Genomic DNA, 144179 nt, shown 5'->3' on the forward strand with positions numbered 1-144179 from the left:
GTGTTTATCTTTCAATTGTATTGCTACAGAACAAATATTCTAATACACTTTAAAATTATTTTTGAGAAATACTTTGTGAATAGAATTCTATTCTATTCTATGTTACTTGATAGAAAAGTTTCTATCATATAATCAAATCTCTTTCTGTTGACCTACTAGTACATAAAATGGGAATATTAATATCAATATTAGGTTTAATTATAAATAACTAGGATTTTAATATGATTAAATCTTGGAAAATGGAACCAGCAGTAACCAAATTACTTTTTATATGTTAATGTAATTTTATATCAGATATACTAAAATCTGATCATGTACCCAGTAAAACTTAGACATAGGCTTTATTTCATTTGCTTGTTATTATAGAAATTATCTTAGGCTAAGGCAATAGGCTTTTTTATTCTGAGAAGAAAATTTAAAAAATATATTCATAAAATAAAAAATAACAAGAAGACAATGAGATAAAAAAGGTATATCTATGAAAGATTAAGGAATAATATGAACAGGAAACATCAATATTGTGGAAGACAGGAAGAGGGAATTTTGAGATATAAAATAAGTAGTGTCACAGCCATCAAAGATTATGGAGCATTTTTATGAAAACACATTTTTCTGGAATCATTTTGAATTTGAATTGCATCTGAATGATGACATATAAGACAATGTAATTGGCTATATCAATTGCATAATGAACTATTTACTTTGAACTAATAAGTGATCATTGACAATTTATGTCCTGTCCCTCACTAGTTTTATATCACAGGAAAGATAATTTATTCTTCCCAATAAATGTTTACTTCTATGATGTATTAACATATGTAACTCACTAGCTATTATCTGAAAAGTAACTTATAAAATGAAATTACATTTTACTAAAACATAATCGTTACGCAAATTACTAAATTGTTTACATATAAATCTTTGTAAAAGACTACAGTAGACAAGCTTTAAGATTTTCCTTTGCCTAGAGACACGATTGATAAATAAGCTTTTGGAATAGTATATACTTGGAGTTGAAAGGCTGCAAGTTAGTTACTTTTCTCATTGTGTGATCAAATATTCTACAAGAAGCAATTTAAGTGTGGGAGCCCACAAAAGCTTCCTAGTGAGACCTGATCTTCCTTTACACAGCAGGGCTGCATTAGGGGATGGTTTGACCATGTGCATGGTCACTAGGTGTTTGGGATGGTCTGTACTTGGCTGTGCTGGGGGCAGGTCTTTTGCTCCACCTCTTAGCATTTCTTTAAAAGCCCTTTAGAAGAGACAGAAGGGGCTGATGGGTTTTGACCCAGGGCCCCCTGAGGCTGTCTTGTGTTTCTGTCTGTCTCTCTCCTCTATATTTCTATCTACATATTCCTCACTTCACTCTGTTCAAGAGTACCCTGGAGGAAAAAGTGGGTGCAGGCCCCCTACATTTAAGGAAGGGAGGGTTTATTTTTATTTCTGAGTCTTGGTCAGGGAGGCAAGATAGCAAGAACTTGAGGGGACTGGTCTCATTGCATCTGCAATCAGGAATGAGAGAGCAGGAATAAAATCAGGAGATCTATAATATCTCAAAGTACCCAGTGACCCATTTTCTCCAACAATGCTCCTACCTACAAAGGTTACACAAAATCCCCATATTGCACCACTAATTGGAAACTAAATGGTTAAGCACATAATGCTATCAGGGACATTTTACATTCAAACCACAGCAAGAGGTAAGCATAATATTTAAATGTTAAATTCTGAAAGTAGACAACTGGGTTCAGATTTCTAGCTCACCACTAATTCAGCTAGTATTTAAGCCTCTCTATGATTTGGTTTCCTTATGGAGGAAAACTGGGAAGAATAAAACTATCTGCAAAAGTGTTAGAGTCAGAAATTTATTATTGTGTTGTACTGTACACTGATGTGAATGACTAGCAACCTGGGAAAAAGCATCAGAAGAAGCAGATAGGATAAAGATTGGGGTAAAATCAATTTCCTGTTATGGCTTTTTGCCTAAGATCCCAGATGACTGGTAATTTGACAACGAGATGATTATTAGCTTTTCTTGTCACTGTGACAAAATAAAAGCACAACCAAAAGGAGGAAATCTATGTTTTTACTCACAACTTCTGAGTGTGTGGTCTGCCTTGGCAAGTGTGGTGGTTTGAATAAGAATGGCCCCATAGACTCACATATTTAAATGCTTAGTCATCAGGGAGTAGCACTACTTGAGAAGGATTACGAGATGTGGCCTTGTTAAAGTAAGTGTGTTAACAGGGGTGGGCTCTAAGGTTTCCAAAACCAAAGCCAGATCCAATGGCTCTATCTTCCTGCTGTCTCTAGACACAGATGTAGAACGTTCAGCTATCAGCTACTTCTAAGAACAAACGTGTCTGTGTGCTGCCATGTTCTCAGCCATAATATTAATAGACTAAATCTCTGAAACCATAAACAAGCCCCAACTAAATGCTTTCTTTTTATGAGTTGCTGTGATCATGGTTACAAGGGCATCTTGAAAGTCAGGAGCCAAGGAATACCACAAATTCACACCACCACACAACAAACCTTACAGATAGGCAGGTGGAGAAATTTAGCCTGTACTTATATGGAGTCTGTTTGACCTGTGAGAGTTGGATCCAAGTATGGTGATTCTCTTGACTCTCTGAAACTTACATGAGTTTTTTGTTTACCAGAAGAGATAAAAGTTTTAGATATATTAGCATTACCACTGTTTTTAAACTGTACTAAAATCTACATTATAGAAAAGACAGCTACCAGATGTCATGTCTTTGAGTCATAGCAAAAAGCTTTGGGTTAAAAAGCATGAACACTTTTCCTCTGACTAAAGAGCTGGATATATAGATTGGACAGAGATGTTTTTAGTATGTTGAGAAGCACCTTTAAGTCTATGCTTAGAAGACAAGAAAAAGGTATGTTGGATTGTGTGATTTGGAGAGAAGGAGGAGGGGAATGGATGGAAAATCTGGGGTCAAGTGGATGGGGGGAGCCAAGAAAATAGATGCTTCCACTTTGGCTAGGAGGTCTTTTCCTAGCAAGAGGATGGGATGTTGGTACCATTAGGAAGGAGTGGGTAAAGGAAAACCCCTAAAGATACAGCTAAGTGGTGAGGTTTGATGAGGTTGGTAAGGCTGTCCTCATACCCTGACAATAGGGGAATGAGAAAGGAAGGTGGGTCCCCAAAATACTTTCAGGTGACCCTGGTGTCCAGAAGGAGGGAGATGGGTTGTCTTGATACCATGATGACTACCCAGGGCTCTGTGTCAGATATGGCAGTGATCAGGCCAAGGGAGTCCAGGACCCCTTAGTTGTTCATGGTAAGGCAAAGAGGTCTGATAGAGGGAAATCTGGGCTTGATGTCCCTGTACCATGAGAGACATGTGGACAGTCAACTGATCGATGTTGCATTTAATGTCACCTTGGATATGGTCAGAGTGGTTTATGAGGGCTCAGGCAGGCCTGGGCCTCATGAGACTCTTGACAGAATTTGAAACAGGGACCTGGGGGTTCTTGGGCTTTGGGAGGTAAGAAAGCCTGAGCAGTTGCTATGACCAGCTGAAAGGCCTTAACCAACATCAGATATTTTTGTTTTGGGGCTTTTTCATCTTCCCCATTGTCTTAGTTAGGGTTTCTATTGTTGTGAAGAGAGACCATAACTACTATGATCATGGCAATTCTTATAAAGGAAAATATTTAATTGAGGTGGTGGCTTATAGTTCAGAGGTTCAGTCTACCATGATGGAGAGCATGGTGATATACAGGCAGACACAGTGCTGGCTACATCTTGATCAGAAGGCAACAGGAAGTAGTCTGAGACACTGGGCATGGCTTGAGCATAGGAAACCTCAAAGCTTGCCATTAGCTGCAGAAATATAAAGTAGGAATTCAGCTAACACTGGCAAAGTTAATACCTTGAAGAGACAAACACTTTTCCAGAGAAAAGTCAAAACTCAAAGAGTTTTGGTGATATTGACTTCTGAATGTATTAGCTGTATCCTATGGTGGTATTTTACTTGTACTGAAATGTGATTTTAATTGTATGTTAATAAATAAAGTTGCCTGGGGGTCAGAGCTATTAGAGCCATAGCAAGAGCGTGGCGGTGGTGGCGCACGCCTCTAATCCCAGCACTTGGTAGACAGAGCTAGGTAGATCTCTGTGTGTAAAAAGATACAGCCAACATTGGAGACACACGCCTTTAATATCAATACCATAGAGGACCTGGAGGGCTGTACATACAGGCAGTGATGAGGCAGTCATGTGTTTGGGTTTACAACCAATGAGAAGGCAGAACAGCTAGACTATATAAAGACATACACACAGGAAGTAGGTCCCTTTTTTGGAGAGCTCTTGGCTGAAGCAGGAAGGGTAAGGCTCTTAGCTCTGACCTCTTGGCTTTCTTCTCTGAATCGGCTCTGTGTTTCTTATTTAATAAGATGGTTAGTTACATCTACAGTATCCTGCAGTGAATTTCTTGTGGGCTATTGTGGCTTCCCCATTTGATTCTTGCCCAAGAACTTCTAACAGTGTGATTGATCATTTATTGGATACAACTTCCCCTCTACAATTGGAGTATTTGGATAACATTCTCTAGCTGTGATTGATAACAGTCAAAACCCCTTTCCCATAATCAGGCTTTTATTCCTCTTTCTAGCAGACTTAGAGTGTGCCTTTCTGTAGTTATTTTCATTAACAAACATCTGGCCAGGGCCATCTCCAGACAAAAGTATTTCATCTGAGATATTTTGCTAACATCCTAGGACAGACTGCAGATAGATAAGCATTATCTCATCTCACCTACAGATAAGAGAAAAATAACCTCACTAACATTAAATCCTTAACTTCTTACCTTCACCCTGGGTTTATTAACACAAGACCCTAATTAAAGAGATTGACTGCTTATAATTCTGGGATGGTGGTTTGGCCATCTGCTAGTTACTGAGATAAGGTAATTAGTCACAGTGACCCACAGAGACAGCCATCAAGGCCAGGCAGGTGATAGGTGCCAAGCTTTGTTTCTTATGCAAATTAAGCTTTAGTTTTCCCTCTTTTATCTCAGCCCAGGTGTTATCCCTAGTTCTAAAGATTCCCCCTTTAGCAATTAACTTGGAGTGGAAAGTGCTTTTACTAACCAAATGCTATATGTTGTGATACAGGTTGCCTAGCAACCAAGAACACTTCCCCTGCCCTACCAGAAAGTGACACCACAGGATAAGTGGAGCCAAAAGCGATGCCAAAGGGGGAAAAAAGACAGGTTTTCTTTACTTTTAACTTATACTGACATATAGACTCCTAACCTATTTACCTAGCCACTTCTAAGAATATAGTTTGAGCACATAAATTCCTTTTTAGGTTACCCTAATTGATCTTAGCCCTTAGTTGACCATACCAGAAAACTCCCATTAGTTACTCCCACTTTGGGTTGTAAATAGAAGCTGACAATTGTTGCTCTACGTGTGGATCTTATCACCTCTCTCTATGACCCTGAAAACTTCAAGCCTCGCACTGCATTGCCAAAGACTTACTGCTTGTATGTGTGTATATACCGGTACCCCCACGTACTGGTAGGATTGACTTAGAAGAATAAAGTGAATAGACTAAAGAGCTCGGTGTACTTAGATTTATTTGGTATTCCTACCTTTAGAAACTCAGGTGGTTGTAGATTCTTACCTGGACCCCGGGAAAGAGTTATATAGGGCATGACCTCTATAGCTCTTGATAAAAGCCCACCCCCACAATGACACACATCCAACAAGGCCATACCTACTTCAACAAAGCCATACCTCCTCATAGTGCCATTCCCTTTGGGAGTCATTTTCCTTCAAAGCACCGCATTCCACTCCCTGGCCCCCAAAACGCTTGTAGCCATATCATAATGTAAAAATTCATTTAGTCCAGTTTCAAAAGTCCCCATGGTCTATCACAGTCTCAATGTTTAACAGTCCAAAGTTCAAATCCTCTTCTGAGATTTACGCAATTTCTTAACTGTAATCCCCTATAAAATAAAAATTAAAAAAAAAACAGATCACATACTTTCAACATATAATAGCATGAGATATACATTATCATTCTAAACATAAGGAAGGGGCACAGTAAGGGAATACTGGACCAAAGCAAGATCAGAAACCACCTGGGCAAAATCCAAACTCTGCATCTCCATGTCTGATGTCAAAATGTTCTTCAGATCTCCAACCCCTTTCAGCTCTGTTGACTGCAGTACAATTCTCTCTCTTGGGCTTTTTCCACTCCCTGTTAGCAACTTTCCTTGGCAGGTATCCCATGGCTCTGGCATCTCTAACATCTTGGGGTCTCAGAGGCAATCCAGGCTTCAATTTCATAGCTTCGTGAGATGGCATCTCTAGGCCTCCATTCAGGGACACCCCTGAAATATGCCTCGTCTCAGCAGCTTTGCTTAGCCATGGAGGCAAATTCTATAGCCCCTTTCTTTTGTCCTTAACTCCAGAATTATATGGCTGAAGCTTTAAGTTCTGCTGCTTAATGGGGCTGGAACATGACCCCCTTGTTTAATAACATCTTCACCAGGTTTCTGTTTTCCTTCACTACCTAAGCTTGACTGTTCTTGAACTTGCTCTGTAGACCAGGCTGGACTCAAACTCAGAGATCTACTATCTTCTGCATCAACTGCTGGGATTAAATGTGTGCACCACCACACCAGGCTCTAAGCTTTTCTGTAGTTCATTTTCACATGATGGAAACCTAGCTGGGTTGGATCTTTCCCTAATGTCACCACTTTCTTTATTCAATTCCCTAATCTGTTTATCTCCTTGAACACAAAACTTAGATACATTCTACTTTCTGATGTTCTTTTTCTCCTCAGTAACTGTGACATTCTGTGTAGCTTGAACATGGGAGACCTCAAAGCCCATCCCCACAGTGACATACAACAAGGCCAAACCTATTTCAACAAAGCCACATCTCCTAATACTACCGATCCCTTTGGGGTCCATTTTCCTTCAAACCACCACACCCATGGTGGACCTTGAAGACCACCACTAAGACTTCTGCTTGTGGAGTGAGGGTTCCCCTCACTAGGTGTTTAAGTTTGACCCTAATACAACGGAAACTCTGGGATAAGAAGTAGGTCATAAGGAGTTGTTTTCCATCAGGGGTCTCAGGATCGAGAGTGGTATATTGTAAGAGGGCCTTTGTAAGGTAGCCTAGGAGTTGAGATGGGTTTTCATGTTTGTCCTGGATGACCTCTTAGATTTTCTCTTAATTTACCTCTTTAATTTTTTCTTAATTTACCTCTTTAAACTTTTTCTTAATTTACCTCTTTAAGAGGAACTCTCCCAAGAGAACAGCCTGGAGGCAAGTTATACATTGATCCCTAGCTACAATGCCCCTGGGGTATTGTAGTTGCATTCAGGGTCCCACTCCAGCATTACCTCAGCTCTGACTATGTGGGCAGGGATAGTTTAGTGAATTTCATCTGCATATACACTAGCCTGATCCCAGACATGACTGAACTCTTCCAGGAGAAGGTTGTTGGTGAGCATCCTGTAAAAATCATGAAATGTGAGGTTGTAAGATTGGTTAATATATTGGAATTCTTTAATGGAAGTGGAGGGGTTAGTGGTATAAGATCCCAACCTCTTTTGTATTTGGAAGCGATCACTCAATGAGCCTGTCGTCGATGGCATCCTGTGGACTCGGGGAGGACTGAATGAGGACCAAGCCCTTTAGTGAGTCACGATTGCACTCAACAGGTGAAGCCTGGTACCAGGGTTTTAAGAGGCCCAAAGGCTCGCCAGAGGCTGATGAAAAACCAAGCTCAGGAACGGAAAGAGGTCTCATCAACAGGGAAGGGATGAGAGCAGGCATGAAAAAGGAAAGGAATGGGGCAAGAAAGGGTTGCCATAGCCCAATTGTGCCTAAAGAAGCTGCAGGATTGCAGCTCCAAGTGTGTGTGTATGGGGGGGGGGGATATGGGGTTGGTGAAGAGGGCGAGCTGTAGCCATAAAGGCCATGGCTCAGGGTACCTCTGCCTCCAAGAATACAAGAGGGCTGCTGAACACTCAGAGGCCACTTCCTTTGACTCAGGGAAGCATTTACACCAACTGAGGGGAAACTTCCTGATTTACTCCTGGTGGATGGGATGCCAAGTCATTGGTGAGCCAAAGGTGAGTCTGCTTCAGATGGACTGGAGAAGATGCGGTTCAGACCCCAAGGGGGAACACAGGCACTGGGAGAGCCCATCTGAATCATGAAATCAATGTACTGTTTCTTCTAATGCAAGGACAGCCTGGCAGTCAGGAGCCAAGGGACACCACAAAGTCACACCACTAAACAAACCTCACACAAGAGCTTTATTGGGGAGAAGAACAGAATGGCAGCTGCCTCTGAATTGGAAGAGAGATAGCAGTGGGGTCGGAAGTAGGGGCTTTTATAGGGTCTTCGTAGCATGTGCACTAAGCTAGTGGAAAAGTACAGTGCAGCTGGAAATGTTGCTTGGCTGTTAATTCTGAAACATTGGCCATTAACGCTGAATCACAAAGGCAGGGATTTCCAAGTCTTGGAGCTCGAGGGCAGGCCAGGGACAAGGTGATTTTCCACTGACTTGTTAGCTTACAATGGTGTCTCTTCACAGAAACACAGCAGTGACAGACAGAAGTTGGTACCGGGGGTGGGATGGTGCTACAACACACCTGACCATACTGTTTGTTGGGGGAATTTAGAAAACCTTGGTACTTTGCACTAGAAAAGCAGTTGAATGCTTTATGTGGGGCTTAATGGGCCATAACAGTAGAAACATGAAAGAGAGTGGTACTGAGAACAGTGTAGATTATGATGGCTAATCTCAAGAGCTCAAGAGGGTTCAGAGGAGAAGAATGGCCTAGAAAACATTCTTGTGATACTTTGTCAAAGAATGTGGCTGCTTTTTGCCCTTGTTCAAAAAAATCTGCCTGAGGTTGAATTGAAGAGTTTTGGAGATTTCAAGACAATGTAGTATTGACTCTGTAGTGTGATTATAACTGCCCAATCTTATGTAGATCTATAGTGAAGAGGAGTCAACTCAGCAAGAAAAAACACAAAATGTACCCTTTGAGGAGGAAGCAGGCACTGGGAAGTATAATGGAATTAAAGTCAGGTGCTCAAGGAGATAAAAAACGTTAAAGAAAGAAAACCTGATGTTAAATCCAGTAAAAGGAGTGGTGACCTTAAGCCAAGCCCCCACCCAGCTAAGCTTCCAACTTGTGGAAATGAATTAAAGACAAACTTAAGCAGTGAAGAAAACCATGGACAACAGAAAGCTGGTACAAATGTAATTGAACAAGGAGGCCAAGTTCTACCCCCTGGAATGCAGCAGAACATGGCAGCTTAGGCCACATTGCTCTGGCTTTTGAGACAAGAATACAAGAAAAGGATTATGGAATCTCCCTCTATATCTAAGGAAAGGTGCTGAGGCCAGAAATGTGTTAGTGGTATCCCAGAATAGAGGCTCAGAGAGAAGCTGTGAAATTGAAGCCTATGTTGTATTGAAGACCAGAAGATGTTGGAGATGCCAGAGTTGTGGGATATTTGCCAAAGCTGCAGACCAGGTGTAGAAACAGCCCAAGAAAGAGAAGTATGTTGTAGTCAAAAAAGCAGAAGGGAATAAGGGAGCTGGATATCTGATGAGCACTTTAACATCAGAGATGGAGAATGTGGAATTTGCCCTGCTGGTTTTTGTTCTTGCTTTGGTCCAATATTTCCTCACTATGCTTCCTTTCATATCTTTTAGAATAGTAATGTGTTTCCTGTGCCATTAGATGTTGTAAGTATACGATCTGCTTTTTGATTTTGATTTTACTGAGGGTTACAGTTAAAAGATTGCTTTGAGTCTTAGATGAGACTTTGCACTTTAAACTTTTAAACAGTGTTGAGACTGTGATTGACTATGGGAACTTTTGAACTTGGGCTGAAAGTATTTTTGCATTATAATATGGCTACAAACCTATGGGTAGTGGAATGTAGTAGTTTGAATAAGAAAGGCCCCCATAGACTCATATATTTGAATGTTCAGTCATGAAAAGGAGTGGCATTATTTGAGAAGGATTAAGAGGTGTGGCCTTGTTGGAGGAAGTATGTCATTGGTGGTAGGCTTGGAGATTTCAGAAGCCCAAGCCAGGCCCAGTGTCTCTTTCCTCATGCTGCCTGATGATCCAGATAGAGAATTCTCAGCTATTTCTCCAGCAACCTGTCTCCTGTGTGCTCTCTGCCATGATGTTAATGGACTAAACCTCTGAAGCTATAAACAGGACCCAACTAAATAATTTCTTCTATGAGAGTTGGTCCTGGTGTCTCTTCACAGCAATAGAACAGTGACAGCAAGAAAGGCATGGCAGTTAAAGAATCTTCATATTTTATTTCTGGCTGCCATAGGCTCGTAGACATCTCCTAATGCAAAATGCATTCAGTCTAACCTCAAGAGTCCTGATAATTTTACCAGTCCCAATACATAAAAATTCCAAAATACAGAGTCTTTTCAGGAACAATTTCTTAGTTGAAAGCCTCTGAAAGATAAAACAAAACAGCAAAAAACAGTTTACATACACAGACTCTGGGTTTGTTTTACTTTATTTTACAGTTTGGTATGTTTAAAGGGTAGACTGGGGTTTACTGGACCTTGAGAGTGTCAGGCCTCATATAGCGCTGTAGAGGTCATACAGCTCAGAGCTGCCTGGGAACACACTCCCCCAAGGAACAGCTGAAGGCATCTTCCTTCTGGTCCTCAGATTGCCCTGCAGTTTTCAGCAGAGACATGTGACCACCAAATAGAGGATTAACTGAGTCACAGGTTACCCTTAAATTTAAGTTTGCCCTTGATGAAAGCATTATAGGCCTTCTGTATAGCAACTCCAGGATTCTCTTCAATCCATGTGCTTAGAGACTTGGCTAAATTTCCAGCATCATACTGAGAGGAAAGCAGTGACTTTATGAACTATGAGCACTGGTAGACAGGCATTCTGAGGCCAGTTATAGATACTGTCTCCATTCAGTAGCATGTCTACAGTCAGCTATGATGTTTTCTAAATGTGGTTTCTGTATAAACTGACAACCTGACCACTCCAAGGTATGGTTAAGTGGAAAGTTTTTATGGTCCATAAGAGGGAGAGAACCACCAGAGGCATCTAGAAGAGTCCAGAGCAGAGACAGAAAATAGTAGACTGAACATGGCCAGAAGGTTGTACTTGGCCACAAAAGGAGAGAGATTGGGAGAGCAATAGAGGAAAAGAGAAAAGGACAAGAAAGAGGGGGAAAAGGGAGCACGAAGAGAGGAAGACAGAAGAGAGCACATAGCCAAAATAGCAGGGTCACAAGGAGAAAGGAGAAGTTGGGGGTAGGGAAACTCATGAACCGAAGAACTTTAGGCTAAGGGGTAGGGTGAGAAGAACCAGGACGCCAGGATGGACTCTGAAATGTATAACAGATACTTGTGATACTGAGGGAGTCTGAAAGCCAGCATGTGTTTTGGTTTGCTAATGGACACCACAGATAGTCACTTGTCCCTTCTGCCAGTGATGAGAGAAACTGGCTTCTGTGGCAGAGGAGAACTGGCTTCGCGAGTTACTGTAGGATGCTGGCTTTTGTGTAAGCACCAGAATTTGGACCTGACAGTTTCTTGCCAGGGTGCTTGTGCAGGGCTTTCACATAGACACAAGTGTGTGGGTTCTTTCTCTCTGGTTCCTCATGGGTAAGGGGAGGGATTAGCAGCTATGTGTGTTCTGAGATAGTCTAATGTGCAGATCATACTTCCACCTTACGGAACACTGTGGGGGGTCTGACTCAAAAGTTCACTCTTTTTTACCTAGAGATATTCTGAGGACCAGGTTTCAGAAGTCAGTCTAATGACACTTGTGTTGGGTCCCCAGAATGAGCCATTCTCTAGGAACCATCGCCTCTATAGATGCCTAGCTGCTGACTCAGCATATGTTTTTGAAAAACTGTCTTCTCACCACTGACACAATTGACTGTTGACTAGAGGGAGGATTTACAGTTGAAAAGAGAAGATTTCCTTGTCATGTATATGGTAAGTGAGCTCCAGGATTCTTGACTAGTTGGACTATCAATTGCTTAAGAACACATTCAGAAATAGATTGTGGTTTTGAGTTGTTGCTCCTCTCTTGCCTCCTTTGGTTTCCACACTTCCCCCTGCATACAGAGGGACAGTATGTGTCATCCAGATTTCATTTCTTGTTCCCTCTCTCATTATTAGAAGCACATTATACATGTCTAGACACTGTCTTTGTTTTAAGCTTTGGTATCCATTCTTTGCAGTTGCCCTCTCTACCGGAAGCAGAGCACTTGGCCTTTGGAAATGGATTTTGGACTGTCTCAGTTTGGGGTCTGCTTCCTAAGTCTTTCTTTTGTTCTTTCTTTATTTGCCTCTTAAAATAATAGTTTTCAGTGACCACTCACCTCAATGTCAGGTCCCCAAAGAACTGAAGACAAATGGCTAACTGTGGTGCCTATTAGCATACTAAAGAGTATGCTGGCCTCCATGCTCACTCAACACCTGTGGCTCCCCTCAGCTCTTCTCACTCTGCCCCCTACCCTAAACTCCAGCTCATTGGCTTCTCTTCCTCCAGCTTCTCGTCCATATATAACCATGCCATTTCAGCTATGCATGCTCTTGGCTTTTGGCCCTTTCTTGGATCTTGGCCCTCTCTCTTAGTCCTCTTGGCTCCCTCTCTCTTGCCTCTCTCTCTCTCAGTCCTCGTCTCTCACACCTCCCCCTCTCTTCTCATGTCTCGGTTCAGTCTACTGTTCATGTCTAGTCTACCACTTCCTCTCCCTGCTCTTGATTCTCATTCATGGGCTAGCTACTCTCTTGGATGCATGAGTGTTAGCTACCATCTACTCTCTCCTTAATTCACTTAAACAAATGTAGTTACAAATAAGCATCTGTAGTTGTTGCTATGCACATTAATTCACAAATCGGAGTAAAACTGCTCTCTCAGGAAATACTGGTTCTATGGAACATTTTCCCTTTAAAACATGTCCTTAGGTACTGTTGTACATTTTATAATAAGTGTAATTACTTGCTACTCAGTACAACTGGCTCAGCAACATATCACTAAATGGTATAATAGTGCCACTGACATCATGGGAGTAACCAATAGCTATCTAATTGGACTTAGGGTTGAGTCAATAGGAGGAAATTTATGCCTGTTACTGCAAACCTACCCAAGAACTCAAGGCTAGAAGGGTCATTAGAAGAAAACCTATTACTGCTATTTTGCCAAATTAATAGAGTTTCCAACTACATTCTAAATATTTATTCTTAAATAATCATAGGTAAGTTCAGCTCTCACCCTTCATCAAAGAAACTTTTCTTTTTGCCACAGATAGAGGATATTCAAGAGTAACTGTTTATGGGATTCCCAGTGTGATTGATACACACACAACACAACCCCTACACCCAAGTCTCAAGGAACATCACATAAAAGTTATGGAAAGATTGTAAAAGCCAGAGAATTGGGACATCTGCTTTGAGATAGTGTCTTTTAGACAAGACAGTGTTGGTACACCTATAAATTTAACAGTATGATTGCCTGTACAAGAACTTCCCAGGATGATATCAGACAACATGCCAATGTAAATTGGGGAAAATTTCATACTTAGATGAAGAATTATAGGCAGTCAATGACTGGGAGAATTAGTTGCCTTCAGGGACCAACTCCCCTGATAGGTTTCCCAATCCTAAATGGTCATCCCTAGACACATAAACACACATTAATTAGACTCAGTAGATTGTGAATATACACATATATACACATACATATGTGTACATATATGATTATGGTTATAGAAAAAGAGGTCAAGAATTAGAGAGGGTCAAGAAGGACGTGGGAAGGGGAAGAGAAAACTGTAGAAATCATTCAAATACAGTGTATTCATGTATGAAATTCTTAAAAAAATTAAAATTAAAAGATTGGTCCTGCAACAACTGAATGTACCAGGCTTTGCTGACTCCCCATGGGAGGCCTTACCCTTTTGGAGGAGGGGTTGGGGGGTGGATAGAGGGTATACAGAGGCTGGGGGGCAGTGGGAGGAGGGATGAGAGGGGGATCTGTGGTTGATACAGAAAATGAATAAAAAAAGTTTTAAACAAAATAAATAAAATTTTAAAGTTGGTATGTAGGTAAAATTAAAGATGATTTATCATAAATTATAAGTTTTAAAATTAGTAAGTAAAGCCTGGCAGTGGTGGTGAATGCCTTTAATCTCAGCTCTCAGGAGGCAGAGGCAGGCAGATCTCTGTCAAACTGAGGCCAGCCTGATCTACAGAGTGAGTTCCAGGACAGCTGAGGCAGAGAAACTCTGTCTCAATAAACAAGCAAAACAAAATTGATAAGTAAAAATAAAAATAACAATTGTGATCCACAGGCCCACCTGGTGCCTTGTGGGTCAGGCAGGTGAAAGATACCCATGGAGCAGCCTGGATCCTCAGGGTCTGGGCTGCATGAAGCATCCACAGGCCTGTCCCCTGATGCCAGGCAGCTCAGGCCGGGGAAAGACACCCATGGAGTAGCCAGCATCCTCACAGTCCAGCCTTCCTGAAACACCCACATGTGTGCTTGGCAACACAAGGAACCATGCAGTTGGGTGTCAGTATGATGAGCAAGTATATGGTGGTGAAATATGAGAGAGAGGCAGAATAGTTCATTGGCTGTAGTAAGAGGCAGTACTGAAGAAGCAAGGACTATGAGGAATGGGCAGATGTTGGGTGGCCTTCTTGCCACCATGAACCAGAGTGACGCCTAAGCCTGGGCTGCTGCCACAGCCATATCTGAGTCTGTGATAGGCAGGCTCTACGTTGATGTCCGCGACCCACGGTGCCACCCAGGCCACGGGGATGCCCAGGGTATGGGCTACCACCTGTGGCCACTGTGACGTCCATGGGCCGTGCCACCACCACCAGGGCCATGTTGATCTGAGTGGCCTGTGCTGCCACACAGGTGACGTGATGATGTCAGGCCTGGGTTGCTGCTGGGGGCTATGTCCGGGTCCATGCCCCCGCAGCAGTCAGGGTCTGTCATGATGTCCAAGGCTTCAGTAATGACTGATGACTGTGCCGATGACTGGGTTCTTCTCCAACACTTGAGTCCATGTTGGTCTCCCAGGGCCATGCTTCCACTGGAGCCATGCTAATCTGGATGCCTATGCTGCCACCTGAGGGCCAAGGTGACATGAGAGCCCGGGCTACAGTGAGGGGCTATGTCTGGGTCTGCAGCCCTACCCTAGCCAGGGTCTGTGTTGATGTCCATGGCTCCTGATAACATCGAAGGCAATGCAGATGCCAGGGCTCTGTGCTGCCACCTGGGGCCATGTTGGTATCCAAAGGCCACACTGCCTCGGGTGGAGGTGGCATGCTGATCAGAGTGGCCTGAACTGCCACCTGGGGCCATGGTGATATCCAAGCCTGGGCTGCGACCTGAGACCATGTCTGGGTCTATAGTCCTAGCAGTCAGGGGTCAGTGGTGTCACCAAAGACCACAGGGCTCGTGGTGTCACCAAAGACCACACGGATGCCCAGGGCCTAGGCTACATCCTGCGGCCATCTGGGTGTCTGAGGGCTGTGCCGCCACTGGGGCCACTGTGTCATCTGTGCCAGGGCTGCTGCTGCTGAGGGCCACATCTGGGTCTATGGCCTAACAGCAGCCAGGGTCTGGGCTGATGTCCATGGCTCATGTTGCCACGGGAGCGGGGGTGGCTGGGGTTGGGAGGCATCACAGGAACCATGTCTGTTGAATTCCAAGGGCCGTGCTGAGCCAACCATGTCCCTCACTGGCCCTGGGATATCTTGCCCTGCCCCTTGCTGGATACTGTAGCAGAACTGGTGATCCTCCCCCCATGGGAGAGCTGACACCAGCACTCCCAAGAGATGGCCCCATCCTTCACCGTAGGCATGGGAGAGCTGGTCCCTGATGGCATGGGCCTAGAAGAGTTGGCTCTGTCCCTCATCTGAGGGGGTGATCCCAATGGTCCAGACTGACCAGCTCAACTACCACCCAGACCCACATCCTGGACCTTGAGTTGGCCCACCCTAGCAGCTGCCCTGTCTTTGACCTGTTGGAGTGCACAAAGGGACTGGGTTCTGCAGAATGGTAATCACAGAATCTCTACCACTTGGGGCAACAACAGGATATCCAAGAGGAGTTTCAGTTGAGGGCCCAGCCCAATGATAGTGGTGTACCAGAAACCAGAGGCCTTGAACCAGACTGATGACTCACTGGAATGAACATTTGGGGCTGACTGGAAAAAGGGGTAAGTTGTGTAATACACCAAAGCTCTCAATTCCACTAGGATGAATGAAGAAGTGTTGGAAAGATAGAGGATTGAGGTGTTTTGTTTATAATTAATTTGGGGGGGCATACTGCAGGGGTAGATATGGAGGGATTGGAAGGTGAATGGGATTGGGGTGCATGATGTGAAATTTCCAAGGACTTCATGAAGAATTTTGCTTAAAATAAAAAAGAATATAGTTTCATACCTTATTACAGTTTAAATCTTAAAAAAAATAACAATTGTACAAATAACTTGTGCATGTCACTAAATGCCTTCAGCACAGCTGTCTGTTGCCTGGTACTGTGTGGAGCTGACAGCTGAGTACCTCAGGACCCTTTGCCTGTCTCCATACACTGGCTTGGCTCAATAGAGAGTGTCGGGTCCCTTTTTAAGTGTCCAAGTAAATATATAATTTCTAGGCCAGAGCCAGCAGGGGTGCTTACCCTCAGCTCATTTTTCAAGAGATGACTTATACCATTATCTTTTTAAAGGTACTTAGATAATAATAAAATAAAATAGATTTGCATCTGCAAAAAAATGATGAGAAAGATAATTTAAAAAGTAATACAATATGCATATTATTTACACAATAAAATCCATGGCACTTTCAATTTTTATATTTTTTGATTGCCTACACTTTTGATTATTTTGTTATAAATCTCAATTTTATAATAGTTTCACTAGAGATAAGAAAGAAAAGACATCCCTTCTGGCACATTTGGTTAAAATTTGTTACTTGTTATCAAAATATTAGCGAGGTCATCAGACACTCACCACCCATGATTTGTAATGTCTACACATTTTTAGTTTGTACGTAATGTCTACACGTTGCCATTGCCAAGGCTTAAAAAGTTCTGCCCAATTTCTTTGATAAAATGAAAGTGTTCTTCAGGACATTTGGTTAGCTCTTGTGACATGATTAACATCAAGCACTCTGAATTGAGGCTTTGTAAACTGTTCCGTTAGCGGGCACTCTCCTGGGGAGGGCTCCCAGACTGAAGAAAAAGAGAGGGAGTTGAGTAAGCATTCATCACTGCTCTCTGCAATGGGACTGTGGTTGCCACGTGACCAGCTGCTCCTGCTCCTGTGGCTGCCCTTACCTTGTGTCTCCAAGAAGTGTGAGTCAAAGTAATTCTTTCATCCCTTAAGTTGCTGTGGTCAGTATCCTGTCACACCCACAAGACAAGCAACTATTCCAATAGTTATTGGCAGTTGAATTCCTAGTGGAATTGAGAGCTTTGGTGTATTACATTTAACAGATTAGGAAGAAAACCATTTGAAAACACCTACCTGTATAGAGTCAATGTATGACTTGGGGTGCTAGAGCAGTGAGTTTAGTATCTCACTCTAGAAAGTTCTTACGGCCTGAAGAGCGTGCTTGAATGTTCTGTGCTTAATTGATTCACCTATATGATTGAGATAGCAACAGCTTACCAAACCCCACGCAATCTAACAGTGTGGCCCTATTTGTATTATTTCCTAGCTGGATTCTGTCAGTAACATGCACAAGGATAACTTAAAATTGTCTTATATTCAAATTGAATATGACAAAGAAAAAAAGTGAACGATCAGGAGCCATGTCCCACAAAGTGATATCCCAAATAAAGTTCTTAGTGAAGGGCTCTAACTAAACAAAGGAGTAAGTGGCTTCTTCCCCACTTACACTATATACATACAAATACAGTCCATGTTCTTGGAGACACCAGCAGTGGGTGGAAACCTGGAGGACACCACATTCAGAATTGTGGAAAGAGGTTCCAAGTGTAACAGGTTGGGCGTTGAGTATCTGCCTGGGTTCTGCACTAATTCAGCATGCTGCAGACACTTTTTGTAACTATATTCCTTACTATACGATACCTCAATGTTAGAAAATCAGCGTTTCAAATGTTGATTTTTGAGTTACTCATTTATATCCAAGGAAACACGGGCCAGTTGCCTCACACATATGAAAAGAATTCCTTGGAAGACTGATTTCATGAATTTAGAAGAAGCAATCCTCTCCTTATCACCCCTTAACATGACAATCTCAGCAAAGTTTCTTTACTGTGCCTGGGTGTTGGTCCTGAAAACACTGCCTAACTGAAGTTCCTTCCCTAAATTATTTTTAAAAGAGCTGCCATTGCTTTCTGTTCTGTGGTTATGAAATCCAGAGGCGATCTACCAGCCCCTGCTTCTCACATTCCGAGAAACCTGAACTTTTTTCCAAGGACAACAATCTGGCTTTTACAAGAACAATCCAGCAGGTCACAGGCAGGGCACAGTAAGCGCTGGGATCAAACGCCCACACTGCTAGACTTGTGGTCTACCCTTTTAGTTTACTTTGCAGAAGTTGCTGGGGGGCGGAGCATCTAGCGATCCTGATTTCCTAAACCGATTTTCAACTTCCCTTTGAGGCAAGTCTGTCCCTGCAGTAACCACAGTTCTTAGCAGGAGAGAACTGGATGGTGCTGTACTTCTCTGCGTCCCAGAAAGATCCGAACCATGAGACTATCAGCAAGAATTATTTGGCTTGTATTATGGACTGTTTGTGTAGCAGAAGGTAAGCTTAAAACAGATAGCCTTTCTCCCTTCTGGCGGAGCCGCACTATAAAACATTTGCAGATAATATTTCTCATAGCAATTATTCAAATGAAGTCTAGAAAATGGGAAGTAATTCCTGGTCTGTAGCTTAATGGCTTTTGGTGGTAAGTTTAAAAACTGCAAGCAGTTCCTTTGGCTGCCATAATTGATGGTTCATCCTAATGTAAAACTCCAGACAGTGCTTAAAACATGTTTGTGCGATCCATAATTCAGCAGAGTCATTTAACTTGTAGTTAACGCATAATACAAACCCCTGCCTTTGCATGAGTATCCCTGAAATACTTCATGTAAAATAGTTAAAAAATGTAAATATTTATACTCAATGAAAACTTTTACAAGTGTTTTAGGGAGTGGATTTATTTCAGGCATAATTCTAACACTTCCTAAAAACATCACTTAGAACTGATACTGCCACAGCTTTAAAAGGTTTGTACATAAGAACTGCATGTATGAAAATAAAAGGATTATAAAATTTGACACATAACCTGAATATAATATTTGTGAGATCTGATTTATTTGGTTTCTTTTTTCGCCCCCGTGAGTATGTAGGGAACATATTCCTTGTGGAAGGCATTTGTGGACTGGGTAATGTGATTATTGGCACTCTTCTTCTTTGTCAGTAACAGAAGCTCTGACTCTATCATTCAGTTCAATTCTACCAAAATTGTTCACTTTATCCAAGGAAGGGGTTTACTTTCCCAGTTCATGATAGGTAACTAGTGAAATGATAGATACTCAACTAACTTTTCTTTTTGTTCCGTTTTCTTTTTTTTTTTTAAATAGGGTGTCACTACAGCCTAATTTGTCCTTGAACTCACTGTAGTCCTCCTGTGTAATGCTGAGGTTATAGGTATGAGCGACGGCCATACCTGACATAGCATTTGCTGTATCTAGTGAATAACATAATGTTAATCATTTTCCCAGACGTTTCACTTAGCCAACACTTTGCAATTTGAGCTTTTGCTGCAGCCTCTACTCACTGGGGAATATTAACAAGCCAGCTCTAACTGGATACTTACCAATCCAGATAAGAAAGGCAGACATGGTTTTCTCAGTCATATCTTTTGGTAGAGTCCTAAAAAATATTTATGTTTGTTTAATATACTTTTTGAAAGAGTGAACTTTTTCATCTATATTTTCTAATACTACGGTTTGAATTTTAGCTTTTAAGTCTTATATTCAGACACCTTGTAGACTAAGGCAGTCATTTCCTTATATATGAAAATATGAGTATTATTAAGATGAAATATGATTATATCGGCCAGGAGTTCTAAAGCAGTGTTGATATTATTAAATGTAACTCAAACTTTTCTTTTTTCATAAATCAATGCTTTTGATTTATTTTAATGTTCTACTTTCATAATGCTTGCTGAGAGATTTTTAAAGATATATTGTGAAAGAAAGATCTATTTTATTTCTAGCTAATTTTTAATCCTTAAGAAATGATACAAGTGAAATTAAGCTCTTTACATAACTACAAAGTGGAATTTTCAATATTAAAAGGAAGTGCCATGGAGTTTACATGATAATTTAATGCTAATGATTTAAAATTCTCACTTATATCATGGATTCCAGTTGATTTTCCTGTTACTGTTGGATTTGAATTTTCATCGGTATGTATTTAAATGTGGTGCCAGTTCTTGCTGATGAGTTGGGCAGATGCACCATACACATTACCGTTTCAAGTGCTGTACAGTCAGAGATGAAGCAAGAGTTTAGTATTTAAAGCATTATGTGGAGTAACCTCATAATATCCACAAAGTGCCTGTAATGCAAGAACAGATATGAGAAGTTCCACGGATTTTCAGTGGACACAGAGGTCCCTCCTCATTCTTAGCTTGGTTAGTAGCCTGTGTCTGTCTCAAATGTAAACAATTTGAACAGACTATCCACTTAACAGGAATTTCACCCTGCAGGATAGCTTGGATCAATTAAAAATAGTTACATATGCACTTCAATATTTGCTTCTGTTTCTATTCCCCACATCAGACACAGGGTAGTGGGCTGATTAAAAAATGGTTGTAAAATACTATCATAATAGACTTTCCTAAGCAGGGAAGAAAAATGCAAGCATTTCGTAAATCTTTTCTGCCCCGATAGAGATCAACATTCTTCCAAAAACCAATGATAACTAGCAGGTGAGCTGGACACGTTAATGAACTCTCTGGCCAGAGAATCTGACTATTTGAGTTAAATCTACCAGACCCACCTGGTGAAAGGAAGAAAAACACCTCCTCAGACCATGCTCCAGTTTCCATGTGCAGGCATGGCAACTGGATATTACATGTGCCCATATTTAAAAAAAAAAAAAAAAACAACTTTAAGAAAAAAAATTTAAAAAGGAAGCACTATGAGCCCAGCTTTCCTTTTGTCTTCCCTTTTCCATGTGTCAAGGGCTTCCTAATACCTTTTTAGTACAATGCCTGCCTGCATTCACACCCCTAGCTGCTAGGAACAGTAAATGCTGCTTCTTGCAAAATCACATGCTGTTCAGAATTGGGTCAGATTTACAGGACAACCTGTAACGTAAGAGTTCCTCAATCAAGCTGTGTAATTTCAGTTCTGGGGAATGGATTATATCCAAGCTTTCCAAGCGCACATTTTACTCTCACAATTGGATATTGTATGAAATTAGGCCGCAGCCCAGAATTGCTGAAATGAACCAATTAAACCTGTGCTGAAACACAACCAAATAACCACTGTGTGCTTTCTGGGGAGATAAGTGTTCTTTAATCCTGGAGGTTTAAAGGACAAAAAAAAAAAAAAAAAAAGTCCTTTCAGGCTTAGAGATTTTAATCACAGAATGGAGAATTTGTTTAATTCTATATTATGTTGTTTTAAGTGTAAGGTGTTTTCAAACTTAGTTTGACTCTGATGTGGAAAAATTGATGTTATATATATTAATTATGAATTAATAACAGTTACTCTTTGGGGAGTTGAAGGAAAAGTTATTTATGCTTTTATTTCAAATGCAACGATATAATGTCAAAAAGTCAAATGATATGATGTAAAATATTTCTGCCTTTTCTTAAGAGAAAGAATTTATATGGAAAGTGCTCTTACTTTTTCCTGCACTCTATGTCCAAAGTCAAAGGCAACTTATAGTGTAGGGTTCACCACATCTTAACTGAAAACCACATCTGCCACTTTTCCTCTAGCCTTAGCCATACTGAATACCAAAGTTTCCCGTGCCCCAAGTGACTCAGTGAAGAAGGACGAAACAAGTTACAATACAGAAGTGTTACATGTATCACGGAGTGGGTATCATGGCATGCAGTATTGTATGAATGGAGTTCGGTCACTGGTATCACAGCTGTGCTTTCTGTCTTCACTTTACTTCAATTCTTTGAGAGGAAGTCTCACCTTATGGCCCAAGCTGGCCTTGAACTCCTGGTTTTCCAGCCTCAGCCTCCCGAGCACTGGAATTCAACACCAAGAGCCACCTGCTCAGGCTTTCTATTACCCTCTCTCAACTAAATTCACAGGGATAGCTGGTCCTTCCTTATAAGAATGGGGAAAAAAATTCTTTTAAATGTCAGATGGTCAAAAACCTTCTGAACGAGCAATCAACTATTTCCCTTTCCAAAAGAAAAAAAAAAATTCATTAAAAGAGAAAAGACCAGCCTTTAAAACTTACATAAGAGTAACATTACACAGACTGAACAGGTTGTATTTACTAATATATATATATATGTATATACATATGTGCAGGTAATAACAATTATGAAAATAAGAGGCCATGAATTTGAAAAAGAGCAAGGAGGGGTATGTAGGAGGTTTGGGAGGGACAAAAGGAAATGGGGGAAATGATGTAATTATATATTAATTAAAAGAAATAATAGTAAAAAAGAAATAAGAATTTCTCTAGTAAATTGTAAAATAATGTGGATTTACGTGGTAAAAATATGTGTCTGTACACAAACTGCTGTGGTTGAGTTTACACATGAAATCAATCTTGGCCTCTTGCCTTTATGTCCTTTATCACATCAAAGGTTTGTAAACCTGTCATAGGATAAGCCAGGACTTACATGTATGCACCTTGTAAACATTTATTTCAAATTATAATGGATAGTTGGATTTACTGCTGCAGTCTTAACTATGAGTATCATAATAGTTTCAAAGCCAGAAGAAGACAACTTAAAAGTTCTGAAGTCACTCATCCTTGGTTTTTGTTTGGCCTTCTTGTTTAGGTCAAAAGAGAAAGAACTCACAATTACAACCAAAGCACCCATTGCAAATTAGATATTCCCCTTCCACTTGCAAAGTCATCACTTTATAACCACGCAAACAGCACAAGCCATATTGCAGTTATTCTCTTTCTCCCTAGAGCCTCCCTCTGTTGAATCTGAGAATTGGAACAAAAGAGAAGTAGTCTTTTTATCACAAGCCTTGGAAGCAATGCATGGAGAGACTCCCACATTTCCCTAGGGAAAGTGGCTGGATTAAAGAATCAGGATTGTGGCAGAGAAGACAGCATAGAAATTCTTCCTTGAGCCTTGAGTTTAGAATTTTTCAGATGGAGAGTCTACAGAGATGAGGTCAGGAAAACATGCGCCCTGTGTGATAAGGTTCCCTGCACAGTCTAGACATTTACTCAGCTCCTCAGTGGTAGTCCCCCAGGCCCCAGGGGCCAGAGGTCCAGTTATGTTGCCTTCTGCCACATTTGCTTCTTCTCAAGTCCACCCTAACAGAGTATGTGAGCGTTATAGATCTTTATGTAAACTACAAAAATGGTTAATACTAGTTAATTATCCAAATTAGCTTTCAATTTCAGTGGGGCAAGTAACCCCTACTTCCAAAACAGACGTCTTCAGGGATATTGTTGTATTTCCCTAAATGGTGTTATTTGGCATTGTGTAGTGTCCCACTTGTCTTCCATGTTTTCTCTTCTGAACTCTTAAAATACTTGATGTGTTTATAATGCCACAAATCCAGCCAACTTGTAATTTACACGGAAGGGACAATACAGTTAAATTTTGCTAATCTATGTAACATACTGTAAAATTTCACCAATAGAAGATAGAACTGGACAGTGGTAAGGGACAGTAGAAGAAAGTCATTCAGGGACAGGAAGCATTTCATACTGAAATGCTGTAATAGGTGGATGGAAAAATCATTCACGGGCAAGGTGGAGGGTGGATTGTGAAGGCAAACCTTGTTTACCTCCAGCACAGCCATATCCTAGAAATATGCCTTTTACCTGAATGTGATGTTAAACTACAACACTTAAGTGCAAACTGCAAACTAGAATTATTCTAAGGAAGAAATTGCCACATAGTAAATAGTCTTTATCTTTGACCTTAGATTGCTCAATTTTGAACTCTCCCTCCCCCTCCAAATTAATCCATTTTTATTTGCTGTCTCTGTCAGTCTGTCTTTACCACTTTCCTCTCCTACAAACACACACACACACACACACACACACACACACACACACACACACACACCATGCCCACCTTTCATCATTTGAGGAGATGCTGGCAACCAAGTTCTCAGGTGCTCAGTTGACTGATGGGTGCCTTATCCAGTTCTTAACTTCAGCGATTCTCAACATAGTGCATGAAAACCATGCAAGGTTATTGGGAGAAAACTGTTACATTTTGGTTAAAATTAAAGGAAAAAAAGGGTTCAGAGAAAGTCAAGTAATTAAACAGAAAAAGAAATGCCTACATGAAGTAATGAAAAGAACACAAGGATTTGATGGAGCACTTTTGTTTTGACATTTTCACTTAGAAAGCTTAGTTTCTCACGAACGGTGCTAACTGGAAATGCAATAGACAGAGGATGACTATAGAAACACCCCTTTAAAGGTTCCTAAGAACTCCTTACACTTCGAGCTATAGGCAAGAGATTCCTGGCTTCAAAAACTGCAGCACAGATTCACACTTGGGAGGTGGACAGATGAACAATGCAGTCCAGTCGTGGAGAGCTGTCGGTTCATGCAACAGGCCTCCAAGTTCACCAGACAACGGTTCCCTTGTCGTCTTCTTCTTTTTTCCTTCCCAGTCTTGTCCTTTTCTTCTTCTTCCACATCTTGTCCGCTAAGTGTCCCATGTGTCACTCTCAGCGTCATCTGTTCATAGTGACTCTATGGATGCATGTCCTGGAAATGCTTCTACAGTTCTGTTTGCGCTCACTGTTTATTTTATTCAGGATCACTTTTCAGTGAGTTCTAAGTACTGGGCCCTAAAATCATACTTTCCAAGAGGTAGTCATTCAGTGGATAGGAAAAGAATTAACAGTGCATTTAAATATTCAAATATTGTAGTCCATATTATAAACTATAAAGTTGCTAAAGTGGAAAACTGAAAGTTGGAAAGATGTGCTATAAATACAAAATGGAATTTTTTTCATCTGCAAAAAACAATGAATTATGAAATTAATAGGAAAAAATGGATGAATTCAGACTCAGAGATGAACACTGCAGTTCCCTTTCATATTTGTATCCTAGTTTTTAGTGCATATACTTAATAGTTATTTGTTTAATTATATATGTACATTTGTGGGTGTGAATTCTGCAGAGGACATGGAACTAGAAGTGGAAAAAGTGCTGTGGAGGAAGGGGCAATGAAAACACGTGACATGAACGCTGAAAGAACACCGTTAGGCAGGCACAGCAGGAGAGGGAGATGGGGAAGAAGGATCAGAGAGAATAAAATAAAACTACTTTGAAAAGCCATAAGAAGAGCACACCTTTAATCCTAGTACTAGGGAGGCAGAAGCAGGTGGATCTCTGTGAGTTCAAGGCCAACCTGATCTACAAAGTGAGTTCCAGGACAGCCAGGTCTACATAGAAAATTCCTGTCTGGTGGGGGTGGAGGGGTGCGAAGCCATAATAAAATATAAACCTTTGCATACTAATTTAAAAGCAAAATTAATAAATAAATAATTAGGATGGGTCAGGAGAGAGAGAGGATGACATTTGGCTAGAGATATTTTTTCTGTTTTAGTTTTATGCTGTTTCTCTAAAACAGAGTCGGACTAAATAGCACAAGCTGGCCTCATCTCACTGTCGTCTCTGTCCAGCATGCTGAGATTACAGGCATGCAGCCTCCTGTAGGCAGGAGGTTTTGAACTCTGCATAAGAGTTCATCAGATGATGGCAAAGAGGAGGTTAACGGATGGGGCAAACAGCAGTTATACAGAAAGAAATAAAGAGGTTCTGTAAAATGAGCTCCTCCCCACACATCCAAGTAAAGTCGCCTTAACTTCTCCAAGAATTAGGGGTAGAATTTTGAAAGGAGTCGTTTTCCTCTTTGTTTTAATCCTAATCCTCAGGATCCCACTGATAACCCTCAGTTTTGGTGCTGACGAACTTTCAGATTTTGGGTTTTTTGTTTGTTTGTTTGTTTTGTTTTGTTTATACTCTATCCTGTGGCTAAGTTCCTTTTTTTTTTTTTTTTTTTTTTTTTTTTTTGGTTTTTCGAGACAGGGTTTCTCTGTGTAGCTTTGCGCCTTTCCTGGAACTCACTTGGTAGCCCAGGCTGGCCTCGAACTCACAGAGATCCGCCTGGCTCTGCCTCCCGAGTGCTGGGATTAAAGGCGTGCGCCGCCGCCGCCGCCGCCGCCGCCGCCGCCGCCGCCGCCGCCGCCGCCGCCGCCACCACCACCACCACCACCACCACCACCACCACCACCGCCCGGCTGGCTAAGTTCCTTTTTGAGGCAGCCATTCAAGCCTAAGGAAAACCATTCAATATATACTAACAGTTTATTTTAAAAAGACAACAATGTGCTTGGAACTATATTTTGTGTGAGAAGACCACAGTCCAGGCATTGCCTGTGGTGGTATTGTGTCTCCCAATATATTGTGCACCCCAATAAACTTATCTGGGGTCAGAGAACAGAACACCCACTAGATAGACATAGAGGCCAGAAAATGGAGGCACACGTGCCTTTAATCCTATCACTCACTCGGGAGGCAGAGATCCATCTGACTCTGTGACTTCAAGGCCACACTGGAAACAGAACCAGGCATGGTGGCACACACCTTTAATCCCAGGAAGTGATAGCAGGAAGCAGAAAGGTATATGGAGGACCAGGAACTTTGGTCTTTTTTAGCTTTTAGGTTTTTGAGCAGTTCAGCTGAGATCCATTTGAGTGAGGACTCAGAAGCTTTCAGTCTGAGAAAACAAGATCAGTTGAGGGTTGACAAGGTGAGGTTGGATGTGGCTTGTTCTGCTTCTCTGATCTTTTAGCGATCACTCCAATACCTGGCTCCAATTATTTCATTTATAAGACTGGTTAGCAATTCGTGTTACAAGTGCCCATCTCAGAAGTGTGGATTGAGAGGATTTCAAGCTGCCTCCTCACAATCACACAAACACCAGCTGCTCCCCACACTGGTTTCTTCAAGGTTTTACCACCATGGGCCCTTAATTTTCTATGCTTTCCTCAAGGGTAACATTTTTACAAATAAACGACATAATCGTCCCTGTATATTTTAGAAGTAGAAATTTATTTTTTCAGATGGTTGTTAAGTGTCATTTGGACTTAAAATTTTTGTAGTTTGTTTTTTAAAGTACTTTATTGAAACTGATATTTTTCTTGATTCAAAAAATTACAAATTCTATATTCTTGCGCTGTTTGTTAATTCTCTGAATATTTTAATTAATTAAAACCTCTGTGGCTCACATATATCCATAAAATTAATATTCATTTATATCAAGAGGAAGGTATAAGGGAAATTTAATGTAAGTATCTATTTTTGATATTTCCATTTTATTCATTTGTTTTGTTTTTTTCTAAAGAACTTGTAGTTTTCAATTATAGTATATTCTACCATCTGTTAAGAGGTAATATTTTAAAAATGATACCATTTATTCTTTTCTAACATTTTAGAAGCTCTGGTAAATTAACAAAGAGGCTATCTCTGTCTTTAATATACCAAAAGTGTGGGTACGAGTTATACATTTCACAAAATAAGTAAATTTATTAAGATTTATTTTACTTCTGCAAGAACATTTCAAATAATAATTAAGAGACATATTGGCATTGGAAATAGGAATTGTATCTGGTTTGTGTGTTAGTACTAGCTCTTTAAAATTTGAATATGAAAAAACTGGTGAATCATGTTTACTAAAATATCAGATGTTTGCTTTTAACTTTAAAAATTTATACATTTATCTCCCTCAAGTTAAAGTAAAAAGACTCCTGTTTTCAGATAGTCAAACCTATACACAGTCATTTCTTTTCTGAAAAACATTTGAAATTGGCAAATACAGCCAAGTAAATAGAAAATCAACACAGGAAGTTTTAGAAACCAACATTAACTGTCAATTATGTTACTGCAAACACATAGGATCAGATTTTATTTGTCAGAATCTGAATAAATATGTAGATACAAGAAAGGTGAGTTTACTCATTTACCTTGAGCTAGAAGCAGAAGGCTTGCTTCGTTATCGAAGCTTTAAGTTAAATTATCCCTCTGAAAATCTTTTTATCCTTTTGTAAGTATTACTGTGGACCCTGTTTAATAAGCACCTGCCCTGTTTTGCTGACAATTTCCCATCTATTTCAAGCAAATGTGTTGTTGTACATTTATGTTGACAGATCGACTACATGAATGAAAACAACTTGTTACAATCTACTTAGAACTCTTGAGAATATTATTTCAGGGGAACTTGAGAAATCCTGTTTGTCACCGTCTTAAGATATGCTTAACTTATTGTAGAAATACAGTGAATTATTACTATTTTAGCTATAACATGAGTTACTGGTGCATATTATATTGAGAATCTAAACAAAGACAAACAGCACATGCATATGAAGGGAGAAGATCTGAGCAGCAACTGAAAGCAGAAAGATTATTCATTTTCAGAGAGCTCACATTTTGAAGCGCCAGGTTTTATGCTATGGTGGTGGTGGGGTATTAGCACCATCTAGTGTACAAAAGGCTTAATTACTGAAATGATGAAAATCAAATTTATTACACAAGTTTACTAAGACAAATGTTCTAAAAATTAGGAAAATACTCAAAGGAAATATGTGTACCTGAAAGTCTAAATAAGTGCTTACTCTTCTATAAAATATATTGGTCCTTTTATTTCATCACATGTTGTATAATGACATCTTATAGATACAAGTTATAGGTGGGATCTGTCTCAGGTTATTCTCTTGCCCTTAAAAGATATAGTTTAGAACAGAGTGGCAAACTGTTATGAAATCAAGAAGTAAAAGGCATCTGGCAAGTAAAATAATTTTAAAGATATTGTAGATAAAAAGCACTAGAATCTGCCATTTAAGAACCAACATGTTGGATTTTATTAATACAATCATTTAAATATCAGGGTATTTATTATAAAAGCAAGCAGCAGGCAATATTAAAAACAATTCTATTCCATAGCACTAATATTCCATAGCCATAATTCCAGCACTTGGGAAAATAATAAATAGGCAAGAGGATGGGTACATGGAAGGATGTAGGCACAGCTACTGTAGTAAAATGTTAAATGTGGGCACTAGACGTTTGCTGTATTGGCTTTCACTATAAATTCAAATATTCCTATATATCTGGAATTTTCTGTTAAAAATGTAAACAAAATGTTTCTCCTACGAAACTCAATATGAAAACACAGCACCTCTAATTTATTTCCCAACCCCAAACCATAAAGAGTGGTTAAAAAACATGAGCTAGTGTGTCTGCAAAACTTAAGCCCAGTTTCAGTTCTTCTTTTCAGATACCTTGAGAAAGTTACTAGATGTTTAAATTTCCACACCCTTAAGTAATTAAATGATGATAATGAAAAATAAATAAATACAATCAAGAGGCACACATTACTTATTAATTTTCTGCCCATTCTTTTTTTTTCTTTTTTTTATTTATTTTTATTTTTTTTTGTTTTTTTTTCATTCTTTTTATATACTACCCTTAGTTAATCTTTTGAAAAGTAAAGAGAATACCACATGCAAATATTGTTAATTTTATGTATTTAAAACATGTAACACATACTAATGAATAAACTATAAACATAGTATATTACTAATTATTATTCATTCACACCAAGAAACAGAGAATTTCCAGCACCCCAGAAGATTCCTGTTTATCTCCTCCAAATGGAACAACTTATCTTCAATACTATAATTATGATTTTGATCTTATTGTTTCACAGCTTGTGTATGCCTACATATATCCAATGTTGTTCTTAAATTTTATATTGATATTAATAGTCCTAGAATAATTGATACAACATTGTTGTTTTGAATTCATTACTAGGATACTTTCCATGTATTTTGTGGCATTGATGCAATATTTACCACATGCCTGTATCATAAATATTTATTAATTCAACTGTTGAGGTTGTACCTTCTAACTTTGAATATTAGCCATATTGTCATAATCTTTTCCACAAATGAAATTGGATTCACGTGCACATGCATTTCTTAGATATACTTTCAGTGATACAATTGCTGACCAATAGACAATTATTGTGGACATTGTATTTGTTCTGTCTCCAAACCACTATGTTGAAACTGAGATGGGTCTTAGGGACATAATTAAGTTTAGATGAGATCAGGAGAGTGGAGTCCTCAGAAAGAAATCAGCATCTTTAAAATAAGAGAAAGAGGTTTTATGCATCTAAACCTGTCTCTGTCTGTCCATTGTTATTTGGCTCTCTGCTCCCCCATCCCCACCCCCAACTCCCCACCTACTATGTGAGAATAAAGGGAAAATATATTCATCTGGGAACAAAGAACATTCCTTGTTAGGAATACATTGTGTTTAAGCTTCCCAATCTGTAGACTTTTTGTCCTATCAGCCCTCATTGACTAAGACAGAAACACACATTTTCAGCTTCAGTGTGAGTTATGGCCTCTGCCCCCTTTTCTGTCCCCTTTCTTGACATGATAGCTCCAACTTCCACTACATTAGTAGTTCTTTTCTTTTTTAAAAAATTTTTATTCTTTACATACATTACATCCCAACTGCAATTTCCCTTGCCTCCACATCTCCCAGTCCCCTCACTTCAATTCCCTATAGCTCCCCTATCCCCTAGATCCATATCTCCTCCATTTCCCTTCAAAAAATAAAAATAAAAATAGCAGGCCTTCCAGGGATATCAACTGCACATGGCATAACAAATTACATACAAATTACAATAAGACTAGGCACAAATCCTCATATCAGGACTGGACAAGGTGACCCAGTAAGAGGGAAAAGGTCCCAAGCACAGGCAAACGTGTCAGAGATATCCCCAATTCCTGCTGTTAGGGGTCCCACAAGAACACCAAGCTACACAACCATAACATATATGTGGCGGACCTATGTCAGACCCATACAGGCTCCCCATTTGGCGGTTCAGTCTCTGTGAGCCCCCATTCTTCATTACCAGGTTTTAATCTTTCACTTTCCCCCAAATGTTGAGCTTTTAAAATTTGTCTTTGTTGACAATACCACTTGTTTTTACATTTAACGATTATTATGTCTATGTAAATAGGTATGTCAAATATTGGTTTGTTTGTATTGTAGATTGTAAAGGTCCTCCTCCAAAACAAAATACAGAAATTCTGACAGGTTCTTGGCCTGACGAACCATATGAAGAAGGTACTCAGGCCACCTACAAATGCCGCCCTGGATACCGAACACTTGGGACTATTATTAGAGTATGCAAGAATGGAGAATGGGTGGCTTCTAACCCATCCAGGATATGTCAGAGTAAGTACATCATGTTTAAGAAACTTAAGAAAACGTTTAGTTTTGAATGTACTACATGTTTTATGTTGTAACACTATAAAATTATATCACTATGGTAACCAAAAGATAGAACATCATTTTAAAATTTAGTAATACTACAAAATTAAAAATGGAAGTAGGCACTTAGCTTCAACTATAAAATATCCTTTGCTGTTTGCAGTTTTTCTTCTAATCAATGATATCCAAATGTGCTTGATCCCCTGATTCCTACATAAGGTGTGGTCCATGGACTATTGATTAATACTGAATCTTCTTTTTTTTAATTTTAGAAAAGCCATGTGGGCATCCTGGAGATACACCCTTTGGGTCCTTTAGTCTGGCAGTTGGAACTGGGTTTGAGTTTGGTGCAAAGGTTGTTTATACCTGTAATGACGGGTATGTTGTCAATATTAAAAGGCTTATCATTGAAATTATATGTAAGATGTCTACAAGTTTGTACTTTAATGAGACTGAATTTTACTATTAACATTAAAAAATAACATAAAGCTATCATGTGAGTAATTTTATTTGAATGCCATGCTATCTTTATAATATTGAAAAGTTGAGTGAGTTAGGATTATTCTGGCATAGTATTGAAATAAGGGAGTGCTAAGTCAGTACACATAAAAGTTAAGCGTTCAGCTGATAAATCCTACTACATTCCACTATTTGCACAATATTATGTGAAATGGGACAGTTTTATATATTAGGGACAATAGGAATTGTGAAAACAGTTATGTTATACAATAACCCTCTTAAAAAGACTTTTATCGTATTTAAAGAAAGCAAGAGGATTTTTTAATTTTAACTTTTTAAATTAAATTAATTTATTTATTTTACATACCAACCACAGTTTTCCCTCCATCCTCTCCTCTGTTCCCCCCTCCCCTGATCCACTCCTCAGAAAGGGTAAGGCCTCCCATGGGAGTCAACAACCCATGGCATATCAAGTTGAGGCAGGACCAAGCTCCTCCCCTGCTGCATCAAGGTATCCCACCATAGATAATAGGTTCCAAAAAGCCACCTCTTGACCACTAGATTCTGGTCCCACTGCTGGGGCCCAAAAATAGACCAAGAAAGCAAGACTTTTATTTATGAATTAAATCTCTATCACCTGAATGCTATTGTTAAAACTTAGTAGTATGCAAATTACTTTTATTATATGGGACTCAAAAGCTAATTTTTCAGAATCATTGACTCTGCCCTCTGACCAGCTATTGGGTCTCAAGGTTGATGTCATCACTGAGTCCTCAGCTCTTCATTTTCTATCAGTTTTCCTCATTGCCACAGGTTATTTTTAAAAGTTCATATGGGAAAATTAGGAACTCTATAATATTATACTAAATAAGTATAAGTAAAATTAAACATTGTGAATGGAATCTTTTTGTTGCCCTTTATTTCCTAATTTGAGGTAATGAACTATAACAGTTTAAACTTTTTAGGCTTTGGAATTAGCTCTAAAGCATTCCCAAACTAGAGTACTCAATATTCATAAACTATAACCTCATTCCTATCCCTTCTCTGACAAAAGTGAAAACTTCTCAGCATCATGGGATAGGCAGGGGAAGTCAATATGACCCACATTTGAAGCCCTTCCAACAAAAATCCTGAGATCCTGCAAGTACCCACTGGGTACTCATTTCTCATCTGGCTTCTCCTTGTTCACAACCTGAAGAAGAGTTTGTAAACTCATTTTTATCTCAATTTGCATTCATCACCACACACCTTATTGCACACAGCCAACACGGATTGCCTTGGCATGAGTTTTTCAGGCTGTTCCACTGTTCATCTCTGAATTAGTTCATCCCAGGCTGGCCTCCCTGTTTTGGGTTTCACCCTTGTCCTGAAAAGGGGAATCAAAACTCATATGCTTTCTTCATTTGAATCCCTCAGTCTCAGAACTTAATATTTACAATTTGGAGGAAATGAGCTGAATATTTTCCTCTGACTCTGAGTGTCTTGTACTCTTTGTTATCTCGTTCAATCTATCTATCTATCTATCTATCTATCTATCTATCTATCTATCTATCTATATATATATATATATATATATAAAGAATAAACACTGATGGAACCCTATTATGTCAGGAACTTTGTATATTGAGCTTCCATCACCAACAGAAATCTGTTGGCGAAATTACTGACACCTATCAATGAGAGTCCTCACACCATGTAGGATCAGTAGGTAAAAATAGTTCACGTTAATTTAAATTTTTATTAAAGAATGTTTTATCTATCTTGAGGAATACATGTCTGTTTGTTTTAACCCAGAAGTAAAGCTATGGATAGAGTAGGCTTATTGCATCCCTGTTTTATTGCTCACCTTTTTTAGTCCTATAGCTCTGTCTTCATTTTCTCTGCTGGGTATAGGTTTAGTTACATATTATTTAGCAGAATGATTCCTATGAGCAATCATTTTTTTTTGTCCTGCATGTAGGTGATTTTGAGATGACATTGCAAAAAGTTTTTTTCTGTATGGAAAACCATTTTCTCCTCCTCTCCCCTCCCTCCATGAACATAGGTTCAGGAAAGTTTTGTGTGGAATTTTACAGAATGTCTGAAGGAGCATGGCATGACAGGTTGGTCTCTAATATGGATGGAAAGTCTTTACTGGAAACTTTGCTTTTTCTGTTGGAAGAGTACACATTCTGCCTCATAAGGGAGCTAGAGTATCACATTTATAGTCAATGATTACATCTCCTCTACAGCGAGTATCCAGTAAACCTTTAATTCCAAGCTCCTTGACTAAGTTATTCTGCTGAAGTGTTTTTTTTTTTTCCTATAAAGAATTAGGAGCAAGATGAGAATAATATAAAAAAGAGAACATTTTTCTTTTTCTTAAAAATATCTTACTGGAGGACATCCATGGTAGTAAAGAGCTTAACAGTACGTAAGAATACATGATGTCTTAACACAACTTTGTTTTGTTTGTGTTTTTAGGTATCAACTCTTAGGTGAGATTGATTATCGTGAATGTGATGCAGATGGGTGGACCAATGATGTTCCATTATGTGAAGGTAAATAAAAAGCAGTTTGACAAGAATAACTAAACACCTAAAGTAGTTAAGATTTTTCCACATTTTATAGAAAAATATTCTTGAAGTTTACATTTGCGTATATCTTATTCATAATATTTTATAGTTTCTAGTATAAAACAGAACATAGCTGTTTTGTCAGAGTATTATTTTGTATTTCTATGTACTAAGTACACTAAGTCTAGAGGGTGGTAAATTTCTCAGGGCTAGTGTAGATTCTTTGGGGATCATGGATTTGACCCTCGGCACACAAGGGTCATCAATAAAACTCAAAACTATCTAAAAACATTAAAAAATACAAACAGAGATTGATAGGATTTTATGACCAATCTGATTATTAGAAATACCAAAGCCAAATTTTCTTTTATTTTTAGGTTTCAAAAAATTAATAATACATACATACATCCCAACTTAATAAAAGGTCAGAATTTGAAAGCTGTATTCATGAAGAATGTCTCCCCTAACAACCATGCAGTTACAGGGACGTCTGTAGGCCACCACTGTGGTAGAGAATGTGATTGAAACATCTATTAACAGTATGCTGATGTGAAGGTTTTTCCACAGCCTTAACTTTAGCCAAAAGAAAAGAAAGAAAGAAAAAAGGCAAGAATTAAGAAAGAACTCTCTATTCTTATACCTCTTGCTCGTATGTTCTGCAAACAGCAAGAATGAGTGAATACAGGTCTTGTTTGTGAGTTTGGGGAAAATAGTCCAAATCTCTAGTCACTATGGAAATAGTAAAGGCCCATTCAAATGCTATGTCCTATTTCCATGGTATGAAATAAGGGAGAGAAAGAAGAGCAGGTTGGGGGTGGAAGGAGAGAGAGAAAGAGAATGTGATCACATTGGACATTCTCATGCCTGGAGAAATGCAGAGACTTTTCAGATAAGGACATGAGAAGTGGTTCCAGGGAACACTGACATCAGAATTACATGAGATGCTTGTTTAAAATTGAGCTTTGAGACCACCAAATGGCCTGTCGAATCGGTATCTTTGGCTGGGAAGACAAGGAAACACCCCTAGGACGTCTATTCCATCCAAAGTTTCTTCAGGCAACATAAACTTTGAGCACCTTCATGACAGATAAATTTTAAGTAAAATAAAAAAATGAACACCAAGGTGGAAAGGAAAAGTAAGGACAATTTCTCTATCAGAAGAAATATCTTAAAATTCATTACGTTTCCATCTTTTTTTCTTTAAGATTTTTTTTTATTCATTTTACATGCCAACCACAGATCATACTCTCATCCTTCTTCCCAGTACCCCCAGCCTTCCCCCCAAACCCTCTAAACCCCAAACTCCCACCACCAGTTCTCTCCTCTAAAAGGGTAAAGCCTCCCATGGAGAGTCAGCAAAGCCTGTTACATTTAGTTGAGGCATGACCAAGCCCCTCCCCACTGCATCAAGGTTGAGCAAGGCATCCCACCACAGGTAATGGGCTCCAAAAAGCTAGCTCATGCACCAGGGATAGATCCTGATCCCACTGTTGGAGCCCCTCAAACAGACTAAGCTACACAACTATCTCCCGTGTACAGAGAGCCTAGTCTGGTCCCATGCAGGATCCACAGCTGTTGGCATAAAGGTCATGAATTCCCACAAGCTTGGTTCAGTTGTCTCTGTAGATTTCCCCATCACGATATTGACCCCCATTGCTAATATAATCCCTCCTCCCTCTCTTTTACTGGATTCCCAGAGCTCAGCCTGGTGCTTGGCTGTGGATCTCTACTTCTCTCAGTTACTAGATGAAGGCTCTATGATGACAGTTAGGATAGTCACCAATCTGATTACCAGAGTAGGCCAGTTCAGTTACCCTCTCCACTATTGCAGTAGTCTAAGCTGGGGTTAGCCTTGTAGATTCCTGGGAACTTCCCTAGCACCAGGTTTCTTCCTAACCCCGTAATGTCTCCCTCTATCAAGATGTCTTTTTCATTGCTCTCCAACTCTGTCCCTTCACCAGCTTGACCATCCCATTCCCTCATGTTCTCATCCCCCTTCCCCTCCCTTTTATTGCTGCCCCACTCCCCAGTTCCCAGTTTACTGATGGAACTCTCATCTATTTCCCCTTTCCACAGCAATAAATGTGTCCCTCTTAGGGTCCTCTTTGTTAGCTAGCTTCTCTGTAGCTTTAGGTTGTAGTCTGGTTAGCCTTTGCTTTACATCTAGTATTGACTTATGAGTGAGTACATAACATACCATGTTTGTCATTCTGAGTTTGGGTTACCTTACTCAGGATGATATTTTCTAGTTCCATTCATTTGCCTGCAGATTACATGATGTCATTGGGGTTTTTTTTTGTTATTGTTGTTTTTTGTTTTGTTTTTCAAGACAGGGTTTCTCTGAGTAGCTTTGCGCCTTTCCTGGAACTCACTTGGTAGCCCAGGCTGGACTCGAACTCACAGAGATCCTCCTGGCTCTGCCTCCCAAGTGCTTGGATTAAAGGCATGAGCCACCACCACCCAGTGATTTTTTTTTACAGCTGCATAATACTCCATTATGTATATGTGCCATGTTTTCTTTATCCATCCTTCCATTATGGGGCATCTAAGTTATTTCTAGGTTCTGGTTATTATGAATAATGCTGCTATGAACATAGTTTAGCAAGTGCCCTTGTGGTATGATTGAATATTCCTTAGGTATATTCCCAAGAGTGGTATCATTGGGTCATGAGACAGATTGATTCCAAATTTTCTGAGAAGTCACCATACTAATTTCCAAAGTGGCTGTACAAGTTTTCACTCCCATCAACAGTGAAGGATTGTTCCCCTTGCTCCACATCATCTCCAACATAAGCTGTCCTTGGTGTTTTTGATCTTAGCCATTCTAACAGGTGTAAAATGATATTTCAGAGTTGTTTTGATTTGCATTTTCCTGATGACTGAGGATGTTGAGCAATTCCTTAAATGTCTGTTGGCCATTGAACATACCTCTGTTAAGAATTCTCTGTTTAGATCTGTACTCCATTTTTTAATTGGATTATTTTGGTATTTTGATGTCTAGTTTCTTGAGTTCTTTGTATATTTTGGAGATCAGCCCTCTGTCAGATGTAGTGTTGATGAAGATCTTTTCCCATTCTATAAACTTCCATTTTGTATTATTTACTGTGCCCTTTGCCTTACAGAAGCTTCTCAGTTTCAGGAGATCCCATTTATTAATTATTGCTCTTAGTATCTGTGCTACTGGTGTTATATTTAGGAAGTAGTCTCCTGTGTTAATACATTCAAGACTACTTCGTACTTTCTCTTCTATCAGGTTCAGTGTAACTGGATTTATGTTGAGATCTCTGATCCATTTAGAATTGAGTTTTGTACATGGCAATAGATATGAATCTATTTGCAATCTTCTGCATGTTGGTGTCCAGTTATATTTGTTGAAGATGTTTTCTTTTTTTCATTGTACAGTTTTTGCTTCTTTATCAACAGTCAGGTGCTCATAGGTGTGTGGATTAATGTTAGGGTCTTCAATTCGATGTCATTGGTCAACATGTCTGTTTTTATGCCAATACCAAGCTGTTTATATTAGTATAGCTCTATAGTAGAGCTTGAAGTCAGGGATGGCGATGCCTCCAGAAGTTCCTTTATTGTACAGGATTGTATTATCTGTCCTGGGTTTTTTTTTTCCATATGAAGTTGAGTATTGTTCTTTCCAGGTCTGTGAAGTTTTGGGTTGGGATTTTGATGGGGATATCATTGAATCTGTAGATTGCTTTTGGTAAGATTGCCATTTTTATTATGTTTGTTCTACCTATCCATGAGCATTGGAGATCTTTCCATTTTCTGATATCTTCCTCAATTTCTTTTTTCAGAGACTTAAAGTTCTTGTCATATAGGTCTTTTACTTTTTGGTTAGAGTTACCCCAAGGTATTTTATATTATTTGTGGCTATTGTAAAGGGTGATTTTATTGTTGTTGTTGTTGTTGTTTCTTTCTCAGCCCATTTATTATTTGTATATAGGAGGGCTACTGATTTTTTTTTTACTTAATTTTGTATCCCACCTCATTACTGAAGGCGTTTATCAGCTGTAGGAGTTCCCTGGTAGAATTTTTGTGGTCACCTGTGTATAGTATAATATTGTCTACAAATAGCAAAAGTTTGACTTCTTCCTTTCCAGTTTGTATCCTCTTGATCTCTTTTTGTTGTCTTACTACTCTAGCTATAACTTCGAGTACTATAATGAATAGATAAGGGGAGAGTAGACAGCCTTGTCTTGTTCCTGATTTTAGTGGAATTGCTTTGAGGTTTCTCTCCATTTAATTTGATGTTGTTTGTTAGCTTGCTGTAAATTGTCTTTATTATGTTTAGGTATGTTCCTTGTATTCCTGATCTCTCCAGGACTTTTATCATGAAGGGGTGTTGGATTTTGTCAAAGGTTTTTCAGCATCTAATGAGATAATCATGTGGTTTTTTTTTTCTTTCAGTTTGTTTATATGGTGTATTACACTGACAGATTTTTGTATGTTGAACCTTCCCTCCATCTCTGGGATGAAGCCTACTTGGTCATGTTGAATGATTTTTTTGATGTGTTCTTGGATTCAGTTTGCCAGTATTTTATTGAGTATTTTTTCATCAACATTCATGAGGTAGATTGGTCTGAAATTCTCTTTCTTTGTTGCATCTTTGTGTGGTTTGGGTATCAGGGTATCCAATAAAGTACAGGGGATTATTACAATTTTTTTTTAATCTGTTGATAAAAGTTGTGTTCTTTTGTGTTTGGGTGGAATGTTCTGTAGATATCTGTTAAGTCCATTTGAGTCATAACATCCGTTAGTTTCCTTATTTCTCTGTTAAGTTTCTATCTGGCAGACCTGTCCATTGGTGAGAGTGGGGTGTTGAAGTCTCCCACTATTAGTGTGTGGGGTTTGATGTGCAATTTAAACTTTAGTAATGTTTCTTTTACAAATCTTGGTGCCCTTGTATTTGTGGCATAAATGTTCACAATTGAGACTTCAACTTGATGGATTTTTCCTGTGATGAATATGAAATGTCCTTTTAGATCTATTTACATTAATTTTAGTTTGAAGTCTATTTTGTTAGATATTAGAATAGCTACACCAGCTTTTCTCTTAAGTCCATTTGATTGGAAAGTCCTTTCCCAACCCTTTACTCTGAGGTGGTATCTGTTTTTGAAGTTGAGTTGTGTTTCTTGTATGCAGCAGAAGGATAGATCCTGTTTTCGTATCCATTCTGTTAGCCTGTGTCTTTTTATAGGCGAATTGAATCCATTGATATTAAGGGATATTAATGACCAGTGATTGTTAATTCCTGTTATGTTTTGGTGATAGTGTGTGTGTGTGTGTGTGTGTGTGTGTGTGTGTGTGTGTGTGTTTCCTTTCTTTGGGATTTGCTGCTGTGGTATTATCTATTGCCTGTGTTTTTGTGAGTACATCTAACTTCCTTAGGTTGGAGTTTATTGTTTTTTTTTTTTGTTTTTTTTCTAGTGCTTTCTGTAGGGCTAGATTTGTCAATAGGTATTGTTTAAATCTGGTTTTCTTGTGGAATATCTTGCTTCTTCCATCTATGGTGATTGAGAGTTTTCCTGGGTATAATAGTCTGGGCTGGCGTCTATGGTCCCTTAGTGTCTGCATAGCATCTGTCCGGGACCTTCTGGCTTTCAGAGTCTCCATTGAGAAGTTGGGTGTTATTCCGATAGGTCTGCATTTATAAGTTACCTGGCCTTTTTCCTTACAGCTCTTAATAATCTTTCTTTATTCTGTATATTTAGTTGTTTGATTATTATGTGGCAAGGGGACTTTCTTTTGGGTCCAGTCTATTTGGTGTTGTGTAAGCTTCTCTTATCATCATAGGCATTTCCTTCTTTAAGTTGGGAAAGTTTTCTTCTATGATTTTGTTGAATATATTTTCAGTGCCTTTGAGCTGGTATTTTTCTTCTATTATTTCTATCCCTATTATTCTTAGGTTTGAGCTCTTCATGGTGTCCCAGATTTTTTGGATGTTTTATATCTTGAGTTTGTTGGCTTTAATGTTTTCTTTGACTAATGAATCTATTTCCCCTATTGTATCTTCAACACCAGAGATTCCCTCTTCCATCTCTTGTATTCTGTTGGTTATGCTTGTATCTCTAGTTCCTGTTCATTTACTTATCTTAAAGTCAGTTTTAAGGTTGATTTCTCCTGCTTCTTCTGTATTGGGATATTCAGGTCTTGCTGGTATAGAACCACTAGGTTCTGGTGGTGCTATATTGTTTAATATATTTTTCCACTGGCATATACCCATCTATTCTTCTAATCAGTGCAAATGGTGTCTGCTTCTGAGGGAGCCTTTTTTGTTCCAACTGGAGCTCTTGGTCCAGTTGGGAGCTCTTGGTCCAATTGGAGCTTTTGATCTGATCAGAGCTGATGGAGTCTATGTCTCAGAGAGCAGTTGTGGTCTTGGAGGATGGGTGGATTTGGGGAGTGTAGTGGGCTTGTAGGTTACAGAGTCAGGTGGGGGATGGTGGTCATCAAGCCTGCTTGTAGGAGTCCTGCCCACTGGCCTGCAATTCTGGCTGCAATAGGTGGGGTATTGGGCTGGAGGTTGTGCCCCTGGGCCTAAAGTCTAGAGGCTGGGGTGATTGGCTAGGAGAACAAAGACTCACCTCAGTCCAATAGAAGCTGGTGGAGTCTGTGTCAGAGAGCAGCTTCGATCTTCTGTTGAATGTATTCTTACATTGGCTTCTTCCCATCTCTTCCTCCCATCAATGCAAGTGTTGTCTGTGTCTCAGGGAGCTGCTCTTGGTCTAATTGGTGCTGGCTGTGTTTGCATCTTGGGGAGCCAGTGGGGTGTTGGGGGATGGGTAGGTTTGGGGGACAAAGTGGGGCTTGTAGATTATAGGGTCTGATGAGGTGTGGTGGAGGGAAGGCCTGCCCATGGAAGTCTTGTCTGCTGACCTGCAACTGGGGCTGCAATGAGTGGGGGTGGGGGGGCAGGGGTTGTGCCTTGGGTCTGGAGAACAATTACTCATCTCTTGGTCCAATTGGAGGAGGCAGAGTCTGTGTCTCAGGGAGCCACTGAGGTCTAGGGGATGGATGAGTTTGGGGGAGGTAATGGGACTTGTAGATTACAGGGTCTGAAGTGGGGTGGTGGTGGGAAGGTCTGTCTGCAGGAGTGTTGCTTGCTGCCCTACAACTGCGGCTGCAATGGGTGGGGGTGGTTGCTTTTACATCTTATTGGAATGCTCTGAGGCATTCCAATGCCACATTGTTCTAAGGCTCAGTAAAACATTTGTATTTGATTATTTCAGAACTCACTTTTTTTAAATAGTTTAGGAGAAACTTGCTATCATTAAAATTCAAACTATCATTCAAAGTGATAGTTTTCTCTTCCCATTCCCACAGAAACTGATAACCAAACTACTTATGTTACATAACTTTTATCTCTTGCAAACCATCATACTACATGTTTTGAAACCTTTAAGTGATTTCCTCCAGGTCTATCTTGCTGATGTTTTTTTTTTATTATTCATATACACATATTTCACATAGAAGCTTTCAAGTTCTGTTGGTAAAAGTGATGCTTGTATTTTCAGTTGTTAAGTGTTTGCCGGTGACAGAACCCGAGAATGGAAGAATTGTAAGCGGTGCAGCGGAACCAGACCAGGAATATTATTTTGGACAGGTGGTGCGCTTCGAATGCAACACAGGCTTCAAGGTTGAAGGACAGAAGGAAATACACTGCTCAGATAATGGCCTTTGGAGCAGTGAGAAGCCAAGATGTGTGGGTAAGATGAACATACTCATCCACTTGGTATTTCAATGGTTTTAGCCATTCTTATGAAAGATATACATTTCCTTTTAAAGTACATTTTTAATTAAAACATAATTGTATCACTCTAATGCTTACTAAGCATGGCTGTTTTCCTCTAATTGATTGAAGTTTTGTTTTTTTTGTTTTGTTTTTTGTTTTTTCATGAACCTCTTATTTTACCTTCCGAACAACTATATACATCATGTCCTCTTATAGTCTCTTTAATGGAAGTACTCAGATGACCATCACTACTGTGGCTTAATGACTTGGTTAAGATGTGAACAAAGGTTACTACCTGGTGTTGCTCTTCAGAGTCTAGCCTCAGCATTTCTGTTGTCTGTTGTAAAATTGACTTCCAAAGGAGAATTTTACAATGATTTTGGAAGCTAAAGGTTTATTGTATGTTTCCAATCATGCATCATGACATTCTAATTTCAATAAATATTGTTAGGAAGTGATATTTCATACACACACACATTTGTATTGCAAGTTTACTGTCAGTTTTATTTTTCTGAATTGTAGCTACTAAATAAATCTCTGACTTATCACAAAGTTATATAATAAATTATTAATCAATATTTCTTTGATTTTTGTTTCTTTCTTCTCTTCTTCCTGTTTTTCGTCTTTTGTTTCTGTGTTTTTGAGACAGCCTCTCACAATGTAGCCATGGCCAGCCTGAACTTGATATGTAATCCATATAGCATCTATATCTTACAGTAATCTTCCTGAAGGTGCCCCAGGTGTTGAGCTATACTATATTTACTTTTGAAATATTATCTAACATCTCCAATATTTTCACCACTTTTAACATTGTCTATCTTACACGAACGGAGGCAGTGTTTTCTTCTTTTTTAATTTTCTTTAATTTTTGAGATTATAATTACATCATTTCCTTCCCTCAGGACTGACGATTTATTTTTAAAAAGTCTTTCTAACAACACTGATTCTTCATGAAAATAATGATATACTTATATGTACATTCAGTGTGTCATATACTCCACACATTGAAGTTTCATGGGTGTTATTTACATGCCTATAACTCATTGTCTATGGCTAATGAAACCTAGGAAATTCTGATCCTTGAGACTAGTTTTAAAGAAAGCATAAGGATGCAGATGCAAATACCTTAGAAGAGCAAGCATAGCAACCCTCAGAAAGCCATGGGAAGAAAGGTGGAAAGACAACAAGGTGCCCATGGCACAATGATGTCCTGAGCCTTGTCAGCTGTACACAGAAGCCCCACTGTTGCATAAACCCATTACTGGGGAGATTAGAACCAACATCTACTCCCTTCAGATAGGGAACTGATGACAGATCTACCACCAAAGTCCATTTTGGTAAACTAAAGAGTTTGCTACTGTTGCAAGGGTAGATGCAACTCAAAACTAGCTGCATCATCTAAAGCCTGCCCCAGCACGGGTGATGGCTCACTAAAGCTGGAAAGCTAGAGCACAATGCACAATGGTATGAGGGTCTTCTAGGAAGCTCAGCTGATCCAAAAGTATTTCACAGCAGTCATTACTGCTTATGTATGCATGGGGAAGGAGGAGCCTAGTCAATATGGTCAATTTCAAGGACTTCCTGAAGCATTTAAATTGTTTACTTCCTGAGCTTAATGAACTTCCTTGGAGGATGGGAGGCTTTACTTCCCTTTAGAGTAGTGGTCCTCAACCTGTGGGTCATGACTCATTTCACAGGGCTCGCCTAAGATCATCTGCAAATCAGATATTTATATTATGATCTGTAACAGTAGCAAAATTACCGTTATGAAGTAGCAATGAAAATAATTTTATGGTTGGGGGGGTTACTACAACATGAGCTATATTAAAGGGCAGCCGCATTAAGTTGAGAACCACTACTTTAGAGCATCCTATCTTTGTAGGAGCATCCCTCCTACATGAAATGTCTTATCTTAGAGAGAATTGTTACTCAACAGCTGAACAGAGGTGATAAGTCAATAAGAGAAGGAGCGTAGGCCAGCACAGTTACTATATAGGCTTGTCCAAACTAACTCAGCTTGATTTGGAAAAGGATGAAACATATTCAAAGTGACCATTTAAAAGTTTATTTAGTTATAAATAGGGAAAAATGAAATAAAAAGATGGGAGGAAAGGCTTTGAGAGACCAGTTGCTAGTGCCACAGTCCCAGAGTAGTGTGTGTTAAGAGAAGTGTGTTAAAAGTGGTAGCCAGGACTTCTCTAGGTTTCTTTTCTTATTTTTTTTTTAACAAAAAGTTCCTACCTATGGTGAAGACAGCAAAGCAGAATCCTGTGATTTTTCAAAGATCAAATGGAAAGTGACTTTAATAGATTTCTGTGAAAAAATGAGGTCTTGAAAATTCTATCAATAATCTGAAGATGTGTTATTTTGCAGATTATCCAACGCAAATATTAACCTGCAAGCCTGTGTCCATTTTCATTTTCACAAGAATCTGAGGACTGTTACAGGCTGCTATTTATTTCAACAGGCTAATTTACCATATGTTAAAGTAGTATACTTTTAACTTTTTTCAAAAGTGAATATTTGAAACACCAAATACATAATTAAGAAAGCAGTCAGGTCAAAACAATTGTTGTTTGGTTGGCTGATTTTGGCCGATTGACCTAAGGGGAACAAAACACTGTCCTTGTGAAAAGATGGCTTGCTCAGCAGATTTCCTTTCATAGTAAACATTATACAATTATTCTCTTGCATTTAGAAATTTCCTGCACACGACCAGAAATTAAAAATGGAAATGGTATATCTAATAAACCAGTTTACAAGGTGAATGAAAGGTATCAATATAAATGTGACCGAGGTTTTCAGTTCAAAGAAAGAGGGGATACCGTCTGCACAGCTTCCGGATGGAATCCTCAGCCTTCCTGTGAAGGTAAAATTACTGTTATTTTCTAAGTCTTTTTTATTTAAGAAGTAGGCTAGTGAGTGGAAAAGAATGATGGCTGTATTCATGCTTTGCTTTGAGCTGCCAGCTCACAAAAAAATGACATGGAGACTTATTAATTATGAAAACTCAGCTTATAGCTTAGGTTTGTCCCATTAGCTCTGATAACTTAAACCAACCCATTTCTATTCATCTACATGCTGCCACCTGACTTGTGGCTTTTACCTCTCCTCCTGCATATCTGTCTTCTCTGCCTCTGCTGGTGACTCCTTGTTTCTTCCTCTCCAACTCCTGTCTGTACCCAGAAGTCCCACCTAACCTCTTCTTGCCTAGCTAACGGCCATTCAACTCTTTGGTTTGTGATACCTGTCCACACAGTTGTCCATTTCTCTTAGATTTTCCAGTTTTGTGGAGTACAGGTTTTTGAAGTATGACCTGATGATTTTCTGGATTTCCTCAGTGTTAGTTGTTGTGTCTCACTTTTCATTTCTGATTTTGCTAATTTGGATGCTCTCGCTCTGCCTTTTGGTTAGTCTGGGCAAGGGCGTGTCTATCTTGTTGATTTTCTCAAAGAACTAAATCTTTATTTCATTTATTCTTTGTATTGTTCTCTTTGTTTCTATCTCTTTGTTTCTATCTATTGATTTCAGTTCTCAATTTGGTTATTTCCTAGCATCTATTCCTCCTGGGTGACTTTGCTTCTTCTTGTTCTATAGCTTTTAGGTGTGCTGTTAAGTCACTAGTGTGAGATTTCTCCAACTTCTTTTTTTTTTTTTTTTTTTTTTTCTTTTCGAGACAGGGTTTCTCTGTGTAGCTTTGCGCCTTTCCTGGAACTCGCTTTGGAGACCAGGCTGGCCTCGAACTCACAAAGATCCGCCTGCCTCTGCCTCCCGAGTGCTGGGACTAAAGGCGTGCGCCACCACCGCCCGGCCTCCAACTTCTTTATGTGAGCATTTAGTGCTATGAATTTTCCTCTTAGCACTGCTTTTATAGTGTCCCATAGGTTTGGGTATGGAGTACATACATTTTTATTGAACTCTAGGAAGTCTTTAATTTCTCCCTTTATTTCTTCCTTGACGCATTGTTGATTCAGTTGAGCATTATTCAGTTCCCATGAGATTATAGGTTTTCTGTAGTTTTTGTTGTTGTTGAAATCTAACTTTAAGCCATGGTGGTCCAATAGAATACAGGTGTTTATTCCAATCTTTTGGTGCCTGTTGAGATTTTCTTTGTGACAGAGTATGTGGTCAGTTTTAGAGAAAGTTCCATGGAGTGTTGAGAAGAGGGTATATTCTTTTTTGTTAGGGTGTAATGTTCCATAGATATCAATTAAGTCCATTTGAGTCATAACATCAGTTAAGTCCCTTATTTCTCTGTTAAGTTTTGATCTGGCAAATCTGTCCAGTAGTGAGAATGCGGTGTTGAAGTCTCCCACTATTAATATGTAGGGTTTGATGTGTGATTTAAGCTTTAGTAATGTTTCTTTTACACATGTGGGTGCCCTTGTATTTGGGGCATAAATGTTCAGAATTGAAAATTCATCTTGGTGGATCTTTCCTGTGATGAGTACATAATGTCCTTCTTGATCTCTCTTGATTGATTTTAGTTTGAAGTCTATTTTGTTAGCTATTAGGATATCTACACTAGCTTGCTTCTTAAGTGCATTTGATGGGAAAGACTTTTCCCAGCCTTTTACTCTGAGGTATTGTCTCTTTAAAGTTGAGGTGTATTTCTTGTATGCAGCAGAAAGATGGGTCCTGCTTTCATATCCATTCTGTTAGCCTGTGTCTTTTTATAGGTGAATTAAGTCCATTGATATTAAGGGATATTAATGACCAGTGGTTGTTAGTTCCTGTTATCTTTTGGTGGTAGTGTGTGTGTGTGTGTGTGTGTGTGTGTGTGTGTGTGTGTGTGTATTTATCTTCTTTGGGATTTACTGCTGTGGGGTTATCTATTGCCTGTGTTTTCGAGGGTGTATCTGACTTCCTTAGGTTGGAATTTTCCTTCTATTGTTTTCTGTAGAGCTGGATTTGTGGATAGGTATTGTTCAAATCTGGTTTTGTCTTGGAATGTCTTGTTCACTCCGTCTATGGTGATTGAGAGTTTTGCTGGGTGTATTAGTCTAGGCTGGCATCCATGGCCTCTTAGTGTCTGCATAACATCTGTCCAGGACCTTCCTGCTTTCAAAGTCTCCATTGAGAAGTCGAGTGTTATTCTGATGGGTCTGCCTTTATAAGTCACTTGGCCTTTTTCCTTAGCTGCTCTTAATATTCTTTCTTTATTCTGTATATTTAGTGGTTTAATTATTATGTGGTGAAGGTAGTTTTTGGTAGGTCTAGTCTATTTGGTGTTCTATAAGCTTCTTGTATCTTTGTAGGCATTTCCTTCTTTAAGTCGGGAAAGTTTTCTTCCATGATTTTGTTGAATATATTTTCTGTGCCTTCAAGTTGGTATTTTTCTCCTTCTTTTATCCCTGCTATTCTTAGGTTTGGCCTTTTCATGGTGTCCCAGATTTTCTGGACATTTTGTGTTATGACTTTTTTGGCTGTGGTGTTTTCTTTGACTGATGAATCTATTTCCTTTATTGTACCCTGTACATTAGAGATTCTGTCTTCCATCTCTTGTATTCTGTTGGTTATGTTTGCATCTGTGTTTCCTGTTTGTTTACTCAGATTTTCTATTTCCAACATTCCTTTGTTTGTGTATTCTTCATTGTTTCTATTTCAATTTTCAGATCTTGTACTGTTTCCTTCACATATTTAATTGCTTTTTCATGATTTTCTTGGCTTTCTTTAAAAGATTTATTGATTTCTTCCAATTTTTGTTTGTCTTTTCCTCAATTTCTTTAAGGGAATTTTTTATTTTTTCTTCAAAGTCCTCTAGCATCTTCATGAAGGTATTTTTTAAAAGATGTTATATATGGTGTTCTGCTTGCATGCCAGAAGAGGGCACCAGATCTCTTTACGGATGGTTGGGAGCCACTATGTGGTTGCTGGGAATTGAACTCAGGACCTCTGGAAGAACAGTTAGTGCTCTTAACTGCTGAGCCATCATCTCTCCAGCCCTCATGAAGGTATTTTTAAGGTCACTTTCTTCTGGTTCTTCTACGTTGTGATGTTCAGGTCTTACTGTTGCAAGAGGGCTAGGTTCTGGTGATGCCACATTGCTCTTTATGTTGTATGTATTTTTGCATTGACATCTGCCCATCTCTTCTTCTAATAGGTACAAGAGATGCCTGTGTCTGAGTGAGCTGCTATTGGTCAACTCTGTGCTTATTGTGTCTGTGTCTCAAGGGGCTCCTTTGGGTCTAATCTTAGCTCTTGGTCTAATTGGAGCTGACAGATTCTGAATCTCAGGGAGCTGCACTTAGCCCAATCTAAGCTAGCTGATTCTGTGACTCAGGGAGTCACTCTTGGTCCTATCAGGGCTCTTGGTCCAGTCAGAGCTGGTGGATTCTGTGTCTCAGGAAGCCACTCTTGGTCCAATGAGAGCTGGTGGATTCCTTGTCTCAGGAAGTTACTGGAGTCACAGACAGATGGGTACTGGGGTAAGGCTTGGGTCTTGTAGATTGCAGGGTCCGATGGGGGGGGGGGTGTTTGGTGGGAGAGCCTGGCCACCGGGAGTTTTCCCTGCTGGCCAGCAACTAGGGAAGAATCGGGTGGGCTAATGTTCATATTCTTAAGTTTAATGAGAATTAAAATATTCCTCGTTATTTGTATATGTTTCTTTTTCAGAAATGACATGCAAACCTCCTTATATTCCAAATGGTAACTTCTCACCTCAGAGGATCAAACACAGAGCTGATGATGAAATCACATATGGATGTAAAGAGGGCTTTTATCCTGCAACCAGGGAAACAGTCGTAAAGTGTACAAGTACTGGCTGGATTCCTGCTCCAAGATGTGGCTGTAAGCTTTATTCACACCTTTAATCCTTATAATCCTGAAATTACACTTTTAAACATGGACAAATGGAGATAAGTAGCAAATATTTGAATTTTTTTCATACAACTTTTAGGAACACTTTACTTTTAAAAGTAAGTAATATTTTAAGTAATAATAATAATTTTCCTTTTGAAAATAGATTCTTTTCTCATACAACATATTCTAATTATAGTCTCCTCTCCCTCTGCTCCTCATATTTTCTCCCCAACTCCCTTCACCCCTAGATCCACTCCTGTTCTGTCTCTCATGAGAAAGTAAATGTCTTCTAAGAGATAACAACCAAACATAACACAGTAAATTATAATTAAGATGAAGTAAAAACTATCATCTCAAAGTTGGAACCCAAAAGGAGGAAAAGAGTCCCAATAACAGGCACAAGAGTCAGAGATCAACTTGTCACAGTCAGGAGTCCCACAAAAATGCAAAGCTAAAAGCTGAAATACATTCACAGAAGATCTGATGTAGACCTGTGTAGGCCCCATGCTTGCTGTTTCAGTCTCTGTGAGCTCATATGTACCTTGCTTAGTTGGTAGAAAGGGCCTTGTTCTTCTGGTGTCTTCCTGTTCTATGAGATTCCCTGGGCTCTGTAAAGAGGGATTTGATGGAGACCTCCAATTTAGACTCTTCACCTAATGTCTGCCTGTAAGTCTCTGCATCTGTTCTCATCTACTGACAGAGACAGCCTCTTTGATAATGACTGGATAAGGTACTGGTCTACAAGTATAGCAGAATATATAAGGAATTATTTATTTATTTACTTATTTACTTATTTATTTATTTATTTATTTATGTAGTCTACAAGTATAGCAGGATATCATCAGGAATCAATTGATTGATTGATTGATTGATTGATTGATTGATTACTAGTAGTATTCAGTATTTATCCTAGATCTGTGGTTTATCTAGTCTCTAGTTCTTGGTTTGGTATGGGTTCCTTCTCATGGAGAGTGCTTTAGGTCAAATCAGACATTGGTTGGCTACTCTCACAAGTTCTGTGCCACTATTGCCCTAGCATATTATTCAGGCAAGAAGGATTGTAGGTCAAAGGATTTAGGACTGAGGCAGTGTTTATATTTTTGATAGCCTGCCAAGTACCTTCCAGCACCAAAGGCACTAGAATCTAGGGGTGAAGGCTCTATGTAGGTACCAGCTCAACTTCTCCATGTTCAATGAGTTGTGTGGATGTTATTCTCTGCCATGGGGCCCCACTGTCAGTTTGTAAGAACAACTCATTTTGTAGCAACAGTCTGGTTTATTTGGGGATTTCTATGGGATTGTCTTGGTCAACAACTCAACTGAATGCAACCCAGTTCCACTACTGGAAGCCTTGTTTGGTAACAAGAGATGGCCAGTTGAGACTCTGTGTCCCCCCATTGTTAGGAGACCTCGTTAGGATCACATTCATATGTTTTAGAAAGTTTTCACTGTCCTAGGTTTCCATATTATCCCTCAAATACCCCTTAATTCCAGCTGTCTCTCCCCAATTCTCTCCCTCTACCCTATCTCCCCTCCCCCTTCATATTCTAGTTTCTCTATCAAAAATCAGGAATCCATAGGTGTGTGGATTTATGTCTGGGTCTTTGATTTGATTCCATTGATCAATGTATCTGTTTTTATGTCAATACATCAATACTATGTGGTTTTTATTACTATAGCTCTGTAGCACAACTTGAAATCAGGCATGGTGAGATATCCAGTAGTCATTTATTTTTTCAGGATTATTTTAGCTATCCTGGTTTTTTTCGTTTTTCCATATGAAGTTTGGAATTGTCCTTTTTAGGTCTGTAAAGAATTGTGTTATAACTTAATGGGGATTGCATTGAATCTGTAGCTTGCTTTGGTACGATGGCCATTTTTTACTATGCTAATTTTAGCAATCCATGAGCATAGAAGATCTTCTGCTATCTTCTTCAATTACTTTCTTCAAAGACATGAAGTTTTTATCATACAGGTATTTTACTTGCTTGTTTAGTATTACTCTAAGATATTTAATTTTATTATATTTAGGCTATTTTGAAAGGTGTTGTTTCCATGATTTCTTTCCCAGTCTATTTGTCATTTTTATATAGAAGGGCTACTGAGATTTTTTTTTTTAGTTATCTTTTATTCAGCCACTTTGCTGAAAATGTTTGTCTGCTGAAGGAGTTCCCTGATGGAATTTTTGGGGCTGCTTATTTATACTATCATATTGTCTGCAAATTAAAATATTTTGAATTTTTCCTGTCTAATTTGTATCCCCTTGATCTCCTTCATTTGTCTTATTGCTCTAGCTAAACCTTCAAGTAATATATTGAATAGATATGGAGAGAGTGGACAACTTCGTCTTGTTTCTGATTTCAGTGGAATTGCTTTGAGTGTCTCTCTGTTTGATTTGAGTTTGGCTATAGGCTTGCAGTATATTGACTTTGTTGTGTATAAATATGTCCCTTTTATCATGAAGGGTGTTTGATTTTATCAAAGGCTTTTTCAGCATCTAGTAAGATGACCATATGGGTTTTTTCCTTTCTGTTTATTTATATGGTGGATTACATTTACTGACTTTTTAGTATGTTGAACCATCCCTGCATCTCTGGGATGAAGCCTACTTGATCATACAGGAAGACTTTTTGATATGTTTTTGGATCCTATCCGCAAGTATTTTATCCAGTATTTTTGCATCTGTGTTCATAAGAGAATTTGGCCTATAATTCCCTTTCTTTGATGAGTCTTCATGTGGTTTGGGTATCAGAATGACTGTGGCCTCATAAAATGAATTGAGCAACATTCGTTTTGTTTCTATTTTGTGGAATAATTTGAGGAGTACTGGTCTTAATTCTTCTTTGAAAGTCTGGTAGAATTCTGGGCTAAACCCACCTGGCCCTGGGCTTTTGAAACTTTTTATTTGATCTTGATTTATCTTTAGTAAGTGGTACCTGTTGAGAAAATTATCTATTTCTTTCATATTTCCCAATTTTGTAGAGTTCAGGCTTTAAAAAAATGTGTCTGTATAATTCTGTGGATTTTCTTGGTGTCTGTTGTTGTGTTCCCCTTTTCATTTCTGATTTTCTATATTTAGATATTGTCTCTCTCCTTTTTAGTTAGTTTGGATAAGGATTCCTCTATCTTGTTGATTTTCTCAATGAACAATTTTTTTACTAATTCTTTATAATGTCCTTTTTGTTTCCATTTTTTTTAAATTTTAGCCCTAGTTTTGATTATTTTTTTTGCTGTTTACTCCTCTTGAGTATGTTTACTTCTTTTTGTTCTAGAGCTTTCAGGTGTGCTGTTAATTGCCAGTATGAGATCTTCCTATATTTTTATGCAAGCGCTTAGTGCTATGCACCATCCCCTTTGCACTGCATTCATTGTGTGTGTCCCATAACCTTGGGTATGTTGTGTATTCATTTTCATGGAATTCTAGGAAGTCTTTAATTTCTTTCTTTACTTCTTCCTTTGCTGAGTAACCATTCAATGGAGAGTTGTTTCAGGTTCCACAAGCTTGTAAGCTTTCTGTTGTTTCTGGTGTTGTTATGCACAGCTTCAATCTGTTGTTTCTGGTGTTGTTATGCACAGCTTCAATCTATGATAGGATGCAGGGAGTTACTGGAATTTTCTTTTATCTATTGAGACTTGCTTTGTTTCTGAGTATGTAGTCAGCTTTGGAGAAAGTTCCATGAGGTGCTGAGAAGAAGATATATTTTTGTGGATTTTTTCATTGATGAGTATGTAGTGTCCTTCTCCATCTCTTTTGATTAATTTTGGTTTGAAGCCTATGTTGTTAGATATTAAAATAGCTACACTGGCTTGCTTCTTAGGTCCATTTGCTTGGAATATCTTTTTCCAATCCTTTGATGTTAAGGTGTGCTTTTTGTATGCAGCAAAAGAATGGATTCTGGTTTGGGGTCCATTCTCTTTGTCTGTGTCATTTTATTGGGGAATTGAGTCCATTGATACTGAGAGATATCAATGACCAGTGAATTTTAATTCCTGTTATTTTATGTAATTGTTGCTGATAATATGTTCATGTGTATGTGCATTTTTCCATTCTTTAGGTTTTGCTGGTGTGAGATTATTTATTTTCTGTGTTTTCATGGGTGCAATTGATTTCTTGGGTTAGAGTTCTTCTAGCACCTTCTATAGGGCTGGATTTCTAGGTTAATATTGTTTAAATTTGATTTTATCACGGAATATCTTATTATTTCCATCTATGGTGATTGAAAGTATTGCTGGGAATAGTAATCTGGACTGGCATCTGTGGTTTCCTAGAGCTTACAGCACATATGTCCAAGCTCTTCTGGCTTGTAGAGCCTCCATTGCTAAGTCAAATGGATTTCTAATAGGTCTGCCTTTTTATATTACTTGGTCTTTTTCTCTTGCAGCTTTTAATATTCTTTCTTTGTTCTTTGTTTAATGTTTTGATTATTACGTGGTGAGAGGACTTTCCTTTCTGGTCCACTCAATTTGGTGTTCTGTGTGCTTCTTGTACATTTATAGGTATCTCCCTCTTCCTATCAGAAAAAATTTCTACTTCTTTCTGTCAGAAAATTTTTCTTCTATGATTTTTTGAAAATATTTTCTAGGCCTTTGAGCTGAGATTTTTCTCCTTCCTCTCCTGTTATTCTTAGGTATGGTCTTTTCTTTTCTTTTTTTTTTGTTTTGTTTGTTTTGTTTTGTTTTGTTTTGTTTTGTTTTGTTTTGTTTTGTTTTCGAGACAAGGTTTCTCTGTATAATTTTGTGCCTTTCCTGGAACTCACTTTGTAGACCAGGCTGGCCTTGAAATCCGCCTGCCTCTGCCTCCCGAGTGCTGGGATTAAAGGTGTGTACCACCACCAGCAGCAGTTATGGTCTTTTCATAGTGTTCCAGATTCCTTGGATGTTTTGTGTCAGGAAATTTTTAGATTCAACATTTTCTTTCACTGGTGTTTCCATTTCTGCTACTGTATCTTCAACACCTGAAAGTCTCCTTTAAATCTCTTGTATTCTGGTGGTAAAGCTTTCCTCCATAGTTCCTGTTTTTAAGGTCTTTTTCTTGTGTTTCAGCTATGCTGGAATATTCAGGGCCTCCCGTGGTAAGATAGCTGTGCTCTAGTGAAGTCTTATTGCCCTGACTCTTATTAATTGTATTTATACAGTTGTGTCTATGCATCTGGTTTTGGGGTGATTATAGGTCGATATTTGTCTTTGTTGGGTGGGTGCTTTATTCCTTGCTTTCTGCTTCCTCAAAGGAGTTTGGGAGAGTGTGGGGGCTGTGTTTTACTTATTTCCCTGGTCTGCTCTGCTGGTATGTTCACAGGGAATTGGGCTTAGCAGGAGGAGTGCCTTCTGGAGTTGGGGCTGGGACAAAGCAAAGAGTGTGGGAGGGAGGATAGAAGGGGAAGATCTGTGGGATCCACATGAGATCAGAGCTGAGGGAGGACACAGAAGGCTGCCACTGGTGTTCCACTGCAGAGCTGGGCTTGAGTCTGGGGGATTGCATCTTGGGAAGCAGAGGGAGAAGAGTCTGCAGGCAGGCTTCCTGGTTTTCTGGCAAGCAAGGCCTGTGGGATAGCAAAGGGCGCCTACCTGTATTGGGGGTGGAGATAAAGCAACAAGTAGGGAGAGTGGGGTTAGGAGGGGATGGTATGTAGGATCCACAGGAGATGTGGGCAATGAGGAAGGAAGGCTGAAAGTGGTGTTCTAAGGAAGAAACTGGAGAGTTTGGTTTGTAGATAAGGAGGGAGTGGTGAAGGTCTTCAGTTATCTTACCTGTTTCTCTGTTCTGCTCAGCTGGTGTGTTCTCTGTGAGTGCCTACTGATATTGGAGGCTGGGATGTTGAGATAAGTTTGGGGAAGGAAGGTAGGAAGAGAAGAGCTTAGTGATCTATTGGGGATGGAGTCAGAGAGGAAAGGGAGATCTTAACAGTTTTCCTGCTATAGAGCTGGGTATGAGACTGGAGTACTGGATATCAGGAGCAGGAGAGGTTTGGGTTTGCCTTCAGACTACTTTTTGCGGTGGCAGGAGCCCTGGGGTTAGCAGGGTGTGCCTTTTGGGTTGGGGACTGGAACAAAGCAGTGAATGAGGAGAGGGGGATTAGAAGGAGAAATCTGTGGGGTCTACAGGAGATGGGAGGGAGAAGGAAAAGGCTGACAGGTGTTCTGCTGAAGAACTGGGAATGAGATTAGGGGTTTGGATGTGGGGGAACACAGAGAAAGAGAAGATCTGCAGGCAGCCTACCAGGTTTTTCTTTTAAGTAACATTTAAGTTTTAAGTAATATTAAAATTTAAGATTTTAAGTAATATTAAAAATAAATTTTAGAAAACTTAAATTCATAATTTACTGCTACTCAAATGTATGTATATATGCATATGCACATTTTTCAAATTAAGAAACGTTTTTGAAGACTTTTAGCAAATTATTGGGAAAGGAGGACATATAAGATTTTATTTTAGTTATTTATTTGCATTGTAGCAAGTATCAATAAAAATATTTGCTTCATAACAAACTTGTGTTGTCTCCCAGTTTGGTCCAGATTTGAGGATGACTTGGCGACTTTCTCAGCATCAGTGTGGTGCTCTCAGAGACTGCCATGGTTCTCAGTCATCAGGGGCATTTACTAAACATTAGGCCCTATGTCCCACATGTCATACTCATAAGGCTTTGATAAGAGCCCTCAGTTCCTTATCAGATAAGCCTCTGCATAGATTGCCCGATGACAGCTAACTTGCTCTAGAGTTAGTAGTGATCAGAGAGACAGTGGGGGCCCAGAATCTGTCTGTGATCTACTCACACACGATTGTTTCCGGCATGGCAGTTCTTCATGTTCTGAGTCCAACTCACACATGAAGAGGGAAATTATGTTATCTTTGTTGGAGGGAGTTGCTTTGGAGGACTTCAGTGGCTTCTTAACACACACACATACACACACACACACACACACACACACACACACACACACACACACAGAATCACTTGAGTCAAGAGTATTTTATTTCTAATATACTTCTCCCATACTTTTCAGGTTTTTGCCTGTCTATATCCATATTCCTTTCTTCCTGTTTAGACATCCATGATAAAAATATATCATACTTAAGCCTGGTATCCCTTAAGCCAAAAAAAAAAAATACAGTGACAAAAGAGTGGTCAGGGATCTCTTCTTAGTCACCATTCTGTCTCGGTGTCAGTGATCTACTGAAGAAATAACTTAGAAGAAGGATTTATTTACAGTTTTGGTGACTTGATTTCATTGTCAACTACTCTCATCACTTTAAGCCTGTGAGAGGCAGAGCATTATGTCAAGGAGTGAGTGCTAAAACAAAGCTGCTTGCCTCCTTCCCACCAGGAAACAAAGCTATAAAAGAATGGCCAAGGTCCCACTACCCCTTCAAATGCATAGGTCCAATGATCTGACTTATTTCAACCAAGCTAGCAACTTCTTAACTTTACCCCCTCTTCCAATAGCACCAGCAATGAGAAACCAAGTTTCCATTAAAGAGAGACTTGGGGAAATGTATGAGGTCCAAATCATAATAAGAAAGAAAAGCTATTTTCAGTAAGAAATATTATTACTGTATGAGAATTGTAAGGAAAAATGATTTTTTTATAGTTTTTTAAAATTTAATTCTTTGACAATTTCTTACACATATATAAAACATTCTGGATAGTCTATCTCCATAACTTTTTCTTACATCCCAACTCTACCAACAGCATACTTGCCTGTCTTTTCCCCAGATTCTCAAGTTCAAGTTTTGATGAATTTTACGTGTAGTTTAACAAAGGGCACATGTGCAGCACTTGGATTGGTACTGTCTTTTGGAACCTAGTTTAGTCACTTGTGGGTATACACCTGAAATCACTGACTCCCATTATTTTTCTAAATCAATCAGATGAAACAGTTCAGAGATGAGGGCCACAGTTCCCTGAGAGTTTCATCCTTTCAGGCCTGGATGTTGATGGCCCATTCTTGATAGACTCAGTGCAGACATCTGTAGATGTTGATAGTTTGTGATTGTAACGGCTCTGAATAGGCCAGGAGATATTTCACAGCCATGATTACTATATTTCAGCACTTAGAATCTTTGTGCCCTTTCATCCACATGTTCCCTGAACTTTTGAGGGATGGTGTGAATGTCTTGTTTAATGATGAGCACACTCTTACTACTCCCATTGCCTTGAGCATTAACAAATCTCTACATTCATCATAGTTTACTGGAAAAGAGAGGCATCTCTGATTAATGTTGACAATTTTAATTATCTAAAATATGAACATATATATTTAGAAGATTGTTCAGTGTTATGTCAATTTATCTTACTAACAGAATTAATTCCCACTCCCTAGATATTATGAAACCCCTGCCATAGGCTTTTGAGTAGGTTTACAATTACAGGTGTGGAATCTGTGTAGTTGAGTTTCTACATTGTAGATCTATCCAGATATATCTAGACCATCTGTGGCATGAATATATCTGAATATGAGGTTTTTCACAGCAGAATTTCTGGCGTTTTTCTGAATAAGATAAAGATGACTAATTTCATTAAATACCTTTTCTACTTAAAATGTGTAGTACTCTCTTCTCAGGCAGGCCTGTTCAAGTACTCATTTCTTTCATCAAATTATTTGCTATTTTGGGGAAAATATGTATAAATTCACAACTGGAACAAGACAGCGGATGATGACCATGAATCTTGATTAGGAGAGAGTCTACAAATTGATCTTTTGTGCCATATTGAATCTGTAGTAGGATGAAACTTATAGGTAATAATTAGAAGATCCTGGAATAGGTCAAAAAATTAACTATGCTGTTACTTATTTAAAGCTTTTTGAAAATTAGTAAATATATTAATCAATGTTGTGAGTAGCCTGAATCAAGACTGTGATGGACCATCCATCACTGCTGATTGGCCAAGACCTACATCTGGAATCGTATAAGATTCAAATGGGGCTGCTTTAAGTACTGACCACCTCTGCTGATCATGCACTTTAAGGAATATTAGGTTTATTTTGAGGAATCACCTATAGAAGAGACAGGACAAATTCATCTGTGTCCACATGAGAAGGAAGATCAGCTAAGAGACAGAGGAATGTGTCTATAAGGCTATAATATCCCTACTTTAAACCATGTCTCCTTTTGTTACCCTTTAAAATGAAATCTCAGTGTGCTAATTTAATTTTTTTATTAAGAAAATTTTTCCATTCATTTTACACACCAAAGATCCCCCTCTTCCCTCCTCCCGCTCCCCCAGACTTCCCCTCTGAACCTACCTCCACTCCCCTCCACAAGAAGGCAAGGCCTCCCATGAGGAGGCACATCCAGTAGAAGCAAGACCAAGGCCCTCCCTCTACCTCAAGGCTGCAAGAGGTGTCCCATGATGGTAGTGCGCTCCAAAAAGCCCACTCATGCACCAGGGATGGATTCTAACTAATTTAATTTCTTGATGTTCTATAAAAAGTAAAATTCTCAAATTTTGAAGAAGAACACTCAAGAGAAAAAGAATTTAAATTTATAAACCATTTAACAAATGTGTGTGTACATGAATAAGGAAGCTATGAGATTTGTGTATTTGGGCATGTATTGGAATTCTTTTAACATACTTCATGAAGGTCCCTGAACTAGAATTATGCTTCATAGAAAAATTAATACTATTTTGATATTAAAAGTATTTATTAATTATAAATAAGAACATGAAGAGGAAAAATTTAATGAAACATTTGATATAAACTTATTAATACAATGAACAATATAGCATTTCAATATGAAGTTATAAAAATAGTTCGCTATTATGTAATCACATTAGATTTCAGTTCTGATTCAAATTATAAGGCAGTTATCATATTGGATATTAACAAATATCCCTGACCCACTTCTCTGGTGACCTGTCAGGTATAACTTGATTTCATGAGGAAAGACTTCCTTACAAACCTCAGCAGTCTGAATCTTATTTTTCTCCTTCTCCTATTGGTGAAATTATTAAGGCCACTCCACGTAGTTAAAAGGGAGGTTTATTTAGTGGCGTAACTTACAAATGAAGGGATAGGTAGATTGCAGGGTCTAGGAAAGGCGTGGCGCAATCCTGCAGTGTTCTCTGGAGAACTCTGCTCGGTCTACCTCCAGCGTCCAGGGTCCAGGAACCAAGAGAGCCAGCGCATCCAGATCTCGGGTCTTGAGGGTCCTCTCTTGGCCCTGCCTTGTAGGCGTGACAGTTACCGAAGCCTCAATGGGGGTTGGAACTTCCAGATCAAAGCTGGAATGGCTACCTACTACATCCTTCAGACACTCTCTAGACATGTTATTGTAATTAATAGAAAGTAATTCACTGATCAAGTGGTTGATAGGAGTGTTTTTCTGTCTGTTTGATTTTTTTATTGCAAGTGAAACCTTGTGATTTTCCACAAATCAAAAATGGGGGTCTATATGATGAAAGGAACCGAAGACCCTACTTCCCAGTACCTATAGGAAAGAAGTACGAATATTACTGCAACAGAGGTTTTGTTCCTCCTTCGGGACACTACTGGGAATACATTCACTGCACTGTACGAGGATGGGAGCCTACAATTCCGTGCCTCAGTAAGTCAATGTCTGCATTAAATCATGTTTAATTCTGTTAAAGAGTGGAAAGAGAAGAGCACATACATAATTATATTTAAGTCTCCCATGACAAAATAAGAAACAGAAGAGTTTTTGAGCAAAAAAGACTAGTTTCTGTCTTTTGTGAGCAGCTCTTCATGAAATGAACACGGAAAATAGGGACTATGAGAAGCCTTTATTGATTGCATATTTTATTTATAAAAACTAAAGATAAATTGTACTTTTTTAAAACATTAGTAAAGGTTTTATTTTTGAATGCCACATATATTCATTTAACTATTGTAAAGATAAACCTTAGTTTTTTTTTTTTTTTTTAAAAATGTATGTTGTTTTTTTATTTTAACATTTATGGTATACTTATGGTCCTTAGGGAAATGTGAGTACCAGTATGTGGAGAATGGGGATTATTTACATTGGAAAGGAAACTATGTACAGGACCAGTCTGTGAAAGTCAAGTGTTACCCTGGCTACAGTCTTCCAAATGGTCAAGACACAGTTACATGTACAGAGAACGGCTGGTCTCCTCAACCCAAATGCATCCGTGTCAGTAAGTAACTGGCTCAGAGATTACAAGATGCTCTTGACTCCCCACCCCATCTATACTACCTGTGGCAAAATGCTTCTTTTCAAGTGTGTATAAGTGAATACTGAGGATTCTTGGTAAGTATATAGAAAAGTAAACACACCTAGTAGACATTACAACAAAATATTGACTAAACTTTTGTTTAGAGTACTATAAACTTTGAAATCACTTTGTTATTTCACTCAAAACAATTATAAAAGTATAGTTTAAAATTAAACAAATATGATAATAGCTACACCCATCATTCATATATTCAAATAGTAACATGCCATTTTATAGTACTGTTAATTGTCTCTGAATCCTTTGTGATGTGTAACTGGAAAGGGAATTCTAGGACATTGTGTGTCTGGTTTTCATGTTTTTCTCCAATCTCTGTAGTAATATGTTTGTATTGATGATCACTTCTTGTTCTTTGTTCTTGAAAATGATTGTGTGATGTCACACTTTATTTTCAAAATAAATGTTTATAAAATGTTACAACATAATAGTGCTGATTTAAATTCCTTTCCTTGGGCTGGAGAGATGGCTCAGAGGTTAAGAGTACTGGCTGTTGTTCCAGAGGTCCTGAGTTCAATTCCCAGCAACCACATAGTGGCTCAAAACCACCTGTAATAAGATCTGGTGCCTTCTGGTGTATAGGCATACATGCAGGCAGAATACTGTATACATAATATATAAATATATATTTAAAAATTGCCTTCATTATCATTTGGGTTTTAAAAATATAATCCTAAATCAATTTGCAGTCGATGAATTTAATTTTTCAAATGCATTTTTTAATTCACACATTTGTAATTAGTTTGCTGTAATATTAAAGAATTCTAAAAATCAATCTGAGTTATATGTATTCTTTGTTTACTTCAGATTGCCAACTTTTAATTTTTTTTATCAGATTTGAATGACATTATCTTGAATTTTCAGAACAATTTTGAAATAATCACATAATCATATTGTCTTCCTATTTATGAATGTAATGTATATGTAAAAATTTTAATCTTTTTTTGAATGCTTGTCAATTGTCTTCTGTTCTATCATTTTGTTGATGAGAAATTTTTGTTAGCATTCTTTTTTGATATTGTGCATAATTTATTTAATCTCTAAGAATTTTTATCTTCAGTGATTTAAATTTTTATGTGATTAATATTAGTGACCTGCTTAAAATTTGTACTGAGTTCTTGTTTGCAAGCTTTTCCGTCATGCTGGTTTTGTTCATATTTGTTAATTGTGCTGATCTGTATATATATACTGATTTTTCATATTTCTGTCTTTTTATTTTTTTTAAGTCCTATCCAGGTAAATTGCTTTAGCTTTCTTTCTCCAAGTAACTCAAAAAGATCTTAAAACAACTAACAGTTTTGTACCCACTTTCAAAGGACTCGTCTGTGAAAAATCATTTCTATTCAGGAATAGTTCAAATATGTTTAGAGTTCAGGTCAGTGGCATTGACAAATGAGTATGCTTATATGAATACAACCCCATCAAACTAGAACCAGTCTAAATCTACTGAGGAATTTCTCTTGTTTCCTTCCTCTTCAGCTCCACCACCCTAGGTAATAACTTTTATTTTTGTTACTGTAATGTTGTGTTTCTAACACTTCATATCAATAAATTTATGATTCACGTTTCAAACCTAATTCCGTGACATTTCTGTAGAATATCTGTGTCGTTTTTCTATGTTGTGACTTGTATAGTAACTGACTTTTATTGTGAAAAGACACTTTTACATAGATATATAATAATTTAGCTATCTATAATATTTTAAGGAACATTTGGCTATTTTAGATCTTGGCAATATTTGAGCTGCTTATGAAAATTTGAAGACAAGCCATTGGATTAAAATTTATAATGTATTTCTTAGATAAATATCTAAAATTAAAATTTATGAATACTATGGCATGTGCATGATTCAGTCTGTAATAATCTGGCATGTGGACTTTCAGGATGTTTGGGATATTTTGCATCCATAAAAGCAATGAGCAAGCTTCAGTTGATTTATTTCCTTCTAAATATCAAGAGAGTAAGATTTTATATTCTAAACACACCAGTATGTGAGAGTATTATTTTAATTTAATTTTATCTTCCTAGTGGGCTAATAATAGCAATCATCTAAGAATATCTCACTTTAATTGGATGTTTTCTTGTATAATTTATTTTACAACCCTTTACACATCTAGGATATGATTCATTCATCAAATTTGTGTATGGAATACCCAGGGTCTGGGGATTGCACTATCTGGTGTGGGTTATCTGAGAAAAAAAATCTACATACACTATGCTCTTATGTCTGTTAACTTTATTCCTCTAAGACAAAATTCCATCAATATAGCTATAGCTCCATCAGGCACTCAGGACAAGAATAAATCTAGATACACCAAGCTCTTAATCCCTCTACTTTATTTCTCTGGGATGAAATCCTGTCTACATAGCTTCAGTTCCATCCAGTCCCTAGCTCAGAGTCCTGCCAATGACTAAACTCCTATTCTTCCAGCCTCATTTTCATCCTCTATTTCCTCATTCTCCATTTCCACTACTCTCTACTTCTGGCACTCAGAAAACTCTACCAGAGATCTGCTCACCCTCTACAGAACCTCTGTCTTTCTCTCTTTTCTCATGCCCTGCCATTCTGTCTGCTCTACAGAAAATGCCTACCTTTTCTTTCCCTAGGCATGTGGTTCTCTGCCTCCTCAGGAATGTTCCTCCACCCTACCTTCCACTTTGATATGTGAAAATCTCTTTTGTTCTCAGACAATTGCTCTGGAGAGCCACTAGGCCTTGAGGCAGGGGAATGGTCTGAGGTTCATTTGCACCAGAAGCAAAGCTACCTAGGCTCAGCTGTGGAGTTAGTTACCTAGAAGTTCAGCAGGTCTGGAAATACTTGGGCATGCAAGAATTTTATAGTAGAAGACAGCTGAAATATTAAAGGCTGGATAGCACCAAATATTCATAATAAATGGCTTGCCTTTTGACAGACCCTTGGCTGGTCAAAGTATAGCTTTAATACACAGCTGACTCTCTATGATACATTCTTGTGGCTGGCCACATTTGTGAATATTTTCTTCTATATCATGGCTCATCTTATGAGTGTCTAAGTAGTTATTTCTAGTAACTGTATTTAACACTCAATGAGACCCAAGTAAACATTTGTGAATTATTTTTCCTTATATAGGACCTTTTAAAACAATTTTAATTTTTTTGAGAATTTCCTTTTTATAGTTCTTCAAAATTTTATAAAATATCTTTCATTATATTCACCTATCCCCAACTATTCTCTGGCATGTGTCCTTTCTACTACCCACTCAACTTTGTGTCCTCTTTTCTTTCATCCTCCTCCTCAAGATTTACTTATTTATTTATGTTTTTGTGTCTGTGTGCTCTGTCTGCACGTGTGCCTGCATGCCAGAAGAGGACATTAGATCTCATTCCAGATTGCTATGAGTCACCTTGTGGTTGCTGGGAATTGAACTCAGGACCTCTAGAAGAGCAGCCAGTGCTCTTAACCTCTGAGCCATCTCTCCAGCCCTACTCTTCTTTCTTCTTCCTCTTCCTCTTCCTCTTCCTCTTTCACTTCCTCTTCCTCCTCCTCCTCCTCCCCCTCCTCCTCCTCCTCCTTCTCCTCCTCCTCCTTCTTCTTCTCCTCCTTCCGCTCCTCCTCCTTCTTCTAACAACCTATGAAGTACAAGTTGTGCTGTTTCCATATTCTTGCATGTGTGGTGTTACACTGGAGAGTGGCTGATTTACCAGGAGTGGACTCATAAAGAAAATTGATTCTTCCTTTGCCAGCCACTGCTAGGGGTGGAATTCTATGCCCATCCACACCCACCCCCATGCTGGAACTGGTCTAGCTTGCATGTGTGCAGGCCTTGGGCATATTCTCACAACCACTCAGAATTCATAGGTGCATCTTCCTTGCTGTGCCCTAAAATCCTGCTTTCTGGTAGTCATGTACTATTGTGCCCTGGGCACAAGACCCCCATAGATACCACCAGAGACACGAACTCACTGAAATGCAAAAGCAAGGTTTATTGAAGCAGTTCATGCTGTGCGGCAGAGACCTCAGTCCAGCCCCCTGACACAGTAGAGGCTGGAGGAGGTGACTGCCCCTCTGCAAGCTCAGTTTTTAAAGGCAAAAAACATAAGGTTACATCATTTAGGGGTGCTAGTATGGGTACAATTCTGATTGGCTCAAGTTTTAGGGGCTTTCCAGAATTTCTGTGTTATCTTACTTTGTAGTTTTAACCAGTTGTTTGTCAAACTTTATAGACTACCTCTGGCATTGGAGTATTCTGTGGTTAATCAATTGTTAACAGATAGTCCTTCAAACATCCTGACTTTCTACTTTGACCATCTCTGGCATTGGGGCATTCTACGTTTAATCAGTTGCTACCAGATGGCTCTTCAAACATCTTGACTTTGTCCTGGGACCTATGTCAGCAGCTCTGAGAATTTTGAAACTCAGGCCTGTTTCAAGCTGGGGTGAGGGCCTTGCTTGAAATGAGGGTGCTTTGGTTCATCAGTACTTTTTCTGGCTCATCTACTCTTCTTGCCCTTTCCTCTGCAGTGTTCTTGAGACTTTATAGGAGAGAATGTGTTAAAGATATCCCATAAAGGTCTGACTATTTCAGCCTTATTTTCTGCATGTTGATCACTTGTAGGTATCTGTTAAATGAAGTCAACTGCAAATAGAATCTTCTCTGGTGAGAGTTGAGAGGTGTGTTACTTTATTGAAAATTCATCTCTCATACACCATTTTCTCATCTTTCTCCTCCCACCTACTCTCTTTTTCTCCCCTATCAAATTCATGACCTCTTCTTTTTTATCTGTGATTTTTCAAACACACACAATACCCCTACACACACACCTTATGAGTCTGTTTAGTACTGCCTGAATGTACATATATTTAGGCCTGGTCATTTGAGATTGGATAACTTATTGGGTGGGATAATTCCAAGAGAAGATTGATTTTTCTTTCACAGCAAACTTTAACTAAATATAGCTCTTCATCTAGGGGTAGAGATTATGAGAAGTTCTCTACATGCATTGGCATGTCTACTGGTATTTTGCTGAACAACCTTATTTCTGAGATTTTTGTGGATACAGTTTATCTGTCATATATAGAAAGACACTATATATCACAGCAGACATCTTGATTCTCTGTCTTTCACAATCTTTCTGTTCCTTCTTCTATGATGTACTTGGAGCCTTGGATGTATAGATTTTCTTGAAAATGAATTAACTAGGATTGGTCAACCTACACTCAGTTGTTCTCTGTATTTTGACCTGTTGTGGATTTCTGAATTAATCTCCATTTTCTGCAAAAAGAGAACCTTCTTTGATGATGGGTGGGAATAGCACCTATCTGTATTAGAGGATTTATTAAGGCAATTCCACATAGTTAAAAAGAAGGTTTATTTTTGGGGGTAACTTACAGCTAGTAAAGAGGTTGGTTACAGGATCCAGGAGAGGTGAGATGCAGTCCAGCTGGGTTCTCTGAAGAACTCCGCTTGATCTACCATCCAGCATCCAGGATCACCAGGAACCAAGAGAGTTGACACATCCGGATCTCAGGTCTTAAGGGCTCCCGTCTTGGCCTGCCTTAGGGGCAGATCATAGGTAGGCGTAACAGTTACAGAAAGCCTCACTAGGGGTAGTACTTCCAGGTCAAAGCTGGAACAGCTGCTGACTACATATCTGTGAATACAGGGACAAGTATTTAATGCTGTCAAAAATAGTACTGGTCTAGTGAGGTGGTAGTAATAGGTTCTACTCTAGGGTACTTGGCTAGATTTGTTGTACCAGGCGTGAATTCCTGCATATTGATTAGGACTTGGGTCAAATTATACAGCTATTGGTTACCACTGATATATAAATTTCACTTTTGCACAATTAAGAATGTCTTGCTCTGCTGATCATTGTTGTACTTCTGTAGTCTTTATGCCTGGAGAGGGCTTTACTTGCTTTTCTCCCTTTACAGGATTGATTTGCTGGATCATTTGTAAATGTATGTTAGTTTTCTGCAACTATGACTTCCATATTCACATATGCAGCCTCTGGGAAACAAGCTTCTGCATAAGACTTTAGTGGTAGCATCTCAGGTCTCAGGGAAAAGCTGAAGAACATCCTTTCCCCTGCTTATCTGCCACCTATGCGTCTTTCTGAAAATGGTTCTTCAAAATGTTGCCCACTTTTTCTTTGTGGTTTGTTTTGTTTCTAGTGGATTTTGAGACTACTTAGTATGTTGTTGCTATTAGCCTTCTGTAGACTAGTGTTCTTCACAAGTATTTCCCCACTTTTACAGTTCAACTTACATTCTATCTGTCTTTCAAGAGCAAATGTTTGCTTTTTACCATTCTTATTTTTATTATTTTTTGAGAATTTCACAGCATATTTTGATCATATTCACCTCCCTCTCCAAACTCCTTCCATATCTGCCTCCTGTCCCTACCAACCCACCCTATTTTTTTGTTCTTAAAAAAAAATCAAGTCCTATCTGCGCTGCCCCTCAGCTCTTCTGTGTGTGTCCATCCACTAGAGCATTGTCAGCCCTCTCCCTGTGACAGCATGCACATTATTTGCACAAGCTGCAATCAGACAAAACCCAACATCTATAGGGGAGGTAGGCACAAAGTCTCACCCCTAACTGTGGCTCTATCGGTCAATGATAGCAAGAATTTTTTTGATGCTCTTCAACGTAACAAAAAATTTCAGTTATTGGTTCTTTGTTTTGTCATCTAAAATGTCATTGCCTAAGCCAAAAGCAAATGTTTCTCTAGAAGTTTATATTTGACATTTAGGTATATGGTAAATATTTGTGTTCATTTTATATGAGTGTGAGAAAAAAGTTTAAGCGTATTATTTTGCATTTAAATGCCTAAATGTTAAAGTTTTATTTGATAAAAGATTATCTTCTACTCTAAAATTGGTATTAATTATTCTTAAATATATACTAGTCCTAAGTGTGTGTGGTTACTGACTCGCTGTTCTCTTCCACTGCTCTGTATACTTCTACATTCACCAATATCACAAGTATCTTTAGTGACTATTCTATTATATAAGACTTATTACCTTGTAACATTAGATCTTTGATTCCTTTCTTTCTGAACAATTTAATTTATAACATTCAAATATTAAACAAAAGTATAGATTGTAGAAACCTATTGGTGGAGAAGTGTGATATTTCTATTAATTAACATATCTTATAATGTTTACATTAAGTTTAAAGTATCTAGATCATGGGACATTTTGAAGAATTATTTTGCTGTTATGGTCCCTTGTCATGTGACTTTTAAAATAAGCTTGCTTATAAATATAAAATGCTTTTCTGGAATAAAATTAGAGACAACTGATATAGTATAATTTAATTTTTATATTAATGATTAGGATATAACTGTGTAGTAACTTAGACCTTTGGTTTCTTATAGCACCAATAACAACAGAAAGGTCCTGTGTTATTCTGTAAATGTTTAGCTAGTACATGTTTTTCATACTGAAGCAACTATATTCATCTTGAATATTTTTCTTGAGTGAGTTGTATAGTCTATGTCTTTTAAACTCCATTAATTTTTAATTTGTCAAATTAATTGATATGGATGCCCATAATATTCCCTGATGTTTCTTTTAAAATAATTTGTACACACACACACACACACACACACACACACACACACACACACACTTCCCATCATTGCTGATATTGATATCCTGTGCTGTCTCTACTTTTCTCTGCTAAATCTCTGTAAATGTTATTAACTTAAGGCTCTTTTATATTATCAAGGTGTAATGTTTATTTTATTTAGGAATGCATTTATTTATTATGAACATTATTCCTTGTATTTTTGTTTCATTATTTTAGTTCAGGATGTGACATGCCCTCCCCCACACATCTACCAACTTTAGCTTTAATTTCTTCTTTTTCCAATGTTTTAAGAGAGTGTCAGGTAACTGATATGGGGCTACTGTCCTTTTTAATGTGTATGTTGGGTGCAGCCAGCTTCCTTTATGCTGTTGTTGTCTTACCATGGATACATTTATGTGCTTTATCATTGATACTTGGATGCAATGGGTGAGCATTACCAATTAGTTTTTCGGGAATTTTTGCTTGGGGAAATAAGAAGTGGCCACAATGTATTTTATTTCACATCCACCACAATCTTTTGAGTAAAGAAGCAGTACCTTGTTAGAACACTTGCTGTTAGTGCTTGAGATTGAATATCTGCATGAATGGAAGCTAAGTTTGATAATTTTGTTTCCTTTGAAATTTATTTAGATTGGTTTGGGAGTTTTTTCTTTCCAACTAGTATGTTCAGAACATCAATAAACCTCTTCTGGGATCTTACTGAAGGATTTGGGTAATCAAAAGTAACTGTTCCACCCTTTCATTTTGAGTATCTCACATTGCCGGTGTTCTGGGAGCCTTTGATCTTACAATTTGCAGCCGTTTTTCTTCTTCTGTTCTATTGCATCACAGAGTCTTGTACTGTGCTGTAGTATGCTGACATCTGGCCAGAGAGCTAGAGGATGGGGTGGAGATCTGCAGAATTCTACCTCAGGTTTTCTTTCTGTTCTGCTTTTCTATACCACAGATCCAGTATCTCTGATCTCTTTGAGAACAGTGATTTTTGTTTCTTAAATTCAGTAAAATACCTATTTTTTTTTTCTGGTCAGGTTTCTTCTCAGTGTACTATTTTCTGGAAAATTCCTCCATAATAAAGCCTCCTTGATAACAGATCTCATTAGTCTCTTGCTACTCTGGAATTGTAGTCTGGGGCTCTTTGTCTTCCAATAACAGGCATTGGTAATTTTCACCCAAACTTCTCATTCCACTTCTTGTTTGTGGCTGGCACTCTCTTTTTCTTTTCTTTTCTTTACAATTTGTTACATTCCTTTACAAAAATCACAATTCATTACCTTTCCCACATTTGGTTTTTGCTTGATCTCTGTTCATCACTTTAGGTTTCCACAGTTTGTCCTTGCATTAGTATTTGCTTCCTTTTTCAAGTTAACAAAGTGAAACACTTAATGATTTTTATTCTTTATTCTTTTCCAGTCATTTGATGGTATTCCTATCTCTTCACTACTTAGTGTTTCCTCCCAATATTTTATCTAATCCTTTAATTGGCATTTAAATAAAATATTTAATGTTTTATTCTTTGATTTCTTACTTATCCATAAACAAGCAAATGTGTGTTCTGAGAAAAAATCTAATAATTGGAATTACACTTTTATACTTTCTTTTTTAATTAATTTTTTCATGGAATATATTTTCATCTGATACATTTCACAATGAAATATTATTCTGATGATAAGAAAAGTGAAATTAAAAAATTTACTTTTACACTTTCAAGTTCAGTTATTAAAGATATGAGGAGACATCATTTTGTCATGAGAAGATTAAATAATTTTTTTGTTTCTCATGATCTTCTTTGAACACTGAACATCCATTGTATTTTAGGCATAGGGTGTAGTCGGAAGTTTTTCTGAGTCCTGCCTGGTCCTGTAGCAGCTCAGACCCAAGTAAACCACAGAGGCTTATATTATTTACAAACTGTTAAGTCTATGGCAGGTCTCTTGCTAGCTAGCTCTTATATCTTAAATTAATCCATAACTATTAATGTATTGCCACATATGCCGTGGCTTTACCTGCGTGCTATTACATGTTGCTTTCTGGATGGTGGAATAGTGTCTCTCTCCAGACCCACCTTTTCTCTTTCTTGTCTCTCTTCTATCTTGCTTGCCTCTAAGCTGCCTTGCCATAGGCCAAAGCAGTTTATTTATTAAACAATGGGAATAACATATATTCACAGCATACAGAAAGACATCCGCCAGAAATGAGGTTATAATGGCATTTCAAATTCTTGAAACTGGAGTCTGTAGCAACTGTGCAGATAGATTTTCCAAGATTATCACCCAACCACAGGAACCCTAATTGAGTAAATAAGTCTAGGTGACTTAGAGAGCCAATTATTCTCAGGTTTAAAGAAAATGCAAGAAAAAAAGGTATTATTCAGCATTCGGACTTTCTATAGGATTATGGATTCACTTGGAAAAAAATTTTAACACAATTTTAGAAGTAATTGTGAGTGATTTAAATCTTGCTATGTTAAAAAATTCAAACAAGATATCGTGTGTCTTTAAGCCTATGATTTGATTTCCTTGGTTCATGAATGTGAATGATTTTGATTATTTTAAGTCTTCATGTATAAGTGACAGCTATTTTTAATATCTTATTGTATTGTATATCCTTAATCTACTGAGCATGCACTCATCTTTCTTTTTACTCCTTTCTTTTTTAGAGACATGTTTAAAGGAAAATATAGAGATTGAGAATGGGTTTCTTTCTGAATCTGATCATACATATGTTCTAAATAGAAAAACACAGTATAGGTGCAAACAGGGATACGTAACAGAAAGTGGAGAAACATCAGGAACAATTACCTGCCTCCAAAATGGATGGTCAGCTCAACCCTCATGCATCAGTGAGTACTTCATGATATTCCTGCCTTTATACTGGTGATGTATAAGAGTTTAGCTTTATTCTCCTTTGAGGTGGCTGGTGTTGTTTCACTTGAAAGATGAGTTTTAAACTTCAAGAAAAAATATTTCACTATTTGTTTTTCCTTTTGGACTCATTCTTGCTCTGTAGAATATCAGTTCATTTCATTTTCCAATGCTTTAAAATACTCTCTAGTTTTAAATTTAGTGAAGGATTCTTTGACTAGCTGCCTTTTAAATGATACTCTGCCTTGCATATGAAAGCCTTTGCTCCTAGATATAAAGGCAAAGTTTTAGGTGAAGATACATGTCCATGTTTTAGATCCCAGAATATGTGATAACCTTGTAATACGTGTTTGACACTGTCAGTTAAGGTCTGTCTCAGAAGGTCTCCCTCTTGGAAATTCTTCCCAAATATTTTGATATTGGAAAGAAAGAAATGTTCCCAGGTATCATCAAATTTTCATGTTTTAGTACCTACAGTCAATGATAGTTTTCTGAGAATAATTACTTCAGCTTGTCTTACTTATCAGAAAGCTAGCCAGTGCTATTTTTCAAGAACTATTCAACATAACTTAAATAATAAAGTGATTTAATATATTTACTGATTTCTTATTTTCTATTTTCATTTATTGTACTTTTATAGGATGTATTTAAAGAAAAAGCAATTAAAATTATTCCCATGTAATATTCATTTATATTAAATTATAATTTACAAATCTTTTTGGATTTTATTATTGTAAAAGAAAAAATCCTTTGATATAATAAAATAAATTCACCAGCTTTAAATTTAACTAATTTACTTTTCTATATTTGATATAGCATATGAACTACTAAATATAGGACATTAGCTCACAAAGGTTATGACCCTTCTCTAAAACAAAATATATCTGAAATTGTCTATTTATTTCCAGTATGTGATAAATATAAGAAAAAATGAGCTGAAAACTATTTTTAAAATAAAGTTTTATAAAACTTAACTGAAGCAGTAAATGCTAATTGGAGTATAGTTTTTATTTAATAACTGTTTAAGAAAAATGATTTATTGTTGGTCTTCTAAGGGTGTTTTTATATAGTATTTAATTGTTATTATATATTAACCTGTGACTACTTTTGTTCTCACAGGAATTGCTCAGATTGTCCATTGACACATTAAATGAAATCTTCTATTTTATTTTGTTTAGAGTCTTGTGATAGGCCTATATTTGAGAATGCTGGAACTAAAAATAATAGCACATGGTTTAAACTCAGTGATAAATTAGACTACGAATGCCATATTGGATATGAAAACAAATATAAACATACCAAAGGCTCCATAACATGTACATATGATGGATGGTCTGATATACCTTCGTGCTATGGTGAGTACTATTTTCTCTGGAATTTTTCTTTTTACAAGCCAAAAATAAATATTTATGTGTCACTTGAAAATATGAACTTCCTAGGATCTTCCTTCTGATTCAGTGTAAACTGGGAGAAAGGACTGTTTTGAAGGCTAAAGCTGATCATATTTGTTTTTATTATTGCATTGTGTGCATTTATTTATCCTATATGTGTACAATGGTTACAAGTGTGCATCTATGGAGGTGTGCACACCACATTACTCATGAAGATGTCAGAGTACTCGTGAGTCAGCTCTCTCTTTTCATCATTGAGTCCCAGGACTGAACTCCTGTCACCAAGCTTAGAGGGAAGCCCTCTCACTGACTGAGCCATTTCAGTGGCTTGATAATCTGTTTTTAAAATAATGTATTTATGGGGTGTAGGCAGCACATTCTTGTGACTCTAGCACTATGAGCCTGGAACAAGAGGTTTTAAATTTGAGGACATGTTGGGCTACATAGTGAGTCTCTGCTTCCATAAACAAACAAACAAACAAACAAACAACAAACAAAATACATTAAATTAATTATTCCTTTTATGACCTGTGTATATCAAATATCTCTGATGAAAGTATAATTGTTTCATTATCATAAAAACATGCTCTTAGTTATTTACACTAGGTCTCCATTATCAAAATTATGATTTGAAGTATGAAACAAGATCATGCAAATTTGAAGAGTAGAAAGGAAAATGATGGACAATTTGCAAGGAAAAAAATCAAAAGTGAAAGGAAAAGTATTGTCTCAGGGCAAAGGAGACAAATGATGCACATAGAAAAATGGCAGTTTATAAAGGTACAAGGGGAAACCTGTGTCAGGATAAGGTGTTTAATTTTATTTGGACATGTTTATTAGGTGAGCCACATGGAATTTTAACTTCAATATTTTGATAGCTGGACCTTGATAGTCAGCATCATGAGGAGGAAGTGGCCAAATAAGGGAATATACCTTGGTGGCTAGCTTTAGGAATGTAATCTAATGATTTATAGGAAGGCAGAGGCAATGAGGAGAAGGACAAGGCCTGCCAGAGCCATGTTTGCCATGCCCATGTGGTCAGAATCCTTTCAGAAAGGATAGCAGCAGAAATTTAGAAAACTGATTGCAGCATCAATGGTCCACTCAAATGTAATTCATTAAGGATGTCTACACCTGGCAAGGTGGTACACATCTGTAATCCTAGAACTTGGGAGGTAGAATTACGAGAGTCTTGAACATGAAACCACTCTGGGTGACATATGAAGACCTATCATAAACAACAAAGAGAATCAAATGATGCCCAAATTAAAAAAAAATCAAACTAAATAAGTGGTGATTATTAATTTCTATCTGATTATAAGCAGTTCAAGATTATGAAATCAGGACTTTCTATAATATAATACTAAAAATAGAATGCAAGGACAGGGCTATTAGTTCATTAGGACAAGGCTTGTCTACCCCATGGCCTTAGGGTCAGTCTTAACATTGTAAAAATAAAATAAAATATACTACAGAATTATTTATTAATGTGACAAAACCTTTCCTGTGGAGATGATATGTCCCAGATAAGGCGTTCATGACTAATCATCATACAGATACCACCAAACTCAGCTTGATGACCCATGAGTTTTATTGGGGTTACTGAAATATGAGTGAAGGGTTGCTTACATGACCAGAAATGACTCAAAGACAGCTGCATTGCCAAGGCCCACCCAGCATGGGTAACAGCTCACAGAAGCATAGAACTGGAGTACCCTGCACAGCCTATACAAGTTGTGTACAGCCAGGCAGCTCAACCGACTGGAGAATGTTTTTAACCAAGTGATTCAGTTGATCTAAACCTCTTCCAGGGAGCTGGGCTGGTTTTAGCTTCTTCCAGGCAGCTTGTTCAGTCTCAAAACCTTCCAATTTTGCATCTAGGCTCGTTTGAGTATCTTCTTTGCACCTTTCCTTGTCTGAGAATGATTCATCAACTTGGCTTATTTACTTGGGAGTAAGGAACCTACTGAATCTGGTCAGTTTCAGGGACTTCCTGAAGCTATTTAGAGTTTTTTCTTTACCTTCCTGCTAAAGGAGCTTTCCTGCAGTATGGAATATTTTAACTTTGGATGAACTTTCACACAGTAAATTCTGATAGAGTTTTGCAGACCTGGTTTCACACTGCTGATACCAATAACTAAATAAAAACCCTCTTATTATTAAAATTTATTTATGGTTATGGTGAATATGAGTGACCCCAGACTTTTAATAGCTGTGAGTCTTGTTAAGGTTGATTTTTCCCAGGGAATCTAAAACACTCAATATTAAAACAAAGGAATTATTTGGGGACTGTTTCTGGAAGCTCTAATGTGTGCCATTCTTGAGTGTCCTATCACCAGTCACAACATGAGGTTTTGGTTATTTGCTTTAGATATTGCTTTTAAAGCATATCTTTCATTTTTGTTGTTAATTCTGTACTAACACTTGATTCTTGAAAGTAGGAATTTTCTTTTATGTATAAACCTAGCTTTTAAATTGTAATCTCTAATTTTATAAATTAGTAAAAATGGGAGATTTCAAACAAGAAAAAAGTTTATTTTTAATAATTTAACAATTTAAAAAATAATTGTAATGGAGAATGCTACAAATTCTTAATTTGAGTCAAATTAATTAACAGTTAATAAGAATTGGAAATACCACAAAATAGGTTAGTGTATTGTAAATATTCAAACACTCAGCCAGTGTTACTGTTTGTCCATGTTTCTTATGTTCCTTTTTAATTTAAAATAAACTAACTTTATTTTCTTAACTTCAGATACATTAGAAATTATTTTACCTGTTATACTTTCTCAAGTATATTAAACTGAAATAATATTTTGAAAATGTCATACACATACTGTATAGCATTAATTTCAAATATGAAAGAACAATTGTATATTGTAAGAAAAGGGTAGTTGTAAATTTAACATTAGTAACTCTCTGCAGCAATTAAGACTCAGTAAAAATAACTTAACTTCATTTTTAATTCTATGGCTTATATATTACATCAATATACATTCCTCAGACTTCCATATGAATTTAGGGGCTATAGCAAATGTAATATGCAACACTTTTCATAAGGAAGGTGGTCACTGATGCTTCCCTGTGAATGCACATGAGAGAGAGAACTACTTCTCAATGATTAAATGTATTCTCTAATTATTTTACTTTTCAAGAAAGAGAATGCAGCATCCCCTTACTACAACCACACTTAACTGTCAATCCCAGGAATGACAAATATAAAGTTGGAGATTTGTTGAAATTTTCTTGCCAACAAGAACACAGAGTTGGAACAGATTCAGTGCAATGCTACCACTTTGGATGGTCTCCTAGTTTCCCAACATGTAAAGGTCAGTATCTGTTTTACATTTGGTGAATGAAAATCAGAAGTTTATTTTCCTTCTCCTAATATCCCCTAGTCTTACATTGCGTCCATAGTCTTAAACATATCCAGACATATAGACAGCCATGATGAAGCTGCAGGTTGTATGGCTAATGCACAGTCACTTTTTACAAGGTTAATCCCAGACTAGCTTAAAATATGTTATCAGTGTATTTAAACATGTAGACATGATGGCTGAGAGTACAAAGATGTCTCTCATTTTGTCTGTATTACCATTTATACTGGCATTTTTATAGCATAATCATTTCCTCACATTGCATAGAGAATGTCTAAACTGTATGAAAGCCAATTTTCATGAATTCATTAGCATTTATTAAAAATTAAAACACATTAATCAGAGATGTTTCCTACAGTGTCAGCAAGTTTTACAAATTGATAGTTGTATGTTAAAAATATTTAGAGTGTGAAAAATCACTATAATTGACACAACTACAATTGTTGACTAGGTTTCCTGCATTTTCAAGGTTTCAGGTTTACCACACACTGTACCACCTTCAATATGTGAACAATGCTATTTCAATAGACATGTTACAAACTGTGAAATGTCAATCTAGTGTAAATACTATTGATTTAGTAAAGTGTTATAAAAATTGAGATGGTAAATAAGTTCTTAAAAGATTTTTCATTAACTACATTTCTAGACTGAAAGATGGACATTTTCATTTATACTTACATAATATTTCCACAATAGGTAAAGTAGAATCATGTGATCAACCTCCTGAACTTCTCAATGGAGAAGTTAAGGGAACAAAGAAAGAAGAATACAGCCATGGTGAAGTGGTGGAATATGATTGCAAGCCTAAATTTCTCCTGAAGGGACCCAATAAGATCCAATGTGTTGATGGGAAGTGGACAACCTTGCCGATGTGTGTCGGTAATTAGTGTTAATACGTAAACACGGCTTTGAATCTCATGTGATGCTTTAATTATAAATACACATTTGTGAAACATCTTTCTGCAGAGGAGGAGAGAACATGTGGAGACATTCCTAAACTTGAGCATGGCTTTGTCCAGTTTTTTGTCCCTCCCTACCATCATGGAGATTCAGTGGAGTTCAACTGCACAGAAAACTTCACAATGATTGGACATGGGTCAGTTTCATGCATTAGTGGAAGGTGGACCCAGCTTCCTCAGTGTGTAGGTAAGAAGGTTATGTACCCCAAATTGATACTTAATGAAGTGTAATATTTTTATTGCAGAAATATTTCCATATATATATTTAGTTAGAACTCTTCTTGGATGAATCTAGTCTTACATAATATGAATCCAAACTTTTATTTTTTATAATTTAATGTGTGTCTACAGAAGAATGAAAATTATTAATATAATCTATAAAAGATTGTTTACCTCAAGTTAAATCTAGTTGTTGTTTATGAATTTTATATGACTAAATGTAAATAATAATACTCAAGAAGATACCACAAAGTTACAAAATACCATTGCTGTTATTATATGGCTCTCTGTTATTGTTGTAAAATGGCAATAAAGAGGCCTTGGGCGATCCCTATGTCTTTCTTAGAGTCCTCTTTACTAGGTAACCTCCCTGGAGTTGTGATTAGCAGTCTAGTCATCCTTTGCTTTACATCTAGTATCCACCTATGAGTGAGTACATACTATGTTTGTTTTTCTGAGTCTGGGTTACCTCACTCAGGATGATTTTGTTTTTTTAGATCCATCCATTTGTCTGCAAACCTCATGATGTCATTGTTTTTCTCTGCTGAGTAGTACTCCATTGTGTATATGTACCACATTTTATATATCCATTCTTCAGTTGAAGGGCATCTAGGTTGTTTCTAGGTTCTCGCTATTACAAATAATGCTGCTATGAACATAGCTGAGCATGTGCCCTAGTGGTATGATTGAGCATTAAAAAAAAAAAAAGATGATTCAGTATGCTGGGCAGGTCCCCAAGGAGCGGGCCTGAATGCTAACACTCTCCTTCTATATCATGGAAAGCTAAGAAATAAAGTATGGAAAGCACCCTTTTCCTACTCTCCCAGAACTTTCATTACACTTCTGTCCACTCTACATGCTGCAAGCTGAAGTCAGTGTGATGAGGGTAGGGTCATAAGTCCTCTCATTGGCTATAGAATTCAGCTGTACCAAAAAGTCTGGGGTTAGGTGGGTGACATTATCCCATGGGTAATTTCTCTCTGCAATAACCCTCCTTTTCTTCTGGTGACTGAATTTAATGAGTAGTTAAAAGCATCTTGGTGCCTACATTCACTTTTTTCTGAAACTGGGGTTTTTCTTATAATGTTCCTGGCTCATTACTTCAGAATGGTCCTTGATACCCAGAATTTACTCTTAATTGGGATTTTAGTGTTGGTTAATGCCAGAGAAACATGGAGCTCCTTTAGAAAGGGAACTTATACCTGTGTTGTTTAGGAATATGTTCTCCATACACAGAAGAACGACCAATTCAAAAACAGTTTGCCATGTAAATCAGTGCTTCCACAATTAATCATTACATTTTTGCTAAGCAAACACATTACCTTCAATGCTTTAAAGCCTATTCACATGACTATTTTAAAACTGTTTAAAAATAATTTTATATGGGTGAAAAGTCAGACATATCAGGAATGAAAACAATTCTCCATTCTGTTACAAAGTTATGTTTTATTATTTGTTCAGATTTCTGAGTTTTATTCTGATGGTTGATCTGCCTGTATTGACCTTCATATGACCCTCTTCAGTTATCATAAGTTGTGCTACAACATTAAACTTACAGCAAAGACATTTTTATCCTGACACTATACATTCTTATCCTTCTCCATATCTTTAGCTTTCTCTTGACAAATAAGAGATTCTTATAAAACAGATCAATCACACAGTCACCAGGCCCCCATGACTATTGGTCTTTCTTCACTTACCTTTATAACTTTTGTCTTCTGTGAACCAATCTTAAGGAAGGGACTAATTCTCAGGTGTCTTGAATTCTTGAATTACTCCGGTCAATATTTTAAGTATTGTTTTAGATGAAAGTTATATTACTTTGACTAATCATTTACTTTTATTTACTCTATCCATACACATTTCACTCTACATTTCAGATTATTAACAAATGTTATCCAGGACCTATACTGAAATTTTGTCAGATTCAAAAAGAATTCTTATCTTCAGTTAGTAATTATAAAACATAACACATTAAAAGGTGTATATATAGCCCTTACTTAAGTCATAACACAACCAAACAGTTTTATTATTATGACACAGTATTGTTATATTATAGGATGATCTAGCATAGGAAATAACTTCTTATAGACTCTTATGAAGGGAATATAAAGAGATGGTGACTACAAGCATATAATATACAAATTCTCCCCCTGAAACAATTGTTTCATACACAATATATCTAGATATTATTTTTAATAACACATCTATCAAAAAGGATATTCAAACTAGCAAACTTCTTATCATCTATCTGCTCATGTTTTCATTTTAATATTTTTAACATCATGGACTATAATTAAGATAATGGGAGAGCAACAAATTTGGTCATTTCACAATAATTTCCTATGTCGCGCATCTGAGACACTGATTTCCTATGTACTTGAGTTGCCAAGTCCACAAATCACTTTACAACACAAACTCTCTGAGATGTACAAGACTGGACATGAGATCTAGTTCTCACACGGTATACCACTCTGTATGGTCACTTTAGCATGTTAATTGACAAAATTTATAGGCATAAATAATAGTTTCATTTGTACATGGACTGTGTAGCTATTTTGATACAGCAGCTAGCTCACTTCTTCTAATTGTTTCTTGTAATTTTTCCTGGAATTATTTTCACATAGCAACAGATCAACTGAAGAAGTGTAAAGCACCAAAGGTAACTGGTGTGGACAGAATTCAACCCAATAAGAAAGAATTTCATCACAATGTTAGCATTGGTTACAAATGTAGAGGAAAGAAGGAGCATAAACACTCAACCTGCATCAATGGAAGGTGGGATCCTGAGCCAACCTGTAGAGGTAAGCTCTTGTTTGCATTTTCTTGTAGTGGTTATTCTAGTACTTTCTCACCTGTGACAGTAGTGTCTTTGAGTTATTAAAACACAGTAAATTTTCTTCAGAATTTCTTATGTGAATCCTGCATTTTTATCATTTTTACCTCTCCCTCTTCTACTTGAACACCTCTTGTGTCCCTTGTACTTCCTGTCCAGTTCATGACCTCTTCTGCATACACACACACACACACACACACACACACACACACTACACACACACACACACACACATATATATATATATATATAAACTTATATATTATATATATATATAAACTTGTATATATAAATTCAGCCTGATGAGTCCATTTATTGTTTCTCCTATGGATATGTGATTAGGACTAAGAACTTGAGACTGGATAACCTAATTGTTGGCTCACTCATCCCTGTATAAGATTGATTCTCCTACACTAAATAGCCATTAATTGCCTGTAGTTCTTCATCTAGGGCAGTAGTTCTCAATTTTCCCAAAGCTGTGACCCTTTTAATGCAGTCACTCATGTTGTGATGATCACTAACCATAAAACTGTTTTCGTGGCTACCACATAACTGTAATGTTGATACTGTTATGAATCACAATATAAATATCTCTGTTTTTCTAAAGGTCTTAAGTGACCCCCAATGAAAAGGTTATTTGACCCCTAAAGTGTCACATCCCACAGGTTGAGAAACGCTGGTGTAGGGGAAGGGCCTTGTAAGATTTCCCCTATCCATGTTGACATGTCAACTGGTATTGCCATTATGCAGGTCTTGTTTAGATGACCATGCTTTTGAGATTTCATGGATTCACTATTCTATCATATATGAAAACACTGTATCATAACAAATCTTGGAAAAATACTTTTTAATAGAGAAGATGATTTAGAAATTAATATTACCTTTGTTAATGACCTGTAGTTTAAAACACACAAGCAAATTTCATCAACATGAATTTACCACTGTGTCTTAATGGTCCCTTACTCATCACAATGGATGTGATGTGCCCTTCCTATGCCTATGTTTAGTAATTATGCATGTCTGTATGATTGTGTGTACTATCAATCTAATAACTTATTTATTCTTGTAACAACCAATCTGTTTACTTAGAAAATTCTGAATCGTAGGATACCTCCAATTCCACACAACTAGGCAGAGTTCATCCCACTACTTTTGCTTCCCTATTTGTGTTTATCATTGTTATTTTGGATGCCTGCCTCACTCAATATTTTAAACTATTTCTTAAAGAATAAAATTCACTGAAAATATTTCCATGCCATTTTGAAATCCACCTATTGCATGTATTGTAATGGAGTGCAAATGTCATTCTGCAGTTGATTCTGGTTTTATCATGTCTGGTATCATTTTCATTATAGTACAAAGAAAGGTGGTAATTCTTTTTTCTTTCCTATATGGCTAGTTAGTTGTTCAAAGAATGTGGAAAAATATATGTACTACACCAACATTCATTTCTTTCTAATTCTTCTACTATACTTAATCATAAATAGAAAAAATGATATTAATAATCACTAATAAAGCATACTGTCGTGTTTTGAGTCAGAGGGATGAATCTAAGCTGTCTTGATTTTGTAGTGACTTAGACAAAACTTTTCAAAAAAATGTTAATGCCAGTACTAACTACTTGTTATCCTGGATGCATACCATCAGTTTTCACATCTCTAACCAGTTAAAGACAATAGGATGTCCAGGGTATTTGAAATTTTGAATAACATACTTTGAACCATATACTCCATACTCTGACCAGGAGTCAATGCCAAAATATTTACCAAACTGTGATGGTTATATTTGTTGTTTACTTAAAAGAATCTACAGTCACTTAGAAAAAACACCTCTGAGCATGACTGTGAGAACATTTCTAGTTTGGGTTAACCTAGGTGAGAAGATTCACTGTAAATGTAGGTGGCATCACCACCAGCATTAGTTTCTCTGTGTGTCCTGACTACAGATACAATGTGAGCAGCTGCTCCCCACTTGGGCTGCCATGACTTCCCTGCATGATAAGCGAAATTAAACCCTTACTTTCTTCCTTTCTTAAGTGGCTTTGGTCAGATATTCTGTCATAGCAATAAGAAAAGTCACTCGTGTATTAACTAAATGAAAATATGACTTCCATTGAAAAGCTATCTCAGGATTTTTCATCTAATCCAACAGATTACCTCATAGGTATCCATACACAGCCCTAGAGAAATCTCCATGTAACCTTAATTAGATATTTCAGCTTATAATTAGTTTAAAACATCATAAAGGCTAGAAGTAATTGAAATGAGTCTTATAAAATACTGCAAATCTGCTTTAGAAAACAATGAATGAGAACAATTCAAGGGAGGACAAGAATAGATATTAAATTGCTATAGAAGGTGAAAAGTATAAAATGTACATAATTATTATGTGGGTCATAATTAGTTTTCTGTTTAATGAAAATCATTATTTCAATAATTTAAGATACTGTAGTTATTCAAGAAATCTGATTTCCAATGTTTTATACGAGCAGAGGAAGAATCCTGCCCTCCTCCACCACAGATTCCAAATGCCCAAGTGATGCAAACCACAGTGAAATACCAGGATGGAGAAAAAGTATCTGTTCTTTGTCAAGACAATTACATAATACAGGACACAGAAGAAATGGTGTGCAGAGATGGAAGGTGGCAGTCATTACCACGCTGCATTGGTCAGTAGCTCTGACTTATTCTACAACATTCCTTCTTTAAATACTGAAGAGAACTCAGGTGAAGGGGGAATATTGAAAAACTAGGGCTTAACATGAAAACTGTGGAGACATAATCCAAACTGTTTTTATTTTCCAATGTAAACTTTTTATTTATGCTTCACTACTTCATTTCTGTTCTTCATATAGTGAAAATTCCATGTTCCCAGCCCCCTGACATAGACCATGGATCTATTAAATTACCCAGAGTGTCAGAAGAAAGGAGAGACAGAGTGGAGTCCAGAATTCATGAACACGGCACTACACTCAACTATGTTTGTGAGGATGGATTTAGGATGGCTGAGGAACACGGGGTAACCTGCAACATGGGAAAGTGGAGTGCTCCACCTCGTTGTGTTGGTGAGAACAGCATGAAAATTTAATTCTGGTTTTAGAATAAGTCTTTACCAATAAGCTACTCTCATGAAAACTGGGAGAAAGAATGATTTAGATTGGCACATATAATTGTTTATATATTTTACCATAAATTTCTATTTGCATAATTCAATCTCTCCTGCTTTTGTTAATTGTATTGATTGTCTTGAAATCTAGTTTTACTCTTGCATTTCTTTTTTAAAATACGATGCATACTCTACTGACCTCACCTGCTCATGTGCGTTGTAGTGTTTGACTTGTCACCAGGTGTTAAACTCCTCAGTGTCTTTTCCCCACAATGTGTTTCACCTGCAATATATGGGAGGTTTCCTGAGAATATTATTTCTTGTTTTTTTTATTCTTTTTGCCACTTACGATTTTTCAGATATTTTGGTGTCAAGTTCTTTTTTGGTGTGTAAGCAGTTTAGCAGATGCAAGGCAACAGAAGGTGGTCTTAGGAAGCACTCTCCATCTCTTCTGTGATGGAACATCTTGTTAACATTTCCTTCTAGTACTATCACACATAGAATTGACGTATGCGAGTGAGTTTCTGAATTAGTGCAATGTCGAATCATCTCACTCTGTTCCTCTCATTGTGTTATTTTCAGGACTTCCTTGTGGACCTCCACCTTCTATCGATCATGGTATTGTGTCTCATGAACTAGAGAGTTACCAACATGGAGAAGAGGTGACATACAATTGTGCTGAAGGCTTTGGAATTAATGGATCAGCATTGATTAAATGTGTAGGAGGAAAGTGGTCCGAGCCACCCATTTGCATGGGTATAGTATTTTTTTTATTCTTTGTGTAATAGATTATCTAATTCAAGCTATATTTGGCACAAATAGAAAGTAAGCTGTAAATCTAGCACATCAGAAGGTTTTACTGGATGCTGGCAGACAAACACAGTACTGTAAAACATAGTTATACTTCGTTTTCACGTCATGTATCCTGAGCTATCAGCATCCTCAGACTTCTGGAAAACACTGGCTCTCTTCAAGAGGCTCATCACTACAGTGATGGTTTTTATAGCAATGCCACCGCAACTACATGTGCTCTAATGTTTTTAAATAATAACTATAATTAATTCACATTTGGTGAACTTAAAAGTAGAAATATGTCATAGTTTCCTATGAGATAAGAAATTTGAAGCAAAATGAAAATATCTCAATAATTATAACTATCAGTAGTCTATATCCCATGTCATTCCTACCTTATTTATTTTTATAAAGTTGGCACATTTCAATGTAACTAAGTCAAATGGGAACTCTACGCTATTTATTGGTCTCTATGAACCTAAATATTGCTGCATACATTGTGTTTCCTACAATTTCCTGAAAACAAAACCCTGTATATTTTTTTCTTTCAGTAACAGATTGTGAAAATTTGCCCAGGTTTGAAAATGCCATACCCCAAGAAGAGGAAAAATATTCGTATAGGTCAGGTGAACAAGTGACATTCACATGTGAACCTTCTTATCATGTGAATGGGTCCAACCTTGTGACATGTGTTAATCGCGAATGGATTGGAGAGGTGGTATGCAAAGGTAGTTTGATGCACTTTCAACATGTGTTTATTATAGTCTTAGAGGACTGGTAAAAAGGTCTAGCAAAATTTAAAAGTGGGCAAAAGTTAGCTTTTAAAAGCAAGATGAGATTTGTTTATTTTTAAAATAAAAGCATGGAATTAAAAACCTGATGGCTAATAGAGTAATGATCTTCAGAGTATGGTTCCATGGCCAGCATCATCATTATTTTTGACCAAGTATTATAAATGTAAAGTAATACTGAGGAACTCATTCTAAAGATCATAAATAGAAAAATCATCTGGATGTGAGACCTTGAGTCATCTATAATGTCCTTAGGGATTCTGGGCAAACTCAGTTTGAAAACTTTTGCTGTAGGCTATAAACATTTGTAAATACATAGTTAAATAATCACCTTTCAACTGAGGTCTTGTTTATGTCTCATTTTCCCTAATCAGTTACAATATTAAGATACTTTGTTTGTTACAATATTAGGATATTCTGTTGGATCATCATTTTCTTATACCTCTGTTATTCTTGAACAATGTTTTCCTCCTTATGTTGAAAACTGATTTTTTTCTCACTTAATATATTCTGATTATGTTTTCTGTTTTGTCTATTTCTCCCAGTTCCTCCCCACCTCATGTTCCATCTGCACAAATTCCTTTTAAATTTTTCATCAGAAAAGTAACAGCCTTCTAAGGAATAATAAAACAAAACAATCGTATTGGAATGGGACAAAATAAACAATCTGAGGGGAAAGAGCTGAAGAAAAAACAAGAGACTGATAGAAACTGCAAGCCCCACTCATTCCCACACTCAGGAATCCCATGAAAGCACTAAATTGGAAGCCATAATACATATGCAAAAGACGTGTAGAGTTAAAAGAAAGAAGGAACATATAAATAAAATAAAGTGAAACCAAAAACAAAACAGAAAAATAAAATGGAATTTTAAAAAAGAAAGCCCTAACAAGACATTATGAGACAAAGAACCTCCAAAGATATCCTTGAGGGTTTTTTTATGCAGCCTGCCCTTAAGAGTAGTTTGTTTTTCATGTGATACTTCCTTGCAGAACTCTAAATTTTTATTTGCCAGTGGTTATTGATTGGAAATTGCTTCTAGGTTAGGGATGTAGGCTTGTGTCACCTGCTCCTTTTAGCTCTAGAACCCCATTGGTGCAGGCCCATCCAGGCTCTTGCATACTAACTCAGTCTCTGTGAGATCATATGTGCATCAATCTTGTTTGTTTAGAAGGCCTTGCTTTCATGGTGTCCTCTATCTCTTCTGGTTCTTACTCTTTCCGCGTCCTCTTCTGTAGCCACATAGGGAGGGATTTGATTGAGTCATTCTATGACAAATCTTGGAGTGTTCCAAGGTTTCTACATAATGTCTTTATTTGGGTCTCTGTATTTGTTCCCATCTGCAGCAGGAAAATGCTTCTCTGATGACAGCTGAGCAAGGCACTGATTTAAGAGTATAGAAGAAGGTCATGTGGAGTCCTTTTATCTCTATTTTTTTTTTGTTTTCTTGTTTTTTTTTTTTTAACAAGAGTCATATTTGGTTTCACAGTGGTTATCTAGTCTCAGGTTCTTGGTGACCCAAGCAGTGTCAGATATGGGTTACACCTCATGGAGGAGCTCTTAGTTTATATTTGATATTCTTTGGTCAATCCAACAAGTTTGGTGTAGCTAGAGTTTTCCTGCCTGGCCCACTGTCACCCACCAGTCCCACAGCTGCTCAGACCCAACCAAGTAAACACACAGAGATTTATATTGCTTACAAACTGTATGGACATGGCAGGCTTCTTGCTAACTGTTCTTATATCTTAAATTAACCCATTTCTATTAATCTATAGATTAACTTATAAGTTGCCACGTGGCTCGTGGCTTACTGGTATCTTTTTTTTTTTCATTTTTCTTTATTAAGAAATTTTCTACTCACTCCACATGCTATCCACAAACTCCCTCTCATCTCTCCTCCTACACCCCAGCCCTCTTTCCCAAGCCATCCCACATCCCCACATCCCCCAAATCTAGGTCTCTCATGGGGAGTCAGCAAAGCCCAGCACACTGAGCCTAGGCACGTCCAAGCCCCTTCCCACTGCACCAAGGCTATGCAAGGTGTCACACCACAAGCATCTGATTCCAGAAGCCTACCCATAGACCAGGGACAGATCCCTATCCCCCTGCCTAGGTGCCCCCCCCCCAAACAATTGGAGCCAAACAACCATCTTCCGTATCTAGAGGGCCTAGTCCAGTCCCATGGGGGCTCCACAGCCACCAGTCCACAGTTCATGGGCTTCCACTAGTGTGGCTGCTTACTGGTATCTTAACATCATTTCCTGACAGCAGCTGGCAGCATCTCCTCTGCTCCAGCCTTGCTGTTCCCAGCCTTCTCCTCTCTGCTAGTCCCACCTATACTTCCTGCCTGGCTACTGGCCAATCAGTGTTTTATTTATCAATCAATCATCCACAGCTGTTTGGTGTCTCCATTTTCCTATCATAAGTTGCAGACAGAACACCATTATAGATCAAGGGTGTGCGGATGGGTTGGTGTTTATGTTTCTACTTTGGTAAATGCAAAATATCTTCCTTTACCAAAGATGCTAACCTATATGTGGGCACCAGCTTGACTTTGCTGTGTTCAGTGAGTTGTGAATTTATTGTTTTTCACAACGTGTCCTTGCCACCAGTTTGGTAAAACAACCTATAGTCTTGCCAAAAGCCTGGGTGTTTTGGAAGTTCTCATGTGACATCTTTGGCCACTAATTCAATTAGATGTAACCCAATCTTGGTACTAGAAGCTTCATTTGATAACAAGAGTTGTCCATTGGGGCTCTGTCTCATTTTTGGTTATTTCATTTACATTGTCTTCGTATATGTATGTATTTTAGGAAGTTTCTACTTTATTATGTTCCTATAATATCCCTCAAGTGATGCTTAATTTTAGTTGTACTTCCATGTATTCTGTACCTTGCCTCGCCTTCCCTATTCCATAACTATCTATACTATTTCCCTATGCTATGGAGACTCCCTCTCCTGGTCTTTTGCTCTACACCTAACCTCTGTTAGTCTATGGATTATAACCTGACTATCACTGACTTAACAGCTAGTATCCATATAAGCAAATATACATCATATATGTTTTTCTATGTCTGGATCCCCTCACTGAGACTGACTGTTATCTAGTTACATCCATTTACCTGTGAATTTCACGAGTTCATTTGTGTGTGTATGTGTAAATATACCATATTTTCTTTATCTATTCATCTGTTGAGAAATACATTTAGAATCTTATGTGTTGATTGGAATCTTATAGGTAATGATACTTTCTTTTGCTCCTTAGACAATTCTTGTGTGGATCCACCACTTGTGAAAAATGCTACTATAATAACAAGGCCCATGGATAAATATCCACCCAATTCGAAAGTACGGTATGAATGTAATAAGTCTTTTGAACTATTTGGGGAAGTAGAAGTGATGTGTCAAAATGGGGTCTGGACAGAGCCACCAAAATGCAAAGGTAGGCCATCATATTTCCTAATGTTTATTTGATAATGTAATTTGGTTACTGTACATTAGTGAAGATAAAGTGAAGTAATTCATATAATAAACATTTTTCTAATTTTCTTTTTTCTTTTGAAATTGAAAATAGATTCTTCTCTCTTTTTTTTTTTTTTTTTGAGCTGAGAATCGAACCCAGGGCCTTGTGCTTGCTAGGCAAGCACTCTACCACTGAGCTAAATCCCCAACCCTAGATTCTTCTTTCATACAATATATCTCTACTGCAATTTCCCCTCCCTCCACTCCTCCCAACTCACCTCCCCCACCCCCAACACACACACATATCCACTCTCCTCCAGATCCACTCCCTCAGCATTTCCCTTCAGAAAGGAACAGGCCTTCAAGAGACAACAACCAAACAGGACAAAACAAGATACAATAAGAAAAGGCAAACCCCCTCTTATTGAGGCAGCACAACCTAACTCAATAGGTGGAAAAGAGTCCCAAGAGCAGGCAAAAGAGTTGGAGATCCACCCACATCCACTAAGCTAAAAGCCATAACATATATGCAGAGCACCTGCTGCAGACCCGTGCAGGCCTGTGTTTGCTGCTTCAGTCTCTGAGAGCCCATGTGAGCCCATCATAGTAATTCAGGTGATTCATGTACTCCTGGTGTCCTCCATTCCCTTTCACTCGACAATATTCTCTCCCCCTCTTCTGTGGGGCTCCCCAATCCCCAAGAGAGGGATCCAATCAACACCTGCAGTTTAGACTCCTCACAATGTCTGGCTGTGGGTCTCTGCACCCACTCCCCTCTACTCCTGGAGGAAGCCTCTCTGATGATGACTACACAAGGCACTGATCCTATTACTCTGGGCTATCCAGTACTTGTTTCTTGGTGACTCAGAGCTCTCTAGAGATGGCTCAGCCATTAAATGATAGGCTCACAACAAAAAACAATAAGAAAATGAAAATAAAATGATATTGATAAAGTTTTAATTTTTTGGTGAACTTAATGAAGAATTATGGTGGCAATTTTTCAGCTAAATTTCTATCAGATTAGAGGAACAATTATCACTAAGGAAAAATCCATCACATTTAATATTAAACCACTTGTTTATTTATTGAATATTAAATGGATAAAATACATTTATATGAGGATTGAGAAAAGATTTTCAAAATATTTACTTTGAAATGTAAATAAGTAGTGAAATAGAATATCTTCACACAGTAAAATACAATGTCTTCTTTGTTAGATTTCCTCATTTCTTTTTTTAAACCTTTTTATTGATTCCTTGTGAATTTCACATGGTGCATATTGATCCCACTCTTCTCACTGTCCCCTTGCTTCTGCCCTCTGCCCTGTCTACCTCCCCCAAAAAACAAAATTTAGAAGTAAAACCCAAAACCAAAACCAAAACCCAAACAAAACAAACAAAAATTTCTCAGCATTGAAGTTGTAGTGTGGTCCAGTGAGTCACATAGTATACCCTTTGGTCCATACATCTTTACTTGTAAGTGTTTATTGCAATGAGTCATTGATCTGGTTCAAGGCCACTGGCTTCTGCTAATCGATTGATACTGGGTCCTTACTGGGACTCCTCTTGGATATTCTGTTTTTGCCTGTGTCATGGAGATCCTGTAGCTTTGGATTTGCACGTTTGACCTCTTCACATACTCCAGCAGTTCATAGGTGAGGTGGATGTTAGGATGGGCTACTTTGTAGTCCTGGTTCTGAGTCTGGGTGATAGCTGGGTTGGTCAGCCGGCCAGATTTCCCTCATCACCACCCCCATAGCAAGCTCTCCAGCATTGTCCTGGCTATCTCACTCAATGTAGCAGACATCAAGGAGCAGGGCCAGTTTTCCTGCTCTACATCTTAGGTTCTGGCTCACATGCACTCACACCACCAGAATCAGCTCTACTGTTTTGCCCAAGAGAGGTGCAGTGCCCACACTTTGGATTGTTGCATTTGGAGAGGGACAGGGCCAGCTTCTCTGTTCTCATGTCCCTGATCTGGCTCTCCTGCCTGTCTGTTTCAGGTGGCAAGGGGTTGGGAGGCATATTTCCCTTACCCTTGCCACTCCATGGCATATGAGGCCTTTGACTTCTGCTACACTGTTGATACTGGGCCCTTATTGGGACTCTTTGTGGATATCCTGTTGTTGCCCTGTGTGATGGAAATCCTATAGATTTGGATCCACAAGACTGGCCCCTTCATGTGCTCAAGCAGTTCATAGATGGGTGGATGTTGGGGTGGGCCAACTTGTAGTCCTGGGTCTGGGCCTGAGTGGTAGCTGGCTTTGTCAGCTACCCAGTTCCCCTTCATCCTCACCATCATGGAGAGCTCTCCAGCACTGCCTCAGCTAGCTCACCTAATTCAGCAGGCATGAATGGATGAGGCCAGTTCTCCTCTCACTCCCTCAGGGCCAGCTCACTTGTATCCACACCACCAGGGCCAGGACTACCGTGTTGCCCAGGCAAGGTGCAGGGTCCACTCTGCCAAGTGCAGCAGCCCATGATGGGCAGGGCCAGCTCTCCCACTCTCATGCACCAAAAGCTAGTTCTTCCTCCTGATGCAGATGGCAAGGTGTGAGGGTAGGGAGGGCATATTTCCCTCACCCATGCCACCACATGCCAGAAGGAGGGCTAGCTCTCCTACACTCATGCCCTAGGGGCTGCTACAAGCCGCAAAAATATATAAAGTAGGATTTCAGCTGATTATGACAAAGCTGATACCTGGAAGAAGCCAAGGGCCTTCCAGAGGTCAAGCTGAGGCTCAAGGAGCCTTGGTGATATTTGGTTTTTGATTATCAGCCATTTCTTGCTATGAGTTTCTTGCATGCTATTGTAACTTTTCCATCATTTATTGGGCACCTTATCCCCTCTACTAAAGGAATATTTAGATAACCTGCACTGACAGCTATGCTCAGCCAGAACCCCAGTTCAAGCCTCCCTGTAATTATCATCATTGGCAGCATCCGGCCAGGTCCATCCCCAGACGGAGAAAAGTGCCTTATCAGAGATACCTCTGCACTCTCTAAGAACAGACTTAAGTGTCCAGACTACCCATTTGAGAAGGCCTGGCTGATGTGCCAATTAAGCTTAACTTCCTCCTTTCCCAAATCTTACCTCTAGTTCCAGATCTCCCTTTAACTGTCACCAGAGGCATCTAGCTGTACACCGGTTGCCTATGACCGAGCACACTTTCCCCCACCCTGCAGAAAAACGGTAGATAGCTTGGACAGATAGGAGTCACAGGAAAAAAGAAGGCAGTTTTATTTTCTCCCATTGACCTAGCAACTTATAGATTCTTAACATTTTCAACCAATCACATTTAAGACTATAGTTGAGCACATAAGATCCCTCTTTTTAGATATTACCAGAATTTAGCCTTTAGTTACTTCATTTCCCCATTAGTCACTTCCCTTTGGGGTTGCAAATGGTAATTAACAATTATTGCCCCTCTATGTGATTCTTATCACCCTTCCATTTGACCCTGGAAGCCTGGCTTTGCACTGCCAAGGGATTACTGCTTGTTAGTGTATATATACCGGGACTCCCAGGGCCCAGGAGGAGGGAGAAGAAGATTTGGAAGAATAAATGACTGGACTAAGAGCTCTGTGTGCTGAGATCCTATTTCCCAAAAACAGTCCTGGCTGTTAGTAGTTCTCTCTCCTGAGCCCGTGGGATGTATAATATTAAGGCTGGTCCCTCTAATATTATACAAGAAGGGGCCTGCTCACACAAGCCCCACCAACAAAGTCAGCTCTTCTGTACTGCCCTGGCCAGGTGCAGGGACCACTCTACAGCTGGTGAGGGGCAGGGCCAGCTCTCCGACTCTAATGACCCAGGGACCAGCTCTCCTGCCTGCCACATGTGATAAGGGGCAAGCTGCAATGAGGGTTTCCTTTAAAAAAAAATATTCATTTTACATACCAACCACAGATCCCCCTCTTATCCCTCCTCCCACTCGCCCCCCCAGCTCCCTCCCCTAACCCACCTCCCCTTTCCCTGAAAAGGGAGTCAACAAAGCCTGGTACATTCAGCTGAGGCAGGAGCAAGCCCCTCCCCCCCTGCATCAAGGGTGAGCAAAGCCTCCAGCCATAGGTAATGGGCTCCAGAAAGCCAGCTCATGCACCAGGGATATTCTTACATGTTGAATTCAAAATATGGGAGTTTTCACCAGGTAGTGGTGTCTGCATGCCTTTAATCCCAGCACTTGGGAGGCAGAGGCAGGGGGATACCTGTGAGTCTGAGGCCATCCTGGTCTAGAAAAACCCAGACTGGAAAAACAAAAAAACAAAAACCAACCAAACACACACACACACACACACACACACACACACACACACGCACACACACACGAGGTATTTTCTGTGAGTATATTAGTTTTACAAGAACAGAAATTTCCCAAATTACCTCAATAAGTCACTTACTATTGAATATGAGCTATATATTGCTGATGCATAAATTTATATCATATATATAAAGAAACTCTAAGTGCCTAATCTACCACTAAAATCTCTGTATGTAGATAACTTGCATGTAAAACAATTCCTAGTAAGTTTGATATATCTCTTCTTTTGTTAATTTGTGTTTATATTCTGTGATTATCAGTCATATTTCTCCTTTTTCCTGGTAGTAGATGGAAAGTCACTTTCTTTTGGATCTTGATCCAGTGCAGTTGGTGATTTTATAAAGATTTTTTTTCAAGATTTTTTTTAAGCAGTTTCAATACATGTATCTGCATGAACTTCATGGGACTTGTGCTGTTTGAGTTTACTTAGCTCTTAAATATGCACATGCATGCCTTATGCCCAACCTTTTTCATTTTACTTCATGCTAAAACATTTTCTTTGAATTTTGAACACTTTTTTTTTCTTCTAAACAATGTTGGAGTTCAGTTTAGTTTCATGATGATCCTGTTGAGGCCTTACTCAACAGAACATATCATCAGTATTTGATTTTCATCTTTTCCTGTGGCCTCACTAGCACAATCAGCAGTCCAGAAGGGAAACAAATATCACACAGCGTAGTACACTTAGTTGAATCCTGAATCTAACTAGAATTATCAATATCTTCCCTGTTCCTATATTGTTTACTAAACATATTATGTTCAAGAATTCCAGTTGTACCTAGAAAGAATGACATATAGATGCCTGTACTTACTTCACCCCTATCATGGATCCAGAAAGCCTCTTTTACATTCTGTAACTTTAAAAGCTTTAAATTGTTGTCTACAAATATGTGTTGCTAAAAAATGATAATGAAGAACAGGAATATATAGAGCAAAAAAAATACTCTGTTGTCTTCAAAACAACAAAACACTACCTATCTACACTGGAGTCTGTGTGCTCAGAACCTGTTAAGACTTCAGAGCAGATATGCTTGTTCCAGTTAAGTAAGTGCTTTAGGTAAGAAGGAAGGAAGAACTTGTAACTCTCAGTTTAAATGATTGAAATTTCTTCTAGTATTCATTTCTGTAGCCAGAAATCACTAAAGTCTTGTTTAACATTATACTTTCATTGGTTCTGTTTAAGTCTGTACTTTGATTTGATCTCTCAAACATTCAAATGTTGTACTCGTAGATTCAACAGGGAAATGTGGGCCTCCTCCACCTATTGACAATGGAGACATCACCTCCTTCCCATTGCCAGTGTATGCACCATTATCATCAGTTGAATATCAGTGCCAGTCCTTGTACCAACTACAGGGCAACAAGAAAATAACATGTAGAAATGGAGAGTGGTCAGAGCCACCAAAATGTTTACGTAAGTACCTCATTCTTATAGATCATAGGAGATTCAGTTTCATGATACGGATATTTTTCTGTTAATAACATTCACACACTAAAAGTACTCTTTTGCTTAGTGTTTCATTGCCAAATATCAGCTTGTGAAGAAAGTAAAATTATTAATTTTTTATGTAAAAATAAGTGACAAATATAATTATGCATGTTATTCTTTATTATTTTGTTTTTGCTAACATGTATTTATGTCCATAAAACATGGTGCCAGCATGATACTTCCATACCCATTGTCTCAACAGTGCTCTGTTGCTTCAAAAAGACACCATAACCCTGGCAACTCTTATAAAGCATTTCATTGGTGATTGCTTACAGTTCCAGAGGTATAGTCCATTATTAGCATGGGGGGGGGCAGGAAGCATGGTGGGACACAGCAGACTTGGTGGTGGGGAAATAGCCTAGAGGTCTGTATCTGGCCCCGAAGGCAGTAGGAAGCTATAGAGACTGGGCCTGGCTTGGGCTTTTGAAACCTTAAAGCCTATGCCCAGAGACACACTTCTAACAAGGCTACACCTACTCCAACAAGGCTAGAGCCCCAATCCTTTTCAAGTAGATCCACTCCCTGATAAGTAATATATAAGCTTATGGAGGCTGTCTTAGTTAAGGTTTCTATTGCTGTGATGAAACACTATGGCCAAAAACAAGTTGGGGAGAAAAAGGTTTGTTTGGCTTTCACTTCCTTATTGCTGCTCATTATCAAAGGAAATCAGCACAGGAACTCAAACTGGACAGGATCCTGGAGGCATGGAAGGGTGCTGCTTACTGGCTTGCTTTTCATGGATTGCTCAGCCTGCTTTCTTATAGCATCCAGGACTGCCAGCCCAGGGATGGCACCACACATCCTGGTTCCTCCCCCATTGATCACTAGTTGAGAAAATGCTGTACAGCTGGCTCTCATGGAGGCATTTTCTCAACTGAGGCTCCTTTCTCTCTGATGACTGTAGCTTGTGTCAAGTGTCCAGTTGACACAAAAAATCACCCAGTACAGAGGTCGTTCTTATTCAAATCACTACACCTGTATATATCTTGCAGTTATTAAAAATCAGTGTCCCTTATATAATCTCCCCTTCCCTTAGAAAAATCATTTAAGTTGTATTAATCACTGTCAGGCATTCAAGAGGAATTTTAGTTGTTTTTCCCATTGTGTGAGAAAGAACACAAAGGACTTGTATTCCTGTGTTGGGCTGATTTCACTTAACATTCTTCAATGCCCTTTTCTAACTAAAATAATAAAAATTATCTATAATGTCTGAACTATATTTCACATAAGAGTATACCACATTATCTTATAAATTCATCAATTGGTTGGCACCGAGACAGTTTTCCCATCTTAGTTTCTGTTTAATAGCAATGTGCAGTAAAATTATACCCTTTTCATACAATATACCCTGATTAGAGTTTCCTCTCCCTCTACTCCTCCCAGTTCCTCCCCATATCCCCTCCTCTCCAGATCAACTCCCTTTGTGTCTCTCATTAGAAAAGAAAAGGTTTCTAGGAGATAAAAATCAAACATGACAAAATAAAATATAATAAGATAAAGCAAAAACTATGATACAGATGTTGGACATGACAACCTAATGGGAGCAAAGGAGTCCCAGGAGCAGGCAAAAGAGTTAGAGACCCACTCATTCTCATAGTTAGGAGTCCCATAAATATACTAAGCTGATAGCTATAATATATATGTAGAGGATCTGTTTTAGACCCATGAAGGTCCTGTGCTTGCTGCTTCAGTCTCTGTGAGCTCATATGCACCTTGCTTAGTTGATTCTCAGGATCTTGTTTTCCTGGTGTCTACCATATCCTCTGACTCTTAGAATCTTTCCACCTCCTTTTCTGTGGGATTCCCTGAGCTCCAAGAGGAGGGATTTGATGGAGACCTTCGGTTTAAACGCTCTCTTTGTACATAATGTGGAGAGTGGGTGTCTGCATCTGTTCCTATCTGGTGCTGGAAGAAGGCTCTCTGTAGTCAATTTTTAGGGCATTTTACATACAGCAAGGCAGTGGCAGTAGGTATGTCAGGTGTACATACCTTTTATGGCATTCAATGATTCTGCTGTATTCTCTTAAATATACTTAAGCTGTTCAGTCGATCTTTTAATCTTGAAGATACACACAGTTTTATCATGTTTTCTCTGTATCTATTAAAATGATCACTGAACTTATCATTCATCCAATTATGTAATGTAGTACATTATTAATATAGATGGATTGAATTATCCTTAATTTTCTGGGAGGCGATAAAAATTGATACTGGTGGAACATCTCTAAGAATTCCCACTGAAATGTTTTTAAAAGCTTAAATAAACTTTAAGAAACTTGAAGATAAATTGCCTATTCAGTTCATATGGCCATTTGTTGAGCGATCTTGTTTACTTCAGTTTAAAGTTTTCTAAATCTTTGTAAATTCTAAGTATTAGCCCCTTGTCTGGGGTGCCTATGGTTAAGATTTTTCTCCCAGTCTGTAGGCTGGGTTTTCTCTGCTGAGTGTGTCCTTTGCTGTACAGAAACTCTGTTTTCAAGTCGTTCCACCTGTTGATACTTGGTGTTAGTTTCTGTACTGCTGGGCTTCTATTCAAAAAGTTGCCTACTCCAGTATCTTGAAGTGGAAGCCCTATGTTTTATTCCAAAACTTCCCATTTTCCAGCTCTTATTTAAGGTCTCTGATCTGATCTGAATGGATTTTTGTTCAAGGCGAAAGACAAGAGTCTGATTTCATTCTTCTATGGTTAGAAATCCTGTTTTGCCAGAGCCAACATTTGTCAATGGGCTCTCTTTCCTGCACATGTTTTCATACCCTTTCTCCAAAATGGGTGGTCATAACTGGTCTTCAATTCCTGTCCTTTAATCTATCTGTGTATATTTACGCCAGTATTAGTCTGTCTTTATCTCTATAGTGCTGGATTATAAATTGAGTTCTGATATTAGGATCCCTCCAGCAGTGTTTTTACTATTTAGCATTGCTTTTAGCTCTTTTGTGGTCAGATAAGATTTCTGATATTTTTTCTAAGCCTATAGAATATAGCATTGGAATTTTCATTGAACTAAAAATTAATTTTTATAGTATATCTATTTAATAAACACTAATTCTGAAATATCTGAAACAAATTTTTTTTTTCAAGAAAAGTTTATCTGTGTAGTCTGGCTGTCCTGGTACTCAATCTGTAGACCAGGCTGGCCTCATAATCACAGAGATCCCTGCCTCCTGAAAGCTAGGATTACAGGCATAAGCCACCATTTACCAGCTCTGAAACAAATTTTTAAGAGAATTTTTGCACATATATTTGACTTTTCTCTGCTGTGGGATGGTCTGTATGTCAAATGTGTTGCTGATTGGTCAGTAAATAAATCACTGATTGGCCATTGGCTAGGCAGAAAGTATAGGCGGGACAAGGAAAAGAATTCTGGGAAGTGGAAGGCTGAGAGAGAGAGACACTGCCAGCCGCCATCATGACAAGCCGCATGGGAAGATCCCGGTGGTCTGTATGTCAAATGTGTTGCTGATTGGTCAGTAAATAAATCACTGATTGGCCATTGGCTAGGCAGAAAGTATAGGCGGGACAAGGAAAAGAATTCTGGGAAGTGGAAGGCTGAGAGGGAGACACTGCTAGCCGCCATCAGGACAAGGAAGATGTAAGGTACCAATAAGCCATGAGCCATATGGCAAAGTAAAGATTAATAGAAATGGGCTAAATATAAGAGTAAGAGCTAGACAATGACAGGCCTGAGCTAATGGCCAAGCAGTTTAAATAATGTAAGAATTTATATGTTTATTTTATAAATGGGCTCTGGGACTGGCGGGACTTGATGGCGGGAGCTGGAGAGAAATTCTCCAGCAACATTTCTCTATACTTAATTTTTGTATCTTCTGTTCTTGTATGATTTGTATGTACTTAATTTTCATGTTGGTAGCTATGTTTCATTTTTGAGTGTTGCTCTCTCCCGAGAATATTTTGTTAGCTAGCTATGTTAGATATGCATTCATTCCATTTTTAAATATTTTAGGCTTTTTTTTGTTATTGGTTGGTTGGTTGGTTGGTTGGTTGGTTAACTCCCAGTTGATACATCTCACTAAACTTCTAAAGAGCTAAAATTGCCACTTGGAATGGTCAGGATTTTGCTTCTAATGACATTTTCAGACCTATTTTTATTGAAATTACACAGCTGTTAATTTCCCATTCTTGGATCTGAATCTGTTTCAAATTATATCTTTTCCATTTTTTCACTCATATTCCCCATTGTCTTTTTTCACTTCTTTAATTATGTTTTCTGTGTTCCTTTGGAAATAATTGTATTTTAAAAATGATTTTTTAAAAAACTCTCCAACAGATCTTTTATTTGTGTCAATACATTTGGAGTCTGTTACTGGAGGAGCAATGCAACTTTGGAAGAATCTTGTTGTCTTCCATTTTTTCATATTTCTCGTGTTTTTTTTCATATCTGCTGGATCAGTTTTCTATACACTATATTTATGGAGACTTCCTTAGTAAGAAGCTCTTTACTGGAGATGTATCTTGGCCTATGGTGCAGGAGTGATTTCCTCATAGCACCTATGGGTTATTTGTCAGTAATTAACACCTTTGGACACAATGTGAACCACTGTTTCTGTGAATTATACTGAAGTGGGGACACTTATCAGCCCAGGTGGGGTGATAGAGACAGCTCAGGGTGTAGGGTGCTCACTTTGTCAAGACTCCTACAGTGGGTATGGTAGCTCATAGAAGATGATGCAGGTTTTCTCAGAAACTGTGATTGGCAGATCTGCTACTTGCAAGGGTTATTCAGCAGAGAGAGGTCAGTGGATTCTCCTCTGACTAGACAGTGGCATGACACCAGATGCTGCAATGGGAGATGCGGTTATGGGAATTTGCCACCCACTCTTTAGCACTTAGTCCCAGCCTTTACAGTAGTGTGTGATCAGATGTGTTGTGGGGCAGGATGGCAGCACTAAACAAATTGGATAGAGATAGCATGAACTTGGACATTATGTCCTCTTGGTTTTCTAGCAGTGTAAGAAAGGCCAGGGGCCAGGGTGGTGATTGCAGAAGCTGCTTTCCAAGCAGGTTAGTCACTTATCTAGTGTGGTAATTTAAAAGATTTATTTTTAAAACTATGAAAATTAAGTCTATGATACAATAATCACTATTCATAGTTACAATCTTGTGAGTGAATAATGAACATTATGAAGGTGGTTATGATTTGACTACTAATAGTATTTGTAAGTATACTTATCTCACTGAACATTACATCTGAATATCATATACATGTCAAGGTTAAATTTTTTTTACCTTTGCCCAATACCTAAATCAATGCAAACAACTGCAAATGTCCCGTTTCATTGATGTTAGGAATCCTTGTTGAAATATAACTATCACATTAAAAACATTGTTTTGATGCCATTTGCTATTCAATATGAACTAATTCTATGTGCTGGTTTAATACAGGTTTTTAAAAACTTTGAGAAATAATACTTGAAAGCTGAGTCTCTGTAGATTTATGTATTAATAAACATTTGGTAATTTTTCTTTCAGATGCATGTGTAATATTAGAAGAAATTATGGAAAGACATAACATAACTTTGAGATGGAAAGAAAAGCAAAAGCTATATTCTCCATCAGGGGACAATGTTGAATTTCAGTGTAAATATGGATATCAACTGACAGAAACATCACCTCCATTACGTACAAAGTGCATTGATGGTCACATCAATTATCCCAGATGCTCAAAAAGACGTTATTGGTACAACGGATGAATGAACCTTTGTTTAGAAATGTGCATGAATATTAATAGTATAGTTTCAAAAATCTATGTTTCAAGTATTGTTTAAGTCATTTCTTCTCATAAATATAAACTTGTGTTGATATATGGTGATTGATTTAGAGCCTGAGAGACCACTGCCTCAAATGCAAAGTAGTGCATTCAGAACTCCTAAAGCAGAATGGGCTGTGCGCTAGCACAGTAACCAATGGTAATAAAATAGATGCAATTACTTCAGTGTCTATTTCTATCCACCACTTTTCAAAATCTCTCTGTTCTTCTTTAATATGTTTTGATCTAAGACTCTGATTATTGGTGGACAGAAGAAATATTGTTTCATCTTACATCAGTATTTATCTCACAAATATGTAATAATCAAACTGTCATACTTAACATTACCAATGAATATAAATAATTGCTAAATACTACTTTTATATTAATAAACAAATCTAGGAAATATTTTGTGTGTGAATTTCTGAATATGTTATTTGGCACAGTGAAATATTCAAGCAGTTATACAAAGGAATTAAAATTTAACTGGGTATAGGGTTCTGTCCCTGACATAAACCTATAAATACTCTGTATAACTGATAAACAGGCAATGAGCATATGCATACTTTGTGCCCAAATTAGTAAATGTAAAATAACAATAAATACAATAAAATTTATTTAAAAAGCACTGTATTTATCTTTAGAAGTAATAGTGTTTGTTGAGTTGCCATTTAATATCTTTAAAGACAGTTTCTAATTTACAGTAGATGGACATGACATAAACTTTATGATAGTGAAAAGGTAATAATTATTCAGCAAATCCTGCTATGATTTTATCTTTATTCCTGAGCTCTCTATGTGTAATTTAACACTGTGAAAATGGGCGGCAGTAACTCACCATTGTTCTTATTCAGCCAAGTAAACCATGCAACAATTCTAAGGTCCCGTGGAGGTTTACTCCAATTAATAGAAATTGGGTATTTAAAACGGATTTAAACTGAGTGTTTTCAGTATACCTTGGCTAGTCAGGATGTAATTCCAGTATAAACTGAAGAGTATTAATACTTATCTTTATATTTCAATACATCTACCATTAACATAATAGGTTTTTTGTTTGTGTTTCCCATACAATGCGAGGCAGGATCCAATTAGCTATCTTTATAAGTTGAATTCTATCACTTTTGGGAGATTTGCTGTTAATCTCTCCCAGAAAATTCCTGCAAGCTCTTTACCAAGGTTCACTTTCTGCCCATAATTTGTCAATTTCATCATTAGTTAAAGGTCCTAAAATTTCTGCTGGGCCTATTTCTGCTAATTGACAAAGTCTCAATTTCCCTTTTAAAATTATCTCAAAGATCTTTTCCACATAAGTTTTTAATTTTATATTCTGTTTAATTGCTAGAAATATCCATAGCAATATAATATCTTCCCTCTGCATTAAAATTCATGTAGGAGAATGCTTAGAGGGTAAAATAACCCAAATGCAATCAAGTTTTGGTTCCACATGATCTACATGTGTTCCTGTATTTTATTTTCCACCAAAGCCAGTTCTTTCTCAGCTCCAGCTGATAATTCTCTTGGACTATTTAAGTCCTTGTCACCCTCTAAGATTTTGAACAAACTACTCAGTTCACCATTTTTTACTCCAATAGTGGTCTATAGATTGGAAATGTCTCTGAATAATCTTTGAAAGCCATTAAGAGTCTATAATTGAACTCTCCTAATTTGCATCTCTTAGGGTCTAATTTTTGTAGACCTTTTTTATACTCTAAATAATTAATAGAATCTCATTTTCTTATCTTTTCAAGAGCAATTTCTAATCCCCAACAAGGCAAAATTTTCTTTACTTTTTCAAACATTCTTTCTAAGTTATCTGCATTTGAATCAGCTAATAAAATTTTGTCCATGCAATGATAAATTATAGATTTAGAAAACTGTTTACATATTATTTCCAATGGCTGTCTTATAAAATATTGGCACAGGGTTGGGCTATTTAAAATTCCCTGTGAGAGAACCCTCCATAGATATCTCTTAACCAGCTGAGAATTATTATAAGTAGGCACTGTGAAGGCAAACCTTTCTCTGTCTATTTTTTTGTAAGGGTATTGAGAAGAAACAGTCTTTTAAATTGATAACTATAAGAGGACATTCTTTAGGTAACAGAGTAGGCAAAGAAATTCCAGATTGTAGAGAACCCAATGGCTGAATTACCTAGTTAATAGCTCTTAGATCTGTTACCCTTTTCCACTTACAAGATTTCTTTTTAAATAACAAATACAGGAGAATTCCAAGGACTGGTTGATTCTTCAATATGCTGAGCATTTAACTGTTCTTGTACCAGCTGTTCTAAGGCCTGTAGTTTCTCTTTTATTAAAGGCCATTGCTGAACCCATACAGGCTTGTGTGTTAACCATTTTAAAGGTAAGGATGTTGATGTCTTTGAAAGGTCAGCAGCTGTTGTGCCCTGTGCTTGTACAATCTGGATGGTCGGTGACTTTTTTATAATACCTTCTAATGTTTTTCTCAGAAACATATGTTAGTTTATGATTTGTTTCTGAGGTTGAAGGAATGTTAATCTGCACATTCCATTGTTGTAATAAATCATCTCTCCATTGATCATAACTGTATTAGCCACATATGGCTTTAATTTTCCTCTTTGTCCTTTTGGCCATGATATTTGACTCATCTCATGCTCTGTTTCACTTGAGATAATGTTCCAAGCTCTAAAAGCTGAACATTTACCTCCTGAAAAGGACAATATAGATGCCAAGATTCTGGTACAATTATTGTTACATTCACATCAGTGTCTATAAGAATTTCAATGGGAACATCATGTATTCATATTTTAATTTTGATCTTTGTTCATTTATAGAAGTTTGCCAAAAATTTCACCTTATGGTTTCTTGTAGATGTAACCAACCATCTTATTAAATAAGAAACACAGAACCAATGCAAAGAAGAAAGCCAAGAGATCAGAGCTAAGAGCCTTATGCATCTGCTGCAGCTAGCCTCTTCAGCCAAGAGACCTCTCCGAAAAAGGAGCTACTTCCTGTCTGTTTGTCTTTATATAGACTTTCTGTTCTGCCTTCTCATTGGTTGTAAAACCAACCACATGACTGCCTCGTCACTGTCTGTTGTACAGCCCTCCAGGTCTTCTATGGTATTGAGATTAAAGGTGTATGTCTCCAATGCTGGCTGTATCCTTGACCACACAGAGATCTACCTAGCTTTGCCTACCAAGTGCTGGGATTAAAGGCATGCACCATGAATGCCCAGCTCTGCTATGGCTTGCTATTAGCTCTGACCCCAGGCAACTTTATTTATTAACATATAAATAAAATCACATTTCAGTACAAATAAAATATCACCATAGTGTCTCTTAAATTTTTTGTTCTTTCTTCTATAACTCTTCTATCACCCCAAACAGTATGTTTTTTTACAATAGGCACTGAGTTCTTTAATTACTCTGGGAAGGGTTTTCTTCCATAATGACAAGAAAGGACTGAACTGAATTTGTCATGGGGGCCTGGGAGAGACCCCACAGGGAGGTTTCCAAAGGTAAAGGCAAAGGATTACCTTGTCCGTCCCTTGTTGATCTACATTCTTTAGTCTAATGTTTGCCTTTGCTACACCTTCTGCATAATCCAGAAAGGATGGGAGTTCTATTGCCATTGCTCCTTGGAAAAACACTCTTTTTAGAAATGCCCTATTTATAGTCCCTATTTAGGTGACCTTGTTTTCCACAATTGAAACATATGACATTACTATTTTTCTTCAAACCTCTAGAAATTACCTCTCCTATCCAAGTATCATCAAGGTCATGAGAATCAATATTCATCATATCTTGGATCCATTCCTCCAATGGTGCTGATCTTGCATTTAATGGCCTAATTACCCTTTTGCATTGTGCACTAGCATTTTAAAAGCCAGAGATTCAATTATTATCCTTCTAGCTTCTGAATTTGGTATCATTCTATTTACTGCTGAAGCCAACCTTTGTAAGAAATCTGAAGGTTTCTTTGGGGCCCTGTATAACTTTTGTAAATGACTTGATTTTCTTTATTGCTTCTTTGATTCTGTCCCAAGCATTCAATTCTGCCATTTGGCATAAAGCCAGGGTGTGACCATCATATAGAGATTGCCCTTCTACATTAGCATCATCTCCCTCTCCAAGAAGTTGGGAGATTTACATACCTCTAGCCCTACTTTGTTGTTCAATGGTTTTAGACTCATCTTTCCACCAGGTCCTCCATTGTAACTGAGGAACAGCCTCTAAGACCGCTGTAACCAAATTTTTCCAGTCCTGAGGGATAATTCTATTACAAGTTGACCACGAGTTTAATATTTGCTTCATGAATGGAGAATGCATACCATATGACACTATAGCTTCTTGGAATCTCTTCAAATCTAACATTTGCATAGGAGTCTAGTCAGCTCTTATACTGCCTTGGGTATTTGGCTGTTCTGCTTCTCTGATCTTTCAGCTTTCACCCCAATATCTGGCTCTGGGTTCTTTATTATAAGACCTTTGAAGATTCTTGTTTCATGTGGCACCTAACATTTGTGGCACAAATTCATGTGGCAGGTTACTGGATAGATTAAGTTTGGCTTTTGAAAGCCTTAGGCTCTTTCTCTGTAACCTTATAATGCAGTGCTGAGATTGGTTCACTTTTAAACTCCTCTGTCTGGGTCTGAATTTCTCAATGATCTGTTTTAACAAGTTTTTCTAAAACTTTTATCTTGGCACTCATATTAACCATCATTTTAATGATAAAACAAAAATAATCAAACAAATAATATTTAAAATTGACATTACTTTTATCCCATCAGCATTAATTATCCTCTCATTTAATTGTTCCATTTTCAAAATGTCAATTGTATTGTGAAATACAGACCAAACACTCTCCATTGCAAAAGTGTTTCCCATGTTTTAATGAGAGAAAACAATTCTCATTTAAGTAATTTCTCCCTTTAAGAAATCTTAATTGACTCACCAACTGTTTGGATTTTGTAGAACAATAGAAGCCTAAGTGGGTTTCAAGGCAGCTACCAAGTATGGTAGCAGCCCAAGATGGGAATCCAGGGAGAGCCTACAATCCACCATGAGAGAAGTGAAATATCCAGCCATCTGGATTCAGCTAGTTAGGAACTCCAGCTCCTGTGGGGTAGAAACTCCAGCCACGTTCAGTTCAGGACTGAGCTGGGGCCTGCAAGGCCACAGGCAAGTGGCTTTTTCATGAATTTGTGCCACAAATGTTGGGTGCCACATGAAACAAGAATCTTCAAAGGTCTTATAATAAAGAACCCAGAGCCAGATGTTGGGGTGAAAGCTGAAAGATCAGAGAAGCAGAACAGCCAGCCACTAGCTTACCTCTATGAAATCCTCAGCCTAAAGAGAGCAAGTTCCTGTTTCCTCACACCTTACATACCTTTCTGTGTCCTGCCATATTACTTCCTGGGATTAAAGGCATGTGTCACCACTGCCTGGTTCTGTTTCTGTCATGTAGCCCAGTGTGGCCTTGAACTCACAGAGACCCAGGCACATCTCTGCCTCCCTAGTGATAAGATTAAAGGTGTGTGCCACTGCTACCTAACCTCTATGTCTAATTTAGTGACTGGCTCTGTCCTCTGATCCCCAGGTAAGCTTTATTGGGGTATAAAATATATCACCACGTGTTTTGAACCATAAAAATAAGTTATTTTAAGAAAAGGAAATCTAAAGATATTTTTAACTTTTCAAATGTTTGAAATCTTTAAGTTGAAAATATAGGTATAATTAACAAGGTCAAAATCAAACAAATATCTCATAACTGTCTAATATATGAAATTGGACAGTTGCCAGATGAATAATTCAAATATCAAGGAAATGTTTTACTAATACTAGTAAAAGTAATTTGCAAAAGTTTAGACAAATTTCTAAATGGTCTTATTACATAAAAAAAACAGAGCTAAGTATAGGGGTGAAAGCCTTAGAGAGATCAGGGAAATAGGGAAAGCCACCAGCCAACCTTACCTCACCAACTCTACAGCTTCTAAATGCAAGTTACTTTGTGTCTACCCACGTCTATACGTCTTGCTCTGCCATCTGATTTGCTCTCTCCATTCAGCTATATATCTTCCTCTTCCTACACAGCTCTGTCACTTCCTGTCTGAATATATAGACCTCCAGGTCTCCATGGTTAACTAGTGTTAGAACTTCAGGCATGTGACACCACACCTGGCTCTGTTTCCAGTGTGGCCTTCAACACACAGAGATCCTGCCTGCCAAGTGATAGGATTAAAGGCGTGTACTAACATTGCAAGACTTCTGTGTTGTGGCTGGCTTTTTCCTCTGATCTCCAGACAAATTTTATTCATTAAAGCACAAATAAAATATCACCACATTTCATCACAAATAAATATCGCCACACAAAAGTAATTGGTTTTTTTGTTTGTTTGTTTGTTTGTTTACTTTAACACCAGTGAAGATAGTTGTCTATCAGCACAACTGCATGTGCTTAAAAGGCACTCATGTCATGAAGTTCTAAACTTTAGACTCTAAAGGAAAACATATCTAAGATGATGGCATAAAATCTGATGTCAGGCACTGCCTTCTCTTTCCTGAGTACTTCTGCCTGGCAGCGTCTACAAGGAAACACTTTGTAGTTTCTTTGTAATGGAAGTAATTCTATTAGTGAGAAAAGATCCTCCTAATCCAATCGCCAGTAAAACCAATTATCTTCATCACCATTTCATGGTGATATGACAGACAAATATAAATGTTGTGGAGAAATCACATTAAGACTATAGCGGAGGAATGAGCAATACAGTCCATGGATATGAGAAGCAAAGGACAGCATGATTATAACTCACATCATACAAAGTTGAACTTAAAACAAAAATCTAATAAAGGAAAACTAAAGCTGTTATATAATAATAAAAACCAATTCCCTAAATATATATAACAATTAGATATGTGTTTAATTAACTAAATATAAAAAATATGTATAGACATGACAGAAGAAATAAACATAGGAATAGTAATCACTAGGGTCTTCATACAACTATTTTAATTATGGATTGATCAGATAGACAGAAACACAATACAACAGTAGACATAAATGATATGTTAGACACATTGTCTTGATCATCAAAGTTGTATTACTTCACCAACATGTAAAAGCAAACGAATACACTTCACATTACTAATGAACTTAAGTAATTGAACCTGTCAGACACATGCATAGCATGCTACCTAACAAGAGTAGTATGCACATCCTTTGCAAAGGCATATAAAACATTCTCCATGATAGATCATATGCTACACAATAAAACTCATCTTTAAAAATAATTGCTCTCATCTATTTCCCCTCCCAGAGCGATCCATGCATCCCTGTTAGGGTTGTCCTTGTTAGCTGGCTTCTCTGGAGCCATGGGTTGTAGTCTGGAGTCCAGTCAAATGGAGAGTAGAGAGATTCTATGACCAAGGGGCATCATGATCATGATTGGGAAACATATAGAGACAACAAAACAAAACTAGTGGGAACCCATGCACTGTGAACCAATAGCTATGGAGCCTCCATGGGTCTGGACTAGGCCCTCTGCATAGGTAAGACAGTTGTTTAGATTGCTCTGTTTAAGAGGCCCCTTGCAGTGGGATTAGGATCCATCCCTGGTGCATAAGTGGGCCTTTTGGAGTCCAGTGCCTATGGTGGGACAACTTGCACAGCCTTGCTTCAGGGGGAGGGCCTTGGACCTGCCTCAACTGAATGTACCAGGTTCTGCTGACTCCTCATAGGAGTCCTTGCCTTGGAGGAGGTCGGAACGGGGAGTAGGTTGGGAGGAAGGCTGGACAGGAGGAGGGAGGAGAGGGGCATCTGTGGTTGGTATGTAAAATGAACAGAAAATTTCTTAATAATAATAATAATAAAAAGAAGAAGGAAATAATTGTTTTTCCCCCCACCTTTTCACAATCCCAAACACCTGCCATATGAACATCTGCATGCATAGTAGCATTTCACAGCTCTGGGCCCTCAGTCACTGAATGGATGAGGACTTGCATCTGAATTCCTGGTACAGTACAAGGAAGCACTCTGCTCACCATGCTCTTACCTACTGAGACAATAACAGTGTCGTCTGAAGTCCTGTGCTAGCTGACAGTCTGCATGCCCACTCACTCACACCTCATTCTTTCTTTTACCTTCAAACCTTAACTTCTCAGTAACTGTAGTGGCAGCTTTTTTTTGTTTTCATTGAAATGCATTTTCATAAAATTTATCCTGATCATGATTTTCTCTACCCCAACTTCTAGCAAATTTCCACACAACTCTACCCACTAAATTCCATGCAATATTTATCTCTTTCTCTTTAGAAAGCAAACAAACAGTAAAAAAGAAGGAAGAATCAAATATACAAAACATAAAACTTGAAAAACTAAGATAATAGTTATGTCTCCTCCATAATTAGTACTCAGATATTAATGTTCCTTGAAAAAGCCAATTAGATGACACAATGACAATGAGTTAAAGTTAGTAATTATAGGGGCTGGAAGATGGGTCAGCAGTTAAGAGCATGTACTGTTTCTTTCAGAGGATCAGAAGTTTCTTCATAATGAGGTTCAAAACCACCTGTGCCTCCTGCATCAGGAGATCTGATGCTTTTCTCTGGAACACATGTGCTCATAAATCACACACACACACACACACACACACACATACACACACACACAGAGAGAGAGAGAGAGAGAGAGAGAGAGAGAGAGAGAGAGAGAGAGAGAGAGAGAATTGAATACAATTGTAAAAGCATAATATTTATAAATATATTTGAAAAACTGAAAGAGGATATGATTAAACAATGAACCGAAAACCAAGAAAACACTAACAGTTGAATATGACAAATAATACAATGCAGGATCAGAAAATAAAACTCAGTAAAGAGATAGAAATCCTGAAAAAAAATCCAAACAACACAGAACTGGAGATAATAATGTCAGTAAGCTTCACTATGCACTCAAACAGGGCATTCGATGTCCTAGCCACAGTGATGACACCCATTGCTACAAAGGCAGAACCTGCAAATGTACACATTGCTTTGAATCACACTTCATTGAAGAATAAAAATTAATTTGCTTATTTTTGTATAGTTCAAATAACTGTCACTAAGTCTAACAGAAACCTGAAGGAAAAGCCTCACAAGTAGAATGGACCGGTTGGTAGCAAGATTACCTGGGCTTGAACACAAGGTGAAGGAGTTAGACAACTTTGAGAAAGAAATTCATAAATCCAAATAAAACCCCAGAAACAGAACCTTCAGAAGCTCTGGGACTCTCTGAAAAGACATAGTGTTTTAAGCAAAGACACAGAAGAAGAAATCCTAATAAAAAAATACAAAATATTTTCAGCCAAATTACAGAAGAAAACTATTCAAATCTAAGTAAAGACATTCATATCCAGCTGCAAGAGGCATAAAGAACAAAATCTTCTATTTCATGTAAGTCAAAACACTAATGTATCATAAATTTCTAAACGGTCTTTTAATAAAAAATCCCGGTGCCAGATACTGGGGTAGATGCTGAAAAATCAGAGAGATAAAGGAACAAGCCACAGCCACCATGTCTTACCTCACCAACTCCTCAGCCTGAAAAGGCTTTCTAGCTGAAAGGCCTCTACCTGAAAAGGATTCCTCAACAGAAAAGCCTTTAGTTCCTATCTCCTCATGCCTTATATACTTTTCTTGCTGGGGTTAAAGGCATGTGATTTTCAAGTACTAGGATTAAAAATGTGTGCCACCACTGCCTGGCTCTATTTCTCTCCTAGACAGAGTCAATCTCATGTAGTCCAGGGTGGCTTTGAACTCAGAGGTCCAGACAGATCTCTGCCTCCTGAGTGCTAAGATTAAAGATGTGTGCCACCACTGCCTGGTCTCCATCTTTAGTCTAGTGGCTTGTTCTGTTCTTTAATCTTCAGGAAAGTTTATTAGGGAACACAATATATCACCACACACTAATTGTACAGAACAAAGAAAGAATAGTTGAAAGCTGCAAAATATTTTCTTTACAGAGAATGTTGTCCCAATACATGCAAATATATCAATCCATTGAGGCACATAACAGAATCAAAACAAAAACCACATGGTCATGTCAATGAACATAGAAAAGCCTTTGATAGAATTCAACGTCCCTCTCTAAGAAGCCTTAGAGAGATAGAAGCAGGAATCTGAGATCTCAGCAAACATTGGGTATATATGATGAATGGCCAGGATTATATTGAAAAGGAAGAAATAAATATTTTTTTCTGATTTTTCATTTAAGATGAGGATGCCCATTGTTACCACTCTTGAAATATACAGTACTTGAAACATTTGTCAAAGCAATAAAACAAAGAAAAAAATGAATGAGATACTTACAAAAAATTGCTTGTATATGATCTTAGACTTGAAAGCCCCTGCTGACTCTTCCTGAAGGTTCTAATATTTGATGAATAATTGTTATATAGAATCATAATACAGAATGAACACAGAAATAATAGTATTTTTCTACATAAAAGTAATGACTATTCCAATTATTATACCAGGAGAACAATTTCACTCACAACGCTCATCAAAATTATCTAAGAAAATGCATGAATCTCCCTGGACAGAGGGAAATAGAATAAATATCATGGGTGGACTGGGGGCAGATGGGGACAGGGATGGGAGGGATCAGGTTGGGGAGGATGTAGGAGATAGTACCAGGAGAGACAACTGGAATTGGAGGCTTTTCAAGGGTCAGATTGAAACTTAGTGCAATGGAAACTCTCATCTAAGACTTCTAGTAATGGGGGATACAGAGCCTGAACAGACCATCTCCTGTAACCAGGCAAGACTTCCAGTGGAGTGATTGGGAGAGACACCAACTCAGCCACAAAATTGTCGACCTACAACTTCTCCTAGCTGCAAGATACGCTGGGGTAAAGGTGGAGCAGAACTTGTTAGAGTGGTCAACCAATGACTGATCCAGCTTGAGATCCATTTCAAGAGAGAGAGCCTACCCTTGATGCTGTGTGGAGTGTCAGGAAACACAGGCTGGATAGCCAAGATCTAGAATAGAATCAAACATGGCCAGAAAAGAAGTCAATGAAATGTTTCTGTTATACTCATAGACAGAAACCTAGTTTAATTGTCACCAAAGAAGCTTCATCCAGCAGCCGACGGAAACAGATGCAGAGAATCACAGTCAAACATTAGATGGAGACCAGGGAATCCTGTGGAAGAGGGGGAGGAAGGGTTGTAGGAGTCAGGGGTGCTGAAGTACAGCTACAGCAGGTCAGAAAAACTGGAAAGGAGATGTAGAATCAGCAGGTAAACACACAGAGGAAACCTATGTGAGGAAACAAAATGTAATTCTCTGTCTTTATGTTTCTTTTATCCTTTTATACACTACCTAAGACAAAAATTTCTGTGCAAGGGGAAATTACCTCGTAACCACAAATTACATATTTTCCAAAAAACAAATTAAAATCTTTGCACAGGAAGAAATCACATTATGATCACAAGTTATGTATTTTTCTTAGAAACCCATATGTAGTTAAACATTTTCTTTGTATTAATTTTCCAACCATAACATCTTCACCCTAAAGCAATAATTCTTTTATTATTGAGTAACAAAGTTTTAAGCAAGCCAAGTATATTTCAACCAGTTCCTTTGTACTGACAGGCAGCTGTAGGTGGAGTTTTTCTTCAGGACCACTGGCTCCCCAATAACCACACAAAGATTTATTAATTATAAATGTTGGCCAATAGCTTAGATTTGTTACTAACTAGCTCTTACAACTTAAATTAATCCATATTTCCAATCTACACTCTATGACGCGGTGTTACCTTTTTTCAGCATAGCATGTTCATCTTGCTTCTCTCTGCATTTGGCTGGTGACTCCTGAGACTCTGTCCTTCTTCTTCCCAGTGTTCTCTTAGCCTGGTTCTCCCACCTAACCTCTTCCTGCCTAGCAATAGACCAGTAAGCTCTTTATTAACAAGGAGAGCAACACATCTTCACAGTGTACAAAAGGATTATTCCACAGCAGATGGCAGTTTGTAGTTTCATTGAATCAAATTCTTATCCTTATTTTATTCTATAAAACCTTACTCAAGTGGTCTAGTTAACCATCTATTTTCTTTTTTATTTATGCACAATAGGGCCATTTAATTTCTTTCTCAACTTTGTTTTCTCAAGGTGCACAACAAAATCTGTAATTAATTCTGTAAACTACATGACCAAGGAACTCAGACCTGTCTTGAATATAGGGACATAATTGCCTTTTTTTTTTTTTTTTTGATCATCAGCCTATTCACCACAGGTAAGATTCATGGGTCTCTAAGGTGTAAAACTTTCTTGTTTTCTTTTTCCATCCTCAGGAAGTCTCACATCTCTAAGTGTCACTGCTCTATAAAAATTGCCTTCATTATGATCTGAAAGAAAATTACCCAGTGAGGAGGGGAATTTTCCCATGAAACAACCACACTATTCTAGATACAATGGGATTCTTCACTCAACAATCAGACCATGCCAAACACAGTAGGCACAGAATAACTGCAAGCAGGAGAAGGCACAGCAGGAGCAAGGGGCATTCTAGAGACAACCCTGCAGGCATTCTGGAGACAACCCCTCACCAGGGTACACTATTTGTAGCTGTGCTAACCAGTGAGCTGTATTCCATAAGCTCTTTTGTGGACTGTAGCTCCTCTGACATGGCCTCTGCCACACAGGTGTCAAGGACAACACAAGAAAACCAACAGAATCAACTAACTTGGGATCATAGGGCTTCGCAGAGACTGAACCAACAATCATGATCCTTCATGGGTCTGACTTAGGCCCTCTGCATATATGTTATGGTTGTGTAGTTTGGTGTTCTTGTGGTACTCCTATCACTGAGAGTGAGGGCTATCTCTGACCCTTTGCCTGCTTTTGGTACCTTTTTCCTCCTATTGGCTTGTCTTGTCCAGCTGTAATATAAGGAGAGTGAAGTAAAATCCTAACCAATCTTATCAATAAAAACCAGGAGTCAAATATTGGGGTAATAACCTGAAAGAGAAGCAAAGGAGTAGCCACTAGTGACTTCTTACCTCTCTGGATCCTCAGACAAAAGGGGGAGGGAATCCTGTCTCCACTCACCTTATATTGCTGTCTCCACCTCCCAAGTGCTGGGATCAAAGGTATGAGCCTCCCAAGTCCTGGTATTAAAGGCATGCAACACCACCACCCAGCTCTATGGTTAACTTGTGGCTAACTCCACCCTCTGATCTCCAGGCAAGCTTTCTTTGTCATAATAAAAACAAAATATCATACATTTCCCTCTTTTTGTCTAAATACAATAAGTACAATAACTTTAGGCAAGAATTATATTAACTATGTCTAGTCCATTTGCATTTGGCAAATTTAGAGAAAACACTCCATTATCTTTCCTATCTTGGTGAGTCCAAAGTATTGTACCTAATTGACTTTCTATCCTAACTTGCATTACCACATTTCTTTCTCATCCCTTTTCTTAATTTAGATCCCTTAATTTAATCCCCTTTGTGTAGCTGAAGTTTTTCTGATCTTGCCCAGCTCCCGTGGCCCTGCAGCCCCTTGGACCCAAGTAAACACATAGAGGCTTATATTAATTAAACTGCTCAGCCATTAGCTCAGGCCTACCACCGACTAGCTCTTATATTTAAACTAACCCATAATTCTTATTTATGTTTAGCCACCTGGTTTGGTACCTTTTCCCAGTTTTGCCTTCACATCTTGCTTCCTCTGTGTCTGGCTGGGACTCCTGACTCAGCCTTCCTGTTCCCAGAACTCTCCTCTCTCTTTGTCCCACGTATACTTCCTGCCCTGCTACTGGCCAATCAGCACTTTATTTATTAACTAATCAGAGCAACACATTCACAGTATACAGAGTGATATCCATAGCACCTTTGTTCAGGTATTTTTCTTGACCATTACCAATAACAACTTGTATGCAACCCCCCTTAAATGATAATAAATACCCATGTCCCCTCTCTTTGGAATGTGGGCATAGTTATCTAGCCTACTTTCTGTTGATTGAGGACACTGGTAATCTTTGGGGACACTAAGAAAATTCAGGATTATGGTCAAGTCCTGACTGGAAAGTTCTGTGAGGCTGGATCATCTCAGCCAGCAACCTAGAAGCCATTCTGGATTTAGAACTCAGAGGAAAGTGCAACAGAGGTACTCTAAAATGTTGGATCATCTGGGCCACCTACTCCCATCAGAGACATTTTTGGGAGTCTTCCTTGATCAAACCTAATTTTGCTTAACCAAGAATGAATCCAGAGCCTCTCATTTCCTAGGAGAAACTCTTTCCCAAAGTAACACATGTTTTGACTTAAATTTTGAAGTCAAGGCATTTTTTAAATATATAGGTTGGTTTAATTTAGTAGCTTTCACAATCAAATGTCTCTCAGCCATTATCATTTGCCCATTAACTGTCAAAAAAAAAATCCAAAGATAACACAATAAAATATAGAGTTCAGACTCTTGGTGTATTTTTGATCTTCATGTGGCTTATATTTTTTATTACTTTATTCCTTTTTTAACTCTTTTTTTTTCTAGGCAAGTGCTCTACCACTGAGCTAAATCCCCAACCCCTACTCTATTCCTTTTTAATGACTTTATTATTATTTTTAAATCATTTTTAATCTATGACTGTTTCTCTTCTCTCTCTCAAGCCTACACACATTTTTCAAACATACTATAAACCATTTAGTGTTTTTTTTCCATTTGAAACTATTTTTATTACATATCTCTATCTTTTTTTTTTTGACCACATTAGCCTTTAAAGTGGCATAGATAGCCATTCTGCTTCTGCCATGCCTGGTTCCCTAAGAGCCCAGCTACATGGTGGAGGCATTAAGGAGAGCCTCCTCAACTCTGGGGAGCTTCTGGGTCCTTGTAGCCATTGAGTAGCATGTTGCCTACTGCTCATAAACCCCATTTAAATGTTTGGTAGCAGGGCCTCTTAAAAGTGCCAAGCACTTTTTGCTGCTAGTGTGAAGGCCTAGACTTGACTTTACAGGCTCTACCTTAGGGTAGGGTCACTATCTCAGACCACCTACTATACTCAGTTTCAGAAAGGACCTCAGGAATGTGCCATGACAAATGGAGCGGATACAGAGCAGTATCCTCCTGCAGACATCCTGTCTGCAGTTTAGGCCCTTAAAGATATCTAGATTATCCTGCTGAGCAGTCCAGATAATCCTATTCAGCAGATTGTAGTTTCCCGCCAAAAGTCTAACCCAATGGTTTCGTGCCCAAAGTCTAGACCAATAGTTTCAAAAAATGAATGAGTTGCCCCTTCTACCCAATCCCAAGTTTCCAATTCCCAGCTTTTGGTTTTTCCCCATAAAAACCCTCTACACCTGGGCTCATGGCCGCCGCCACATTTCCTTCCATCTGCCGTGTGGTGGCCCAGGTTGAACCTGAATAAAAGGACCCTTATGTGCTTGTATCAGAAACCGGCTCCTTGGTGGTCTCTGGGGGTTTTGTGAAAAGAGTACAACATATAGTGCATGGCCAGGAACCCAGTGGAGGCTTTACAACATGACGCAGGTGGTGGCCAGGTTGGCCCAGAGGCTGTGTGGGGATTAGGCATGGCTGGGCGCTAGGGTGGGTGGTGAGCACTGTGGGGCCCTGACATGGCCAGCAGGTTCTGGCTGGGCTCCCATGTGGAAAGCCATGGGGCAGAGCTGGCAGGAGCCAGCAGGGGCCCCAAGGAGCTCAAAGTGTGCCTGAACTGGCAGGGGCTGGTGGAGAACTAACTGCCCCTCCAGGGTCACAGCTGAAGTGGCCTACAGGTCTGTGGGCCCAGCCAGAGCATGGAGTCACTTTTAGTCTGCCGTTCTCATGTACATGAGAATCTGGGGTTAATAACAATCTTTTGTCTCCATGATGATGGGTAGGGCTCCCAAGACCTGTCCTGGGGCTAAACCTGATGGAGGTTTAGCTTCAAGAGTGGAATATAATGTCACTGCCTATGGTTGCTAAGCTAGAGCAGCTACATTATAAGGCTAACCAACAGTTTCTTGTCTGTGGTACAGTGCTGATGCAAATTTAGAGTTATTCTTGTTATGGTATATGCATGTATTTCTGTTCTTGTTTAAAATATTGTAGCTTTACAATATATACTAGACTACTGAGGGAAATCACAAGAAAGATTTGATAAGAGTTTTTGTTTTAAAAGAAAAAAAGAAGGATTTGTCTGGAGTAAATGAGGGATCAAAGGTACATGAAAGGTTGTAGAAAGTCAGAGGGGATGTGATGTGAACTATGTTTGTTATGGTTTCTTATACCTGCAAATACTAAATTTAAAAGTTAATTCTGGTTGGTTTTCATTTTAAAAATAGCTGATGATTCTGCAAACTGCTTATGTGTGTGTGTGTGTATGTGAACATGTATGTAACTTGGATTTAACTATTCCTGTAAATGTAAACAAGCTTTAACTATATGTATGTGAATGTAACTTAGATCCAACTGTGCATATATGTGCAAGTAATTATTGTTTAGAAAAACATGCTTTAAACAGCAACCACATGGCTTCTCTCCATCTTGGCTGGTGAGCTCATGGACAGCTATGTGGCTGGCAACCACCTTTTACTAAGGTTTTAAAGATCTACTCAGTTTAACACCTAAGTACTTATGTCTTTACCAAGTGTTCAACAGCAAGCTTCTAGAGAATTTAAATAGATAGCAACATATGTTTAATAAATAAGGTATTGGATAAATATTCAAGCTGCACCTCAATGCTTTTATACACAGGAATATACTTTGCTCTGGCAGCTAAACTTTGTAATTTAAGATTTACCCATGTAATAAAATGATAATGGTTTTAAAGACATGAAAGGATCATAGGGAACAGCTGAGGTTTGCAAATGTATGGCAGGGCTAGAGTCCCAAAAAAAGTCTAGTTGCAATGGTGGACCTTAGCAGTTTTAGAAATGACAGTGCCAGGTGATGATCACTGGAAGCACCAGCCACAATGGATCAGGCAGGCTATGTATGTGCTGCCATGGGTAGGGTCAAAAAAGAATCATCCAAGCCTCTAAGTAAAAGAACCACAAGGATTATGAATGAATCCCAGATATTGAACTTTGGGATTGTTTGCACTTTGGAGCTTGGTTTTACTTTATACAGATTGTGGTGATGCCGTATTTTCTCCCAATTAAAGTAAAAAAAGAAAGAAAAAACATTAAAATTGTTGATATTGCAGAAGACATTTGAGAGATATTAATCTTTTTAAGAACAGTTTTTGAAACATTTTTAGCTTATAAAATGCTCTATATTGTTAGTATTTGGACTTAGAATAAAAGGCTAAAAATTAGGGTCACAGCCATAAGCACCAAATACTAACCAGAAACTAGGATGTTCATTTCTTGTGATGCAACAAGACCATGACCTAACAAAGGGCTTAAAATGGCTTCTGACTACATAAGTCTTCATCCATTGGGAGTTAAAAAATCTTTTTATAGGGGTGGCTTAGGATGACAGATGTTTACATTGAGATTCAACAATGGCAAAACTGCAGTTATGAAATAACATTGAGAAAGTTGAGAACCAATGACTTGGAGAATGTTTCTCCTTACCCAAGGTACATTCAGGCTTAAAAATGTCTAGCCTCCTTTATTTGCTAAGTTGTTAAGCGTAAGCTATTTGGATAAGTTGATACATATGTATGTTTTATATTGATGTTTTGTTTTGGTTTCTTTACTGAACCAGTATTTGATGCTAGAAGAACTTCAATTTAAAACCATTGTTTTTAAGGTTACTTATTGTAGACTGTTAGAGAACATAAATAATCAGTCATAAATAATCAAGTTTTTTAAATTGTAGTCAGGGTAAGTACTGATGTAATATTACAGGAATAAGTTTACTCAGTCCCTTGCATATGTTTTCAGGGTTGAGTTTGAAACAAGTAACTAAAAACAAAATTTGTCTATTCAAATATACCTGGACAGCCCTCATACTTCAAATGGCCCAGGTAATCTAGCATCCAAAACAGCTTCAAGTCTGCTGGCTAAGAAGATCCAGCTTCACAAAATAGTCCAGTCAAGACATAACAATTATCCTGACTTTCTCAAGATTCCCCCCAAAATACTAACACAAACAAACAACAAAAAGTAGTCTAGAGAATGATGCCCACATTCCCAAGAGAAGGTGTATGTTTGGGTATTAGATATTCAATGGAATATAGATGTTTGTCATTGTTTAGGGGGATGATTACAAGTTGTTATTAGTCATAGTAAAAATAAAAAAGCTAAACAAAAGAGTTAAATTCAAAGATCTCTTTCTAATGGAAGAAATGAGGTTATGATATAGAAATAATAAGATAAAAGGGTAGATTATTGAAACTACTTTAATCCAAAATAAAACTCAAACATTAATCCTCAAATATTTTGTATTGTTATGGATTTTGGTGTATTGATACAAATTTAAAGTTATTTTTATACTCTATATATGTTTCTACTCTTATTTGGGGTATTGTGCTTATGCATCTCATTTAAAAATGTAATGTATAATTAAGAAATACAGAATAATAGTAATCTGTTATAGTTAAATTTGTAGTCATGTTAGGTATGTTTTCAAGATGATACACAGATATATTAAGATATATAGGCGGTCTTCAAACACTTCATAGACTGACAGAATATAACATTTAGTATATTTAATATCTAAGGCTTTTTTATGATAGTGAGATATATCTGCTCCTGACTGTTGCTAGAGTTTTCCTGCCTGGCCCACAGTCAGGACAAATCTCTCTCACCTGCCAGTCCCACAGGCGCTCAGCCCCGATCAAGTAAACACAGAGACTTATATTGGTTACAAACTGTATGGCCGTGGCAGGCTTCTTGCTAACTGTTTTTACAGCTTAAATTAATCCATTTTTATTAATCTATACCTTGCCACATGGCTCATGGCTTACCGGCATCTTCATATGCTGTTTGTCATCATGGCGGCTGGCAGTGTCTCTCTGACTCAGCCTTCCACTTAACAGCTTTATTCTCCTCCTTGTCCCGCCTATACTTCCTGCCTAGCCAATGGCCAATCAGTGTTTTATTGACCAATCAGCAACACATTTGCCATACAAAACATCCCACAGCACCTGACAGCACTGATTTGCTTGAAAAGAAGATGATAGGCATCAAAGAACCTCCATATAGAGCTTGATTTCTTTATGGCATAAGCTAGTCATTTGGGCAAAGAGATTGCCCTTGCCTCAATTGCTGACAGTATACTGTCCAAACTGGAACAGCAGGACTCAAAAAAAGTGACAGGTAATCTTTGCCAAGACAAGTTAGGACAGCCCTTCAAAATTCCTTGCTTCTCAAAAATGTCTGTCAGATATACTATGTATGAAGGCCAAAGTTGGATGTCCTAACTACAGAAGACCTTTGGGTGGCTGTCCAGACAACCAGATGTCTCTTTTATTAGGTAACATTACATATACCCTTCTGGAGATGTCTGAGAGAGTTAAAGACTAAATAATTAAACTTAAAGTTTTCTTTAGTTATGATAAAAATTAAATTAGGTATAAAACTTTAGACTCACAAAGATAAGATAGATAATAGAATATTTTACCTTTTTTAGCTAAATACAAATAGACTGGGTATTGTGACTATAATTCTTACTTGATAACTGTTTTGTTGTGTACAGTTTACTATGTTAAAGCTAAAACCTTTTTTAATTAGACAAAAATGGGGAAATGTTATGGAATCTTTTTGTATATGGTGGTGTGTCTTTGCCAAGGCACCACATGATTGACTTAATAAAAGAGCTGACTAGCTGGTAGCTAGGCAGAAGGTATAGGCAAGACAGCCAGATGCAGAGGATGCTGGGAGGAAGAGGACAGAGTCTTAGGAATTGCAAGAGACAAAGATAGAAGCAAGATGAACATGCCATGTTGAAAGAAAGTACTGCCATGTGGCAGAGGGTAGATAAAAAATATGGGTTAGTTTAAAATTTAAGAGTTAGCTAGAAACAAGCCTGAGCTATTGACCAAGCATTTATAGTTAACAAGTCTTTGTGTGGTTATTTGGGAGCAGCTCCCAGGACACAGAAAAACTCCACCTGTAGAAGTAACCGTCTTGTTAAATAAGAAACACAGAGCCAATGCAGAGATGAAAGCCCAAGAGGTCAGAGCTAAGAGCTAAAAACCTTACCCTTCACTGCCACTGCTGTCCTCTTCAGCCAAGAGACCTCCTTCCTGTTTGTTTGTCCTTTTTACTGACTTTCTATTCTGTCTTCTCATTGGTTGTAAACCCAACCACATGACTTCCTCGTCACTGCCTGTCTGTACAGACCTCCAGGTCTTCTATGGTTGGTATTGAGATTAAAGGCGTGTGTCTCCATGCTGGCTGTATCCTTGAACACACAAAGATCTGCCTAGCTCTGCCTCCCAAGTGCTGGGATTAAAGGCATGCACCACTACCACCCAGCTTCTGCTGTGTCTTGCTATTAGCTCTGACCCCCAGGCAACTTTATTTATTAACATACAAAAAAAAATCACATTTCAGTACAAATAAAATATCACCATATCCACCTACATTGACCAGCATTAATTAGCATTTAATTGTTTATCTTGGTTTTATTTTTACAAGTGAGGCTTTGTGATTTTCCAAAACAACCCATGGGATGCTATATATTAAAAAGAAATAAGATCCAACCATTTTTACTTGTTTAATGGGAAGGTTTCCTACTACTTCTGTTAATATAATTTTATGTATCCTTCAATTTCCTTCTAGACTCACATAACATGCACAGAAACAGGATGTTCACCAACACCAAAGTGTCTCATTGAGTAAATGTCCATCCATAATAAGCACTGAGTCGACAAAAAAGAACATGTAAGAGGGGATTGTGGGTCTAGATAACCACAGGGTTGCACATGGCAGTCTTGCATATATAATATATTCCAACTTTTAGGAAAATCCAATGGAGGTTAAGTATTACAGATTACTTATATTGTCAACAGGTGCTCCACAGAAGCATTATGAACAGAAAGGTGATGATTAACACATGACTTCTAATAGTACTTGGCAAACATCTACTTATTAGCAACCTGGCCATGCTTTTCATTTGAAAAAGCCACTTCACATATCCATATCTTGAGTTATTTGTTTCATGCTTTTTGTCTTTGATTTTACTTTTTTCCATATTAATTTTTTTTAAATTTTTGTTATACTTTAATCACATTCCCTAATATTTCTGTTTCCTCACTCTAAATAGTCCCATATGCTTCTTTTCACTCATTTTTAACTCAAAATTTTATTCAAAACAGAAATGTGTATATATGTATAGCTTGCATATTCAGTATATTGTTAATTATATGTGTTTTTACAAGTTGATCATTTGGTATTAGATAATCAATTGCTATGCTCTGTGTTTAAAACTGTTTTTTCTCATAAATGATTCATGGCAAGATTTAGAGTTTATTTTTGTGGTGTTTGATTTTTTTTCATCTTTCAATTAATTTCTAAAATACATCGATCCTTCAGTGAATGTGTAGAACAAACCCCATTGATGACAGGTGTATTTAAAAGAAAGCAATGGGAGACAGGATATAGAAACCACTAAAGCAGATAACCAGAGACATTCACTTTGCACTAGGAACATTAAGAAAAAATATATCAAGATATTATTTTATACATAGAACTTTACAAATGAAAAAATACTTAATTCTACAAACTGTAAAATAGAAGCATTGAAATGTTAGTCTTCTACTACAAAAAAAATTCACATCTGGGAGGATGGCTCAGTCAATATGGTGCTCATAGTGTAAGCATGGAGACTAGAATAGGGATCCACAGAACCAATATATAAAGTACAGTGGCCACCAGTAACCCCAGCACTTGGGGTGGACAGAGGGCATCACTGGAGAAGTCTGGCTACATAGACTGGCTGGAATTGGTGACATCCAGATTCATGACTAGATCCTGAATCAATAGATGAAACACTTGAGATATCTTCACATGACCACTTCAGAATCCCTGCACATACACACACACACACACACACACATACACACACACACACGCACACATACTACATGCACATGCACATGTACACCACATACTCATACAAAATATACATCATCTAGGATAGTGTGGTCTCAATTCTTTTGAAGCTTATTTGTAATGTTGATTGGTTTTGTTATTCCTCCAAGACAATTTTTAAATGTAATTTAATCCTATAAAATTCCCCTTATATTACAAATTAGGGAAGTTTTGCTTCTTAGGAGTGTACTTCTTTCCTTTTGTGAAATATGGCCATTCTTCATCTTCAGGATTAACACAATTGCAAGGTGATATTGTACAAGTTGTTTAAACCCAAGACTATAACATTCAAAATAATCAGAATACCTTCAGATGTATGGAAGAGGGTTGGTCCACTCCTCCCAAATCACTGTCCTCTAAGATCATGCTATATTCTGTGTTGTTTAAGACCAATTTACTGTCAAGAGTTAGAAATAGTAATAACCACCTGGTTTTACCATTAACTATATGGTTTTTGGTTCCATTTGAGTCTAAATATATGGGAATAATTTGGTTTATATGTCTACTTAATTCATGCAGATGTAATCTGTAAAATGTTAAATAATATAAGTACATGCTGAAGACAGTCTGCTTCTGTTAAAACCATAAAATTTACTGGCTGAAAAACCATGACTAAGATGAATATATGAAATGATTAAAGAGAAATTTCAAGGTATAAAATGAGATAAACACATGATCTCTAACTTATAGATTTTCAAACCCTAAAGGATTGTTGTAAAATGGTAATGAAAATTTTCTCCTTTAAATTGATCCTTATATGTGCACGTTTTCCAGCATTTCTAACACTTTTGTAAATTTCAGACTTTAGAAAATGAATTTGAGTGTCTTAACAGGACACTGATCATAGTTATTATTTTCAATTTAAGGTTTAGGTGGACCTGAAAGCTGTCTCACAGTAATCTAATTCTTATACTTAAGGTTTTGTCTTACTTGTTGTCCAGGCTGACCTGAGCTCACTTATGTAGCCAAGGTTGGCCTTGAACTCAATGATTGTCTTTCTTTCCAATCCTCCAGAATACTGCAATCAGAGACACAAGTCCCCATTCCTAGTTGCAAATACCCTTCAAGAAACTCTGTATAAGTATAAAACTTCAAGCAGCATGATCAGTTGCATAAAATAACAATATACCTTTGATTTCATTTTTCAAGTGAGCCAAGTTACAACCAGTGAAAATAACTAACAACAAAATATAGCCATATTCTGGAATTGGTGCCTGCATGTAGTTGTAAGTGGCAGCCTCTAACTTTCCTATCTGAAGATGTTTTGGATAGTTTGAGATGGTGTGTTATTTCTCCTTTAAAATTTAGCAGAGTTATACACTGACTCAATTGATCCTAGAATTCTCCTTCAGTCTCACTTGTCCATTCATACTTCTTTGCACCCTGTGGTTCTGTGTTCAGAATTTATTATTTGTTCTAGATTTTCCAGTGTATTATCATATAATGTTTTAGAGTTGTCTCCTTTGGAACAAAGCTGTGTTGAAGATGTCAGGAACTTATCGCACGTGAGCTACAAGACAGCCTTTCCCATTGCTTGGTTTTCAGCTTGTGTAATAAGGTTACTGGCACCCTCATCAATGGAGCCTGCTGAGACTGTCATACTCTCTCTAAAGGAGAGACTCTGCTCTGCCAGGGAAACAGTGTCAAAGTGATTGTGTATTGATTCCCACTGTCTCTGGAACTAATCTGAGTGAAATATTCTCTACAAAGGATATATATTCCCAGAACAGTAGATTGAAAGTAGAGGATATTCACATCACCACCAGCAAGCATCCACCCACATCTACCACCCACCCACAAAAACAGGAGTCATTAATACTGCTTAGTAATAAAATATTAACAGTCTCAAATCTTCTATCAATAAATGTAGACAAATCTTTGGGTTTAGAAAAGGGATCCAGAGTCTCATCCCTAGTCCTGTAGAGCACTTGCAGGGACCTGTCCTCCATTTCTGACTCTACTCCCTGGGGCGTCCACTGAATCTCATGGCAGAACCAGCTTTATTCCTTTAGTGAACCCTTTCATTTCATCCCCCTCAGTCCATCACCATTCCTACATGTCAACACTCAATACTTAGAAACATGTTATCCCTCAGATACCCAGCGTTCACACTTGTAAGAGTCTATGAGGCAACCCAGAGCACAATATGTTCCTAAGATCTAGAGAGGATTCCATTAACACAGGCATTAAGACCAGCAATTAGTAAATTGTGATCTAAAGCTAAAACTTTTTGTATATTGCTTTTTATATAACAAACAACACAATCTCCCAATCAAAGAGGCAGCCAATGGAATGGGAAAATTTTACTTCTTAAAAATGGCCTCTACAGTAAGAATTATTCAGGAAAAGAGATTATAAACACCCCAAGCACTGTAGCCTCAAAGAAACAAAATATTTAGGGGAAAAACCTAAAAATGGAAGTGAAGGAATTCTATGAAATTTTCAAACCACAGAGGAAAAAGGCAAAGAATAATACTGCAAAAGGGATAGGCATTCCCTGATCTTGGTTTGGGATAGTTAAAACATAAATGAGCATTTTACCAAAAAGTATTTCCACATTTAATGAAATTCCAATCTAATCCCAATCTCGATATTTGCAGAAATAGAAAAAAAAATTATTCAAAATTCCACAAAAGAACCTAGATACCCAAAAGGTCCTGAGCAAAAGAATGATGCTATGTTATAGGCACAAAAACAGAAATATAGACCAGTGGAACAAAATCAAAGACCCAAGCATATAGTTACTATTAATAACAACCATTTGATATTGACAAATATGTGGAAAACATCTTACCCTGGTGAAAAGAAAGCATCTTTGACAAATGGTGCTGAGAAAAAGAATGGAGTATGAAGAAGAATGAAATTAGATCCATACCTAGATCCTTCCTCAAAAACTAACTCCAAGTGCATCAAACATGAAAACTGACACATTGACATGGCTAGAAGAACACATAGGGAATATTGTACATGATATAGGTGTAGGAAGGGACTTCCTGATAGGACTCCATTTCCACAGTAATTAAGGCCAACAATTGACAAGTGGAACTTCTAGAACCAAAAAGCTTCTACATAGCTACAGACACAATCAACAGGTAAAGAGGAAGCTGGGGAGGGGGGGGTCTTTGTCAGCTACACATGTGACAGAAGAGTCACATCCAGAATATGTAAAGTACTCAAAGCACAAAGAATCAACATAACAAAAATGAATGACCCACTCAAAAAATGGGCTTGGAATATGCACAGAGTTCACTAAAGAAGAACAAAGGAGAGGGTCTGTGCCTAATCTTATGGCACCTTGTTATACCATGTTTGGTTGACATCCTGGGAGGCCTGGCCTTCTCTGAAGGGAAATGGAGGAGCAGAGGATCTAAAGGAAAGGCAGAGAATTGAAAGGAGTGGAAGGAAGGGAGGCTGCTATTGGGATGTATTGCATGGGAGAAAAGGATAAAGAAAAATAGTGCTGTGGTGATCTGAAAAAAAAAATGAACTCTAAAGGGAATGGCACTAGTAGGAAGTGTGGCCTTACTTAAAGAAGTGTGTCACTGTACGGGTAGGCTTTGGGGTCTCTTTACTGAAGCTTCACTCAGTGTGACAGTCAATTTTGTGTTGCCTGTGAATCAAGATATAGGATTCTCAGCTCCAACACCATGTCTGCCTGTACACCACCATGCTCCCCATTGTGATGGTAATTGACTGAACATCTGAAACTGTAAGCAAGCCCCCTCAAATGTTTTCCTTATGAGAGTTGCCATGGTCATGATGTCTCTTCACTGAAATAAAAAAATAATTTAGATAGAAGTTGGTACCAGGGACTTGGGTAATATTGTGATAGTTCTGACCATGTGTTTGTTTGAAGAAATTTGGACTTTGGTACTTTGGGTTTGGAAAGCAGTGGAATGCTTTAAGCACTGCTTAGTGGGCCATGCTAGTAGAAGCATATTAGACAATCGTGAGGATAGTGATTTGAAATGTTGGGAGCTGGATCAAGAGGTTTCAGAGAAGAATTTTAATATGTTGCCTTTCTAGAACAATTTCTATTGTTCTTGTGATATTTTGGTAGGAGGTGGCTACTTTTTGCCCCTGTTTGAAAAGTCTGACTGAGGCTAAAGTGAAGATTTTTGGATTAATTCCATTGGCAGAGGAAATCTTAAAGCAGCCTAGTATAGATACTGTTGTGTGGATATGAGTGGTAACTCAAATGAAGATTTATAATTAAAAGGAGCAAGCTAAGCACAGGAAAATATATGAGAAGAAAATGAGCATCAGAAAGCATAATGGAGCTAAGTTCTTTGTTGCAGGAAATAAACAGATTAAAAAATTGAATAAAGGGAATGGTAACCTCAGGGCAAAATCCTACCCAGCTAAGTTTCTAATTTGTGAAAAGGAACTGAAGAAAAGCATAGAGCTGGGTGTGGTGGGGCACACCTTTAATCCACATACTGAGAAGGCAGAGGATGGTGGATCTCTGAGTTTGAAGCCAGCCTGAACTACAGAGCAAGTTTCAGAACAACCAAATTTAGTCAGTGAAAGAAAGCTGGTAAAGATATGATTGAATGAGGGGACCTTGTTCCTGCCCCAGTAAGCAGAATTTGGCAGCTTCAGCCACATGGTTTAGACTTTAGAGTTAAAGATAGAAAAATAAAAGAGTTATGGAATAACACAGGTAAGGCCAGGTACATATCAAGGGTGTCCCTGAATGGAGGCCTAGTAGAGACGCCATTGTGTGAAGCTGTGAAGTTGAACCTAGATTGCCTTGGAGAACATAAGATGTTAGAGATGCCAGAGTTGTGGTATACTTGTCAAAGAGAGCTGCTAACAAGGTGTAGAACCAGCCCTAGAAAGAGAAGAATCAACCAACAGTCCTACCCAGCTATGATGTCTATAAGAGGCTAAAAAATAATTTTAATCTCTCATCTTCCTTTCTGAGTATCCAATTTGATTGAGTAAGAGACTGATGAAAAATACTGAATGGTATTTTATTGTTCAATAAATGTAAAATGATTAACTTAGAGTATTAATGTGAAAACACAGATCAAACATTGTTTATTTTGTCCCTCCTTCTGTGACTTTTGATATTTATCAAACTACCTGCTGGTAATACACTAAAATTCAAAGTCATGCACAGTACTGTTAATGACAAGATTCCCAGAAACACCACCACTGCTAGAGAGTTTTAGATTTTAGAAGATGGGCTGGCCTAGCATGTTGCTCTTAGTCAATGTTCTAACCCTATGGCTTTCTACTGCCAAAGGAGAAGGTAAATAGAATGAAATTTGATTCCTGTAGTCCCTAGTCAAATGTATTTATCTGCTGTATGTACACAAGAATATTTTTAATTCATTTTAATTCTTAATAAAACATTACCAATATAAAATAAACTATAAAGAATGCTTTAAGTGAAGACAGAAAACTTTCTGAATGATAAAATACAACCTGTTTATAGAAATAATTTCTGATAATCAATAAGAAAAAAATTGAGTGAAAAGGAGTTTTCCCTGTTCTGTAAGCTGCAAAGTGTGAAGAGCCTCTAAATATAGTTTAGAGAGAAAAAAGAATTCATTTTTAAATGAATGTGTAATTTATAAATGTAACAAGATGAATTTTCAAAATGAAATTCAACTTAAACAAAGCCACTGACCAAGACATAGTTCCAGACAGACTCTGAACATCTCTGGGTCTCTGTGAGGTTGATTTCATCTTCACAGATTGGGTAAGTTTTAACTTCATAGCACTACAATGAGTAACCTTTTCCATGTCATCAAATCATTATTCATCAAACGGAAATGTCTTTAATAAGACAATGAAGAATACTTATTTTTGTTGTAAACCACCCAAATGCCAACACTTTGCTTTTTTCTGATCTCTCCAATGTATGTGTGTAGAAAGTAGGAGTTCATAACACCTCTGTATTAACAATGAGTCTAAAGAGGATTTAATTGCTGTCCCTAAATGTTTCATAAAGTCACAACATGAAGCCACTATACCCAAGGAATCACAAATAATGATTTAAAAAAAGTGTAGTTTTCCGGAATTTAGTCATTATCCTTGACTGTGTTTTCAGGAATTCTTTATTTTGTTACTTGTTTTTGATAATGTTTACATATAATTAGGGGTGATTCATGTAACTCTTCAGTCCTCACATTACATTTGTTTTAAAGTCCACCCTTTCAAATTTTGTAACATTATTTCAGAGATTTATACTCATTTTGTTGTGCTATGACTTTTTACTTTGAGTTGTAACCATGGGAAAACAGTCACCTAAAGAGAAAAATCCATCCTGCCAAATAACAAAAAAAGTTTGCTTTCAATTTTTTTGTACTTTTTAATTTTTGAGATCATAATATAATTACGTCTCTCCTGTCCCTTCTTCCTTCCAAACCATCCCATATTCCCCTCCTTGCTTTCTCAGTCTTAGCCTCTTTTTTCACTGTTACTGCATGCATGTATGTATACTTATATACATACATATATTTACCTTTATATATATATATATATATATATATGTATATATGCATATATAAAGAGAGTCCTCTTGGATGAGGCTTAGAAGTAACAGAACAAATAGCAACAAAGAGATCACATGATCAAATGAGGTACTCACAGCTTTCAGCAGAAACTGACTGGAAAAGTTGACACAGTAAGCTGGAGTTTCCAATAGCCCTGACCCCTACCCCCAGATAAATTTGCTTTGGCCAATCTTTCATTTGTTTTTTCAGCTCTTCCTGGGAATCCAGATGGGGAACTTCAGCTGGCTGCCTTAGACATGTTTTGTTAGTTTCTGCTGGATGTCTGCAAGCAAATTTGATGATGTTACCCTTCTGTTATGTTTGTTTTTTACTTAGAAGCCTCATGCCATGGGACACTGCTCTGCCCTTTGGAATTCCAGTTGGCTGCAATACCAGCTTGCCTCATCTATTGCTTCAGGTTATTCTCTGCAGCCAGTTTGATGATGTTTTGTTGTCAGTCTTCTCATTTGTCCATCTATCTATCTATCTATCTATCTATCTATCTATCTATCTATCTATCTATCCATCAATCCACCCATCTATCTATCATCTATCTATTCATCCATCTATCTATCTATCTATCTATCTATCTATCTATCTATCTGTCTATCTATCTATCTATTTTCATCTTCATCATCATCTATCAATGTATCTAATCTATCTATCATCTATCTATCTAATCTTGCAATTGATTCTTTTTTCCCTTTCATGGAAAAGAGATTCTTTTCTCATGTAATATATCCCAATTACAAATTTCCTCTGCCTCTACTACTCAGAGTTCCTCCCGACCTCCCCTCCCCTCCAAATCCACTCCATTTCTCTCATTAAAAAAGAGCAGGATTCTAAGAGATAACAAAACATGAGCAAATAAAATATAACACAGTAAAACAAAACCACACATTGAATTAGGACAAGGCAAAGTGACAGAAGAATAAGAGCCCAAGTGAAGCCACAAGAATCAGAGAACCACTCATTCACATACTAGGAGTCCCCCCCCCAAAAAAAACTGAAAACTATAAAATGTACAAAGAAGATCTGGTGCAGACCCCTGCAGGGCCTGTGTTTGATGTTTCAGTCTCTGTGACTTCATATAAGATTTCTTCAGTTGACTTGGGAGGGGGGCATTGTTCACCTGGTGTCCTCCATCACCTCTGGCTCTTACACTCTTTTTACCTCTTCTTCTATGAGGTGTACTGAGGTTTGAGGGAAGGGATTTGATGAAGGCATCACATTTAAAGCAGAGTGTTCAAAGGTCTCTCCTTTACCTCTTCCCCCGACTCCCTTACCCTCTCCCCGCTGCCCCGTGTGTGTGTGTGTGTGTGTGTGTGTGTGTGTGTGTGTGTGTGTTTGTGTAAAATATCTGATTGTGGATATCTGTATTTGTTCCTATCTGCTGCAGGAGGAAGCCTCTCTGTTGATTGCTGAAAAAAAGCACTGATCTACCAATATAGAAGAATATCTTTAGGACTAATTTTATTATTCCTTTTATTTAAGATCAGTAGTATCTAGTTTTACCCTAGGTCTCTGGGCTATCTAGTCTCTGGTTCTTGGTCACCGAAGCAGTATTGAGTATGGGTTCCATCTCATGGAGTGGACTTTAAGTCGAATCAGATATTGTTTGGTGTTGGTTACTCCTAAAATCAGCATGTCACTCTTGCCCTGGCATGTTTTGCAGGTAGGACACCATTGTATATCAAAGGTTTTGTGTTTAGATTAGTGTACATGGTTTTCTTTTGATAATCTGCAGAGTAACTTTCTCTACCTAAGTTGCTAGAACATAAGAATGAGGGTTTTTATGTAGGCATTAGCTTGTCATATCCAGGTTCAATGAGTTGTGTGGGTGTTGCCTTCAACAATGGGGAAATGAGACTCCATCTCCCATATTATTTGGATACTTCATTAGGGTCACTTTCATATATTTTAGGAAGATTGAATTGCACTAAAAATCCATACCACCCTTTAAATGCTCCTCAATTTCAGCTGTCTCTCCCTATGTCCCCTCCCCCTTCACAACTGATTCTCCAGTTCCATTGGCCCTGCTCCCAGTTCCACCCATAAAATCTATTCTGCAGATGAACTGCTAAATGGTCATATTAAACAAAAAATAACATGTAGCCAGAAATTGGGGTTAAAGCCTGAGAGAGATCAGAGGAATAGGAAGAGTTACAGCTAACCTCACCTCACCAACTCTGCAGCTTCCAAAGAGAGAGCTACTTTCTGTCTACCCATACTATATGCCTTTCCGTTCTGTTCTCTCATTGGCTCTCTCAGCTGAGCTACATCACTTCCTCTTCCTGCCCAGCTCTGTCATTCCCGTTTGTCTGTACAGACCTCTAGACCTCTATGGTTGGTGCTGGGATTAAAGGCATATGTCACCATGCCTAGCTCTGTTCCCTAATGTGGACTTAAACTCAGAGATCTAGACAGATCCCTGCCTGCCAAGTGTTAGGATTAAAGGCATGTGCTACCATTAACTGAACTCTATGTCGAATATAGTGGCTGGCTTTCTTCTGATCACCAGGCAAGCTTTAATTATTTGAGCACAAATAAAATATCACCACATTTCCCTTCTTTTGTCTTTAATAAAAAATAAAAAAGTTATAACTAATATAAGAAAAACTGTATATAATAAGTACAATAATTATATACAATATATACAAGCAATAAATATATCAACAATGTCTAGTCCATTTGCATTTGACAAATTCAGGGGAAAATGCTTTATTATCTATCCTATTTTTGTGAGTCCAGAATGTACCTAATTCACTTTCTATCCTATCTTGTATTACTAACAGAAAACTGTCTTATGATGTCTTGCAAATCTATACACTTTACACCTTCTTAGTGAGTTTCTTTTCTGAAATTTCTTAAGAAAGAAAACTGTAAATACAGTTATTTAATCTCCAACTCCCTCAGAGACCTGAGAAAGAAATAATATTCTCTAGTAAAACAGGAAGTGCAAACAAGTGACTTCCAAAAAATGTGAGTTGACAGAAACAGTCAGCTGTCTGAACAGTTACCAGAGGTTGCTCTGCAACACTGGGGCATCGTCTTCAGCCTAAGGCTTAGCATATCTGACAGATTCATGTGTGAAGCAGGATGTATGCAAGGCCTAAAACCTGACCCCACATTTGGTGCAAGTATTCCATGTACCAGATAAACTTGAATTCTGCCACTGTCCTGTCATGATTCAGGATTTTAAATTCTGGGAATTGCTGGTATTTTTGGAATTTGGCTTCCCATTCTTCTTGGCTTATAGGTAGCTTCATCTCCTTTATTAAATGTCAGTCTACCATTGAGAGGTTAGACTCCATCAGCCTAGTTACTTCTCCAAGAATAATTGTTCCAGCTACTGTTCTACTGCACACCAGGAGCCATCAGTCCACTGCCTGTTCAGCTGCCTTCGAAGGAAGGGGAACTGTACCTTTTCCAGATTGCAAAGCAACTTCAGTGATGGTGCCATATTTTCCTGGCCTCAGAGGATGCCCATTGCCAAAGTTGCAACCATGCTTGTCTTGACAAGTATCAGCAGTCCTTTGTTTTGTGTCCTGTTTGTCCATTTTGGATAGCATACTCTCAGCAGTCGATTTGAGGGCACTTTGTTGCCCACTTGCTAACTTTTGCCACAGTGAAAGTAAACTCCATATGCAGTTTCTTCAACACCCATATCTTCTCTGTAGTAGATTGGTGCTGCCAGGAGGAGACATGTCTCATAGTCATAAAAAAAGAAAAAAATCTATGTTATTAAAACATTTTAAATGCCATATTCTGTAGATCTCTGAAGGGTTTGAAGATGACCTGTCTATCTAAAATATATCTATGCTTGACCTTGAGAACATACCTGATATGACTACAAGTTCACTTGTAATGACTAACTACTAACTTCCATTTCTTTACATCCTAATAGTTGGTAACAATAACTTTCAATGATTAGCCAATTGCATTATATTGTTAAATGAACTGTATAGGTACAATACCTTGAACAAGATTAGAAATATATGTACAATATTTTCTAACAAAGTCAATCTCAAATTTATATCAATATACATAATTTATATAAAATATACAAAAATCCAATCCAATGTAAAATATTTAAAACCAGTAGCTGCTTTCTAAAAGTAGATTCAATAATCTACCTTTTTTTTTATCTATATCAACTCTATATCATCTCTTTTTTCTTTTCAGAGTAGATTCAATAATCTACCCTTTATTATATCATTTCTATATCTTTTTTCAGAGTAGATTCAATATCCTACCTCTTATCTATATCCTCTTTTTTTCTCCAAGAAGAACCTTAAATCTAATTTCTTTTGTCTAGTCTTTTTCTTGACCATTAACAGTAACAACTTGTAACTAACTATCATGAACAATGAAAATTATCCAAAACCCACTGAAAGACCAAAAACCACCCACCCCACCTCTTGGGAATGTGGGAATCATGCTCTTAAAATAGCTTCCTGCTGTGTGTGGGTGAAGGCATCTTCATGGGATCCTAAAAATAAAGATTTTGGGTTAATTGTCAAGTCCTGGGAGTGGTAGCTGTATCATTTTTTGTCCTGTCTCCACATAATGCAAAAGTGCAGGGCTTATCTCAAGTCCTTGCTCAAGTTGTCTGTGAGGCTGGATCATCTCAGTTTGTCATCTCAAAATGTCCTGAGCAGTTTGTAGTCCAAAGCTGATCTTTGGGTAATATTTGTCAGCTTAGTATTATTATTATTATTATTGTCCATGTGGAATCATCATTGTGGGACCCCATCATCTTTTTGGAAACTTCAAATTTGCTCTTAGGTGTGTTCATAATTCCCTGCAGAAAACTGATAGAGACTCTAACACAAAAACATGTATAGACAGCTAAATTAAGTCTTTTTTCTAGAATTAGTTAGTATTCTATATGACCATTAATATCATAACAAAAGTTTAAAATATATATTATAAATTTTAATATAAAATTCATACCTTAATAAAAGTTTAAAGAATCAAAATAGAATCAAAGAATTGAGATTAGTGGCAGTAGAATAGTCCTTTAATTTTGGTTTTCGTCTGTCTCATGTCAGATGGCTCTTCTGACATGATAGAGATTTTGTATTTTCCTTTTAACAAACATGTTTGGGTTTAGAGAAGGAGAGAGCCATTCTCAAACTCCAAAGCCAGCTTTAATTTTAATTAAACTGGGACTACATTAAAAACCATGTGTGTTAAGTGTCTGTAGAGAAGAACAAAAACAAACACTTAGGAAGACTTATGAAATTTTTTATGTGATATGCCAGTAGGCCAAATTACTCTATTTCTTGGGACATTTTTACTGAATGATTTGTCCTTTTATTTGGATGTCTCATTTGTCCAGTGTTCTTCAGATTCATTAGCCTTCATTCTCCTGAAAGACAAAAACAAAAACCCTTCCCCAAGCCTTACTTTGGGAAAGTTCCCTTTTGGCAAGTTACATCTGATTAAATGAAAAGCATTTGTTAGTGGTATAAGTTAATTTAAATTGGATGGTCATGTTGGTTGATGAACTATCACCTCTTCTAATCAAGAGGTCTCTATTTTTCAAATCAAACCTTTATCAATTTTGATAGTTTCCATAGCTTTTTTTCTTCTGTAGAAATAAAAGTAAAACCTCATCCCCAACATAACACATATCCTAGTTTCCATTCTGTGGTCATCACATCCTTAAAGTATACAGGCTTATTTAATTCTGTAGTTTTTTCTATTATCCAATGTCTCTCCACAGCAGTTGTTCCTTTTTCATTAGCACTGAGAAAATTCAAAGTTAACAGAGCATTATGTAATCTATTTCTGGGGGTTTTGTTACCCCTTTCTCTTTATTTAGCATATCCTTTAGAGTTCAATTTGATCTTTCTATGACTTCTTGGCCTTTAGGATTATATGGTATACTTGTAATATGCTTTATATTGTAATAAGCAAAAAATTGTTTCATTTTACCAGAGACATATGCTGGAGCATTGTCGGTTTTAATTTGTACAGGTATACCCATGATGGCCATAACTTCTAGCAAATGTGTGATTATAGAATCAGCCTTTTCTGAACTCAAAGCAGTTGCCCATTAAAATCCTGAATAAGTATCAATAGTCTGGTGTACATATTTCAATTTTCCAAATTCTGGAACATGAAACACATCCATCTGCCAAATTTCATTCCACTGAGTACCCTTTGGGTTACATCCTGTGGGTAGTGGAGTCTGATTGTAAAAAGAACAAGTAGGACATTTGCTTATAATTTCCTTGACTTGTTGCCAGGTTATGGAAAAATCCTTTTTTAAACCTTTACTATTGACATGCTGTTTTTTCATGAAAATTTGAGGCCCCCATCACATTCCCCATCAATATTTTATCAATCTCATCATTATTTTGTGCTAGAAGACCTGGCAGACCTTTTTGGGATTGGATATGAATTATATATAAGGGATGTTTCCTATTCCTCATGATATCTTGTAACTGAATAAATAACAAAGTTAATTCTAACTCACCAGGGATAAATCCTGCAGTCTCAATATGAATTACCACTCTTTCAGCATATTGAGAGTCAGTGACTATGTTGAGATGTTCCAATAAATCCATTAATACCATCAGAAGAGCATACAATTCCAATTTTTAACCAAATTATAAGGATTTTGAACCACTTCACTTAAATTTTCTGACTTTTAACCTGCCTTTATTTGTTTGTTTGCATCTGTACAAAATGTATGAGCTCCAGATATGGGTGTTTCCCATACAATTTGAGGCAGAATCCAATCAGCTCTCTTTATAAATTGAATTCTATCACTTTTGGGATATTTGCTGTTAATCTCTCCAAAAAAATTACTGCAAGCTCTTTGCCAAGGTTCACTTTCTGCTCATAATTTGTCAATGTCATCCTTAGTTAAAGGTACTACAATTTCTGCTGGGTCTACTTCTGCTAATTGACAAAGTCTCAATTTTCCTTTTAAAATCAAGTCAGAGAGCTTTTCCACATAAGTTTTAAAATTTTTTACTCTGTTTATTTGGTAGAAATATTCATTCTAATATAATATCTTCCCTCTGCATTAAAATTCCTGTAGGAGAATGCTTAGAGGGTAAAATAACCAAAATGCAATCAAGCTTAGGATCCACATGATCCACATGTCCTTCTTTTACTTTCTTTTCCACCAAAGTCAATTCTCTCTCAGCTTCAGCAGATAATTCTCTTGGACTGTTTAAGTCCTTGTCACCTTCTAAGGTTTTGAACAAATTACTTAGTTCATTTGTTTACCCCAACATCATTTTTTACCCCAACAACAGTTCATAGATGGGAAATGTCTCAGAATAATCTATGAAAGTCATTAAGAATCCATAATCGATCTCTCCTAATTTGCATCTTTTGGGGTCTAATTTTTTGTAGATATGATTAATATCCTAAATAATTAACAGACTCTCCTCTTTGTATCTTCTTTATTTTTTTTTGTTTGTTTTTCAAGACAGGGTTTCTCTGTGTAGCTTTGCGCCTTCCCTGGATCTCACTTTGTAGACCAGGCTGGCCTCAAACTCACAGAGATCTGCCTGCCTCTGCCTCCTGAGTGCTGAGATTAAAGGCGTGCGCCACCACCACCCAGCTCCTCTTTGTATCTTTTCAGGAGCAATTTCTAATCCCCAACAAAGCAAAATTTTCTTTACTTCTTCAAACATTCTTTCTGTATTATCTACATTTGAATCAGCTAGTAAACTATTGTCCATGTAATGATAAATTATTGATTTAGGAAAATGTTTATGTATTACTTCCAATGACTGTTGTGCAAAATATTGGCAGTGGGTTGAGCTATTTAACATTCCCTGTGTGAGAACCCTCTATTGATATCTCTTGACAGGCTGAGAATTATTATAAGTAGGCACCATGAAGGCAAATCTTTGTCTACCCTTTTTTTATAAGGGTATTGAAAAGAAACAGTCTGTTAAATTGATAACTATAAGAGGCCATCATTTATGTAACTGAGTAGGCAAAAAAATTCCAGGTTGTAGAGAGCCCATTGGCTCAATTACTTTGTTAATTGTTCTTAGGTCTGTTACCATTCTTCACTTTCCAGATTTCTTTTTAATAACAAATAGAGGAGAATTCCAAGATCTGGTTGATTCTTCAATATGCTGAGCATTTAACTGCTCTTGTACTAGCTCTTCTAAAGCCTGCAGTTTCTCTGTTGTTAAAGGCCATTACTGAACCCATACAGGCTAGTCTGTTAACCATTTTAAAGGTAGAGCTGTTGGTATCTTTGAAAGATCAGCAGTTGTTGTGCCTTGTTCTTGTACAATCTAGATGTCCAGTGACCACTCTTTATAATAATAACTCCTAATATTTCTCTCAGAAACATGTGTTAGTTTATGGTTTGTTTCTGAAGTTGGAGGAATGTTAATCTGAGTATTCCATTGTTGTAATAGATCACAGCCCCATAAATTCTTAGCTATATTAGCCACATATGCCTTTAATTTTCCTCTATGTCCTTCAGGACTTATACATTTGAGCCATCTTGTGCTCTGTTTCACTTGAGATAATGTTCTAATCCCTAACAGCTGAACATTTACCTCCTGAAGAGGCCAATTTGGATGCCAAAATTTTGGTAAAATTATTGTAACATCTGCACTGTGTCTAATAAACCTTTCAAGAATGTCATTTATTTGTATTTTTAATTTTGGTCTTTGTTCATTTATAGAAGTTTGTCAAAAAGTTCACTTTATGAATTCTCCTGATTTTTCCTATTCTCTCTTCTATGGCTGTTCTATCACCCCGAGCAACCTGGTTTATTCCAATAGGCATTTGGTTATTTAATTGCTCTAAGAAAGGGTTTCTTCTATGATGGCAGAAAAAGTCTGAACTGAATTTGGTGTGGGGGGCCTGCATGAGGCCCCTCTGGGAGTTTCCCAAGGGCAGAGGCAAAGGATTACCTTGTCTGTCCCTTGTTGATCTACATTCATTGATCCAATTACCCTTACCACACCTTCTGCATAATCCAGAAAGGAGGGGCATTCAGTTGCCATTGTTTCTTAAATAAACATTGTTTCTAGGAAGGCCCTGTTACACTCCCTTTTCAGATGACCTTGTTTATTGCAACTAAAACATCTGACATTATTATTTTTCCTCAAAGCTTTTGATATCATCTCTCCTATACACATCTCAACATGGTCATGAGACTCAATATTAATTGTGTCCCTGACCCAATCCTCTAAGGGTGCTGATCTTGCCTTTAATAGCCTGATTCTATTTTATGCTATATTTGCATTCTCAAAAGCCAAAGATTCAAATATTATCTGTCTAACTTCTAAATTTGGTATCATTCTATTTACTGCTGAAGATAACCTTTGTATAAAATCCATGATCGGATTCTCTGGGGTCTGTATAACTTTTGTAAATGATTCAGTTTTCTTCCCTGCTTCCTCAATTCTGTCCCAAGCATTCATGGCTGCCATGCAGCATAGAATTAAAATTTGGTTATCATATAAACATTGGCATTGTATATCAACATATTTGCCTTCTCCAAGAAACTTATCCTGGGAAATTTCTGTACCTCTAGTCCTACATTGTTGCTCTATTGTTTTAGCTTCCTCTCTGAACCATGTTCTCCATTGTAATTGTGCCCCAGCTTCTAGGACAGCTGTATCTAATTCTTTCTAGTCCTGAGGGACAATTCTACTACAAGTTGACCACAAGTTTAACATCTGCTTTGCAAATGGAGAATGCATGCCATATGATACTATAGCTTCTTTAAATCTCCTTAAATCTAGCACTTCCACTGGAGTCCAATTAGCTGGTACATACCCTTTAGCAAGTAGTTCTCATAAGGTTACTGGGTAGATTAAGTGTGGTTGTTTGAAAACAGGCTGTCTCTCTAAAACTGTATAATTCAATCCTGAAATAATTTCACCTTTAAATTCTTCTGTCTGGGTGTGAATTTCTCTATAAGTCATTTTAACAGGTTTTTCTAAAGTCAATCCTGAGTTAGGTTCACACTTAAATTCTCCTGCCTGGATCTGAATTTCTCTATGATTCATTTTAACGAGTTTTTCTAAACTTTTTATCTTGTCACTTAAATTGATCAACCTCTTTAATACTAAAATAAAAGTGATTAAACAAATAATATTCATAATTGATGTTACATACATCCTATCAACATTAATTATCCTCTCATTTAATTGTTCCATTTTCAGACTGCCTAATGTGTTATCAAACAGAGACCAAAATCCTTACCTTGTAAAAATATTTCCCTTTTTTAATGTGGGAAAAATTCTCTTTTAACTAATTTCACCTTTTAAGATATCTTAATTGACTTACCAAATCTGTCGACTGCATAGAACAGTAGAAGTCTGAGGGAATCTGAAAGCAGCTACCTAGTGTGGTGGCAGTCCAAAATGGGAATCCAGAGAGAGAGAGAGAGAAAAGAGAGAGAGAGAAAGAGAGAGAGAGAGCCTACTACCCACCAGGAGAAAATAAACCTAAAGAAAGTCTGACCTCTTGCTCCTGCCTGAGCCATGCAACTGGGAGCCAGGGGCCCTGTAAGCCCACAATCAGTCTAGCCACATATAGCTCCAGCTGCTTGCAGCTCTGGCAGAGCTGGGGCCTGCAAGGCCACAGCCAAGTGGCTTTTTTTGTGAATTCCTGCCCCACATTGGTTGCCAAATGTAGACGAATTTCAAAATGGTCTTATTAAATAAGAAGCATGGAGCCAAATATAGGGGTGAAAACCTTAGAGATTAGGGAAATAAGGAAAGCCACCAGCCAACCTTACTGTACCAACTCTGTAGCTTCCAAATGTGAGCTACTTCTTGTCTACCCACGCCTTTATATGCCTTACTTTTCTGCCCTCTCATTGCCTCTTAGTCCAGCTGCCTCACTTCCTTGTCACTGTCTGTCTATGTAGACCTCCAGATCTCTATGGTTGGTACTGGGATTAAAGGCATGTGTCACCACACTTGGCTCTGCTCCCTAGTATGGCCTTGAACACACAGACATCCTGCCTGCTAAGTGATCAGATTAAGGATGTGTGCTGCTTGACTTCTTGTTTACTTAAAATGGCTAGCCTTTCCCCCCTGATCTCCAGGCAAGCTTTATTTATCAAAGCACAAATAAAATATCACATTTCAGGATAAATAAAATATCACCACACTCTCCAATTATCACAAATGTTTATCACTTATTCAAACTGTTGTCTATATTTTCACTTAAAATATCCCTATACATACATAACAGATAAGTGCATTTGACAAAAATTAAACATTCAAATCTGATTGCACTTATGTTGTCCTTAGAATGTAGTAACCCTTGAGGTTAGAAGGACATTGCTTATAAAAAATTGGACTTGTTTCTTTTTCTATTTATTTCTTCTTTTGGGGGGGTAGTTTTGGAGGAGCAGACATGGGAGATTGGGAAGTGAGTGGGATTGGGATGCATGATGTGAAATTCCAAATAATCAATAAAAATACTATGCTAAAAAAATTCAAGAACTCTGGGACTCTGTGAAAAGATATAACCTCTGCAACAAAGATATGACAGAATAAATCCAGATCAAAGGCATAAAATATTTTCAGCCAAAACCAGAAAAATAATTGTTCAAATATAGGGAAAGATGTTTATATTCAGGTGATGAGGCATAAAGAACAACAAATAGACAAGACCAGAAATGACATCCCATTTTTTTATATATGTCAAGAAAAAAAATGTACAGAACAAATAGAGAATAGTTGAAAGCTGCAAAATATTTTCATTACATGGGATGTTGTACCAATATATGCAATTACTGTCCACAAGCTCAGCTCTACAGAAGCAATTAGAAGGAAAAATTCAGTCTGAGGAGGTTACACCAATAAGTACAAATATGAATAATTCCAGAACAGTAAATAAAAAATAGGGGGATTCTCCTACCACCACAAACAAATAACAGGAATCAATAAACACTGCTCAATAATACTCACAATACTAATGGTCTCAATTCTTCAATCAATAGATGCAGACTAATCAATGTGATAGCATAATAGGATCCACAGTCTCATCTGTAGCCCTGTAGCAGACCACTTTCATGAACCTGTCCTCCCTCTCTTGACTCCAATCCCTAGAGACTCCACTGAACCTCATGAAAGAATCATCTTTCCTCCTGTAGTGGACACTTTCAGCCCTTCCCCACTACTAACATCATTATTCCTCCTTGTCAGTGCTTTTTACTCAGAATCACTTTCTTCCTGGGAAACCAGTAGCCACACCTTTAAGTGAACACAAGCAAGACAAGCCACCACATGTTATTAAGATGTAGAAAAAGTAACAGAAAGCAAGAGTGTAACACCCATACAACAAGACAAGACACAACACTAGCACATAAAATAACAATCAACCCAAACAAAGAGACCTTGAAACCAGCACAAAAGACAATAATTAATACCCAAGACAGTATCTCCACCAAAACCCAGAAACCTGACTACAAGTGGCCCTGAGAAATGCAATATAGCATTTAGTAATATAACAAAAGACAAGGACTTCAAAATAACTATTACGAATATATTCAGGGACATTAAAGAGGATATGAATGAATAGTGAAATCTGTGAAAGCACAAACAAACAATGAAATGAAATGATAAAAACAGTTGAAGACATGAAAGTTAAAAAAAATCTCTAAAGAAAACTCAAAGCAAGTAAAACTAAAAATGAAAATTTTAGTAAGTGAAACAACATGTCAAAGGTAAGTGCCTCATCAACAGAGTACAAAGGATAAAAGAGAGAATCTCAGGCATTGAAAACAAGACAGAAGAAATGAATAGCTTAATCAAAGAAAATGTTAAATCTTAAAAAAAAAAGCACAAGTCAACCATGAAATCTGGGACATTGTGAAAAGACCGTATCTACAAACAATAGAAATAGGGGGAGAGGAAGAACAGGCAAAGGCACAGAGAAGATTTTTAACTATATCATAAAGGAAAAATTCCTAACCTGAAGTAGCAGATGCCTACTAAGGTACCAAAGCATACAGAACATCAAATAGACTCCAATAGAAAGTAAATTCCTCATGACAGAAAATGATCACAAGACTAAAGGTATAGAAACCAACAAAGAATATTAAAAGTCAATAGGGAAAAACAACAAACAACATATAAAGGCAGACCCATTGAATAAGCCCTGATTTTTCAGTAGAGACTTTAAAAATCAAAAAGGCCTGGACAGATATTATACCAAGACTACAAGAAACCACAGATACCAACCCAGACTTCTATACCCAGCAAAACTTTCAATCACCATAAAAGAAGAAAGAAAATCATTTCAAGATTATCTATCTGCAGATCCAGCTGTACCAAAGGTTCTGGATGAAAACTTTATTCCTGAAGAGGCTAACTATACCCCAGAAAACACAGGGAATAAATAATCTAAGACCAGCAAATCAAAATAGGTGGAAAATCCCACACTGTAACAACAACGACAAAAAGGATGGGAACCAACAAACACTGCTTTTTTTTTAATGACTTTCAACATCAATATGGTCTCAATTTCCCAATAAGAAGACACAAAATAACAGAATGGATATGAAAACATGACCCATCCTTCTGCAGAATCCAAGAAACACACTTTCACATCAAGGATAGACATCATCTAAAAGGATAGAAAAAGATTTCTCAAATAAATAGAACTAAGAAGCAAGCCAATTTAATACATGACAAAATAGACTTCAAACCAAGACTATTAAGAAGAAATAGGAAAGGAAGCTACACTGTCTTCAATGGGAATATCCAACAAGAGAATATTAAATTCTAAAGGTGAGGGCACCCAACTTCATAAAAGAAATGCTACAACAGATAAAACTACAGATTGAACCTAACATAATGAGAAGTACTGACTTCAGTATCCTACTTTCCCAATAGAAGGGTCATCCAGACAAATCAAAACAGAATAATTAGGGTTCTGTAGCATCATAAATCAAACGCATATAACAGATATCTATAGAACATTCTACTTGAACAGTGAAGAATATACTTTCTTCTCACCAGCACATTAAATGTTATTTCAAGTAGACAGCATATTAGGATATAAAGCAAGTCTCAAAAGACATAGAAAAATTAAAATAAAAATGTGCATCTTATGTGACTACTATGGATTAAAACCTAGATATCAACAGAAAATACAGAAACTAATGGAAACTGAAAATTTAGACAAACCAGAAAGTTTGACAAATCATTCACCTAGTTAATCAAAAGATGGAGAGAGGAGATTCAAGGTGATAAAATTAGAGATAAAGGAGGCAATTAAAACAGATATCAAGGAAATTCACAGACTCATGAGGACATATTTTAAAAGATTCTATTCCACAAAACTGAAAAAGTAAAAAAGAAAGAAAAAAGAAACTTAAAGAAATGGATGAAATTCTTGATATATCTCACCTGCCAAAGTTAAACCAATATAAATAATCTTTTTAAATATTTCCATAACCCCTAACAGAATATAAATAGTAATAAAAAGTTCACCTTGCCCAAGGAAAGTCTGAGCCAAATATGACTGAGAACAGAATTGTACCAGATTTAAAAAAAAACAGATAACATCAATATTCCTCAATTACTCATCAGAATAAAAATAGAAAGGACATTTCCAAATTCTTCTTATGAAGCCACTATTATTTTGATACCAAAACCACATAAACATTCAAACATGGGCTGAACATCAACATAATAAAGGCAATTTATAGAAAACAAGAGGAGAAACTCAGAGAATTTTCACTATTAGCAGGAACAAGGCAAAGGTGTACAACTTTTGATACATACTCAATATAATAATTGAAGTCTTAGCTACAGCAGTAAGAAAACTGAAGGTATAAAGTGAATACAAATAGGATAAAAAAGTTAAAATATATTTATTTGTAGATGAAATGATTTTATTTACATAAGACTCTAAAAACTCCACTAGAAAAATTCTACATTTGATAAACATTACAGCAATGTAATAGGAGACAAAATTAATTCACAAAAATAAGTATCTTTCCTATATACAAATTAGAAACATGAGAGAAAGAAAACATGGAAACTGTACATTTTGCAATAACCACAAAATGAAATGTCTTATATAACTCTAAACAAGCAAGTGAGACTTGAACAATAAGAACATAAAGACACTGAAGAAAAAAACTAAAGAAGACATCAGAATGTGGAAAGATATCCAGCAATCACTCATTGGTAGGATTAACATTGGGAAAATGGCAAATACTGCAGTACACATTCAACAGATTTAATACAATTCCCATCAACATTCCAGCACAATTCTTCATAGAAAAACAGTCTTCTACTACCTGTGTAAAATCTAAAAATCTCACCATAACTAAAATAAATCCTGAATAATAAAAGAATTGCTGGAGCTCTCACCATCTCAGACTTCAAGTTGTATTACAGGGTGTTAGTAATAAAAAGAGCATGATATTAGCATATTGACACAAGAATAGACACACTGATCAATGGATTACAATTGAAAACCCAGATATAATTTCACACACCCATGGATTTCAGAACTTTTGACAAAGGAGACAAAAATACACACTGGAAAAAAAGACAGCATCTTTAGCAAAGGATGCTGTTCAAACTGGATAGCTCTATGTAGAAGAATTCAAAAGAACTATATCTGTCATCCTTCAAAAAAATGAAAGCTCCAGATGGATCAAGGGCCTCAACATTAGTCTGGACATCCTTATATAAGAAAATGTTGGTAATTCACTTGAACTCATTGACACAGTAGAGAATTCTCTAAATAAGATACTGCTACCATAGTCAATAACACCAGTTAGCAAATCGGGATCTTGTAAAGCTGAGGGTCTTTTCTATAGCAAAGGATACAATCATCCAAGCAAAGTGACAGCTGTAAGAATGGGAAAAATTTAAATAGAATATGAAATAATGAACATATAGAGAAAGAGGTCATTGATACACTCCTGACTACAATAACCTCAAAAGAATCTAGGAATAAACCTAAGCTGTGAAGTGTAGGACCTCTACTACAAAACTGTTTAAACTCTGAAAAAAGAGACAGAGAAATACACTAGGAAAGTAAAAGACTTTTTAATCATGGATTGGTAGAAATAATACTTTGGAAGTGACCATTTTGCCAAAATCTACTTACACCAATTGAACATTGGTTATTTTGTCCCTCCTTCTGTGACCTTGATATTTACCAAACTAGCGGCCAGTAACACAATGAAATTCAAAGTCACACACAGTGCTATTAATGACAGGATTACCAGAAGCACCACCATTGCTGGAGAGCTTTGGGTTTTAGAAGATGGGGTGGTCTAGCATTGCTCTTAGCCAAACTGTTTCTAACACTATGGCTTTCTACTGCCAATGGTGCAGGTAAGTGGAAACAGATTTGAAATATGCCCTTCCTACTCAAATGTATTTATCTGCTGTATATGTATGAGAATATTTTCATTTATTT

The 144179-nt window shown here is 37.6% G+C and overlaps 1 protein-coding gene across 1 annotated transcript; it reads left to right on the plus strand.

Moving 5' to 3' along the window:
* The first annotated feature begins 18710 nt into the window (after positions 1-18710).
* On the plus strand, positions 18711-102387 carry Cfh (complement factor H). The gene is made up of 22 exons (XM_059280089.1): positions 18711-18818; positions 31329-31514; positions 31823-31928; positions 34473-34549; positions 42091-42282; positions 45007-45177; positions 48924-49097; positions 59461-59655; positions 60047-60223; positions 70549-70731; positions 71932-72108; positions 75300-75473; positions 76218-76400; positions 76488-76667; positions 79327-79503; positions 82027-82203; positions 82390-82599; positions 83223-83396; positions 83984-84160; positions 87488-87664; positions 93236-93418; positions 98982-102387. Exons 1-22 carry the CDS (start codon positions 18761-18763, stop codon positions 99200-99202), a joined length of 3729 nt encoding a protein of 1242 aa, XP_059136072.1. The 5' UTR covers positions 18711-18760; the 3' UTR covers positions 99203-102387.
* The last annotated feature ends 41792 nt before the right edge of the window (positions 102388-144179 follow it).

The sequence above is a fragment of the Peromyscus eremicus genome, chromosome 15 (assembly GCF_949786415.1).
Source record: "Peromyscus eremicus chromosome 15, PerEre_H2_v1, whole genome shotgun sequence".
NCBI classification, from domain to species: domain Eukaryota; kingdom Metazoa; phylum Chordata; class Mammalia; order Rodentia; family Cricetidae; genus Peromyscus; species Peromyscus eremicus.

Bases quoted from the DNA above. Each gene is read 5' to 3' on its own strand.
- Cfh (XM_059280089.1), top strand. From the start codon at position 18,761: ATGAGACTATCAGCAAGAATTATTTGGCTTGTATTATGGACTGTTTGT. The intron at 60,224-70,548 runs GTAAGTAACTGG...TTTCTTTTTTAG, and splicing joins ACCCAAATGCATCCGTGTCA to AGACATGTTTAAAGGAAAAT. The intron at 82,600-83,222 runs GTGAGAACAGCA...TGTTATTTTCAG, and splicing joins TGCTCCACCTCGTTGTGTTG to GACTTCCTTGTGGACCTCCA.